The sequence below is a fragment of the Nothobranchius furzeri genome, chromosome 11 (assembly GCF_043380555.1).
Source record: "Nothobranchius furzeri strain GRZ-AD chromosome 11, NfurGRZ-RIMD1, whole genome shotgun sequence".
Classification (NCBI taxonomy): Eukaryota; Metazoa; Chordata; class Actinopteri; order Cyprinodontiformes; family Nothobranchiidae; genus Nothobranchius; species Nothobranchius furzeri.
The window spans coordinates 50,619,565-50,763,179 of NC_091751.1; the positions used below are offsets into that span (position 1 = coordinate 50,619,565).

General features: G+C 41.1%; 7 protein-coding genes and 1 long non-coding RNA gene across 18 annotated transcripts in view; 2 read left to right on the forward strand and 6 right to left on the reverse strand.

Moving 5' to 3' along the window:
* Positions 1-15,423: 15,423 nt before the first annotated feature.
* ube2v2 (ubiquitin-conjugating enzyme E2 variant 2) lies at positions 15,424-20,151 on the reverse strand. Its single transcript, XM_015956739.3, has 4 exons — positions 20,038-20,151; positions 16,555-16,703; positions 16,341-16,466; positions 15,424-16,252 (listed from the first exon to the last, which is right to left on the reverse strand). Exons 1-4 carry the CDS (start codon positions 20,051-20,053, stop codon positions 16,106-16,108), a joined length of 438 nt encoding a protein of 145 aa, XP_015812225.1. The 5' UTR covers positions 20,054-20,151; the 3' UTR covers positions 15,424-16,105.
* Positions 20,152-20,875: 724 nt separating this feature from the next.
* On the reverse strand, positions 20,876-25,997 carry mcm4 (minichromosome maintenance complex component 4). The gene is made up of 17 exons (XM_015956740.3): positions 25,903-25,997; positions 25,082-25,159; positions 24,835-24,993; positions 24,587-24,750; positions 24,407-24,508; positions 24,242-24,337; positions 24,076-24,171; positions 23,853-23,991; positions 23,524-23,744; positions 23,294-23,414; positions 22,856-23,115; positions 22,275-22,640; positions 22,066-22,193; positions 21,782-21,989; positions 21,466-21,694; positions 21,239-21,372; positions 20,876-21,159 (listed from the first exon to the last, which is right to left on the reverse strand). The coding sequence occupies exons 2-17, from the start codon at positions 25,143-25,145 to the stop codon at positions 21,064-21,066; spliced, it is 2,583 nt and encodes an 860-aa protein (XP_015812226.3). The 5' UTR covers positions 25,146-25,159; positions 25,903-25,997; the 3' UTR covers positions 20,876-21,063.
* A 2,073-nt stretch (positions 25,998-28,070) lies between these two features.
* cebpd (CCAAT enhancer binding protein delta) lies at positions 28,071-29,474 on the forward strand. Its single transcript, XM_015956746.3, has one exon. The coding sequence runs from the start codon at positions 28,274-28,276 to the stop codon at positions 29,156-29,158; it is 885 nt and encodes a 294-aa protein (XP_015812232.1). The 5' UTR covers positions 28,071-28,273; the 3' UTR covers positions 29,159-29,474.
* A 93-nt stretch (positions 29,475-29,567) lies between these two features.
* spidr (scaffold protein involved in DNA repair) lies at positions 29,568-77,113 on the reverse strand. Its single transcript, XM_015956742.3, has 20 exons — positions 76,927-77,113; positions 76,547-76,684; positions 76,387-76,450; positions 75,828-76,001; positions 75,324-75,466; positions 72,679-72,911; positions 72,035-72,138; positions 70,575-70,794; positions 61,756-61,915; positions 60,160-60,389; positions 42,635-42,793; positions 37,116-37,203; positions 36,022-36,162; positions 35,891-35,950; positions 35,237-35,435; positions 32,524-32,718; positions 31,487-31,580; positions 31,291-31,405; positions 30,159-30,215; positions 29,568-30,038 (listed from the first exon to the last, which is right to left on the reverse strand). The coding sequence occupies exons 1-20, from the start codon at positions 76,939-76,941 to the stop codon at positions 29,907-29,909; spliced, it is 2,721 nt and encodes a 906-aa protein (XP_015812228.3). The 5' UTR covers positions 76,942-77,113; the 3' UTR covers positions 29,568-29,906.
* Positions 77,114-78,338: 1,225 nt separating this feature from the next.
* Positions 78,339-86,650, reverse strand: mapre2 (microtubule-associated protein, RP/EB family, member 2). 2 transcript variants are annotated; one of them, XM_015956745.3, is made up of 7 exons: positions 86,533-86,650; positions 81,324-81,451; positions 80,440-80,585; positions 80,140-80,356; positions 79,913-80,058; positions 79,207-79,365; positions 78,339-78,648 (listed from the first exon to the last, which is right to left on the reverse strand). In XM_015956745.3, the coding sequence occupies exons 2-7, from the start codon at positions 81,442-81,444 to the stop codon at positions 78,550-78,552; spliced, it is 888 nt and encodes a 295-aa protein (XP_015812231.1). In that variant the 5' UTR covers positions 81,445-81,451; positions 86,533-86,650; the 3' UTR covers positions 78,339-78,549. The 2 variants fall into 2 exon arrangements, with proteins under 2 accessions (XP_015812231.1, XP_015812229.1); XM_015956743.3 differs by lacking the exon at positions 86,533-86,650 and adding an exon at positions 83,257-83,516.
* A 2,716-nt stretch (positions 86,651-89,366) lies between these two features.
* dtna (dystrobrevin, alpha) lies at positions 89,367-125,163 on the reverse strand. 9 transcript variants are annotated; one of them, XM_054740984.2, is made up of 22 exons: positions 123,761-123,892; positions 114,167-114,234; positions 112,370-112,450; positions 112,073-112,286; positions 111,669-111,754; positions 111,039-111,193; positions 110,837-110,942; positions 110,126-110,292; positions 109,816-109,940; positions 103,320-103,403; positions 103,048-103,116; positions 100,455-100,550; positions 98,895-98,976; positions 98,526-98,620; positions 96,923-97,036; positions 96,673-96,769; positions 92,337-92,496; positions 92,006-92,095; positions 91,834-91,933; positions 91,593-91,710; positions 90,552-90,589; positions 89,448-89,662 (listed from the first exon to the last, which is right to left on the reverse strand). In XM_054740984.2, exons 1-21 carry the CDS (start codon positions 123,775-123,777, stop codon positions 90,572-90,574), a joined length of 2,142 nt encoding a protein of 713 aa, XP_054596959.2. In that variant the 5' UTR covers positions 123,778-123,892; the 3' UTR covers positions 89,448-89,662; positions 90,552-90,571. The 9 variants fall into 9 exon arrangements, 7 of the variants coding, with proteins under 7 accessions (XP_015812235.3, XP_054596955.2, XP_070397763.1 ...); XM_015956749.3 differs by lacking the exons at positions 90,552-90,589; positions 123,761-123,892 and adding an exon at positions 124,972-125,163 and having other exon boundaries at positions 89,367-89,662; XM_054740980.2 differs by lacking the exon at positions 90,552-90,589 and having other exon boundaries at positions 89,367-89,662; positions 123,761-123,894.
* LOC139061784 (uncharacterized) lies at positions 105,966-106,814 on the reverse strand. Its single transcript, XR_011515484.1, has 3 exons — positions 106,713-106,814; positions 106,537-106,623; positions 105,966-106,098 (listed from the first exon to the last, which is right to left on the reverse strand). It is a non-coding gene; the product is annotated as an uncharacterized lncRNA (long non-coding RNA).
* A 919-nt stretch (positions 125,164-126,082) lies between the features above and the next one.
* LOC107383884 (coiled-coil domain-containing protein 178) overlaps positions 126,083-143,615 on the forward strand; it is a 23,955-nt gene continuing 6,422 nt past the window's right edge. The window contains exons 1-18 of one of the 2 annotated variants that reach the window (XM_015956756.3): positions 126,083-126,325; positions 126,600-126,703; positions 133,593-133,729; positions 133,830-133,894; positions 133,977-134,053; positions 134,191-134,394; positions 134,486-134,706; positions 135,671-135,813; positions 136,342-136,495; positions 136,586-136,663; positions 136,786-136,922; positions 137,055-137,238; positions 137,352-137,414; positions 137,741-137,869; positions 137,965-138,078; positions 138,243-138,388; positions 140,012-140,165; positions 142,756-142,905. In XM_015956756.3, coding sequence (XP_015812242.3) covers positions 126,643-126,703; positions 133,593-133,729; positions 133,830-133,894; positions 133,977-134,053; positions 134,191-134,394; positions 134,486-134,706; positions 135,671-135,813; positions 136,342-136,495; positions 136,586-136,663; positions 136,786-136,922; positions 137,055-137,238; positions 137,352-137,414; positions 137,741-137,869; positions 137,965-138,078; positions 138,243-138,388; positions 140,012-140,165; positions 142,756-142,905 — 2,217 coding nt within the window. In that variant the 5' untranslated portion in view covers positions 126,083-126,325; positions 126,600-126,642. Of the gene's footprint in view, positions 126,326-126,599; positions 126,704-133,592; positions 133,730-133,829; positions 133,895-133,976; positions 134,054-134,190; positions 134,395-134,485; positions 134,707-135,670; positions 135,814-136,341; positions 136,496-136,585; positions 136,664-136,785; positions 136,923-137,054; positions 137,239-137,351; positions 137,415-137,740; positions 137,870-137,964; positions 138,079-138,242; positions 138,389-140,011; positions 140,166-142,755; positions 142,906-143,615 lie in introns of those variants that run through there. The other variant, XM_070556084.1, reaches the window with a different exon arrangement.

A 143,615-nucleotide genomic window follows, 5' to 3' on the forward strand; every position in this document is an offset into this window, starting at 1 on the left:
TTGAAGGTAATCAGAAGTGAGGAACAGAAAATGAAATAATTATTTTAATGTTTAGAGCATCAGGAACTCTGAGAGGCTGCAGGCGCATCAGTGAGTTTGCGGCTGCTGCGCAGGGGGAGGGGGGAGAGGGCTGAAGCAGAAACTACCGTTGTTAAAAGAGATGTGTTTAACTTTAAAAATTTGGGTGCAATTTTAATTGTCAAAAACTCCAGCGAACCAACCGACAACCCCCCACCCCCGCCGCTGCTTCAGGTGTATGACGTCATCAACGACTAGTCTAAGTCGACTTGATTTTCATTACTTGACTGTCAACTTTAAAAAAATAATAAAGTCATGCAACCCCTAGTGTGTGAGACGTGGGGAAGGAAGTGTGTCGCCATACTCTGTTGGACTGGACCACAAGTTGTGAATCTATCTAGCATTCATTCAAATTAAGGGTATAGGGAGCTTACGTCACTTCTGCAACATCCCAACAAACATTGGTCCGACGCCGACGTGGTGTCTACATCGAAAAAGATACATTTGTACATGCCTACAGTTATTTGTTTAATTGTTATTTTGACAATTAGTTACGTGTAGTTCAACATAGCATCCCAGCAAATACGACGGCAATGTCGTGTCCACAGCTAAAAATTATCACGGTAGGACCCAACAAAACATTGGTCCGATATTTCAGGTTTTGTGTGAAAATAAGTCCAGGACTACAAATGTCATATAACTGTAGACATGTATAAATGTATCTGAATGGATTTTTAAGACATGTTCTGTTATATTGTTTTTACAAATTCGGGCCGTCCTACTGCGACCATTTTTGGACGTGGACACCCCGTCGGCGCCAGACCAATGTTTGTTGGGGAAGCAAATGTGGTTGCAAATATTAGGACACCTTTAATATTTTCACCTCAAAATAGAACAAAGACACTCAGATTAGTAAAATAAAAAATTTACTCAATGTTAAAAAGTATTATTCCGAAAAATGCAATTGGGGCCACAAAAGTCCCACCCAGGGCCGCAAATGGCCCACAAGCTGCACTTTAGACAAAACTGCTGTAATTATTTATATATATATATATATATATATATATATATATATATATATATATATATATATATATATATATATATATATATATATATATAAGACTTATTCATGCTAAATCCTCATAAACAGGAAATATGAAAAAAAAAAGCCTTTTGTGAAATTTGTCAGAAGGAAGGTTTATAAAACGCCGAGATAAAATATTCAGCAGACTTGTATTGATATTCTCTTTCCCCAGTGACTTCTCTGGGCTCGGTAAATGAGGAAAAGAGCTGATTTCTTTTTTCTTTTTTGCCTCCTCTGGCATCTGCCGACTGCAAGCAGCAGCTATCTCAGTATTAATAATAATATTACCGATGGCACCAGCAAAAGAGAAGGATTAGGGCTCATACTGCTGCTGGATGAGAAGTCACCGCTTGGCTGGTATACATGTGGGATTTGACTTGACTTTTCTTTAAACACAGCAGCCAATGGGAAGCCAAAAATCGTTTTCATTTAAGAGCAATTAAGTGGATCCCAGAATCACTGGCTCCAGCATGCTGCCGAGGAGTTTTTTTTCCTCCCCCCTGGTTTTATTACCCATTTCCTCTCCCTCGCGCCAGCAGAAGGAATGCTCACTTTTCCCTCACAAAAGCCACATTTCCAACATCAGAATCACACAGGGACCACCGTGATTAAGTGCAAGCCAGTGCTTCCCTAAACATGTGAGACATTATGGACCCCTGCTCTTCCAAACACCAGAGAAGTGTTGTGTTCCAACATTTATGTGAAGTAATTAAAAACATCCAGCAGTAATTTAATAGTTCTCACCAAGCAGAGACATGAAGTCTACATGTTTTTTCCTCTCTGTATAAATAACCTGGAATGCTGTGAGTACACAGACGATTTGGCCTCTTTTTCTTTTTTCTCCCTGCTTTTTGCAACATTTTTGTAAGAAGCTCTGTTCTGTGTCACCGTGACCTGAGATGAAGCTGAGCTTCCAGAGAGCATACATTCATATATCATACTCTGGCATTGGATTAAATGAAAGCTTTGCTGTGGCTGCAGACTGGTAATGCACTACACTTACACGCCAACTCCAGGGAGCATAAAAATGCAAAAAGTAAAGCACTTAAAACACGCACATGCTGGTTTTCAAGAATTCCATCTGACTTTAATTAGCTAAACCAAACATTTATTTTGTCAGTGTCCCATTGTGTTCTTAAGATGTGCATTAATGTTAATATTTGCTAAATATTTGGCTCAAAAAGCCAAGATAAGGTGGCTTTGGTAAACAGTACTGTTACACACTTTCAGTAGTTTGATTGATGTTCTGATTTTCCCAGGAGAAAGTAAACCCCAGAAATGGTTTAATTTCATTTGGGATTACATTTAATAGTGATTTCTCAGGTATATAACTGTAACTTTTTTTAATACTGGAACTGGATCAAATTGATTAAAATACTTAAGTTTTGTGTGTGTGTGTGTGTGTGTGTGTGTGTGTGTGTGTGTGTGTGTGTGTGTGTGTGTGTGTGTGTGTGTGTGTGTGTGTGTGTGTGTGTGTGTGTGTGTGTGTGTGTGTGTGTGTGTGTGTGTGTGTGTGTGTGTGTGTTCTCTGCTGTGCAGCTCACTGATTTGGTTTTACAGCCCAGTTTTCTGTTTAATCAGTGGTTTACTTTTAATGGCTTCACTACTGCAAATTTAGCAGCTAGCTGAAGATTCGGAGAGGCATTCATCAGTTTAAAATGAGACAAAATGCCCAGATTATGTTTATATTAAATAAAAGAAAATTCAAAATGTGTTTGCTGATTTTTATTACGAGGAGTTGAATCTGTTATTGAGACACCTATTATCAACCAACAGGGCTGAAATAAAAAAGGCCTCATATTAAAACTGATCAGTTGGACCAAGTTCACTCTTTTTTCCCCCACAAACACATTTGCAGCGGTCTCTTGTATAAATTAATGCCTTGAGCCGATCTCTGTGGAAAAAGCTCTGGCGCTCCTGTTTCAGGAAGCTAGTTAGCTAGGGGAAGGGAGCAGAAAACGGCAGGGTTTGGAGTCTTACTCATCATTTCTTGACATCTGGACATTTAAACTTTACCACTGAATCTGTTTGCTTGGGGGAACACCTGAGGGAAAAAAACCTGGAGTGGGCTGGGGAACACAAGGAGGCACATGAGGAGGGATGCAGACAAGGAGACACATAAGGGAAACCTTGAGAGAGATGGAGAACACGAGGAGACACATGAGGGAGACGCAGGACGCAGACCATGACAGCGTCATTGATGTTTTATCTCCACACATAACACAAGCATAAAGGATTTCTCCCACATTGTGGAGTTGCTAATGCTAACGGTTAGCTGCTACTAGCTGAGATGTGCTCTCTCATGAATGTAAATTTACAATGTGACATAGACCTGTGGCTTTTTCTGACCCAATCTTTTCCTTTCCCAACACCAGTTAGGAATAGGAGTAGAAGACTATTTTCACATTCAGCCTTCATGTGAAACTCAGAGCGATCGATTGTATTTCAAAAGTAACAAGTAAAAACCAGCTTCTTTGTGAACTTGGGCTTTAAAGGAGACATATTCAAAACTCAGATTTTACATCATTTTATGCTGCCATGTGGGTCTTTTCTGCCTCTATAAACACTACATGATAAAATGCTATCCACTTTATGTCAGCGTTTGGTTTTAGGAATTAGCTGCTTTAAACAAGCTGTTTCGCAAAGACCCAATTTGTGACATCACAAACTGGAAAATTAGAATAGTAACACCTTTCACCAAGATAGAGAGCTGCTGTTGGCGAAGCAGCTCTCTACTTTGAACCCTTACCACATATCAGAGCTTCTCAGATTATAGAAGCCTGAGTAGTGGCTGGGTGGGCATGGCCAGCTCAAGCTTCTCTTAAAGTGACAGAGCCTGAAACGGCTCATTCTGGAGGGCACTGGAAATAACAATAAAAACAGCTGAAATATCTTAATGTGAGAGGGATTTAGAGCAAATAACTCCATTTATAGTATTTTGCATTTACCATAGAACCATTTTAACTTCAGATAAAGATGGAGCATGGATCACATGCTAGGTCAGTTCGTGAGAGGACCTCCGGAGATCACAGAACGTCAAATATTACTGATGGCACATTTTTTTGTCATCATGATGCACCTCTTTATTAGGCTTTTTAGCAATGTTTCATATTATTCAGTAGTTAAGAAGCTAAAAAGTTTGAAAACCGAAAGAATTTAAGATATAAGTGCCAACAAGGGTTTAATGTTTTCTGCTTTTAAAGTCTGAGCAAGTATCATTTATATTTGTAATAAAAACCATGAATCACTGCAAACCTAAAAAGAGACAATCCTGACAAGAACCTAGAATGGAAAGAAATGTAGTTTCTAACCAAGATGGAGGGTCTCCCTTCAGTGGCCATAAAAAAGACAAAAGCGTTTTACAGTATCAACAGAGACACGACCCGGCCTTTTGGCCTCTTGGGGCAAAAGGTGAGAGCTCAGGGAGCAGAGGTCTGGTTCCAGCAGTCTGCCAGCAGGCGAGATGCATGCAACCACCCCCCAACAAAATTCCTTCCCTCCCTAGATCACTCAAGTGCTCCTTCTGCCTTCAGCTCCTTCCAGCTGAGGGAAATACAAGTCTTTACTATTCGCCAATATAAAACAGGTGTATAAGAGAAATATGACTTTATTGAGTCCTCAGTTGCTGCTTTAGTGCAGGTTTAAAACGTTAGTCTGGACGGGGCTGCAGGTCAAGAGATTTCCTACTCCTATTTAAACGAGACTAAAATGCAATCAGGATGAGCAGAGGCTCACTCCACCATGTCATGAGCTGAATAAAAAAAGTCATTCTGTGTAACCTGAGGGATGACTGAGCTGCAGAGTGAAACTGGCTGCAACACTTCTGATTGTGTATTCATGACTTCCAACGGGAAGCAGGAGGGGGGGAAACAAAGAGTGTAGCCATGCCCGTGTACTAACTGTCACGTCTTGAAAGTCAAATCTCATCTCACTTGAGCTGAGGAAGAGTGAGGTCATCCTCCACAGCAAACACTGACCCATCTCACACCAAGATGCCCCCCCCCCCCCCCCCACACACACACACACACATATCAAATTGTCTAGTTTTCTTTTAGGATATAGTTAAACCCAGAACTGATCTATCAACCACCTCACCCTCTCCCTACACATATGATGACAGCATGCACTAATGGAGGCTGCAAGTGTCACTGCCTTTTCTGACAAGTCATGCCCTCTGCACAAAAATAACCCCAAAAAACATGACATGCATGGAGTTGGAGCGCTCTCTAGTGGACAGAGGATGGATCCACGACATGAAAAAATCACAACACATGAAAGGTCACGTTACGCAAATGCATGCTGAAAATAAAAATAATAACTTTCGATATGCAAATGTTCAAAACACTGATTCAAGTGCACTCTCTTTCCACTTTGTTTATTCACAATTCTTCATGTAAATGGAGAATTTGTTTCAATAGAACAAACAGAAAAGTTCTGTTTTTATGCAAGTCAGCTGTATTGAGAGAATGCATGTAAATGTGGTGTAATAAAGCAGCACTGCTGCTCAGATTCATCAACATTCAGCACCAGCCCGCAGACGCATGTTCACTCTGCCTCGAGACGAGCCTCTGCTTTGGAAAAGACGCAAAGGAGGTGACCCAAAAGGAAGGAGAAAGCTCATCAGTTTACAAAGTCGCCCACAGTTGTGATCCATCAAGATCAGCATTTACTCACAAAACTGTATTCAAGTATCACACCCTGAGGGTTGTTACTAGGAGATTGAATGTTCACTGAATAAACTCATATTAATCCTCTTCAATAATCTGAGCCTAGACAGGATTATGGGAAAATTAATCACTAAAACTGTCCTGTTACATTACAAAATACAACCAAAAATAAAGTGTCACATCTTCATTTTGAGGCTTAAATTCAAAGGCAGGCTTCAACAACACATTTTAATATAAAACCAACTGGTGAAATCCACATGGTCACACCATTAGAAGTGGGAAAACCAAACAATGCACCTGAAAGCAGGAAAAAAAACTGAAAAAGTCACATCCTCAGAGGTAACAGTAGCCCCCATGCTGAGTTTACAAACTAAAACAGTCAATTGCATAGTCATATAAACAAGGTTTTATTACTCTAGAGTCTAGACTAGAGAAGAAGAAAAAATAAACATTTGGATAACTCCTCCTATTAGCAGCCCCATTGCCCAGAAGTGTCAAAGCTGCAATATCAAATAAAAATAATTAATTTGCTTAAAACAGGTTTTTTTTTTCATGTAGAGGCTGAAAATCTGAAACAGATTGTAAATCAGAAAAAAACATTTTTAAATTTGTTTTTCAGACAACCAGATCTTCAAAACCCTCAACCAAGAATGTAGTGTTACCTGGTCTTCTTATGTCTGCTGGAGGTTTTCTACTAGGTAATTAAACACGGAGACACAGCTGTTTAGGTCCAGTCAACTTTTACTTTCCGCTTCAACTCTTCAACACCAACAGTAACACCACACATGTGACACTAGTGCCCCCTAGTGATCACAGTCATAACAGCATGTACATTACAGTACAATACACCGCATCCCTCTTTTCCAGAATAAACTTGCTTAGAATAACTTCAGCTTATAACCATCCATTAACTTTGTTAAGCGTTAACTCACATATGTATTTTCTGCAGCCATTGTGTTCTATTTAGGTATTTCAACAAACATCAAAACATTACATTCTCTTATCAACTGCATTTTACTTGTTCACTTCCTATAATTCCTCTCACCGTTTACCTTCTTTTCTTTTCTTTTCTTTTCTTTTCTGTTTTCTAACATAATTAAAGGGCAAGTCACCCACAAATCAACAATTTTTTTTCTGATAAACTATATAAATGCGTGTGTAATCATGCTGTTTCTCCTGAGCATCTTTTCTTTTGGGGTTTGAAGCATGTAGGATTTCGGTTCCTTTCTTTGGTGGACAACAACTGCTGGTTCCCATCCCCACTGTGTGTGTATGTGCACGGTGTCACCTGGGGATAACGCTGGCAATGCTTTTGCACGTTTATCAAAGTGTTGTTTCTGGCGTAACTGCATGTCTCTTATTTTTGTTATGGATGTTATGTAGGGATGATTGTTGGAGCACAGCACTGGAACATGGCAGTGTGCTGCACAGGACTCTTCCCATCAACATTTGTGCAGGTGACATGTGCAGTCCTGTAATTGGTGTATTCCTCAGAGACAGCAGTACCAGATGTGGGTCTGTACCAGTTTGCAATGCTTTCTTCAGAGCATGTTTGACCGTCTTTATGGCTCTCTCAGCCATTCCATTTGAGATGGAAAACCTGGGCTGGAGAAAGTAAGCTTTATTTCCCACTTTGTTGCAAATGATTTCATCTCATGACTCGCAAAAGGAACATGATCACTCACAATCTCCTTGGGGATCCCATGTCTCGCAAATACAGATTTCATCCTTTGTATTATTGTGCAAGCCGTCTTGTCAGAAAGGTTCAGTACCTCTGGATATTTGGTCAGGTAGTCCACTAGCAGCAAGTATGACTGACCATGCAACTCAAAAATGTCCAATCCCAAATTCATCCATGGTAGCTCTGGGATCGAATGGGGAACAAGCGGTTCAACCTGTTGCTTTGGTTGCATTTGTTGGCACTGTGAGCATTTCTCGGCCATGTTCTGAACGTCATGTCCCATCCCTGGCCAGTACAGTACTTTGTGTGCTTTAGACTTAGTGCGTTGTACTCCCTGATGTGCAATGTGCAGCTTTTCCAAGATTACATTCCTGAAGTTTTGTGGTATCATGATTTTGTTCCCACACATAACGATGTCTTTGTGGATGCTAATATCTTGTCTCATTGGCCAGTAGCTGTGGAGTGTCCTATCCAAATTTCTCCTCTTTGTGGGCCAGCCGTTCATGTGTTTTTCACGCACAGCCTGTAGCACTTTGTCCGCTGCTGTCGCCATTTTCAGCTGGTTGAGGGTCTCTTCACTTAAAGCATCTGTTGTCTCCAAAGCATATATAACTCTCTCTTCACAGAGATTCTCATCACTACAAACATTTGCACTGTTTGTAGTGGCACGCGAGAGGGTATCTGCAATGTGCATCTGTTTGCCAGGTGTGTATGTCACAGTGAGATCGTACCTCTGTAGTTGAAGTAGCATTCCTTGCAGCCGTGCTGGGGCTTTGCATGGCGGTTTGTGCATGATCACTTCAAGAGGTTTGTGATCTGACTGAACCATCAGTGGCCTTCCATACACATATTGGTGAAATCTCTAGTGGCAAACACTATTGCCAACAACTCTTTTTCTATTTGTGCATATCCTTTCTCAGTGTCTGTTAATGCTCGAGATGCGTAGCACACAGGGTGACCTTCTTGTAGCAAGCATGCTCCCAGTCCATCCTTTGAGGAATCGGCTTGTAGAGGGTTTCTTGCTGTCAAAGAAGTTTAGAACGGGTGCCTGTGTGAGGGCAGTCTTGAGTGTTTGCAGCGCCTCACTGTGGTGTGGTTGCCACTGCCAGACAGTGTTCTTTTTTAGTAGCTCTCTTAATGATGCCGTGAGTGTTGCCTCATTTGGAATGTATTGTGCCAAAAACGTGGTCATTCCTAGAAAACGTTGGAGACTTTGCTTGTCCTCTGGAGTGGGCATGTCAACGATGGCTTTGATCTTTGTGTCATCGGCTTTCTGACATGCCGCTGTGATGATGTGCCCCATGAATTTCACAGTGTCCACTTTGAACTGGATCTTATCCTTGTTGAACCTCACATTCACATCTTTCACCCTCTCCATGACCTTTTGTAAGATGTTGTCATGTTCAGATTCTGTTTCCGCTGCTATGATCATGTCATCAGTGTAAAGGGTTAATTTTACATCTATTTAATGAGCCATAAGACATGAGATTCCATATTAAATATGAAATCAATCTTATGGATCTTTGGGTACTTTTAACCAGAAGATTGGAACTTTTTATTGCAGGGATTATGTAACACTTTGTATTAACTGAGAGACGAGAAGAGAGAGTCACCTTTAAAACGTTTAAGAAGATTTATTTCTAAACAATTTTAAACAATACTAACTTTAAATTGTAAGTGAATGGATGGATCTTGGTGTGAATGAGATGTGAGATGAACGGTGTATGTGTGAGTGATGTTGTCATCAGAACTCTCGTATCTGGAGAAGCAAGTCTGAATGATGTTGTGATGTTTTGCTCTTAAACAAAGTTCTGGAGGTTGATCATCGCGGACCTGATCGACAACAGTAAGTCTCGATCATATGTTAGCAGGGACTCTGCACCAGATAGACAAAAAACAATAAAAAACAACAAATAACCAAAACAGACCAGGAGCCTAGCAGACGCACAGCCACTCATGGGCGCCATCTTGCTTCAACACACGCAACTATGTGCTAAAAATCCCTCTTATGCATAGAAAGACAAAAGTCTGCCACATAAATCGACTCAAACTATTCTGTGAGAGAGAATCACTTCCCTCTCAGTCCTGTGTTGGTGCCGCCCATAGTTTCTGTTTCCAGACTTGACCCGATGATAGATCGGATGACTTACATGTCATTACTAGGGGTCCTCCAATTACACCTCGTCTGTGCGGTTCCGAAGCCCTTAAAAACCTGTCAAATGGTCTGAAATATCTCTCTCCTTCTCGGCAGGGAGAATTACAGGACCTAATCTGCTCTTTTCCAGAGCTATTTTCCGATGTCCCCTCACAGACTCATCTTATAACTCATGACATCGCTCTTTCAGATCCAACTCCTGTACGGATACACCCCTATCTATCCAGTCCTCATAAACGTGAGCTCATGAAACAAGAGGTAAACTACCTTCTCGAAAACAGCCTAGCCAAACCTAGTACTAGCTCATGGAGCCTTGTTTGCTAGAAAACAAACCTGGTGGTACGTATCGGTTCATCACAAACTACCGTAAATTAAATGCTGCCACCATTCCTGATTCGTTCCCTTTGCCTCGTATTGATGACTGCGTGGACAGTGTAGGAAACGCTTCTTTTGTTTCCAGACTTGACCTTCCAAAAGGTTATTGGCAAGTCCCATTAACCCCTTTTGCTTCCAAGGTCTCTGCATTTGTGACTCCTGATAACCTCTTACAGTACTCAGTGTTGCCGTTTGGTCTTAGAAATGCGCCCGCTACATTTCAGAGGCTCGTGAATCAAGTTCTGGGTGGCGTTCCTAACTGTAGCGCTTATCCGGATGACGTTGTGATTTACACTTCATCCTGGGATCATCATATCCAGGTTCTGCAACATGTCTTCGAGCGTCTAAAATCAGCCAACCTCACTTTAAATCTAGATAAGTGTGAGTTCGTTAAAGCCACTGTTCGCTACTTGGGGAAGGAAGTCGGCCATAGGAAAGTAATGGGCCATTCCCATCTGTACCGGGTCGGCCCGGGCCGGGTAGCCCCAGTCGGCCCCAGCCTGGCCCAGTTGATTCCACACATCCTTGCCGTAAGCTCATGTGGGCTGATTCTACCCACCAATCAGAGGCTTGCTCTAATGGAAGGTGTGAATTTGCTGTCAGCAGTGGGTGTGTTGGCCCTGGTCGGCCTGAAGCAGACCCCCTCGAGAAGAGGGCTGAGAATGAGCCTTGGTTGGCCCGGAAAAATACCAGGCCACCCAGATATGTAAACAACCTACGCTACCCGGCCCGGGCCGACCCGGTACAGGTGGGAATGGGGCTTAAGAGCCCTAACTGACAAGATCCAGGCCATGGTGTCTTTTCCTCCTCCATCCACCGGTCGCGAGCTCCAACGGTTCTTAGGCATAGCAGGATTTTATAGGTGCTTCTGTCGCAACTTCTCTGTGGTTGCTCAGCCCCTCACAAACATGCTCAGTACACAAATCCTTTTCGTGGACTCTGGAATGTCAAACCGCTTTTGTTTCCTTGCAAACTCTGCTATGCTGTGCTCCTATTCTAGCTGCCCCAGATCTCTCGTGGCCGTTTAAACTGGAGGTCGACGCCAGCCACGCCGGTGCGGGAGCTGTTCTGATCCAGGAGGATTCTAATGGGCTTGATCACCCTGTTTGTTATTTTTCCCGGAAGTTCAACCAGGCGCAGCTACACTACTCTACCATCGAAAAGGAAACGTTGGCACTCATCTGGGCTCTACAGCATTTTCATGTTTACGTTGGAAATAGTCAATTCACTACTATTGTTTTCACAGACCATAACCCGTTGGTATTCCTGAACCGGATGTACAACCACAACCAGAGGCTGATGAGATGGGCGTTGCTGCTACAAGAAGTCCCCCTTGAGATCCAGCACAGGAAGGGGTCAGACAACGTCATCGCAGATGCTCTGTCCCGTAGCTTTGATTAAGGAGGCTCCCTTGTAGGCTTATGATCCCCACTCCTCTGGGTGGGGGTCCATTTTTGTTTTGTTAGTGTTGGAAACAACAAAGGTTTGCGTTAAAAATAAAATGCGCAAGTGACCAGGCTAAAATTAAACTGTGGGATCCCGAGAGTAAAGGTTTTGGCTTATGCAGCGACCACTTCAGGTACTTAAACATTTCCTCAACTGTATATGGTATTTATTTTACTGCTGCTGCTGCTGTTTGGATCGCTGGCTGTAATGCACATAACACACAAGCTTGCAATATAAGGAAGAACAGCGCCTAAACCCCCCCCCCCCCCCCCCCCCCCCAGCTAGGGCTGTGTGACTGCACTAACCTGTCCTGTGGGACCCTCACCATGTAACCCTCATGTCCATGCTGTCTCTGGAGGAGCAGATAGGAAACAAGATCTCCTGTAACTTAAAATGAACCCAGTTTCTCTTTAAGCTGAATTTAACATCAGTTTATCATCATGAAACAAAAGAATAAAGTGGAAGAACTTCTATCTTCTATTTCTCTGTCCTTTTGACTTCTTCGTGTCCCTAAATAAGAGACAGGTTACGCTGCAGCCGCCGTCACTCACCCCGCTCCAAGACCGCATCTCCCGACATCTCAACTCTTGGCTGAGCGTTTCCAGGAGAAACAATAATGAACTTATGAAAATAATAACGCGTTTGGAGGAGCGTCCTCCGATCCTCTTTCTTGTGTGAGCACACAATCTCCCTCTCTCTCTGTCTCTCTCCCTCAGTCGCTGATCAAGCGAGCGAGCGCGCCGCGCGGCAACCCGCTCAATTAACATAATTCACGGCCCAAATCCAACAGAACCGATCGGGCTGATTCAGTTCGGGTTCGGCCTCAGGTTATAACTCCAGCGCTCAGCCCTGCAGTACCACATAAAGGCAGACCAAAGTTTCCTACCCGGTAAATGTGGAGAACACCGCTCTGACAGATCTGGATGCTGCGCCGCCGTTAAAATAACAAAACTACATTCCACTATGATTGATTATGGTACTCTTCTATGATGCAGAATAGTTTACGCCTGCATCTCATGCATTGATTATTTTCCTCAGCTCTATCTATCCTACATCTCCCGGTCGGCCTCGGGGGTGGGGGGTGCACGCGGGGTTTGGGGGCAACAAAGAGAGGGCCCGCAGGCCGCCATTTGCGGACCACTGCTGTAGAGGATCTTTGTTGACATATTCTGTCATCTTTGTGCACATGCGAGAGTGGCTGTGTAGCAAAAACAAACACAATATGGTCCGCTATCAAGATGCCATGTACACTTTTGAGAGTTTGTGGGTGAAATTCCCAGTTTATGAACATTTTACCATATAAAGCACAGAGGGGAGGTTTAGAGAGAAGCTTAAAATCTGTATTGAAGACAAAAATTGAAGTTATTAAAGCCTGTGTGAGCTCTAGGATGACGGAAAACGTTGGTCGCCTCCTGTTTTTTTTTTTTTTTTCACAAATCTGCTGGGGATACATTTTTTCCCATCTAACAGGCCCCTTTGTTTCAAGAACTGCAGGTTGAGACACCTGAATGAGAAAAACCACAACTCTGGATTTAAAAATACAGATGAGTGTTTTTACATCTTCTCTAATTAACAAATACTTAAGTCATAAGGACTTACCGTGCTGCAGAATTCCAGGCTTTCTCCGTCGTCTGCAGTCACCTCTTTCGTATTTCACGGTCGTTTATGGAGGAAGTTCCAGAAAAACCTTTATCAAGCCTCCCATGGGCTGAACAATCAACAATGTCTCTCTCCATCCACTTAATGTGACGCTGCACCAGACTGTCCAGGAGTTGGTGGATGCTTCAGTCCAGGTCTGGGTGGAGATCCGTCAGGAGACCATCCACCACCTCATCAGGACCATTCCCAGGCATTGTATGGAGGTCATACAGGTGCTGGCCAGTAAATTAGAATATCATCAAAAGGTTGAAAATATTTCAGTAATTCCATTCAAAACGTGAAACTTGTACATTATATTCATGCAATGCACACAGACCAATGTATTTCCGATGTTTATTACGTTTAATTTTGATATTTATAGGTGACAACCAATGAAAACATCAAATCTGGTATCTCAGAAAATTAGAATATTCTAAAGGCCAATGAAAAAATGTTTGTTTCTCTAATGTTGGCCAACTGAAAAGAATGAACATGAAAAGAATGTGCATGTATAGCACTCAATACTTAGTCGGGGCTCCTTTTGCCTCAATAACTGCAGTAATGCGGCGTGGCATGGACTCAATAAGTCTGTGGCACTGCTCAGGTGTTATGAGAGCCCAGGTTGCTCTGATAGTCGTCTTCAGCTCCTCTGCATTGTTGGGTCTAGCGTATTGCATCATCCGCTTCACAATACCCCATAGATTTTCTATGGGGTTAAGGTCAGGCGAGTTTGCTGGCCAATCAAGGACAGGGATACCATGGTCCTTGAACCAGGTGCTGGTGGTTTTGGCACTGTGTGCAGGTGCCAAGTCCTGTTGAAAGGTGAAGTCTGCATCCCCATAAAGTTGGTCAGCAGCAGGAAGCATGAAGTGCTCTAAAACTTCCTGGTAGACGGCTGCATTGACCCTGGACCTCAGGAAACAGAGTGGGCCAACACCGGCAGATGACATGGCACCCCACACCATCACTGACGGTGGAAACTTTACACTGGACCTCATGCAACGTGGATTCTGTGCTTCTCCGCTCTTCCTCCAGACTCTGGGTCCTTGATTTCCAAAGGAAATGCAGAACTTGCTTTCATCAGAAAACATAACTTTGGACCACTCAGCATCAGTCCAGTCCTTTTTGTCCTTGGCCCAGGTGAGACGCTTCTTGCGCTGTTTCATGTTCAAGAGTGGCTTGACACACGGAATGCGACACCTGAATCCCATGTCTTTCATGAGTCTCCTCGTGGTGGTTCTTGAAGCGCTGACTCCAGCTGCAGTCCACTCTTTGTGGATCTCCCCCACATTTTTGAATGGGTTTGTCGTCACAATTCTCTGCAGGGTGCGGTTATCCCTAGAGCTTGTACACTTTTTTCTACCACATTTTTTCCGTCCCTTCGCCTGTCTGTTAATGTGCTTGGACACAGAGCTCTGCGAACAGCCAGCTTCTTTAGCAATCACCTTTTGTGTCTTGCCCTCCTTGTGCAAGGTGTCAATGATTGTCTTTTGGACAGCTGTTAAGTCAGAAGTCTTCCCCATGATTGTGGTGCCTTCAAAACAAGACTGAGGGACCTTTTAAGGGCCTTTGCAGGTGTTTTGAGTAAATCAGCTGATTAGAGTGGCAGCAGGTGTCTTCTATATTCAGCCTTTTCAGAATATTCTAATTTTTTGAGATACCAAATTTGGAGTTTTCATTAGTTGTCACTTATGAATATCAAATTTAAATGTAATGAACATTGGAAATACATTGGTCTGTGTGCATTGCATGAATATAATGTACAAGTTTCACGTTTTGAATGGAATTACTGAAATATTTTCAACCTTTTGATGATATTCTAATTTACTGGCCTAATGTACCTGTACAGGCACGTGGAGGCCACACATGCACTAGAGCCTGCAATGTGTTTTTCCACTTTAATTCCAAATCCAGACCTCCATGAGTTGATCAATTTAATTTCATCAGCACATTAAACTATTTTAAGAACAAAGTATTTAATAAATATTTCATTCATTCAGATCTGCAATGCCTTATATATGCTCCCTTTATTTTTTTGGGAGCAGCGTGTGTGATAGCTTATGATGACTTGGCTTATTTCTGCTTAGGGCCTCAAAGAGGCATGGGGTGTGTCTGCATTTGGACCAAGAAAACGGTTACCGGTGTTTAGCACTTTGTTTCCTGCTCTGGCAATGTGGGTTTCCGATTCTGACAAAAGTGACTCAGGTGAGGTAACCCGAGGGGACTGTTTACATTCAAAACCTACTGTATTCTACGGATTTGCTTAAACAGTGCTGCAGAGAAACTTGTCCCTGAACACCCTCTTGTGGACCAACACTGAAACTATGTAGGGTTACACATGGAGTCAAAACAGACATTTCATCGCAGTGATTTTAATTTCAGAAAAATCACAAGTTCAGACACCTGCCATTTTCACTAGAAGTTAAATGCAAGGATTCAGAACAAAACTGGACTGAACGTCTGTTACATGTCAAAGAGCCGCAGAACAAAAACATACTTGTGTCAAAGACAGATTATATATATTTATCTTCATAAAAAAAAATAACCCTCTAACCGTGTGACACTACTTTTAAAACTACAGCAACAGGTTCACATATTTGGATATTTCAATAAACCTGTGGACTTTTTAGTTAACTTTGCTTCTCTTTGACTAGGTATTAGTCACAGAACATGCCTCCAGACTCCCAGCTTGTCATTTACTTCAGTGACTGTGTTGCTTTCATTTGAAAATACAATTGGGAATTGGTACAACCTGTGTGGCATCATGCTTCCCTCTTCAAGCCTACTCAAGCTGGAACAGGTCAAACATAAATGTCATTTAAAACTAATAAAAGGCAAATAACTGTGATCTTGAAGTCATTACTATCTATTCAGTGCTTAACTGCAGGGAGATTTCTCTTTTCAATGAGCTATGTAAGAAGAAAGTCCAATCTTGCTCTTGTAGATGATGCTGTGCGAAGTGAGCCTCTTGATGACTTTACACATTATTTCTAAGAGAGTAAAGGTTTAAGACAGAGGGTCGAAACAATCCATGACGATTAAGTGCTGTAGGTTTGTCCTTCTGGTGGTTGTGGAAGCTTCATATTCTCTTTGGACATCATTAGACGCCTTAACTCTTGAAGAACAATTTTAATGCTATAAGAATTCTGCCATTTTGCTAATACTTGTATGCTACGTGAATCCACCTAAGGGGCACAACAAAGAAAAACAATAAATCAATCACTGACTTGTTGCATCAAATAATCTGAACTCGACTCTCTTGTAAAATCTTACCGTCCCATTGGAATTATTTATCCCATTCATGCTAATTTTTGTTACAAATCTAACAGTCGGTGCTGTCTCTGGGTATCTAGGTCCACATTCCACTTTCAGACTGTATATCCTGTTCTCGTAATTGGTCTGAAAAGAAGGAATCAGGAGAAGAATCGGTTAGTGTTAAATACATGATCACAAGTGGACCGTTATTGGTGAACATGCTCCTGCTCACTCTGGCTGGTCCAATGATCATGCCTGTCCACCGTGTGAGAGTCATGTCTTCGTCATCTTCCAGGCCCCAGCTGACTGTGCCATCGCCTTCGCCCTTTTGGCCTTCCTCAAGCTCCTCCAACAAGCGAAAATTGCGTGGAACTTTAACTCCTGGATCAATCAGAACAGAATACATTCAGATGGATGCGCTCTGCTGGAACGTTGTACGTCTGCACAACAAAAGCCTGACATTTCTTCTGCTTCTGTGTAGTTATCCAGAACATTTAATCTGCTATTGCAAAAACAAGGAGTAAAACATAAAGGCTGAGCTGCATAGTACAAGCATGAAAGTCTATTTACAATAATCCTTTATCGTTGCACTGGACAGTTCTGTATGGAATCATTGGTCTGAAGCATTAAGAGAATAGATCTGACTGCTGCTTCATGATTTCTGACATTTTAAAGACTAAATGTTTATTTTCAGATTTGTAGACTGGTCAAAAATAATTCCAAAATAAGAAATCAGTAGTTGGTGTGAAATTAAAACAGTGTATTCCACTTCTGCAACTCAGCCAAAAAGAACACACTATAAAAAGTGCTTTGTCACAACCGAGTTCAAATTTGGTTACCATTTCAGAGTCTTAAAGACAATACATCCGTGTGACGTGTGAGGCTGAAACATGTGACAACAAGACTGACTGATACAGGCAGTAACTTGACAGAGGGCTGCAGTAAAATTACAACCGTCGCTCCGCGTTTAGCTTGATACTCCGACACGAGTCGTTTGCATCAGAGATCTGATCCTACCTGATAGTGAAACAAATCAGCATTGCTGAGAAGAGTTTGGAAATAGTCACGAGAATTAATTCTCACGTGTACACAGTCCCATAAGATCTGATTAATGACTCAGGGGAACCTTCGGTCCTCTTATGACCACTGCTGAAGCAGCCAAGTTGAAGAATGACAAAAACAATAGGTTAAAAGTTTTTAGTGGGTGTTCAGCATCGAGTAAATTATTTTATTGGAAGACTAGCTGTGCAGCCTGCCATGATGCACAATGAGCTTCAAATGAAGTATGACTTGAGGAGTTGTGGAAGTCTACAGGAAAGTAGTTGGATAAGCACTGCTGCAAATTAAATGTAAAATCTTGGATGTCAACTTTGTACAAAAACAAGAAGTGAAAGGAACATGTTTTTAAAAACACTGACTGGGGCAAAAGACTGAAAGAAGCAGGATCATTTATTTCACCTTTTTTACTCAATAAAAACTGGAGTTACCAATTTGATGAAAATAATACTGGGCACCAGTTTCAGCCGCTTATCCGAATCAGGTCACGGGGCAACAGCTTAAGTTGAGAGGCCCAGATGTCCCTATCCCCAGCCACTTGGGCCAGCTCTTCATGGGGAATCCCAAGGTGTTCCCTGGACAGGTGAGAGACATAGCCCCTCAAACGTGTCCTGGGTCTCCCCTTTAGCCGTCCTCCCGGTTGGACATGCCCAAAAAACCTCACCAGGGAGGCATCCAGGATGCATCCTAATCAGATGCCTGAGCCAATTCAACTGGCTCTTCTCGATGTGGAGGAGCAGTGGACCTACTCTGAGCCCCTCCTGGATGACCAAGCTTCTCACCCCATCTCTAAGTGAGAGCCCATCTACCCTGTGGAGAAAGCTCATTTTGGCCGCTTGTATCCGCTATCTCGTTCTTTCAGTCACTTACCAAAGCTCGGGACCATAGACGAGGGTTGGAACGTAGATTGACCGCTAAATCGAGAGCTTTGCCTTCTAGCTCAGCTCGCTCCTCACCACTACAGATCTGAACAGCGCCCGCATTACTGCAGACGCAGCACCAATGCGCTTATCGATCTCGCGCTCCAGCTTTCGTGAACAAGACCCTGAGATACTCAAACTCCTCCACTTGAGGCAGAACCTCATCCCTGACCCGGAGGATTCTACCCTTTTCCGAATATAAAAGTTCTTGTTAGAATAAAACTTAAGTCTTCTTACATAAACTTCTACATACATAATTGTAATAATGGTTCATTCAGAACACTCTAGAAACACATTTAACTGCCAAAAGGCAGGACTGCAGTAGCAGAAAGTATAATCAAATAATTTACTAAGACGTCGTAAAAAATAAATAAAAAATATTTCATTTCCATTACCAAATTATTGGAATTGACCTTAAATGTATACCATAAAACTACATGATTATCCATCTGGTAACAAATAAAAGGAAATAGCAACAAAGCCCAAAAGGCGCATTTATAGTTATTCTCCTTGTCCACATTCACCACTGTTTATATGCATTTTATAGCTTGTGAATAACCTAGTTTATACTCCCAAATCCTTGTTTTTACAAACAACCGTTTAAGAAAACATCTGAAATATGTGTCGTGGTACATTTCAGGGCGCTGAAACTAAAAGCATTCCATAGCAACACCACGCGAAATGCACTAAAGCCAAAACTGACTCGACAGGTCCCGCCAACCTAACCTGAGTAGTTTCGATCAGCAACTCCCTTTCAAGATACATCTCGATGCAGTTCGAAAAAATAAAACTCCTCTTGTGATAGTTGTTCACGATGCGTTTAACAAAGAAATTGAAAATTAAACGTGGTGGGAAAAAATTTAAATGTAAAAAAAAAAAGTTTTATTTGGGCTACTTCGAATAATTATTTGCAACAACGCTTCCCGTTCCGCGATAACGCAGAAGCGGGCTCCGACTACTTGCTGAAACAACGCGTGCCATCTGCATTAGCTGCGAAATTTCACCCACCCAAACATTGTTTAGGTTCCCACCAAATACCGTTAAACACTTCACCAACAATGGACTTTATTAAGGATTAAAACCAGAAGTAGAGCGAATAAAAACAGCGGACTGGTTTCCACATAAACATTTCCGTCAATACGCGTGCAATGTGTCACGAATATTTTACAATTTATTCGCCATTTTCTCAAAACTGCTAAATAATGGTCACCACATCGCACAAATACGGATTTCACTCAATTGTTTTGAGTTAAACTAAACTAATAAAATGACTATACAGCCGGGAAACACGGATCTGGCCAGTGCGGTGATGGAATATTCTAGTCGCTAAATTAGCTATGCTAGCTAGGAGGGTTTGTAGCTACTTTTGGTCTTCATTCATCAGCCCGCCCTGTAAATATTCTTAAAGCAGCATAATAACACTAGAACTTTATTATGGATTGAAGAAAAACATACAACAATGGAGTTTTTCTTTTTCATCTCTCTAACGACACAGTGGTTTTCGGCTAACTCACCACTAGCTACCGACTGGCCTTACTTTAGCTCCACGACATAGATGCATCCCGCAGAGCTCAGGCAGCGATCCACCGAAACGGCGTGCTCATGAGAAAATTTAAGGTGATGGCGATTATAAACTTGCGCCGTATTGATAATTCCCTTTGTCTACCAGCGAAATTAAAACACGAGTGGGAGCTTCGGCTGCTATTTGAGTCCCTTTAAATGTGAGAAAGCACACAAACCTGAGGAGGCCGCCATCTTCTTCTATCCAGTCCAGAAGCACACAGAGGTGTGACATGAGAGCGGTTAAAACAGAGCGTGCGGCAGCGCCCCGCTGCGGCCGAACTGCAAGTGCTAGCTGCTCTGCTAAACACATAGACACAATAAAAACATGCGGGTGTCGGACAAAACGTGACTCTGCGTGGTCTCATTTTAAAACAGAAACATTTAGAACAAAACAAAATAACAAAGCAAACATTTAAAAACTAGAGTCATGAAAGTAGCTTTAGAATTACTTTGTTGCACTGAATACTTCCTGTTTGTATTATAATTCTTGTTGCGTGGGTGTATCATTTTCAACAATACATCCTTTCTGATGTAGTTTTAGACAAAAAGAGATATAAAAATTGAATAAGTATGTCTAGGAAAGAAAACAGAAGTTTCTCGTTTAGTCACTAGTTTTGTGAAAATGTCTGAATCCTAAATAGAAAGTCTCCTGGTCACCCAACACTTAACTCATTCTGTATTAGGAACACCTCAAGGCAGAATAAATCCTTAGTCTATAAAACAAATGTAGAGTGCCATCATGCCATAAAAAAGTAAGTGTATTTTCAATGAAAGGATGACTCAAACTACTTAAGTTGTGATGATGTGGCAGTACTTCACCATAAATACTAATGTAAAAAATAAAAACAAACTGTAAGAAGTGAATAAATAACCAAAAAGAACATTTTGACTTAGCAACATTTTTATTCATCAGCATGAAATCAATGCAAGCTACATTTTAACTCCATATAACATCACAGACGCACAAAAAGAGCAAGCATAAGTCCAGAAAAAAAGTTAACAAAAAAACTTCAACATTATTTCAAATATCTGTATCTATGTGAATATTTTGACCCACGTCTTCATTTTAAATTACAAAATGACATTAGCTCCTCACAAAGAACTCACAAGTCTTGTTAACTGTCCCCAAAAACAAACATTTCTTTAATTACACAAAAGGTTTTACAGTCCAAAAAGGACATGGACAAAAGACAGGATGTGACTCAAGCAAGAAGACGGACGGTTTTTCCAGTGACCGTCAAATAGTCATCGTCTGCCAGGGCTCGGAGCACCTCGTCGAACAGCTCTTTAGTGATTGCCTGTGAACACAGACGAAGTTAGAGATTATTTAGAGTTTAAAAACAACCCATCCAGACTGAAAGTAGCAGAAAGGTTTACCGTTTCAGACTGTCCTCTGAGATCATCGAGCAGCTGCTGGTATTTCAGGGCCGGCGTCTTTCCTTTGGCCTGGATCAGCTTCTTCAGGGCTTGAGCCACCTCCTCCTTACGTTTGCGGGCAGTGGCGCTCATCCCTGTACATCAGGAAAAACAAGACTCTGAAATGACTAAAAGATAAAAAAAACATATTTATATATATATATATGAGATGGGTGCTTGCTGCATACCTGTGGTGAGGATTGAGATGTCCACAAAGCCTGTTCTTGGGTCGGTGGCCGACTGTTTCAGGGCCTCTCTGTGCAGCCGCTTGGCCTCCTCCACGTCGATGGTCTCCACCTTTTCTGAGAAGCGAACTTTAGCGTGTGCCTCGGCCAAACGAATCAGCGACTCCAGCTGTCTGGGGTAGGCGGACACCATCCCATGACCGCTTCCGATCTTCCTCATATCAACGTAAGCCTTAAACCCCCCCAAAAAAACACAACAACAGATCAGCAACAAAGAGATTTACAGTTAGGTAAAGTTGATTAAAATTATTCAGAAAACCTCGATTAGGGCCTGGCTGGCTTCCTCGCTCAGTCTCGGGTTGATGTAGGTCCGTGCGTACGCGATGTAGTCCCTCAGGACGGCCATGTCGAGGAACTCCTCCTCCATCTGCTCCTCGCTCTGGTAGTACAGGGACACCAGGTGGTGCGCCAGCCTGCGGTCGTAGGCCTCGTCCTGGGGGTCCAGCATCAGGAAGATCAGGTCAAATCTAACCAAACAGAACAAAGTTTAAGTGACAGTAGCGTAAAAGCTCTTTAACGTCTGATCCGATCACTCTTCAGTACCTTGACAGCAGGGTGTGAGGCAGCTGGATGTTCTCGATTGTGGTCTTTTTGGGGTTCCACTGGGATTCGACCGGGTTTGCAGCTGCCAGCACCGCCGTACGGGCGTTCAGCTGGCAGATGATTCCAGCCTGAAAACGCACACATATCTTAATGCCTTCTGAAGACATTACATAGAAATTCTTCTACACATTAAAATCTGCCAAACACACCTTGGCAATAGAGAGGGTCTGCTGCTCCATGACCTCGTGCAACACGGAGCGCGTGCTGTCGCTCATCTTGTCAAATTCGTCAATGCAGCAGATGCCGTTGTCGCTCAGCACCAGGGCTCCGGTCTGCAGGACCAGCTGCCTGGTCTCCGGATCCTTCATAACGTAGGCGGTGAGACCCACAGCGCTGGAGCCCTTCCCCGACGTGTACTGGCCACGGGGCACCAGGTTGTAGACGTACTGGAGCAGCTGAGACTTGCTGGTGCCGGGGTCTCCGCAGAGGAGGATGTTTACCTCGGCACGGAAGTGTCCCCGGCCCGTCTGGCTGAAGTCTTTACGGCTGCCGCCAAACAGCTGCAACAGGATGCCCTGGAGCCAAGAAGGTGGGGGTTAAATTTATTTAAATACACAAATTACACAATAATTAGGACGTCCCTATTGGGCAGGGTGCTAACTGATACTGAGGAATGCATTCAAACACCTATTCTTTGCATTTATAACCTGCTGCTGCAAATAAGCAGCAAGTATTCCTATTCAGACTCATGACGAGCGATGGAAAAAGAACACCCTGACCAACTGTTCACCTTTTTGATGTCCTCATGTTCATAGATGCTCGGTGCGAGGGCAGAGGACAGACGTTCGTAGACGTCCGGCTTGGCCGCCAGCTCCTTTAAGGTCTGCACACGATTCTCCGTGAAGAGTTTTTGCTCGGCTTCTTCGTCCAGACCGTGCAGACGCTTTTCGTCTGTCTTGCGGAAGTGGATGGCATCTATGTGGGTCTTGTAGACCGACTTTACGTTGCTCTGACGTGGGTTCACGCGCATCGGGACCGCTCTGTAGATACCTGGACAGACAAAGGTGACAAGAGTTGGAACAAGCACCGGTTCAAAATTCCCACAAAGAGATCAGAGCCTTAAAAAGTCGATGCACTCAAGTGAAATGTGAACTGATCTTCTCAGGTTGAATGTTCCAAGGGAATTATTGTGACGTTTATTCCTGCAGGGATGAGTTCGAGGTCTTACCGGTGATGTTTACTCTGTCTCCAGGCTGAACTTTATCAACCAGGTCATTGTGAGCGTACACAACCGTGGTGTGAGGCGTCTGCCCGGCCGGCATGTCTTCGGGAGACTCCTGAATTTTGATCTGTTGCAAAGATCAGTGAATGAACAGATGTCAGAATCTGTCAACGCATCACTAAGTACCACCTGCCACATTCAGATGATGATGTCACCATGAAGCATCAAACTCCCACCATCTGTTTGTCAGAGAAGACCGAGCGGTTGTGAATCAGCGCCAGACTGTGGGTGTTGTTGCAGTGGCGACACACGCCCGGCTCGGCGATGCGGCCGCGATCCACCTCCATGCGGACGGTGAAGGCGCACACCTGGCACTGGAAGAAGGCCTCCTGCATCTCTGGGATGAGCTGCGAGGTGCGGATCACCATGCCGCTGATGGTGATTAGCTGATCGATGTCTGTGGGGGCGACAAGCGTTAGTGTTCACAGAAACCCCACACAAAATATGGGATGGGAGGTTTTGCATGTGCTCATCTGGGCCTGAATTAATGAACACACACACACACCTTCTGGGTTCAGACTCCTCATGTTTCTGGTTTTCAGGGCGTTGTAGGGGCGAACTTGGATCTGGTACTCCAGAATGGAATCTGGGAAACGCTCAAAGAAAAGCTCATTGACGGCCATGTCAAAGGTCGGGATAACTTCCTGCAAAAAAATACACAACAGGATGTTTCCCACTTTAATAATTTACTTTTTCTCATTTTTAAAGTTTAAACGGAACTACCATACTTGTGGGTAGCAGATGAGCTGCCTGTACAGGTCTGCGTCAAAGGACTGCACATGTTGGCAGTTGACGTTTATCACGGGGTCACCCACAACGCTGATCTGAGAGACGAAGACATGAAAGTTAATACCTGAACACGATCTGCAGGATCACGGTAGAACCAGCGAGTACCTCTTCCAGCTTCTGCATGTACAAAGGCTCATTTAAGTCCAGACCAGCGTTCTCATCCTCAGTAGAATTTGGGTCGATGAACCGCTGCAGAAACCTCTGAAAGCACAAAAAGATCATAAAGACTTGTTCTAATAAAAAGACATCACATATCAGTTACGGTCATACCTGGAACTTCTCCTTGCAGGTTCCCACGTTGACATCAGTCCCCCAGATCACCAGACTCTGGGCTGCATTTGGTTCATTTGCTGCAACACCATCTGCACTTGGCTGAAAAATAAAAATGAATGTTTAGATTCTCTGTTTTCAGGCTGGATTTGAAAACATTAAACTTGCTCTTCTACTGACTGCATCAGAATGAAGATCAACTTGAGGAGCCTTCCTGACTGATCCCAGATCAGGTCGTTGTCTGGCCGGTGTTCCACGCACTCCACTGCGCGGGGTCCCTTCGACCCTGGAGCTCGGGGTCCCATACATCAGAGGGGAGCTCATGTCCACTTCATTAGGCAGAACTGTAGCAATCCCATCAAACAGATTAATAATCTCATTTCAGTTTTATTCTATAAAAGGTCATAAAGAATAAAACTATGAAATACCTGAAGGCCGCGGGCTCGAGAACAGGGAGGTGTCTTGCTGAGCTGCAGGACTGGCCATGTCTGTGGCTGGAGAGGTGGGCATAGGCATCAGGTCACCAGTGGAGGAGTCCTGACCTCTGCGTCGCTGAGAGGGAGGCGAGGTTGGGTCCTCCCTAAGCGCTGAGATTTACACAGAACATCAAAGTAAACAAAGCATGCTTCACAACAATAAATCACATCACAGGGATGAACATGTAAATGAGCGTACGAGTGGAAGGGTTGGTGTTCCTTCCACGTTTGCGGCCACCAGGAGTCGATGCAGGGGAAGACATGGCTGATGGGATATCTGCATGACAAAAAACAAGACTTAGGGTGATTTAAGCGTTTTTATGTTCAGACTTGATCAATACATTTCTTTTCACGATGCATGTTTTGTTTGGATGAAAGAAGCTTCGTAAAAAAATAATCAAAAACTGCCAACAGTTTCTGTACAATTTCTCCATTCTACGCGTTGGAGTCATCATGTTGATATTTCCTTAAATCCAATTAAATTAACATTCAACCAAATACTTTCAGAATTTAGTTTTTACTTTAAATAGTAACAAGTTGACATGCTGAGAGTTTTGGTTAAACTGTAGGCAGTTTATTACTGGTTCCTATTGGTGGCCGGTTCAAATAGAAATCGCTTGATTGTCAGACAACTACACAGAACTCTGCAGTGTCAAACCACGACAGTCAGAAAAATCTCGCTTAGCGGCAAAAATGACCTACAAACTTCATTAACAGACTCAACTTATCTGGTCACGTTAACATTTTCCTTCAATAAAAGGTGTTCTATGCTCATCCGTTAGTTTTAGAGCCACTTATGCTAACTTTGGACACCATTTGACATGTGGCTGCACAGACAATAATGAACCTCCCTGCCTGTTGGATTTCACTGGATCTGCGAGTTAAATGTGACTTAAATAAAAACAAAACCCAAACATTTGCTCGCAATTAAGATGAGCTTGTTTGCCAAAGCGTACAGTTACTGAAAAGCTACCTACCGATTTAACAAGGATTAACTTGAAGAATTACTGATTTTCTTACCACTTTTGTGTATGTCCGAGTGCCGCAGTTGTGGCGCGAATCTGCTGCTGACGTAGATTTCGCGGGGAACTTTCAGCCAATAAAAAGTAAGGACTGTCCTCCCGTTTCCGGCCGACTCCTTTACTTCAGAGGTGTGTACGGTTAAGTTTTGCTCCTTTCTGCTCATTAATAACTGTACAATTTTACATAATCCAAAAAACTATCAAATTAATTTTAAAACGTTTGTTTTATTCATGTTAATGTTCGCAGCCTGTTTTGTGAATCCTACGTGAAGTGTTTTGTTGATCACGCCTCCTAGCTGATTTGGTTTCGTCCAACAGGAAGCGACTTTTTCTTGCGATTGAAACATGAAATGGCAAAAGTGCGTTATTATGGTCATTATATAATCAGGCTACAGATTTAAACGGACAGCTGATTGTGAAAATGGGATTTTCACTGTTATCTTTCATTACAACATTTTACGTCATTTCTTATCCTAATACGGCTTTACAACGTTTGGCTAACTTATGGAGACTTTGAGACTTTGGCCCAAAACTATTGAATTTATTGACCTTTTAAAGTAATGTTTATGACTAAGTTTCCATTCTTACCCAGTTTCTGAAATGTATCTTGGAATTAATTATTGGTGGTTAATTAATATGTTCATAAATGATTTATAGCTTATGAAAAGTTCTTGATTAATGAATTTAGAAATATATATTTTTTTACAGAGGAGAAATCTGATCGGTATGTTTAATTAGCTAACAACAGGTGTTGAAACTTGTACAGCAAGTTGTTAACTTGTCTGAAAAACATAATAAAAATAAACAAATAAATACCAATTTCTGAATTTCCGTGAGTCTCTTGAGGTCCGATTTTCGTGTTAGACAGAAACTCAACATATGTGTGGTCTAGCTTGGATATTTCCTTTTTGCATTTATTAAGACAGCATACTTTAATTATGTCATAGCATGACTACATGTTCTGCAAGAAATTATTTAATCAATAACTGAAATAATACTAGGGCTAAATAGCTCACTTTCTTGTTGTATTGGTTGGATTTCAGAGGACTTCCGCCATCTTCTGGTTCAAAATATGCAATACAGACCAATAGTGTTGGTAGAATAGAATAGTCCCACAGTGGAGAAATTACCTTGCTACAGCAGCACATACACTTAGAGAAGACTAAGAATACAGTTAGTACTAGAATAAATTATATTATTGCTTTACAAAATAGGGATTAAAGAGAGGTCTGTTTGTTGATTAAATGATGATGTTGCTGCGATGGTGTGGGTGTGATGTGCTGATTACACGGTGGTCTGTGAGCACTTAACCATGAGACATAACAGTTAAATGTGCTCTTAATTGAAGAGGAAGAAAATCAAATGTTCGAAGTAAGTGTGATCTGCAGGTACAAATACAACCACCGTGTGGCGCACTTTCCACACCAGAGGGAAGCATCAGAGGAAAAGTACTACAAACTTCCAAAGATGAAACCATGAGAAACATTTCCGAGAAGTGTCGGCCTGTCGGTGATTTAGGAGAGCCTCTCAGACAGAAACAACCATTTGAGATCATCAGAAAAACGACGTTAACAGCTTCAACTTGAGTTAATGCCTGCCAGTAGCTTATATAATAAATAGAATAATTTTATTACTTTTGTGAAATTATAAATGTTCACAAATATTGAATTTAGTAGCCGTGTAGCTCTCCAAAATTTAACTCTTAGTTATTGTACAATGACAACAGAGATGATAAATTAAGGATATTTTGAGTTGTTAGAATATTAGCCATTCAAACCAGAAATTAAATAGCTTAATGAAAAATCTCTTGACTTTATTAACGGGTTATGATAATGAGTAATATCCTGTAAGGTTTTATTATTTTTTAAGTTTACCGCGCGCTACCTAAACACTTCATCTTGCCCCTGACGGAACAGGGTGTTTGTGTTCTTGGTGACTAATTAATCCTTTCCCCAAACATCCAGAGCACATCCTGCAGCATGTAAACAACTCCTAACCATTCATACGATCATTGTAAGAAAGTGTGGGGCAGAAGGGACACGCCCCTAACTTGTCACCACGTGACTTCTGTTTGGACTTGACTGGTTCGTTAGAGGGCGGCACGATCGTGACGTCAGTGTAGTAACAATACAAAACACTCCGCGAAACTGGTGCTGCTTCAGAGAAGTGTCAAACTTCGGTGTAAACTGTGACAGGGCCCTGAGAGACAACGTCCAGGGATTAAAAGCCCGTTCTAAGAGGCAAGGAAGAAAGGCAGACGACTGTGCGGTCAAGGAAAACCACGTGGAGCCTTGCTGTCACATCAGAGTTCGTGTTTTTTGTCGTGAAGTTTTTCTTTCGTGACCCACGTGGACAAGCCAGCAGGGTTCATGTGTGACATATACAGCCTGGACTCTCATTGCGTGTCTCCACCATGCAACATGAGCTGGACGATGGAGCCTGCTAACTTCTACGAGAGCAACAGGGTGAGCGGCCCGCAGCAGGGGCTCTGCAAGCCGGGCAGCAGGCTGGAAGGAGCTGGGGAGGACAGCACCATGGTGGAGCTGAGCAACACCCCTGCCATGTACGACGACGAGAGCGCCATCGACTTCAGCCAGTACATCGAGTCCATGACATCCGTGCCAAACCTGGAGCTGTGCAACGACGAGCTCTTCCTCGACCTGTTCAACACCGTGAAGCAGGAGAAGCAGGCGGATTTCTACAACATGCAGAGCTCCGTGCTGCCCGGGGGCGTGCAGCAGCTGTCAGCCCCGTACGCACCAAACAGGTCGGACGGGTCGCTGGAAAAGGGGGCGTTGTGCGCCTCCATCAAGCAGGAGTCCGACTGGAGTGACAGCGACATGTCCTCATCACTGACCTCTCAGATCGAGACCTGCGCCAAGACCTCCGTCAGCCTCCCGACGGGGCAACCGACCCCTCCGACCACACCTGAGCCCGTGTCCTCCGCCGCCAGCTCCGCCAAATCCTCCCCGAGAAAGATGAGCAGGGAGAAGGGAAAGAAGTCTGTAGACAGGTTCAGCGTTGAGTACAGGCAACGGCGTGAGCGGAATAACATTGCTGTGAGGAAAAGCAGGGACAAAGCTAAGAGGCGCAACTTGGAGACGCAGCAGAAGATGATCGAACTGAGTGTTGAGAACGAGAAGCTCCACAAAACCATTGAGCAGCTAACCAGAGAGCTCACCGGCCTCAGAGATTTCTTCAAACAGATTCCCAACTCCTCCTTTTCGGTCTCCTCGAGCGCAGTGAGCCGGTGACACAATCAATCTTGTATGAACTGAACTTTTACTAGAACATACCTCAAGTGACCTTTTTACCATCTGTAACAGATGCATTTTTAAGCTTACCATAATGGCACTGGGAAAAAAGTTTTTTGCTGCCATATTTTTGTGGGAATTTTTCCGTATTAAATTATTCTTACCACTGTATTTACATGTTATACCTGATATGGTACACGTTTTATAATTCCAAACTTTGTATAAGAGCCAGAGCATGATCTTTTATATAGTTTGTATGAAATCTTGAAAATGGTTTTGTTTATGAATCTGTAATAAAACCAATGAGAGTGCAGAACTGTCTGGTCTGTGAGTAGTCTGCATAACAAAGTTTTTGTGTTGAGGGGGTCAGATTCACACAAGAAGTGCAGCAGGAAATAAGACTGCAAAGTCAGCAACAAAAAATGCTTTATTGACAGTGTCAGTCAACAGTTGAGAACAGAGGTAGCAAAGATAATTTAAAAGTCACAAATAGTGGATCTGAGAGGTAAATGACCCACGTGGGTTGGTTTGACAGACTGCATGCCACCGGTTTACCCTTGGGCTGTCAACTCCTGGTGCACAGGATCACATATCATTAACACAAACAAGACCTTGTCTACTTGTACCCCGTTCTGTTCAGCACAGCCTCAAGCTGTCAGGGAGGCCTTCAGAGGGGGGTGGAGGATAAACTGGCCCAGATCAAGGCTCAGTGTGCAGATCGCTGGAGCCAGCCAAAGTCTGAGGATTGCTATCGGCAGCCTCTCAGGCTGATTTCTTCCAGGCCGATCCAGAGAGCAGGCTTCCTGGTGACGACCCGGACGTAAACGGGGATGGGACCCACCTCTTTTCCCAAGATGCTCTCCACGTCATAACCATGGAGCTGAAATGAGATTTGATCAAAGCGTTTTAGTCTTAATCACTGTGCTTTCAGGACATACTGGCATAAAATCACCCTGCAGGTGAGCTCAGACTTATGTAACAGTTTGATAAGTAGACCGACCTCACTACCTTCCACTGCGCCGGCATTCAGCAGGGACAGGATCGTCATCTGCTGCAGCTGTCGGGAGAGATTAAAACACTTGAAGGCAGTAATAATATTATCACCTCATGAAAGACATGCTGCGCTGGCAGACGTGACCTCCAGCTGGAAGGGGTTAAAACAAAAGCGAGGCTCGATAAGAGCGCTGATAACTGGCTCACCTTGATGAGCGATTACGGCCAAGCCAGGTGGTTAAAGACCTCCGCGTAGATGTGGACAATCACATCTGCAAGCTTTTTACGGTGCAGAATCTGAACTCTAGGAGTTCTGTTTATAGAGAAGTACCCAGAAAGCATGAAAAGATGCAGTGTCTCGCTTGTGCACGCTTCCAGAGGACAGACACTTTTAGCACCTTCAGGCATTCGAATGTTTTTCCTTGCAGACTCCTCGTTTTTGCCTAAAGCAACAGTCTCGGATGACACAAAATCCATTTGGTTCATTTCAGGTTTTTTAGACTCCCAACGATTTGATTAAGATTTGCACCCACCTACCTCGCCCCATGTGACTGTTTGGAACCGTTAAAGAAAAAGTAACAAAACTGTGCGACACCCTCCACCTCTACTAGAGTCTAACACACAAAAAAAGCACCAAACTGTCAACGTTTGTTGGATCTTTTTTGTGGTGAAGCTGAAAAACTTCTTCATGCAGAATGGTGAGTTAACAGGTGTCACAAATGGCATTAAATAAATGCTTCGTCTCATCAGGGTGCAGCTTGTTTTAATAGACGAGTTAGTAGCAGATGTTTAACTAATAACCTCATATCAAACGGCTTAAAGACCTAAAGAAATGAGCAAACACATCATTAGTTTCTGATCAGACTCCATTAATGACTTGGAGTTTTATCGTTCTTAACCAATCAGGTCAAATACACTACATTTTGTAGGTTATCTTGTTCTTTTTTGAATGGACTAGAGTGATTAGTTTCCCCACTTTATGCTAAGCTAAGCTGTTTCAGATCCCTGCAGAAACATGACTGGAATTGATCTTATCTATACTTCCCAGAATATTTAACTACTTCTTTAAAGACGTTAGCATTCTCGAAACATTTGAAACGTCATAACCTCCTTCTAACCTCATCCTGTAATCTTCTCACCTTAACCTTCATAGTGCAGTCGTTTAACGAGGAGGAAGTCAGGAACACCTCCAGCTGAACCTTGGTGTCTGGTTTGTCCAGCGCAGATTTACAAGACATGCAGTGGAATGTTTGACTGAGAAGGGACAACAAAAGTTAAATTAACTTTCTCAAAGAACTTGCTTGGAGCTTAGTTTGACAAATAACGAGGACTTACGAGCTTTCGGAAGACAATTTTAGATTGTCGCTTCCACAACAATTGCAGACAGGCCAGGAATATGCTGTATTCTCATCCACACCAACGACCACCCCTGATGAACCAAACATTGCAATAAAAACACTTTTCAATATTTTTAATACATGCTGTTGACTAACAGCTTTAAAATGTTCACATTTTATTGAGATTTCTTGGTACGGCTAAAGGAGAGGAACACTGATAAATAAAGCTCTTATAGGCGAGGGGGTGATAGGGTGTAAGAGATAAGCACACCCCTTTCATATCTTTGAGAAATTGAAGCGATAAAAGCAGAAGAAATGCACTTCCCACCTAAAAACATGTTTTTTTGACAACCACAGCTGCCTGACATCACAATCATGGGACCTTAAACAGGATACTGAACACAAACCTGATTAAAACGTTTTCTGCATTCTGGTTTGGGCTCTTTTTTCTGCCTCTACTGCTAATTTATACAAGCTCCAATTGGTGCAAAAGTGCAAACAGCCTGCTTTATTTTCATTCAGCCACCTGATCAAACATGTACACCCAGAGAGGCCAAAGCCAACCGGGTTCACTGTGTGATCTTTACTCTCAATTAGGACGTAGAGGCGGCAGATGCAGATTTTGATCAGTTTTAGGCTTTGAAAACCGCATTTACATAACTAGAAAGAGTCAAATAAGACCTCATGACAGATTCTGAACATGATCCGTTTGCAAAGGAGGATTTTTACTTGTTAAAACACAATTTATTATTATTTAGGCATCACAAATTGGTGACAACGGAGCTCAGCAGATGTCCACAGCCATAACGAGCATAAATCCAACCACATTTGACGTGGTTTTTTTTTATTTTATGTGGTCTTAAACAGTGACACAAACATTGGATTGTGGTGCCTGGAATCTACATCAGTGCTGTAAAATTCAGTTTCTTCTCCCCCAAAACAAAAAAACACAACAAAGTTTGGCCTGTTCTGCAGGAATTTGAGGAGATGATTCAAACGGAAAACCAGACTTCTTAGGAAAAGGCAGAGACAGACCTGTTAGAGTACAGAGGGAGTTGGGTGTGGTCTCCAGACCCAGAGAATCCAGTCTGTAAGGCTGGAGCAGGGTCTTCACCCGGGGCTCAGGCAGAGACCGACAGGGTGAGTCTCGCCCTGTTGTGCTCTCGGTCTCGGTCCCACGCTCAACCGAGCACACCTCAATAACTGACTGCTTCCCACACAGGAGGACGCCTGGATGTGAAGATAATGAGAATTTAATTTTACTACAAAAATAAAAGAGTATTCACGTCTTTAACCAAGGTTTCTCACAACGGAAGCTCAGTTAAAGATGAAGTCATGAAGGAAGTCGTGAGACTGTCAAACAGAAGTACCAGAACATCTAATCAGTACCATCACAGCCCCTTCTGGAGCAACACACCACTTTTAAAACATTCACCAACTTTCCTCCTCGCCTTATATTATGTTTAAATCCCTTCCTACCAACTAACTCGTATTGTGTTTTTAAATTAAAGATATTTGTTCATTTTGCTCTACTTTATTTAACATTCTGAGGATTTGTAGACCCTACCAACTTTGCCTTGCAGCAAGATTTTGGGGAAATGAGAAATTACTCAAGACATTACGCATCTGCCGACTAGCTGCAGATTTAGGAGTTTAACGAGTTTAAGGGGAAAAAAAAGGCTGAAGTTTGTTGTAGACTTGGATCCAAACGCATAAACTAGCAATCTGAAACTGCGTTAGGGCTCCGCACTTGAAACAAGTTGCCAGACGTCATCAAAAATGGCAAATTCATTCATGCTCAGGAGTTTGTTTATTCACGCGAGTCTGTACAGCGTGTTCGATATTAGGGTGGGTTTGTTCTGGAGCGGCACGGAGCGCGAGCTTCCGGGCAAGCAGCCTAACACAGGTGCTGAGATGGGCGAGGCAGCGATAAGGTCAGCTGGCAAGCTGCTACAGTAAGTTCAAAAACAAAGACATATTTAGAAAGTTCTAGAGAGGATGTACTGGATGTACCATTTCATGCCATGTTTTTTTTCCTCCTTGCAAATCAAAACAACTGAGATTTAAAAACAAAGTTGAGACCAACGGAAAAAAAAATACAGTTTTTGCTTAATAGGAAACATATATTTCTGAATTGTAAAAAAATATATTTCTTCTCTAAATTAATGGCAGGACTGACTTTAAATATTTGTTTTAAATTCCAGATATTATCATTAAAACATTGTAAAACTGATCAAAGGTAAACAATACATGTAAATACTGTTTTTAAAGCGAGTCCCAGATGCTCCTTTCATTACAAGTTTTTTGATGGACTTAAAGGTGGAATATGAAATGTTTTTCTTGCAGTTTAAGCTAGCTCAGGAGGTAGAGCCAGTTGTATAGTAATCAGAAGGTTGCTGGTTCGATTCTGGCTCTGACCAGAGAATGCTGCTGTTGTGTCCTTGGGCAAGACACTTAACCCCCCTTGCCTGCTGGTGGTGGTCGGAGAGACCGGTAGCACCAGTACTCGTCAGGCCTCGCCTCTGTCAGTGCACCCCACGGCAGCTGTAGCTACATCGTAGCTCATCCTGGACGGCGTGTGAATTGGTGAATGACTGTGTTGTGAAACACCTTGGGGGGGTTGTAGAACCCTAAGAAGGCGCTATACAAATACAGGCCATTTACCATTTTGTAATCCTGAAGGAGTTATAGCAGTTGTACATAAAATCAGAGCTCTGTCAAAATTACTGTAACATTAAAAATTAAATTATTATTGTTTAGAATGACTAAAGCCCTAAATCAAACCATTTCAAGCTGTAATTTTAGTCCGGCACTGTACAATCTCCTGTTAGGTTATGGTGAGCTGGGAAAGACCCATCCTTTAAATCGGGGAAAAGAGGGTTGAGTTTGGGGGCTGCATTTGAAAGGGTCTTATAATTTGTACATCTTTGTCACTGTGCTGTGATAATCAGCCTTCAAATCTGGCAGGATGCAGCCCCGATTTTAGACACACCCCTTGTGTGGCATTTTTGTGATGAAAACAAGGCAGTTTTTAGCTTTCTTAGTTTATTCCTAACTTCAACGGCAGCTCTACCAGCCGACAGAGGACAGGCTATGTTCACAGAAAACAGGTCCGTCCCCTAAATGTTTCCCAACACGAATAGAACCAGACTAATCAGAACACATAAAACATCTACATGAGTGAAATTTGCAAACAACAAACCGATTGAAACATTCCGTCCACTAGCTAGCCTGGCTCTGGCATCGCTTCCTGTTTAGCTGGTCTGAGCCAAGGACTGGATAACGTTTTTCTAAGATGGTGCATTTCAGAGGCAATTATATATATATATATATTAGGACAAAAGGCTTAATTTATTGATTGCCATCAGTATGTGAAGAGCACATAAAGAATATGGCAAAACAAAATGCCCCAGAAAAACATCTTCCACTCAACCTTTAATGATTTTGAAAAAAATAAAATTCTGATTTCTACATTGATTATTTCATTTCAAGTGCTTAGATTTATGACACCTTGGACAGATGAAAACTCAGGTGAAAATTTGTTTTTTACATTATTTAAAGAGCAAACTTTCATTGTCTCTCAAATATGTTCATGTAGAATTTTAATGAACTCATCAAAGATTAGCCACAAAGAAAAGTGTAATTCCTAGTCAGTGCTTATTTCCCTGTATCCAGTTAAGCTCCTAAATACTGATTTGGCCCTCCAAAAACACAAGATAACCCTTGAATAATCACTGCAACACTCTACCATTTTCTCTGATGGCGTCTCTGAACGACATTTGGTAGACAGCGGGAGAATTCAATGCTTCGAGGACAGAGGAAATGAGCACACAGGAAGTGTTCACACACAGAGCCACTGTTCGCCTGCACGGCCTCTCGAGCTGCTCCTCCTGAAGACTGGGGTCTGTCAGCACTAACCACACCTCCCCCTGGCCTACATCAGAGCTCTGAAGTCGAACCAGAGCAACATACAAAGGAAGAAAAGAACAAAAGTTTCAGAAAAACTCAGAATGACCCAGAAAGATTTAAAAGGAAACATCAGACGAGAAAAGCTTACAAAGCCAGTAGTAGATGGAAATATTTAACCGTGTGTGATTGCTCACTCAAGAGGCTGGACATAAATTAGCATTACCGGTGCAAAGACAGAAAAATGGTGCGAGTGTGTGGCAAAGTCCACGGCTTTAATCTGAGCAGCTATCTCCTCTGGTCAAAGTTTAAAGTTCTCACCAATCAATGAGGAATGGCGGAGCTTATACAGTCAAACAGGGCGATAGGAAAGCTGCCCTCTACGTCAGAGTTCGGGCTTATCAGTTTGTTAGTCCAAATAAACTCAACAAGATGAATGAGGCCTAATATTTACTCACCTCTATCACTAAAGGTGGATTAAATCAGTCAGAAATACCTGCATTCTTTTGTATAAAACAGTGGCCACAAAACTGCAACGGCAGGTTTTCGTCTCACTCTGCAGGAGAGAAATTATGTTAAAAAATGAGTTGAATCTGAGAGCTAGTGCACGGTAAGAAAAGTGAGCACCTGCAGTATGTCTCGTAAGGTTTGTTTTATAGGGGGAAGGTAGAGCGGTGACCTGGTCGACCCCTCAGTGGGTTCAACTGAACTCTGCTGACCTGACAGCAGGTAGCAGAAACTTGGAGCTGGACCAGGAGATCTGCTTTCCTGCAAAAATACAACATTTCTGAGGTGTGCCCAATGAATAAAACATTGTTTATTGCAGTACACTCCTTTTTGACCTTTAATGTCAAATCAAATGTTTATCCCACATTTAATTGCAAGTTTCTGAATAATTAGTTGAACGATAAATACCATGACAAAAAAGCTTGCAGTTTGAGACCGTGGCACAGCAGTATGCCAATATTTGTCCTATGTTTTTATCATTGAACTGAACCCCGTTAGTCCTTTAGAAGAAAAACATTAAAACAAAAGAGCTTTTAAAATTTTGGAGTCTTAGATTTCTCGCTATGTGCAGAGATCAAATAAAATTAAAGTTGGCGAAGATAAGACAAAACAAAAAAACATGCAAAGTTAGACAATTTATCATTGATTTAAATAAACAAACACCTAGAAGTCTGATTTTCTTCCATATATCAGCAGCCAGAATACGTCAGCTGTAACTGTTTAACTAAACACGCCCCTCCTTGGCTTGGAATTAGGTCACATGTGCATTAAGCTGAATGAGCAAAGTGAAACACAACGCCAAGTTAAGTTTGATCATCGGCGTAATCATTATGTGCTGCTGAAAGTAACCGCGCTCCGTTTCAGATGATAAGAATGAAGAAAAGAATGTTTAAAAAATGCACCAATACAAAAATTTGTTGTGCTTTTAGTCAAAAATGTTATTTTCCACTGCTAATATACATTTTACTTTTTATTTTGCTGTGTGCGCATTTTTTAAGTATAAGGTGCACGGTCAATTTAATTTTTATTAGCTGAAAAATACCTGAAACTTCACTTATTCTCTAATTTATAAAATAGCATTTTGATTATTATTTTGTGTAAACTTTCAGATATCGTCATCTGATTTGGAACATAATTAACAGATCAGTTGCTAAATGAAAGACAGTTTCAGCTCAAGGAGGTTAGCAGTGTTTTCCACTTTAATGAGAACTTACATCAGGAATACTAAGTGAATTTCCATGATCTTTCAGAGGCATCGCTGGGGGCCAGAGGCTGTCTATCAAGCTGAAAAGCCTGGAGTGCCTGCAAGTGAAAGACCAAAAAAAAAGAGAGGGGGAGAGTGAGGAGGGGCACCAAGGAGGGGGACAGAAGGAGAAACTAGAGAGACTTTAGTGAGGAGAAGGAGAGCTTTCACAGCCGGTTTCACTTCCACTGAAACGTGAATTTGTAAAGGCACAGCATGTTTTTGCGTCGACTACAATCAACAGAGAGCATGCTGGGGCTGGCAGAGCAGATCCACTCAGAAATGGTTTTTAAAAGCTGCTCGAGACTAAAACGAGTTCACACCAGAGTAAATCATGACATCAATGTGGCAGAGTAAACAACACTCAGAAGGTGGACTACAAGTGATTTTAAAAGTTCTTATTTAGTGCCACAAGTCCTCTTTTCAACGCGTTCCTAATCCCAGTTCAAACCGACGGAGACTGGATGAGACTCGGTGTGCTTTTACGCTGCTGCTCTGACGTCAAACTGATCCTGGAAGGATGAATTAATATATGATAAGGGGGGAAAACCATCAAATCCACTCTGAATCACGTTGTTTTCTGAGAAGCCTTTGAGTTTAGACACCTATTCATTCATAGTGGTGCCGTCGTATCACTCAGTGGTTAACAACCGGTTAGTCAGCCTCTAATCACAGTGTTTCTTTGTGTGGAACTGGTTCTGCCGCCCGGTCCAGTCCGGTGACGGCGACTTGTGGATGAGTAAAGACAAGCTAACTAAGCTCATTGGAGGCATTGTGATTCTAATCCTGCATTTGTTTTAACTGCTTCGGGGCGCGGCTGTAGTTCAGTTAGCAGCTTTTATCCAATTTTTATTTCAAATTATGTTAATAAGTAAACCTCTTAAGTTTTATTTCCTTGGCATTTATCCAGCAATTAGTCTGTTACGTCCCGGGACTGTGACTCACCCATGTGCCAGGATGATCAATCTGGAAGCTCACACATTGCTACACACTGTTATTATTATTTAGCAGTTCAATTATGGTTCAATGGCTTTTATTCACAATAGTAATAGCAAAAAATAAGATGGTAACTGCTGCCATATCAGCATATTAAAACTACATTTAAGCTACAGAAAGCCACCAGAAATAAGCTCTAGAGCTGAATAGTTGTCAAAGTATCTACGTTTAAATACACTATGTATACACAAGTGTACCGTTGCTGGGAGTCTTGAGACATTATGAGAGGTGAAAGATTCAAAGCTATACCATTTAAACAATTCTTCCTTGATGAAAGTGGACAACACACGATGGCATAAAACAGTCCTCACAGTCGGTTTAAACTATAAAAGAAACCTATAGTGTTGAGAAAAGTTGATGCATTTAAGTATCTAAATTCACCTTTAAGTTTTATTGGTTTTCAAAGAAGAACCACAACTCAAAATAACTCATAAATGAGGATGGTGTGTGTATGAGTGTGTGTATGAGTGTGTGTATGAGTGTGTGTATGAGTGTGTGTATGAGTGTGTGTGTGTATGAGTGTGTGTGTGTGTGTGTGTGTGTGTGTGTGTGTGTGTGTGACTGTGTGTGTAGCAGATCAAATAAAAATTTTCAACATCTTATCAATAGTCTAATTAGCCTCCTGCCCTCTATATCAGCACGGAAATTTACACAGGAAATAAACACATTACTTTTCTATCTGAATAACTAAAAGTTGTGTGTGCGAGTGTGTGTGTGTGTGTGTGTGTGTGTGTGTGTGAGTGTGTGTGTGTGAGAGTGAGTGAGTGAGTGAGTGTGTGAGTGAGTGAGTGTGAGAGGGAGTGAGTGAGTGAAAGGGAGAGGAGTTTTAGTGTGCTCTGAGATAACGATAGAGCTCCGGGACTTGACGTCACTTCTCCCGGCATGCAACAGTTCAAATCGAAACGGCGCCATATTGGCAGGCAGAAGCCGGCAGCTGGGCTATTTGTTATTGTCAGAAAACTCAATCAAAAGGGAAATATGGTAGATTCCTGTTGTGCCCCAGGACGCCAGAACAGACGCGGACGACATAAGGAATGAGCCGTCTACAGGATTCCCCAAGATCCGGAACGCTGCAAACGTTGGATCATTGTAATAAAACGCGCTAGTGACCGGGCTAAAATGAAACGGGCGGGATGCCGAGAGTAAAGGTTTTCACTTATGCAGCGACCACTTCATATCAGGTTCTTAAACCAACGTTTCCTCAACTGTGTATGGTATTTATTTTAAATGCTTTTATTACGATTCTTAGTGGGCTTCCTAAACTTATTTTGGCGTGGCTTTTTCTGTCTTATTACTCATAGCAACAAGTAAATGTCACATAAAACGTTGCCTCGTGAGTTCTGCGTGCTGCCGTTTACGTGTTTTATGATCACAGCAATTAAACGGCTAAGCTGTATTTAATTTTTAAGCAATGGTTGATCAATTGTCAGATCACACATAAAAAGCACTTTGGATTGCTATTATCTGTCTCACCGAGTCAGATCTCAGACAGATCCTGAGACGCTCCTGCCCGACATATTTATTTTATTCACGGAAAAAATCAGACTAGTGATTTCTCTTGGCGTTCAGTTTATACATTCAAACAGCACAGCACTCTATTTAAACTTCTTACATGTAAATCTGTGTTATTTGTCCATCCATCCATTTTCATCCACTTATCCGGAGTCTGGTCGTGGGGCAGTAGCCTAAGTCGAGAGGGACTTCCCTCTCCCCAGCCACTTGGGCCGGCTCCTCCGGGGAAATCCCAAGGCGCTCCTTGGCCAGGTCCGCTCCGACAGCTTCTGGCGTTTTTAAAAAGTATCCCAGGAGCATGGTAAGGGTCGGAGATGTTTAGTCTATTTAATTTCTGACTATATAAAACGATTTCTTCGGTTTTAAAGTGTGAAGTAAACTCCGACGGAGTAAAATCCAAGCCGATCCCGTTCATTTTGTTTACCTTTGTTGCCTAACAACATGGCGTATACTCTCTGAGTCACGTGACGTCCGGAGCTCTATAGGCCCGTTTCCACTACCAGAACTTCTGGGTAATTTTATCAGACCTTCGCAAATGTACGTGTTCCGTTTCAGCTGGTTCCTGAAAGGGCCCAAAAAGTGGTCTAGCTGGGTACCTGAACTGGGGTATGTACAAGAAAATGACCCAGTAGAGTTGCTGGGCAAGACTTGTGTTTAAAGTGATACTTTGCAGCTTTTTCATATTTTTAAATCATTTTCTTGTGCCAGTTTGTGCTAAAATGACCCTTTACAGGGTTAATGAAAGGCCATACAGCCGCTATCGCCCCCTGCGGTCAGAATATCCCACTTACAACTTCAGACTGGCGGGCTGCTCTCATACCTAGCACTGCAGTCTGCTTCCAGCACGTTTCCTGCATGTTTTAGATCATGAACACAGCTGATTCGTTTAATTTAGTGATGAATCACTCCTGTAGACACCAAGGAAAGTTGGGGAGACATTTCAGCTTTTTTTGTTAAAAAGACCAAACATCGGGGAGACAGGTTTTGCTTTCGGTTCAACAAACAGACACTAAGGGGTGCTAAAAGCAAGCCAAAACCGCCTAGTTCCTCTTTAACAAATGCTGACTAGTTGTAACTCAGATGGGAATTACATCGGCAGACCTCGCCAAAACAACCGGCATTAGTAAATGCTTTAAGAGCTGCCGGTGAAACAGAATGGAAAAAAAGACAATGTTCATGCTGCTTTAAAATCAGTTTTGAAACTGCCAACGGTGAAATAATCTGTAGAAAATACCCATAGACTAACGCAACTGTGGCTTCTTTCTAGTCTAAACAGAGCTGTTGTTCAATGTCTTTTTTCGTCATCCAGCTGCGTTCCCAGTTCCCAGAATGGATTAAATTATGGTGTACTAGGGCTGGGCAATAAATCAAAAATGTATCGTTATTGGAATTTTCTGACTCTTATCGGGAACATTTTTCCCATGTCAATAAGTTTGATAGTAAAAAAATGAAAATATGTGTGTAGGTTGGCAACGTTCATGTCCCTTTAAGAAGCTGTACCACCTTAAATCACGTAAAAATGTGACAACGTAATACATGTGACAGCCCCATCTCGTGGACAACTTTTGTTACCTGCAGTTATCATCCATTTATCATTATCGAGGTGAAATCCTCAATATATCGATCGTGATATTGATTTTAGGCCACATCGCCCAGCCCTACGGCGTACTTGACAGAATAAACACTTTAATGTTAATCTCTGTGGACGTGTTTTGGTGCCGATTACCAATGTAACTGTAGCAATATTCTGACATCTTATTGTCCTGAAAGGGCCAAATTTGTATACAACCGTTGAGAGGACTCAGCCACCATGTTTTACCATCACTTTCTCCCCTCGCAGAAATTTCTAAGAACTCCTAGAGGGGAAACACGTCTAATATGCTCCATTGGTGCAGCACGTCTGATGAGTGTTTAGAGATTTAGTAAAAGATAACTTCACATTTTCCCTTTTTTTGCCCTTCACATTTTTTATTATGATATTTTAAAATATTTTCTTATTTTTAACTTTCTTTTGAAGCACTTTGTGATTTTTATCTTAAGAGGCGCTATATAAGAAAACATTTCTTCTTCTAAACATCACCTCTCCTCAGACACCTCTTTACATTTTGGTGCAGTGAGACACAAAGTGTATAAATATATTTGACTCTAAACTTGGTTTTTCTAATTCTGACAGACTTAAAATTAGACCTCAGTAGTGTTTTGGGGTGTTTTCTGTTCCCAACTATAAAGAGAACCATGCTGGTCCTTTGGTTCAGCCTCTAGCCTTTAAGGTATACAAAGTTACATTTATCAGATATAAAACAGCTGCCATTCTTTTTAATTAGCCCATATAACAAACAACTCTGACAACAAGACAAACTATTTCTGCACTGAGTGGATCTCTTAGAATTTAAACATGTCTGACTGAACTCGGACAACCCCACTGAAGACAGGCCATGCATCCATCACACTGCAGCCACACACAGCTTCCAGAGAAATCATAGAAAGTAGAAAATATCACGGATGTAAACATACTCCAGACAGTTTCTTAATGTTCCCGTTTCAGTTCTACTAACTGAAGCTAATCTGGGATCTTGAATACGGAAACTCACGTGGAGCACAAGAGTGTGCACCTCGGTATCACTTTACATGTAAACACAGTCACACTGCTGGCAGGACAGCATCGTCGGGTTCATGGGAGCAACAAACGTTGATCCTCGTTGTGTTGTAAATGTGAATGTTTATGTTTGAAAAAATAACCCAAATGTTTCTAGATGATTAATGGTTCTGGGGAATCCCAAAACAAAAGGAGGCTACATCAGCACCCGTCTGTCAAAGACCCAAGGCTGTCAGTTGCTGAAGACTGTGAGCTAGCCTCACATTTAGCAAAAAGACAAACTGGAAATTCTTGCTGCCGACAAGCTGAACTTTTGTGAATTGAAATTCAGGAGAAAAGCTCCCCTTACTCAGAAAAACGAGTAAATAGGAGAATGTGAGTATCACCTTTCTCGAGTGACCCGCTGCACCACTTTAATGCCTCTCAGCACACAGGTCCTCCCCTGCCACATCTGGCAGAACCGGTGGAGCTCGTTGCTGCGGGGCAGCGGCTGCAGCTGGACCACGCTGAAAGTCCCATAGTCATCCTGGACGAGCACGCACAACCTGAGAACAGCAAAACACAACATTAAATCATTCTTCTTTACATTTATTGTTTACATCTTGCTAGCAGCAATCTTGTTGATGTCACAAATATATCATAAGTCACAGAAGAGGAAAAAAAAGGCTCAAAACTTGCATAACATATTTTTTAGAGCAACAGAAAGAAGCATGAGAAAGGTATTTTTAATCTTTTTTCATGAAAAGTCACTCGATTCCAGTATTTATATAATAAATTAAAAAAACATGACAGCAACGTGACTCTAGCACTAGCTCAGTTTGCGCTGCAACGTTGATGTTTTATCTCCACAAACAACACAAGCCTGGAAGAGTTCTGCTGTGTGGTGGAGCTGCTAATGCTAATGGTTAGCTTCTTCTAGCTGAGGCATTCTCTGCTGATTTCCTAACACTAAACCAACAACAGCTTCTCTCGTGATGGGTCAAGATGGGAGAGTCCATGAATGGTAAGTGACAGTGTGACATAGATCTGTCAGGCTTTTTAAATCCTAGAGTTTCACTGTCTATTTTCTATCAGAAGCTAAGGCAGGAGATAGGTGTAGGACACAATTTTCATGTTCAACCTGCATGAAAAACTCAGTGACTGATTATCTTCAGAAATTTTTATGAAAAAACATTTTTTCAGTGTTCCACGCCCTTAAATAAATAGAGGACTTAAGCTTTTATTAGCATACTGATATATTTTTGAGCCATTTCCACATTTGCTAGTTTAAATTGGTCTTGGAATGTCATATAGTGATAAAACAAGTGAAAGTTGAAAACTCATCTTTTTCATCTGCAAACAAAATAATAAATAGCTAAAATTTCTCACACTTAACAGCACAAAGCTAGAATTTAGTTTTGGCATTTGTATGTTAATGTTAGAGGCTGGCTACAAAGTTGTAAGGCAGTTAAGAGTTCTTGCACTCTGCTGCTCCCAGGGAACCAAGAGCCTGGACTGCTAAAGGCTCCAGTATCTCTGGGAGTCAAGTCCAGACACGGGCCCTGTACGAACCCTGAGAGTAAACACTGACATTCATATCATCTGGTTTGACGAGCAATGACCAGGAATGGAGGAGGAAGAAGGAAAAACAAAAAGTGGGGGGAGAGGGACTGTCCACCATGCATGCATGTGCACATCCCAGACACTGGAGGCTGTTTTCAACCGTCTGATTGCACCTATAAATGTTTTCTGTCTCTGTTTGTCTTTAAAGACCTGGAAATAGACACATAAACATTCCTGACTTTCAGAGGTGTCAGCCAAATCTTTTAACCAAAATTATTCTTAGCTGTTTATTTGCAATCCTTAGTTAAATAATATATGTTGTTGCAATAGGTTTGACATAAATCCGACCCATTTAATATTTTATGTGAGCGAAATATCCCCAAAATGTGCAACAATGCTCAATTTTTCACTTCAAAGAGACAGTTTGCGCCTTACTCTGTAATAATGACTCACAAATCCAGTTTAGCTTATAAAATAATAACTTTTTTATTAAAAGCGTTTATTTCTAGGAGAATTATGAGCCGATTCTTGTTTACTGTTTGTGGCGGTGGCACATGAGTTAAGTGCTTGCCCGCAATCGAAAGGTTGCAGGTTCGAGCCCCGCTCAGTTTGTCACTGTCATTATGTCCTTGGGCAAGACACTTAACCCCCCTTGCCTGCTGATGGTGGTCGGAGGGACCGGTGGCGCCAGTGTTCGGCAGCCACTCCTCTGTCAGTGTGCCCCAGGGCAGCTGTGGCTACAGTGTAGCTCATCCCCACCAGCGTGTGAATGTGTGTGTGTGAATGGGTGAATGACTGATTGTGTTGTAAATCGCCTTGGGGGGTTCCAGGACTCTAGAAGTCGCTATATAAAATGCAGGCCACATTTGTATTGGAAGAAGAGTTTAATATTACCAAATACTGAACACTCCTCCTTGAACCGTCACCTTATCGTGGTGGAGGAGTTTGAGTGCCCTAATGATCCTAGGAGCTATGTTGTCTGGGGCACTTAGTGCCCCTGGTAGGGTCTCCCATGTCAAATTGGTCTTAGGTGAAGGGTGAGACAAAGAACGGTTCGAAGGATCTTTCATGGCGGTTAAAACGAAGAGTCGGAGTACCCGGACCGGAGGGTTACCGGGGTCCCACCCTGGAGCCAGGCCTGGGGTTGGGGCCCGTGAGCGAGCGCCTGGTGGCCGGGCTTTCGCCCATGGGGCCCGGCCGGACCCAGCCCGAACCGGATACATGGGCTCGTCCAACTGTGGACCCACCACCCGCAGGAGGAACATGAAGGGTCCGGTGCAATGCGAATCGGGTGGCAGACCAAGGCGGGAGCCTTGGCGGTCCAATCCCCGGACAAGAAAACTAGTTTTTGGGACATGGAACGTCACCTCGCTGGCGGGGAAGGAGCCGGAGCTTGTGGCAGAGGTTGAGCGGTACCGGCTAGATATAGTCGGACTCACCTCGACACATTGCATTGGCTCTGGAACCCGAGACCTGGAGAGGGGTTGGACACTCTACTTTGCTGGAGTTGCTCCGGGTGAGAGGCGGAGGGCTGGGGTTGGCTTTTTGTTAGCCCCGAGACTCTCTGCCTGTGTGTTGGGGTTTACCCCGGGGGACAAGAGGGTAGCTTCCTTGCGCCTTCGGGTCGGGGAACGGGTCCTGACTGTTGTTTGTGCTTATGGGCCAAATATCAGTTCAGAGTACCCACCCTTTTTGGAGTCCCTGGGACGAGTGCTAGATAGTGCTCCATCAGGGGACTCCATTGTCCTGCTGGGGGACTTCAATGCTCACGTGGGCAATGACAGCTTGACCTGGAGGGGTGTGATTGGGAGGAACGGCCCACCTAATCTGAACTCGAGCGGTGTTTTGTTATTGGACTTCTGTGCAAGCCGCAGTTTGGCCATAACGAACACCATGTTCGAACATAAGGATGCCCACCGGTACACTTGGTACCAGGGCAGCCTAGGTCACAGGTCGATGATAGATTTTGTAGTCGTATCATCTGACCTGCGGCCGTATGTTTTGGACACCCGAGTGAAGAGAGGGGCGGAGCTGTCAACTGATCACCACCTGGTGGTGAGTTGGATCAGATGGCAAGGGAACATGCCGCGTAGACCTGGCAGACCCAAACGCATAGTGAGGGTCTGCTGGGAACGCCTGGCAGAAGAACCTGTCAAGACGGTCTTCAACTCCCACCTCCGGCAGAGCTTTGACCACGTCCCGAGAGCAGTGGGGGACATTGAGTCCGAGTGGGCCTTGTTCCACTCTGCGATTGTCGAGGCAGCTGTTGCTAGCTGTGGTCGTAAGGTGGCCGGTGCCAGTCGTGGTGGCAACCCCCGTACCCGCTGGTGGACACAAGAGGTTCGGGGAGCCGTCAGGCTGAAGAAGGAGGCCTACAGGGCGTGGCTGGTCTGTGGGTCTCCGGAGGCAGCAGACAGGTACCGGATAGCCAAGCGGGGTGCAGCAGTGGCAGTTGCCGAGGCAAAATCTCGGGCGTGGGAGGAGTTTGGTGAGGCCATGGAGAAAGACTATCGATCGGCTCCAAAGAGGTTCTGGCAAACTGTCCGGCGCCTCAGGAGAGGAAGGCAGCAACTCGCTCACACTGTTTACAGTGGGGATGGGGAGCTGCTGACGTCAACTGAGGCTATAGTCGGACGGTGGAAGGAATACTTTGAGGAGCTCCTCAATCCCACCAATGCGCATTCCGAGGAGGAACCAGAGCTGGGAGGCCTGGGGATGGACTGTCCGATCTCAGGGGCAGAAGTTGCTGAGGTAGTCAAACAACTACACAGCGGCGGAGCCCCGGGGGCGGATGAGGTTCGTCCTGGCTATCTTAAGGCTATGGATGTTGTAGGGCTGTCATGGTTGACACGTCTCTGCAACATTGCGTGGTCATCGGGGGCAGGTCCTAGGGAGTGGCAGACCGGGGTGGTGGTCCCCATCTTTAAGAAGGGTGACCTGAGGGTGTGTTCCAACTATAGGGGGATCACACTCCTCAGCCTCCCTGGAAAGGTCTACGCCAAGGTACTGGAGAGGAGGGTCCGATCGATAGTTGAATCTCAGATAGAGGAGGAGCAATGTGGTTTTCGTCCTGGCCGTGGAACTGTGGACCAGCTCTATACCCTTGCAAGGGTGATGGAGGGGGCATGGGAGTTTGCCCAACCAATCCACATGTGCTTTGTGGATTTGGAGAAGGCTTATGACCGTGTCCCCAGGGGCACCCTGTGGGGGACGCTCCAGGAGTATGGGGTGGGTGGCTTTCTGTTAAGGGCCATTCAGTCCCTTTACCAGAGGAGCGTGAGTTTGGTCCGCATAGCCGGTAGTAAGTCGGACCTGTTCCCAGTGAGGGTTGGACTCCGCCAGGGCTGCCCTTTGTCACCGGTTCTGTTCATCACTTTTATGGACAGAATTTCTAGACGCAGCCGTGGTGTGGAGTGTGTCGAGTTTGGTGGCAGGAGAATCTCGTCTCTGCTTTTTGCGGATGATGTGGTCCTCCTAGCTTCATCCAGCTCTGACCTTCAGCTCTTGCTGGGTAGGTTCGCGGCCGAATGTGAAGCGGCTGGGATGAGGATCAGCACCTCCAAATCTGAGACCATGGTTCTCGACCGGAAAAGGGTGGCTTGCCACCTCCGGGTCGGGGGAGAGGTCCTACCTCAAGTGGAGGAGTTTAAGTATCTCGGGGTCTTGTTCACGAGTGAGGGTAGGAGGGATCGGGAGATCGACAGGCGGATTGGTTCGGCATCTGCAGTGATGCGGACGCTGAGCCGATCTGTCGTGGGGAAGAGGGAGCTGAGCCAGAAAGCCAGGCTCTCGATTTACCGGTCGATCTACGTCCCAATCCTCACCTATGGTCATGAGCTTTGGGTAATGACCGAAAGAACGAGATCGCGGATACAAGCGGCCGAAATGAGTTTCCTCCGTAGGGTGGCCGGGCTCAGCCTTAGAGATAGGGTGAGGAGCTCGGACATTCGGGAGGGACTCGGAGTAGAACCGCTGCTCCTCCGGATCGAAAGGAGCCAGTTGAGGTGGTTTGGGCATCTGGTCAGGATGCCTCCTGGACGCCTCCCCGGGGAGGTGTTTCGGGCATGTCCTGCCGGCAGAAGGCCCCCGGGTCGACCCAGGACACGTTGGAGAGGTTACATCTCCAATCTGGTCCGGGAACGCCTTGGGGTCCTGCCGGAGGAGCTGGTGGACAAGGCCGGGGAGAGGACGGCCTGGAGCTCCCTAATTGGGATGCTGCCCCCGCGACCCGGACCCGGATAAGCGGAGGAAGACAACGACAAATACTGAACATCGTAGCAGAAGCCCCCAGCATGCAGCTTCCAGAAAGGGATGCATGGTGGTGAAAGTGATCAATGTTCTCCACAGCCCAAACACATGCATGGTGGGCTCAAACTAATTCATGAATATATGGGGACTTTTGGAGGTTCTATTTGTAATTAGTAAGTAATTAACTGATCTCTTAAAGACTGCTTTGAAAAGTTTCAAGGGTTTGCAACAGCAAAGAAATATATACAAAGGTAAAAATGTGTACACATTATATAAAAAGCCACAGAAAACATCCTGCCGCTGACACAATAGCCATTTCTTTTTTAAACTTATCTGTCCATCAGCAGATGTCAATAAGTGACTTTTCTGACTTCTAAAGAAAGGAAACTGTTGAACCCTGAATAGCTCGGATCTCTCAAAGTTGTTCAAAGTTTCCAAGTAACTAACTACACCTAAAGTCATGGTAGCATGCCAAAAACAAGGAAAACTGGCTCAGAGAAAAAATAAGTGTCAAGAAGGAGTGAAACTCAACAACAGACAATGCAGAACAGCAACATTGTTGGTCAAGAAATAAGAAAAAGCAAATGAAGTGACGTAAATCAACATCTCACTAACACAGTTTACAAGGAACTCACTGCAGATTCCGGCCAAGGAAAGGTTGGTTTGGTTAAAGAGCAAGTCACCCCCAAATCAACTTTTTCTGCTGATAAACTAAATAAGTGAGTGTCTAATCGTGCTGCAGACACGTGTAGTCAATAATTTGGAACTTCAGTGCATCTTAGTTAAAATTTAAATTTTCTGCCTAAAACTGGCAGTGTTGTGCCGTTGTCAGGTAAAATCTCTGCAATGTATTTGAATTTAAATCTGCCACCGCTATTGGCTAAGAGGTATGCTATGATGTAAACTGGTACATTATGATGTCACAATGCTGTCGTGAGCCTGTGTGTGTGTGTGTGTGTGTGTGTATTTGTTAGCGGCTCCGCCCTCTCGGTCTGCCAGGCAACAGCATTTGTTGCATTTTTCAAACATGAAGTGGGAGTGGAGTTAGACTCTGATAGGGGGTGACTTGCTCTTTAACGAATACATGCAAAAAAAGGTTTGGAGATCACAGAAAATGAATAATTTGTTCAACCAAAGAAACTTTTGATCCCAAATGCTTAACTGATACCATCCAACATGGAAATCTCTTACTCCAATAATACTTTCCCCATTCCTACTAGGAGGGAATTAGCCTATTTTCAATGGTCTCCAATGCTTTTTCATCCCAACAATGCACCAGTTTGCACAAGTGAAATAGCCCAAGTGATGAAGAACACTTGGATGCATCCCTGTGATTAAACATCCTAACACAATCACACATATCTAAAAGAACTGGAACAACATCAGCATAAGGAATGGATTAAACGTTCTCTTGCAGCTGCAAGACTCATGACTGGATTCCATCACATACTGAAAGTGGTCAATACTTCAAATGGTGGAGTAGCTTATTACTAAACAAGAAAAGCTATAAAAAAATAAAAATAAAATTGTATATGTGAGGACTAATGAGTGAATTTAGATTCAGATGTTCTGAGTGTGTGTGAGACTAAATTTCCATCTCAAAAGATCTGAGCATCAGCTGCATTCTGGACTGTTAAGACACCTGGACAGGCGTGGTCAAGATAATGTGGAGGCATTTTTTACATTTTTGGGAAACCTGTGTATTTTTAAACTGGTATTGTGAAGTTTCCTGGCAATAGGGGGCGGAACATACATTTCAGTTCAATTCAATTTTATTTATATAGCGCCAAATCACGACAAGAGTCATCTCAAGGCACTTCACATAGTACACATTCCAATTCAGGTCAGTTCATTATCAGAAAAAATGTTTCCTATATAAGGAACCCAGCAAATTGCAGTGACTTTACAGCAATCCTCATACTAAGCAAGCATATAGCGACAGTGGAGAGGAAAACTCCCTTTTAACAGGAAGAAACCTTCAGAGGATCCTGGCTCAGTATAAGCAGCCATCCTCCACGACTCACTGGGGATCTAGAAGACAGAGCAGACACAGACTAGGGCTGTAGCTAAGTGTTGACGGCTCGATTCTAAAATTTCGTCGACATCAGATCCAGTCGTCGACGCATCACGCCCACTTGTTGCATCTCCGGGAGGAGGAATCTGCCTGTTTTTCCTCTTGTTCGCCCTCTTCTCCGCCTTTATTAACATCTCCGCCAAATACCGAAGACCCGGAACAATGTCCGTCCGCTATTAGATTCATTTCCTGTTTTGCTCGCCTTCATCTCCCGGCAACGGACAACAACTTCCGGGGTCAAATGCGCTGCTTCTCTCTACCGCAGATGTAGAAAATCACCGGGAGAGTTTCTCCCTTCATAAAGGAGCTTCTTTCAGACATTAGGAGAGCCGTTTTGGTGGTACCAGTCTCTCCTCCGTGCTGGTCTGTTTGCTGGGTATTTTTGGTTTATTTAACCTTGGTAACTTGAACGTAACATTGGTAAAGCTACTGTTAGCATTTTCGCTAACAGCTTCTTGCGTTTGGACAAGCTGTTATGTTTTGGTTTAGAGTTAATCTTTTTTGTGGTGTAGATCTCCCATTTATTACATTTAGAGTGTTGTGGGTTTTCGGTTTAATGTAAAATATCACCTTGGGTTTGCTTTAACCACCCAGTTTAGAGTTTGGATCTTTGGAAATATTTATTTTGGTCCAGAACCCAGTAATCTTAGCCCAGTGGGACATCCCTAGTTATTTGTACTTTTGTTTTAATTCCACACAGGCAGAATTAGTTCTATTATTCCCAACCTGTGGATGGAAAGATTTATGAAATTTCGTTGTTGTAAATAAACCTTATCGTCATTTTAACTTTTAAATCCTGTGTTATTGTCCCTTCCTTTTTGTACACGAGCCAAACTCCCCAGGAAGGGTCGTAACACCACTCTCCTCACTCACATAATTCAATTCAATTCAAATTCAAAAATACTTTATTAATCCCAGAGGGAAATTGATAAGTGACCAAAACAAAGCAGCATGGAGACACTCCCTCTCCAACCACCTCTCAGGCAGCAGCTTGCACCGCCAAGTTCTACATGTCACCAGAACATAACCAATCGCAACACAATAAAAGCAGTGTTATACAAAATGGAAGGTCTGTAGTGTTTATTCTCTTAGTTACAATTTATCAATTTTTTTGAGGAATTTATTTGAGATTTTTTGGTTTTATTGTGCAATAGAAAAATAATCATTAGATTAAATGTTTAAATACTCATTAGAATCGTCGACTATTCAATAAAATAATCGTCAGAATAATCGTTTTAAAAATAATCGTTTACCCCCAGCCCTAACACACACACACACACACACACACACACACACACACACACACACACACACACACACACACACACACACACACACACACACACACACACACACACACACACACACACACACACACACACACACACACACACACACACACCAAGCAATGTGTCTATAGTTATATTGTGATTTCTTAGTAAATATTCTATTTGGTGAGAGATAAACTTTATTGTATTTATCCTAGGGAATCTATAATTAAACGGATAAACTAGTATTAGCACATCCAACATCAAGGAAAGCAAAAAGTTATTATCAGGAGAGGGAGAATGTTTAAGTGGTTAAGAGCAGTGTGCTAGACGATAGCTTCCTCCATGAGGCCACCACAGCTCAGCAGAACATCATTGTAGCTTCTTCTGGGGAGAAAAACACTTAGAGAAAAAATAAAGTTAACAGCTGAAATTGCAGAATACAGTTAAAGAGCAGATTGTAGAAGAAAGTAGTAGAGTGTGAAAAGTGGTCATTGTATCCTACAGCAGTCTAAGCCTATAGCAGCATAACTACAGAGATAACGCTGGATAACCTAGCCTTTTTAGATGGAGACATGTTGGAGGCAGGGCAAGGGATAGCCGTCTTTACCGACTGTACACTCCACCTCCCTCTACTCCCCCACTTGTCCAGATCTAGGCTAAAATCAGATTTTAACCATAGGCCCTATCAAATAAAAATGTTTTAAGCCTAGTCTTAAAAGTAGACAAGTTGTCTGCCTCACAGACTAAGGCTGGGAGCTGGTTCCACAGGAGAGGAGCCTGATAACTATAAGATCTGCCCCCCATCCTCATTTGAGATATTCTGGGAACCACCAGTAAACCTGCAGTCTGAGAGCGAAGTGCTCGGTTAAGAACGTATGGAACAATCAGATCACTGATGTATGATGGAGCTTGATTATTAAGAGCTTTTTACGTGAGAAGAAGGATCTTAAAATCTATTCTGAATTTAACAGGTAGCCAATGTAGGGAAGCTAAGACAGGAGAGATATGATCTCTCTTTTTAATTCTCATCAGAACTCTAGCTGCAGCATTTTGGACAAGCTGAAGACTTTTAACTACATTCTGTGGACTTCCTGAGAGTAATGAATTACAGTAATCCAGACTTGATGTAATAAATGCATGAACTAGTTTTTCAGCATCACTCCTATTTCATGGTTTTACATCATTGCCTGTGGACTAGAAAGCATGCGACTTCGGTGTGACTCCTCAGACTTTGGTGGACCTTCACTTAATTCTATTGAGAGAATGCAATGCTGATTGTAGTTTTCTGGCATTGTAGTATCTGGATCTGCTCAGGGACCTGCACCTGCCAATGACATCTTCATGCTCGGCATCTCTTTTTCCAATCTGTTCTTTCACACAGGTTTTGGAAAAAGTTTAGCAGTTTTGTTATTAACTCATTCACTGCCATTGACGACTAAAGTCGTTGTTGCGCTTTATAACAGGGTGGGCTAGAGAACGAGCTTGTGCATCTTGAGAGTAAACATCACGCCTCTAAAGTTGATTTTCACCTGTGTGTGTCGATGACACTTGATTTGATCATGAAGCAGACAATCCATCGATTAGGAGATCGGGCCAGACTTTCACCCATGAAGCCCGGCCGGGCACAGCCCGAAGAGGAAAAGTGGGTCCCCCTTCCCATGGGCTCATCACTTGTGGAAGGGGGCAAAGGAGTCAGGTGCAATGTGTGATGGATCGTAGCCGAAGGCGGGGACCTTGGTGATCTGATCCTCGGCTACAGAGGCTGTCTCTCGGTACGTGGAATGTCACCTCTCTGGTGGGGAAGGAGCTGGAGTTGGTGTTCTTTGTTGAGAGCTTCTGACTAAATATAGTCTCACTCACCTCGATGAATGTCTTTGGCTCCGGAACCAGTTTCCTTGAGGGGGCTGGACACTTTCCCACTCTGGAGTTTCCCCCTACTGAGAGGCGCCGAGCAAGGGTGGGCATACTAGTTTGCCCCCCGTCTTGGTACCTGTACATTGGGGTTTACCCTGGTGAACGAAAGGGTAACCTCCCTCCGCCTAGTGTGGGGGAATGGGTCCTTACCGTTTTCTGTGCTTATGCACTAAACTACAGTTCAGACTATCCAACCTTCTTGGAGTTCCAATCGGCCCGATTGGAAAAACATTTCATTCCGGTTGAAAGAGGTGGTTTGGCCCGATCTATCCGATTGACGTCCATGTACACATCCATTTAGGTTGTTGGAGTAAAATAATGCCCTAAGCACATTTGTACAACTTCAGTGTGATGTCTTTCTGCCTTTGCAGAGGCTCAGGGCAAGTCTGAGGAGCTGGAGCGGTTGATCATTAGTACGTTTTCCTGCTCTCCTCTCCCATGGCGGGGGAGCAGTAGCATTACACACTACTGAGCCTGTAGCTTAGTTAAAGCGATCAGTAAAAACAAAAGCATACAGGTAAAAATGCAAAGAAGACGCACGAGGGGGGGGGGGGGGTAGGTAAATGGAAAAAATCTAGAGAATAAGAAAATAAAATGTGAGGGGAAAGATGTGCCGACAAGATGATGTTTGTTTACAATTATTTCCCAGCAAAGATAACTCCGCGCATGCTCAACCTATTTAATCTGATTGAATGCTTGGTGTATGTATACTCAAGGCATGATTGGATCATTTCAGTTAGTGTCCATATAAACAGAGATTTGGGATTTCTGATCAACCAAGATTAGAATCGGTAGGGTAAATTTGACGCATGTAAACGTAGCTAATGTGGTCTGATTGTGTTTTCTAGCTAAATAACACAGCTGCAGTCATCTACAGACATCTGTTTACAAAGAAAAATCAGATTAACATCCTTTTTCCCTCAGTGTGTCCAAACACCTGTTACACACTCCCAATGAACCCCGGTTCATTCTTTTCGGGGAAAAAAGAATCCTAAAATAAAAAAAGAAAGAAATCACTAAAACTAAGCTTGTCCAGTATTCCATGTGTGCCCGGATTAAAAGATTTTCCCCAAAGCATGAAGGGGATAATAAAGTCTTCCAATAATTATTTTTGCCCAGTCATAACAATGTAAATCAATATGCAACATTTCCCAAAATATGAATTTCGCCTCTGGGATTTTCTTAGCTGGAAATAAACATACACCACCACTTGCAGCGCGGCATGTTAAAACTCGAAACTGGAGCGTGACATCTGATAGGACACCTGAGAGCCAGAAAAGAAAGGAGTGATGAGACTTGTCGAGTACCAGCTCGACATAAACAACCACCCCTACGACTCTCGTTTTCTGAGCTTTATATTGCCCCTCTCCCTCAAGTGGTGACCCTTCACTCTCAAAAAACCCCTCCGCCACTGGCTGCTCCTGCTCACTGGCCATTTTCAGGAATTTGTTATTGTGAGTGATCGCAGAATTCTCGGCAACTCAGGTTTTCTTCCAGGAAGTACGACACTGGGCCTGAGCAAACACACACACACACACTTGAACAGGGAGTGTATGTCAGTCAGCGCACATGCACATTACTTGGCAACACACTAAGTAAATGACCCACACATGAAGAATACAGCAGAGAGACCTCATTGGTGCGTGGGCACACAGGCAGGATTCCTTCCTGTGTTTTGCCCACCAATCAGTAAAGGCAGAGTGATAAACATGGTTGTAACAGGATCCCTGCAGCACATTGTGTTCCTTCTCAACCAAAGGAGAGAGGGAAAAAACACAACAAGCCTCTCCTAACTCCTGCAAACAGTTAATCTTCTTGTTTTCTTTTTTCCAAATTTACGGGAATCTTCTATCGGAGTCGTCTCCCCTGAGTGTTGTCGCTACAAAACAAAGGATGAAAAAAAGAAATCAAAAAGAAAGGAGCAAGCTGACCAGAGGAAGAGAGAGAGTCAGAGTGTACAAAGTGTCCTGCTCTTTATACAGAACCGGGCCAAGTGGGCTGCGGAGTAAACTACCATGCAGAGCAGGCACACATCCTGAAAAAGTCTTCCAAGCAACACAATGTAACGAATAGTATTGACGTGCAGCGATTTCACCCAGAACAACACAAATCATAGGACTCATACAGGTGTTACAGCTTCTGCTGCCCTGTGTGGATTTTTTTTAAAAAGTGCTTGTAAACAAAGTAGGCCAAAAAATGGGCAAAGCTAAAATAAATGCATTCTCTGAACATTGTTCCAGTTGTTCATAAAAAGCAGAAAGAGTTAAGAGAGAATTAGAACTGGATATCACCTCCAAACCTCAACCCCACCTTCTTCCATTCACTACAAACAGAACCTGCTAAATCTGGCTGAGTTTTAGAGAAAGAGAGGGAAGGGCAGGAGTGTTTCCGGTCAAAGGGTGGGTGGTGTTTGTTTACCAGCCACACAGGCAGCATGGCAGGAGAGTCACGTTACAACTGCTGCTTGTTTAGTCACTCACTTTGTCAGCTGACCGAGTTCTCCTCCCTTCGCCACAGAGCGCCCCTCGGGGCCCCTCCACTTTTAGAGAAACCAATACTTTTATTACTCAGCAAAGAACAAAAACAACAAGCTGGGGAGGGCCGAGGCAACTGAAGGTCATACTTGATGGGTTTGCTCTAAACGGAGCATTCACTGATTCATTAACTACAACAAGACCACTCACATAAAGCCTCCAAGCCACTTCTGTATAACAGGAAACTTTACTTATATCCTTAACTTCATCAAACATTCAAGAGGCTTAAAATAATTCATTTAGGATAATAAGAAATCTAAAAAGACTCATCAATTGAACTGGTCCATAATTCAGAGTTTCAGAATCTACAGCTCAGTTTTTGTCATTGCAGCTGGAAAATTTACAGTTCAGAATATCATAATGACATTGTTTGCAGCGGCAGCACACACCAGTAAGCTGGTCAACAAAACACTGAATGCCTTATTAAGCAATAGAAGTAATGTAACAATATATTTGGGTTGGGTAGGTAAAAAAATATTACTACGTAAAACAAGATCAAGAAAAGTCACGTTTTCTATAGGAAAATAAACAAATCAACTTAAAAGATTTTGCACCGTGTTTTATGTTTACATTCAACGATTACATCATTTAACGTTAAGAATACATATGGCGTTTACTGCTGTACTGTTTTAGTCTGATAAGGGAAACAATGTGACCCACTGAGCAAAAAAATGTAACTTGTTATAATCTTTAAATTGGTGAGTTGATCTATAGTTGCATAGAAACTGGGAATTTTGAATTTCTCACCTCAATAAATCGGTTTACCACTGAAAATAATAAAAGAGCCATTTTACTTGACAATGAACATATTTAATCACCTATGAAATGTATAATCCTGGTAAGAACCTCATCCAATTCAGTGCTGGTCCCCATTCTAAATGATTGGATCTGAACATCTCTCACTTTGTTGCAGATAACATCCTCTGTGTGCAAAATGCGAGTTCTCGGCTGAGCAGCCAAAAAGTACGCTAGCGTAGCTGTCACGCAATGTCTGGTTCTGTCTGGAAATCTCATTTAAGGTGACGATGTGTATTTTCCCTGGCAATACGGGGCAGTACATATCTAAATCATTATAAGTAGGTGGCATTTGTGTTCGAGTAAGATCTTACCAAAGGATGGCCAGTAGGGTTAAAAATCCCGGGAGTGCAATTTTCAAATGAGCAAAATGACAAGCACACCAGACTCCCTTTCATCACTGGTAACAAGTGAAAGAGGAAATGTGTAAAACAACGTTTATGAATGGCAAAAGTTCTGTAACCGCTTGTTACAAATCAGTAATGCATTTTGTCCTCACGTAGAAGGAAACAGCGCATCTAATATGGCGTCGTCCAGAAACTTAAGACCCACGCCAAGGTATTTTAGACCAGATTTTTATGGTTATATTTTATGAAGCTGCTTATATTTTTCAACAACTGGGCATCATTTAATTCATTTTCAACAGCATTCATATGGATATTTCCGGAGAAGAATGATTAAAACTACACAATATAAAGTGACAATGTGCAGTTTTTATCGTTAATCTCTGGAAATATCCCATCAAAATGTTATTGAAAATGAATTAAATGAGGACCAGTTAGTGAAAAATATTGGCGGCTCCGTGACATAATTATAAAATTCTGGTATAAAATACATGGAAGCGGGTCTAAGTTTCAGGGCGACGCCATATAAAATGCCATGTTTCCTTCTACAGGAGCCCTTGTGTACAAAACACATTTACTGATTTGTAGAAAATGGTTACAAAACTTTCACCATTAATAAACTTGTTTTACACATTTACCTCTTCACTCATTGCAAGTGATTAAAAAGAAGTCTGATGTGCTTGTCATTTTGCTGAAGTTTGCACTTTTTGACCCTAATGGGCATCCATTGATATGGTCTTACTCCAACATAAAAAAACAGTTTGCTTGCAACCATTTAGGTATCTACTGCCCCCTATCGCCAGGAAATATACACACTGTCACTTTAAGGAGTCGTTTTACATGTTTTATTTAGAGCCTGGTCCTGTTCTTGCTGAGAAACGTTTAGGTTATTCTCTGGGAACGCAGCTAAGTTTCAACGGTCGTAGCACAAGAATGAGTGTTGCATCAAGCAGGCAGAAAGGACGAAGTTCCCTTTGTGTTCTGCAAATTTTCTTGGAGGTGATGTTTCCTCAGATCGTCGGTAGCGCTGAGCTCTTGTGAAATTGAACTGAAGATTAAACCGAGAGAGCTAACGACTGCCTCGTTTTTCACCATAAAAATGCCACATGCTTTATATTCTAGCACTAAATTAGAGAAGTTAGCACGTAACGAGTGGGAGGAGGTTCCGTTTGGAGTTGGTTCTGGAAATTTTGATATTAGCACCTCAGCAGATCTGTGTCTCTGCTTGTATGTGTTTGCGTCGCAAGCAGGTGTTATACCATTTTCTGTGACCATCAGATTCTGTGACTGTAGGGGGGAACCTGAAGAAAGGCACCTTTGCATTTTATTTTTCCAAAATATAGCTTGAACGGCTTTTACCAAGAGTGAATACTACACCTTTAAACAATGAGAGGAGTAAGCCGGGCGTACACTGTGCGACTTTTTCACTTTTCTGAGCCGATTTTCCACTCGTGCGAGAATCCACAAGATCGGGGCGAATTTTGCGCTGAGCGTCGTGTAGTGTACAGGGGGTTACGAGAGGCGATTAACACCACGTGACCAGCTACCGATCAGCAGTCGTGAGCTGCACGGACTTCTGGCGTGTTTGATATTTTGCTTGTCCCTCGTGAGGGTATCGCACTGTTGAAGCGGCGCTGCGAGCATCTGCGACCCAAAAAGTATCAGAACCGCTCACGGCGCATGCGCAATCATGCATCAACACCAGTCACCCACTATTTCCCTAATAACACACGTTGCTTGTTTTTATTTCTACACGTTTTTTTACTCACAAAGATTGTCAAGAAAGCGTGTTTGTCGTGTTCGTGTCAAATTAAACTGACCACAAAACACACATTTACTTTCTTTATTTCGTTTTCCTCATCCAACCCCCATAAATCCCTGTGTGTCCTCCTGCAGCACTCCTGAAGGACAACAGGCAAAACAAGACAAAAAAGTCTGTCGTGTTGAGTAAAAACAGCTATTTTTAGCATATTTTTAGGTCCGACGTGTTGCTACCAGACGTACAGTGTGAGCAGTCAGGTCGCATCCGAGAACTGGGTCGTGCAGTGTGAGCACATGACTCGTGAGATCTGCCCTGCGAGGAAGTCGTACAGTTTGAGCTGAAGCTGAGTGCTACGAGTGAAAAAGTCGCACAGTGTACGCCCGGATAAGCAGACAGCTGGGTGGACTCCGATGATGCCACTGGTGATTTGTTAGCCAAATTCACACCACAGGAACGTCTTTTCTTAGAAAGTAAAAGAATAAAACGTTTTCAGATGAGTCGAAAATAACTAAGCTATCACTTTCTAAAACTATTGATTTTTATTCCAGTCCTCACCTACAGTTACAGTCTGTGCTTGAAGTGACCCAGTAAGACGATGGACTCAGGGTAGTGTAGGGACCGTCCTCTCCAGGGTTTCTGGATTCAGTTATTGGACAGTAATAAAAACAACCAAATGAAAGCAAATTCTTCCTAATCCAAGGGTTCCCTTTAAGAAGAATTTACAAAAAATGTCTTATTAGCGTTTTATTTAATGTTTAGGATGGTTCCTGGGTTACTGGCGTGATAAAAATGGTCAAATTCTCTACTTTTAAGGAAATAAGCTTCAGCTTTTTCTTTCTTATCCCATCACTTATACTTTTTCAAAACAGTGACATTCCATAATTCCCTGCATTACCGACTCCAGTAACACACTGGTCAAACTTTATAACATTTTTACTACGCCCCTGCAAGATTTTCGTTACTTCATTATCTTTTCTGTCAAGGTGAAGAAAAACTCGGGTTAAAACTTTTTAAGTTAAGAGTTTCTTACCAGTTCAACGCTGGCTTAATGGTGCAAAGGATTTAAAAAAAGTTCATGCTGCCTTTCCTGAGAATTGGCCAGAATCACTAACAGAGAGACTGGATTCAATTAAAAATGTTTGTGTCCTTTGTCAAACAATGCCATATGGCTGGAAAAAGCATGAGCACTCTGTGGGGCCTGCTGCTCCACGAACAATAGAACAACCACTGAGACACATCATGTCACAAAGGAGAAGCACATGAGGCTTGAAACTAAAGAAAACAGCATGAGAGTCTAAAAAAATAGTGATAAATATGGTTGCAAGTGATGAACAACAGACAAAACATGATTTCTTTTTTTCTTTTGGTGTCAAGTTATAAATGAAATCCTTCACTGGGCCATTAGTTACGAGCCAGTCCAACAGTACCTGGTTGTGCTTCTCTCTTCAGGAGGAGGAGCCGTGGAGGAGCGAGTTCTGTGTTTGAGGATGGACACAGGAGAGGAGTCAGCTAAAGGGACGGAGTAAACTCTCTGGACAACCACATCCACATCCTGGTCCACGGAGCCGGCCTGTCCAAGTCCTTCAATGGCCTCCAGCAGAGAGACGCAGTGTCTCGCCAAAGCTCCTGAACCCCCAACAACGCACGAAGCCGCAACCTGCAGGGGGTTAGAACCAGAAACCGCCTCTCAGAAAAGAGCATATCCATCAATGAAAAAAAAAGTCTATGTACTTGTGGTTTATAAAAGCACAAGTAGACCTGCTGATATTGTTGAATGTGTGAAACAGGCTATGTGCTAATGCATAAAAACACACAGTAGCTGAGAACATAATCAGTAAGTCATAATCAAGCTGCAACAAACATATCATCACACAATATTGATGTTTTATTGAAGCTGCAATAGCAAATCCTCAAAAACAAGTTAGCTTTTAAACACAAACACTGTAACGAACTCTCACCTCCCGTCGGCCATCATCCCTGGGCCACGTCCGCCTGAAACCGGAACCCACATTGCCAGAGTAAACGAGCGAGCACTAAACAACTGTTGCCATTTTCTAGGTTTTTTTGTTGTCCGCGACTCCAAATGAGGATTTTCTTTATGGGACTCTGGTGGTTTGTCCTAAATATTATTGAGCAGAGAAACTCTCACACCAGTGGTGTTCTGTTGCTAAATACATGAGCATGTAATGAGTGGAGGACCCAAGTTAATGCAGAAGTGAGATGGTTCGGTCAGACAGACAACCAAATGGTCCAATCACTGGTTTCGGTCCGAGCCGTGTTACTGGCAGAGGTTTCTAGACCAATGCAAGAGACTTTTTTTTAATCTCAACATTATATTTATATCTATAGAACATTAAGAGGCATGAAAACAATGTTTTAAGCTAGCTTGTTCTGCAGGTTTGCCAGTGTAGCTTCAAACCTTTCATTTTTTTCTTTTGTCCTTCATCACAAATCTGGGTTGTTTTTTTTCCAACAGCCACCAGGAAATTTTGTTCAATTGCTGTAAGATTTAAGTAAGCAAATGAGTGACCCATCAGCTAAGATGCTGCTTGAATGAACATAAAAAAGACCAAACATGACTAGTTCTTCTCTTCCATACCAAAATGCTAGCTTTTGTTGTTAGCTGATGATTATCAACTGACTGTGAAGAACCCTGGGGCAAAAAAAAAAAAAAATGAAATCAGCTAAATGGCAACTTTGATTAACTAAAATATGAACCCATAAACAAGTCTGACACGAGTCCTAAAGTTTCTTTTTCACTCTCTAGGGTTAACCTGAGCAGAACTCGGTGGCTTGCAGCCAAACCGCTGCTCACACAGAGCTGTCATTACGTGCTCATCTGCTGATCTTATGGACTGATTACATTTTTCTCTCAGCGACTGTGAGGGAGGTTTTTCAGCAGCACAATTAAGTTTCCCGAAAGTCTAAAATAATCCAACAAGATCCTGCTCAGAATACATCATCACCTGAACTGAAAATTCAAACCCAAAATATATTTTTGAAATAAAGGGAAACATACGCACCTGCTTGGTTCCACATTCATCCAGAGGTCTGAACATCTGACCCAAATGATATGGCATGCGTCTTTCTGCAGAGAGCCCGGTTCTTGATGAGAAGACCTTCTGGCTGAAGTGTGTGTTCAGGATGACAGAACAGCTAAAGCCCTCTATAGACAGATTTTGCCTGTAAAGAGATTAAATCCATCAATTTTGAACTCAAGTGCTGTTGTCACAGCAACGCGAGGCAATAACCGTGTGTTGTTTTTGATGAAAGATTAGAACATTTTGAGTTAATGAAGTGAAATAGCAAGAAAATCAAATGTCTAGACGAGTGGTTCCCAAAGTTGGGGTCAGGGCCTCACCTTGGGTTACCAAGGGGGTCTTGATACGACGTCCAGAAATTAAAACAAAACTCAAAAACAATTTTTGAAGCCATATTTTGAGCATAATTGCTACAATAACTGAACTTAACAGTCATAAATGGAAATGAGTAAACATGAGCTGAAGGGTTTTCTTAGAGCCCTGAATTTATTTAGATTTTTAAGCTTATTTGTATTGTCAAATCAGAGACAGGGTTGCATGTTTTAAAAACTGATATTTTGTGGATCTGAAGCTAAAACAAATCAGTGGTTGCCAACCTGGGGGCTGCGATCCCCCAAGTGGGTCCCTACAAACTTGTCTGTGCTGGTGTTTTGTCTGTGAAGAGGTTGTGAGGTTACAAGATTATAAGTACGGATGTCCCGATCAGGTTTTTCCTCGAGTCCGAGTCATTTGATTGAGAATCTGCCGATACCGAGTCCCGATCCGATACTTTCGATACATTAAAAAAAAAGAAAAGAAAAAAGGAAGAAACAGTTCCAGAATGTTCCTTATTTTTTTATTTAATTACCTTTTTATTTTAATTTTTAACAACAGATCACTTCTGTGAGGTAGCTTGAACAATCAAGTAATAAATAACATAAATTCTTCACTTTTGGACTTTATTGCAAATATAAAAAGTCTAATATAAAAACAGATAGCACTTCAACTTCAAATACCTGGCAGGGGTCTATTTTGCCTTGGGCCCAAAATCCTTAGATACGTCCCTGGGCATGGGACGGAGTTTTGAAGATGATCTGAATTGTACCAACAATATAAATACTACATGCTGATAAATTATTGCTTTATACAGGTACAAACGTGTGGCGGGATAAATCTCCCTACATTTAATATTTTTAAGAACTTTGTTTTGTTTTCTTGGTTTTTATTTTCCTGTCTTCCTGTCCCGTCTGTCTCTGAACTTTCTGCATCTCCCAGTCCTCCAGAAAAACTCCTGCCTGCTTCCATCATTTTCCACCTCACAAGTAACTTAGAGAGCGCTGCAGAGGGGGCAGCGCGAGCGCGTCCACACATCATGCTCAAATACAGACAGAACTTACCGGAGAGAAAATGAACGGACACAAATGACTATGTGTCAATTGTATATTTTTGGTGATGCCACTTAGAAACTTAGAAAATGTTACTGTGGCCGTGTGCAGAACGCAGCTGGAGTTCATGAATAATCGGCGGTCTGCCTGCTGCTCTGCTCAAAAGAATCCCCGCTACGCTGAGCCCATATAAATAATATAATGTAGGTAGAAACTGGATCTGTCCTTCTGGGTGTGTAAGTTAAGGGCATCGGGGGAGCCTGACAACCATTAAGGAGAACCAAGTTGCTCTCCTGTAATTTGAACCCAGTATCCGAGTCCGGATCGGGAAATAAAGCCCGAGTCCCGATCAGTCTGAAACCACGTGATCGGGGCAGATTTTCGATCATGTGATCGGATCGGGACATCCCTAATTATAATTGAAAAAGTTACATTAATAAAACCCCAAAACACACCCACAAGTATAATTAAAGCTCTCAATAAGAGTTATAACTCTGGATGTCTGTATAAAGTTTGTAAATAGCCACTTTTAATGTATATATGAAGTTAGGAGTAGTTGTTGGGGACTCTGGTTTATCCTGGACACAAGCAAGGGGTCCTCAAGGGATAAAGCATGGGAAACATTGGTCTAGAAAACCTTGCAAACAAAAACAAACAAACTCAGAAATCAAGGTTGCTGTGTCAATGCAGAGAGGGCTTAAGACAGCCACCTCCACAAGTGTGTGCCTACGTGCATAAGTTCAAATACGTTAACCCCTTGAAGGCAAGCCATAAAATCCACTGATACTCTTTTAAGGAGGCGAAACCCTTAATTTCCACGTAACAACATAAAAGGAAACATTTCATTGCATTCATAGGAAAATGACTGTCGCATTAAAAAGTCTGTTGAACTCTTGTGCACATTCTTAGTTTTACCAGGGTAAAATGTGAACAGAAGCGAGACCTCTCCTCAATCCAGCCCACAGAGGTAAATATCACACACCGGAGTGGTCGGAGAATAAAAGAAGCTGAACAACGACCAGACCATTTTTTACAGCACATGTTTTGTGCCAAGTTTGAGTTACAGCTTAATTTCTCCCACATGTAACATGGATAATAACGTGTTGATGGCTTACCACTGACTCAGAGCCAAGTACGCACTCTGTGACTGAAACTCCAGTACATGTCACAGCGTGTCTCAGGCTCATGCTGATTGTAAAGGCCGAGAAATTAGACACGCAGATAAATGGGAAAAATGAATCAACACGACGTGGGAACCCCCCCGCCCTGAATGCCCTGAAGCAAGATTATTAACACCAACAATATTATGTGTTTACCAAAGTGAATCTCAACCATGCTGGTGCAAACACCTGGAAGTCTCATCTGCTGATTGACGTTTGTCAAAAGGCCCTATTGTTTCTAAAGGTTTAATTTAAAAAAGAAAACAAAACAAAAAAAAAGTTCAAACTTTATTCATATTTTATTCCTATTAAATATTTAAATAAATAGACTATCATTTGGGTAGCAATACATATTACATTCTGGTACTTACAGGAGGCTACTAGGATGTAGTATAGTACTCATGGGGATACAAACTAGTGGTGAGTTCATGGTACTTATAGGAGAATGTATGGAATAAGAACAGGATACCTATGGAAGGGGTAAATACAAAGTACATTATAGTTAAAGAGCCAATGTTTAGTTTTTACCATTAATCTCTCGAAACATCGAAATGTTGTTGAAAATGAATTAAATGATGCCCAGTTGTAGAAAATTATTGTCAGCTTTCTAACATATATCTATAAAAATCCAGTCTAAAATACATGGGAGTGGGTCCAAGTCTCTGGGCGACGCCTTATTAGAGGCAATGTTTCCTTCTACGTGAGCCCTTGAGGACAAAACACATTTACTGATGTGTAACAAGCAGTTACAAAACTTTCACCATTCTTAAACGTTGCCGTCTTCGCTCGTTGCCAGTGATGAAAGGCAGTCTGATGTGCTCGTCATTTTGCTGGAGGTTGAACGATCTGATAAAGTACACCCAGGAACTTTTGACCCTAATTGCCATCTGTTGGTAATGCCTTACTCGAACACAAAAATACTGCATGCTTGCAATGATTTAGGTATGTGCTGCCCCCTATCGCCAGGGAAAATACAGTCACTTTAAGTACATGGTATTTACGGAGGTAGGTAAAAAATACATACAAGGTAAGAAGAGGGTAACTACAGAGGTAACTATGGAATTACAGGGTAGTATAAGGGGAACAAGCAGGGTACATAATGGATAAATAAGGGTATTTACAGAGGGTATATATACTATGTATTTACAGGGGTAAATACAGGGTACTTATAGGGGTCAGTAAATGACTTTGAGACTCCTGTCAGTACCCTGTACATATGTACATGTGATGTACCATTACCAATATTTGTAGGGTAAAAAGGCATCTAAAAGCATCCCTAAGCAAAGCCTGTTTGTTATTTAACAGCTGGTCTTTGACAATGTGAGTTTTACAAAGCAACACTGATTTTATACATGATAAAATATTACTCTTTATGGAGATCCACAGGATGTAATGCAGGTAAAACCCACTACTAATGAATCAACTTTTACTTAGTGTTGCCCATATTAAATTAGAAATACTCAATATAAAAATTCCTATCTTTTTGATAATTGTTTATTGTCATTTCACTTTTTTTTAAACTGTAACACAAGTGATTCCCCAACTGGCAATTTTACGATTAACTACACATCAGTATTTGAACGCTCAGCATCTAATAGCACAACACTTCTGTTTTGTTAGAGGGACTTTACGGACTTTTGAATTTTTATGCTCGCGATTGCCCCCTCAGGCCAAAAGCTAACGGCAGCTTCAATAGTAGGCTCGTGCACGAGACGCGCATGCTGTACGTGCACACTCCTTAACGAAAATAACAGCTGAGACAGTCCCTTGTGTGTGTGTGTGTGGCCCGGAGGACAGAGGGACAGGAGAACATGCAGCTAATTAATTAAATAATTTGGTTCTGTACCTTTCTCTTCAGCACAGCCGACAAAGGTTTATGATGGGTCAGTCCTCCTGCATGCTCAGACCATTCCCTTCCCTTGCTTTAAAAATTGTTCCAAAATGAAAGTTGAACCCACATCTTTTTCATCTGTGAATTCAATGCCGTTCGGCGAGTCTCAAATAAAAATTTGGGCATCTTACTGTAAAAAAAAAAATACCATTAATGTGAAAAAGAAACTCTACATGAACTATGTTCACATCCAGAATCGAACCTGGCTCTTCTGCATGGGAGTCAGAAAACTTACAAGGTGAGCTACACACCAGTAACATTCATAGCATCTGAAACTTTTATATCCTTGATGACAGCTGAAACAACGTCAAACCAAAGAACGGTTCGGAGCGAAAATGGCTATTTTGTTGCTAATTTGCAGGAAATATCTAGAAGAAAGTTCTACAGAAAGTAGCTAAGGGTCCTCAGATATGTAGCTAGCTTTGTCACTAGGCGTTAGGAACAGCGACAAAGTGGCACAGTCTCTCTCTCTGCTGCTAACGCTACTGATAGCAAATGCTACGGGCTATGCCTGAGCGTGAACGCGCATGAAGCAGCCTGCTCGACCCGAGCAGCTCTCTTTTTCTGTGATTTTACAGAAAAACAGGCAATCACAGTAAAAATGCCAGGGCTCATTCTACAGGACCAGGGCATTGCAGGAGAATGTATGAAGAAAACATTATTTCTATACATGTTTTGGCTGTCAAACTTCCATAATGCCCCTTTAATAATAAACACATCAAATTGTAAAATTATCCTCCATTTTCAATTAAATATTGAATTATTGTGCTCTAAGATGGAACGAGTAAATATTCAACCCCCACTTTACTTCCTCTTGGCAATCTTTACACATGCTTCAACCCAAAGCAATCCATTGTGCTATGATGAATCCAGTATGTGAAGTTAATCACAACATCTGCACAGAGATCGCTTATCACAGCAAAATCTTGGCTGAGCAGAATGTGCTGTTGTTAAAACCAGTTCAATCCAACCAGCAGGAAGCGTGACCCGGTTGTCAACAGGTGAGTGGGCAGCCGTCATCATCAGACAGGTAACTAACTGGGTTAAGGAGTGGCCGGGGCCGCTGGCGTCACAGTTTGTGAGTGAATAATCGTTGCAGGTATTTCCGCTCGGGGCTCGGCCCACTCAAAACAAGGCGTGGGAGGTGGGAGGAGCCAACCTACCGGCAGAAATTATGTAGGAGGTTGAACCCCCACCCACACGCCCCGTGTGTCACAGGAAACTGGTCAGAGGAATTTTACCAGACACATTGGTCTAAACAGGTTTTTTCCGCCTAAAAGTTGGACAAAATAACACGTTCTTGTTTTATTTTTATTATAAAATAGATTCAAAAAAACTAAATCAATAATATGCACAAATTTGCAAAAAATTAATTAGAGGAACTAGCTGTTTTTTAAGAGGGTTAAGCTCCTTAAAAAATGAAACATATGGGCCACAGAGAGGTGCTAAAGCCAGAGATACTCTCAGTCCAGCATGTGTTTTCAATCTCAGCCTTTTGGCGCTCTCTCTCTCTCTTTCTCTACTCCCAAATGCTCCAGAAAATAATCCTTCTGTGTTTTTCCCCCTGTTTTCTGGAAATGACCTAACTACTGCCAGGAAGAGGAATGTGAAGAATTCCCTGGAGCTGTTCGTGACGTCAGAGCTTTAAGGAGGCCCCTGTGCATCCGCCAGCCTGGATATTCCAGAGCGGACTCAACCCAAACTCCCAACAGCTGGAGTCAAGTGCTGCCTTGCTCCAACTCCACAACAGACACAACCCACCCCCCACCCCATTGGAAGGAGAGCTTCTTATTTCTGGACTTTTAGTGAGCTCTGCTGTGAGCTCAGAATAATAAGTTGCACCAATAATGCAGAATAAAGAATTTAAAATAACATTTTTAATAAAAATAAGCGCCCAGTCTTGTCTTTTGCCTCCTCAGCATTCTTTTCAGAGCTGACTCTCTCTCTCTCTCTAGTCTGTAGTTTTTCAGTCCTTCATTCTGTGTGTGCGCGGGCATGTGTGTGTGTGTGTGTGTGTGTGTGTGTGTGTGTGTGTGTGTGTGTGTGTGTGTGTAGTTTTGACCGCCTGCCAAGACACAATTTCCAAAGAAACAAGCAAAAACACCAACTTAACTCAGAAAACGTGTGACCCTCTTCGTTTCTGCTATTTTAGAAACAGACCGTATGTTCCAAATCAAATATCTAAATATCGCAACACATAACACAATCCATTTGTCATTCTCGACCGGAAAAGGGTGGCTTGCCACCTCCGGGTCGGGGGAGAGGTCCTACCTCAAGTGGAGGAGTTTAAGTATCTCGGGGTCTTGTTCGCGAGTGAGGGTAGGAGGGATCAGGAGATCGACAGGCGGATTGGTTCGGCGTCTGCAGTGATGCGGACGATGAGCCGATCTGTCGTGGGGAAGAGGGAGCTGAGCCAGAAAGCCAGGCTCTCGATCTACCGGTCGATCTACGTCCCAATCCTCACCTATGGTCATGAGCTTTGGGTACTGACCGAAAGAACGAGATCGCGGATACAAGCGGCCGAAATGAGTTTCCTCCGTAGGGTGGCCGGGCTCAGCCTTAGAGATAGGGTGAGGAGCTCGGACATTCGGGAGGGACTCGGAGTAGAACCGCTGCTCCTCCGGATCGAAAGGAGCCAGTTGAGGTGGTTTGGGCATCTGGTCAGGATGCCTCCTGGACGCCTCCCCGGGGAGGTGTTTCGGGCATGTCCTGCCGGCAGAAGGCCCCCGGGTCGACCCAGGACACGTTGGAGAGGTTACATCTCCAATCTGGTCCGGGAACGCCTTGGGGTCCTGCCGGAGGAGCTGGTGGACAAGGCCGGGGAGAGGACGGCCTGGAGCTCCCTAGTTGGGATGCTGCCCCCGCGACCCGGACCCGGATAAGCGGAGGAAGACGAAGACGAAGACCATCTTAGCCAGTGGTGATAGCTTTCTGAACAGCCTGGGTTTGGAGAAATGGAGCCCACAACCTACAGAACAGCTACTCTGAGCACAGCCAAGACCAAAAAGGACAGCTGCAGATCTTAAAGCACTCCAGCCTCCTAAGTATATTTATTTTAAAAATTATTCACTTTTTGCAGTTGTGTCTGTGTAAATCTGAGTAGCACCAGCAAACTGTAGCACTTCAGGTGCTTCCTGGTGTCTAGTCTTGCTGGAATTTAATATTACTGCTGAAAAAAAAAACCATGCTATGAAAAACTGACAGCAGCCAACGAGTTTTTAAATAAAAATTAACATAAAGTGGTTTGAAATGTAGGTACCGAATGTGAAAGTCATCTGTTTTGAAGTTGGTACCTTAAGTTAATTTTGAACTCATGAAAATGGTCTGAATACCAAAACTCAAAACCCTAGAATTTCACCCTAATACGCAGGTCGTGTCAGCACTGACGGTGCATGAATTAAGCAGACTGGAGCTGCTTTTGAGAACAGCAGCATTGCAGTTTAGTCGTTGCTGTAATCGGACTAGCCGTTAGCGGTTAGCTCGGTTCTGTGTGAACTATTTCACTGAACAGAGGTTGCTGAGGATGCGATTTGCAGAGGGCAAATCATGCATGTTTTTGCAAATAAACTTCAAAATCACCTAATTAAAATCGACTCTTAGTCTGAAATCATAGCTAATGAAAATAAACAAGCTGAGACTTATCTTACTATATCTCTAAATATGAGAGCATGCAACTGCAAGGAATTTCGTAATATTTTTTCCAGATTCGAATTCCCTGAAGGCATGTATTCCTGCAGCTTTCTGGCTCTTAGACCTCTGCACCTGCCTCTCTAATACCTAACGTTAGGTGATAATACATACACTATTATTTTACACGTAACTGCTTTATTTGTTTATTTATTTTTTTGCTCAAACACTGCTGTGATGCTGTTGGGTAGCAGTCCCATCATCAGCCCACAAACAAAGCTGCAGAAATCTCATTGTTAATCTGAATGTAAGCAGCTCCATCTTGGTGTTTGTGGTTTGCAGTTTAGTTTCAATTCTGTTTATTTACTGGTGCGTTAACCTAATTTTACATTTCACCGATGACAAATTCATCACCTTTGTTTCATCAGTGATGTTTGTTGCATCCGTTTTCCAGTCCTAAACACTTTTCCCCCCTCCACAAGCAAACCCGCAGGACGCTTTAAATGAGGAAAACACACTTAAATGTGTGTATAGCAGAGTCTTGCCTCGAATCATTAGTGATTCAGGTGAAAGCTTTCAGAGCAAAGCCCATGGCTGGTTGCAACTCTTCATGGTAAACCCAAAAAGCTGAAAACCAAAACAAACCCTTTTGCCTTTTTCTTCAAAATCTGCGTACAATTTTAACCCTGGAAGCCAAAAATTAAGCAAACATCTAAGTGAACAGGAAGTGAAAGTGTGATGCTGGATGCATCCTCTCACCACGGCGGGTGAATGTGGATGATATCTCTGGGTGCAGGGCTCAGCTGAGCTGCGGTCTCCCTGTTGAATAACACCAACGTGTGCGTTTTTTCTTCCGAGACAGATTTCTGGCTCTGGTGGTCGTCTCTGGGGGGATGGAGTTGCTCACAGAGAGCCAGTTGCATGCTGCACTCCTCGTGGATGCGCAGCACCTCCAGAACCAGCACGCCGGGCCTGTCCACTGGAGAGCAGAGCAACAAAAACACAGATGTTAGCATGTGTGAGTACAGAGTGTACCGCTTGCTCTCTATGGGAGTCGTTACGGGTTATGAGAGTAATTCACTTTTAGAACCAGAACAATTTGCACTGTGTAACTGTGACTTTATTTTTACTGGCTGACTTGGGTATGACAGTGCAAATATCTGGAATTTTACCACAGCGCTGACTGTGCTTTTCGCATGAAATCCACAGAGATAATGAAGGGGAGTGAAATTTGACGATGCCCTGCAGGAATACTTCAAATGTGAGAAAGAAGGAAAACTCTGCTGCATGTGTGTAAAACTGGGTTTTAAAAAGTTGAGTTAACGTATTACATTGAAGATGTTTAATATAATAAAGAGTGAATCACATCAAGGCTGTTGCTGAAGAGGCATTAAAATGTACAAAAACATGAAGGTTCTGTTATTTATTTATTTTGTGATTTTAGTCTCTAAACTGCAAAACTCCTGAACCACGCCCTCCGTGTGAGCACGTGCTCTTGTGAGAAGGCTTACATCACCTGATATTTTTAAAACAAAGATGTTTCCTAAAACAACACAATCTAGTCGGGCAACATTGCTGCTAGTTCTGACCACATGGAAGGCACCATGCGCCAGATTTAAGAAAAAGAAAAGGAATGAATATTTTCTGAAAAGTTTTTTTCTTTTACATACTTGGATGCTACACACACAACTTCAACTGTGTGGAAGTGAACAGATCAAATCAAATGTTGATAAGACTTTGAAAATGCGGTCAACTAAGAATAAACCTCTGCATTCTTCGTGTAAGGCTAATCAAACCATCAACTGCCCACAAACTCTAGTCAAAGCTGTTGTTTTTCCACATCAACTGTCACCTTTAGGTGATCTTATGTCCTACACTTAAAGAACCAGCGAGCACAAGTGGTTTACTACACCACGGAAAGGAAAAAGGAAGAAAAAAAATGAACTAGGCAAGCAGTTTCCTGTCACCTACATAGTGAGTTCACAGTTCAGAGCCACAATGATCAAACTACAGCCATCGTTTCCTGAGAGTGGCCCCTCCGTACCATCACACGTGTGCAAAACAGGGGGAACGAAAAAAATAGATAAAAATAAATGCCAAGAGGTGGGCTTCATCCCACTCACAAATCAAAGTTCACTGCTAAACCTAAAAACGGATTCATTCGATCAAAACCATGACTTCATCTGCTACAGGCAGCAGGCTGGTGTGAGGAGGTTCACCTGTTGTGGTTGCCGAGGTGTCAGAGATGGACTTGTGCCTCCAGAAACTGATAGCTGACCTCTGCCTGCACTGAAGTCGGCTCAGCCTCTCTGCCAGACCTCCACTGTGACACACACGCACACACACGCACACGCCCACACACACACACACACACACACACACACGCACACGCACACGCGCACACGCACACACACACACACACACACACACACACACACACACACACACACACACACACACACACACACACACAGAGAACATATGAGGCTTGCGCAGAACGATTTGTTTCAAAGAGGAATAAAAGATTTTCTGATGCAGACAAACAAGCCACTGAGCTCTACAGATAGCCATCTCTCAGATTGTTGGGCTTAAACGACATTTAGCACCCACATAATGGCACCAGGTGTCCCTTTCATCGTCAGCTCTGCAGTGGAAACATCACAATCGAACTTCGACAGTCACCTGGCAGAGAGCAATACGCCGTTGTGTCTGTAGACTTTGTTGGCTCCTTTATGAAGCAATGCTGTTTTATAGTTTTGTGCTCTAGGAGGTAAATCTGGTTAAAATGTAATATTATTGAATTTTAACTATTTAAGTTGCAGTGTAGGAGTAAAATATCAACATAGAGTTTCACAAATCAAACCTTTTAAACTTTCTTCTCTTTTTGGCGGAGTCTTCCGGGGTCTTGGACTGCCTATTCGCCTGTTTTTTGGGCGTCCGCAGCATCGCCTGACATCTCAGCCAGTCACTGACAGACTTTTTGCTGCCCTCGCCACTTTGGAGGGGAAAGATCTCAGAGTCCGGTTTGCTGGAGGTGAACGTCCCGCTAATGTCCTCTCCATCAGACGCATAACCCGAGATCTCAAGCTCATTTACCTACTCCAAAAAATAAAAACAAAAAAAAAGGTACATGACATGAAACTTTATTGACATTAAAGTTAAACACTGACTAACACCTGACTCAGCCATCAGTCAATTAACAATAATTAAATAAAGTCAACAAGCTCAAAGGAACAGTGGGTGGACATGGTACACTGAAATACTGTCAGGCTGATTAATCCATGGATATAGTAACAAAAGCTTTTTTTTTTTGCTGCATCATGTCTTAAAGCACCCGAGGAAATCAGTTCACATGGAAAAATCCACTAGAAACCTGAGTTCCTGTCATGTGCAGACAAGACCGAGCATACCAGGCGCTGTCAGCCAATCTGTTCTCTTTATTTGACTCAACTTGACCCTGCTAGGCAGCGTGCCAGCCGACGTCACACTCCAACCAGCTACAGAGGAAAAAGGAACACCATGTCCCTGGCTCCAGCTCAAAAATGTCTTCACCCCAGCACTGAAAGCATTGTAAATGCACAGCTCCACACAGCCTCATCCACTTGCTGCTTTTCCTGAACAAACAGTAGTAAAACCACTTTTATGGTGCTTCTCCCGCTTTGATGCAGGCAAGGATTTAACCCCTTTGGGCGTGCTGTTTGGAGCGTCAGACCGAGCTGTATGCAGGGAAGTGGCCGTCCTCTTAAAGTGTCCTTCACATGCTGAGTCGCCTCCCTGACTCCGCCTGTTCACTTTTCAACAGCTAGGACAATTACATAGACATTTGGCAGGCAAGCGCCATCCGAGTCAGCCATATATTAATTAGGAGTAATAAACGGTTGTATGAGGATCTCGGCCCTCTTGCTTCCCGCTTGATTTACTATTTCCCCACTATATAAGCATCACTGCACCACTGCTTGGACCACCGCTGCTAATATTTACACAACTTAGAATAAACTATAACATAAATCCACACACTAAATGACAAAAATGTTATTTTTCATCTCTAATAAACCTGTGGAAACTTCTCAAGAGAAACTCGAACACATCGATAGCCCTGGAAACGTGGACCTTTAAGTCGTTTGACCACAAGCGATTTCAAGTCGCGCTTGACCCCAGAAAGCTGACAGCAGCAAATCCAAAATGTGACAAAAGGAAGTAGCTATGGTCTGTGGGTTATTAATGTGATGGTAATCTGTCAAAAGGCTTCCTCTCAGCGTGCATCCTCATAACTTATTAGCTAATAGCATTCTTTAATATCACAATCATTAACAGTGCAATCAAACCAAAAGGTCAATAATTTGATTGTTTATGTAAATATGTCACATAAAAGTTAGACTGGCGTGGATCTGGGCACAATCACCACTCCCTGTGCATTCTGTGCATGCCAGCCATACCTTAACCAAACACTGCTTGTGAATGACTTATGAGAAGGAAAAAGTGTATTTGAATGCAAAGAAGTGCAAAAAAGGTACAATTTTAAACAATAATAACCTAGCAAGAGATGTTCATTCACCAAAAAACACAGCATTTTATCACTTTATATGAATGTAAATATATATAAACATATTTATCACCTCATCAATATATAAAAGATTGATTTCTTTCTTTCTTACAACTGTTTATAGTCTAATTAATCATTATAAACAGCACTGCTTTAAATTAAATTTAAACGGGATGAAAGGAGTCAAATCCTCAAATGTCATTTTAAATAAGCTCTATAATTTCCCCAGAAAAAGCTTCTGTATCTGTTTTGATTTCTCTAAACACTGTCACCCCAACTGTCTTTCAGAACTTGATTTTGATTCATTTTCTGAACCGCTACATCTACACAAGGTTCGTGGGGAGCTGGTGCCTTCCAGCAGTCACTGAGCGAGAGTGGGGGGGGGGGGGGGGGACAGAGACAAAACCATTCACACATGGACGGTAATTCAAATCTCCATCTCACCTGAACATGCACAGTTTGATCAGTGGGAGGAAGCTGGATCATCAAACTGATGCATGGGAAGAACATGCATGCTTTGCACAGAACGACTGCAGATGGGATTCAAACCTGCAACCTTACTGCTGCAACAATGCAACCAATTATGCCACCATGTCTTGCATGTAGAGAAATATATTAACATCTGCTTTAGATGGCTCAGGCGTCCCTTCCCCTTGAGCTAGGGTTTATAGCTCCCTGAGCCCGTGAACTTTGAAACAACATAACCTGATTCTAGAAAGTGCTGGATACAAGACTTTAGGCTCTGTCAAGTTTTCAAAGCACGATGGGAGAAAAACACCACCTTGTGGTGTCATTTACTGATGACAGATGTATTTTGTTTTGTGGATCATGCCATTGCTTGATGTCTTGCGCCACCTAGTGTCCTATAATAAAAACTGCAATTGTAAATACTATTGCACCCATCAGCCTATATTGTCTTTTGTAGGTTTTAACGAGAATAACATTAATATTCAGAGTTCACTCACAGTTGTAGGTTTAACAGGAAGGTCCTGTAGTTTCTCATCAGCAGAGTTTGACTCACAGTCTGAGATTTGTTGCCCGCTGTCGTTTTCAACATCCTCCTCAGACAAATCCTGATCACTGTCTGTGTCTATAACAGGAAGATCATCTAAAGACAGAGAGTGAGCATGTTTCATCAACACGTTTTTGCTTTTATCAAGCAGCAAATGTTCATTAAACAAGCAAAACGGAAAATCTAGAAACAAAATGAATGTAAATGAGATCAGTTCAACGCTGTTGGCATTGCACATTAAAAAGCTATTTTTAATTAAAGGACGACAACACAGCCAAAAATGAGGTATTTTATAACACTTTTTAAACCTGTTTAAGTCTCGCTCAGTTATTAAAATGTCTTTGTTTTCTAATATACTATAAAAGAACAATGATGGTTTGCCAAAATATGAAAAATCAAACTATGGATGCAAATATGTTAACTGTTAACTCAGGTGAAAAGGGGCTTAATCTTTTACCTTTGCATGACTGGACAGGAGCTGAGGGTCTCCCTAGTTTTCGAAACTGCTGCTGCTGTGAAGTTATTTTGGACTGATGATGAGCTTGATTTTCATTGTCAGAGGGTTCAGAGTCACTGGAACTCCATGCGATTTGTACTGGATCCTCAGAGAGTTGAGAATCACTGATCTGCACTGAGAAAAGAAAACAGAAGACAAAAAATTGTAACACGGCAGAGATAACCCGCTCAGGCTCAAAATAAGTTTTGATAAAAGGACGAACAACTAAGTCCTTCAGGGGTACTTCTGAGTAAAAAAAATGCTCATGAAATACGTATGTGGAGTAACCAGGTAGGTAGGTTTTAACGCCTGCCTCCAGAGGGTTAAATTACTTATCCACCTAATGAGAGGGCTAACTTTAGTTGCTTCAAAAGTCTTGTTTTCTTTACATCATGAGGGGGAAACCACAAGTTATTGCTCAAAGAAATAATCACATTATTACAGGCCAGTCCTGAAAAAAAAAATTAGAAAACCACAACAAACATTAATGATCCCCAAAAATCAACTATGTTCTAAATACCTAAAGCAGGAGACTGAGACAGCTTTCTTGCGACTGACAGTTTTCTTTTTGATGGGTAAAGATTCTGCAACAAAAGCCAAAATTAATATAGAAAGGTGAGAATTTGCGTTAATATTGCAAACAGGTGGGCGGCGTGATGCTTGTATGTGACAAGGTCTACCTTTATAGCCGGAGTCTCCAGAAAACTGTCTCCACACTTGGCCCAACTCCGGGCAGATGAAAGTAAGGACGTCTCTCTCTCAACTCTCTGTGGATTAGGAGACGAGGGGCACCATGTGGCCTTGGAGGACCGTTTACGCTGAGGATTTGTTGAATAATAAAGTTAGATTCAAAAGCTACATAAACACTTTAATTAAACGTTACATTAAAATCTAAAATACACTTAGAATATACTCAATAAAAATTTATCAAAATGTGGTCGTCCATAACTGGTGGGTAAGCTCCACTCTGTGGACGGGAGGAGTCACAACACCGGTGTTGCAAAAGCACTAGCTACAATATTTTAGCATAATTCAGCATGCTAGTTAGCAACTTTCTTACCTTTCGCGATGACATGCGGGCAAAAATATCAAACTAGTGGTAGCTGTTGTTGTTTGAGGAATCCTATAAGCTAAACGCTAAAGATTTATCACATTTCTGAAAAGCTAGCAGTGCTTTATGCCCTACTGATCTACAAGGCAGGTAGAGAGCTAACAAGAGGAAGTTAACTTGCGTGGCTAAGTTGAAAAATAGGGTGTTTCATTAATTGCCAGCGTAGTCCGGAGGCGGGCGGTATTGACTGTTGCACAACCATCATTTCCTCCTAAATTGTTTATTGAAATATTCCACAGATCAACTATTATTAAGAATAAACTAGTTATTTCAGTAATAAGTGATGCCCGCCATTAGTCAGTTTACTATAAAATGGTAATTCTCCTGTGGAGTCGAAATAAAAAAAAATTAACACCAAATTGATCTGTAGCATTTTAAATGACAAATTAAACATACAAACGTACATGTAACATGTCTGTTTTTTTTATTAAATATGTAAAAAGCAGGTCAAGTTATTCACAACCAAAATGCAACCATGCAACACATTTTTGGGGAATGCATAATGAGTGGGACACAAAAAAAATACATTTACCATTCATTATTATTATTATTATTATTATTGACAGTACATGTTTACATTCTTTATTTCATTTACACAATAATATATAACTAAAACATTGTGGTGCACCGGTCAGCTCAATATTAGTTAATGCTATATTAAGAATGGGTTTACAATGCAATTACTGGAATATAGTGAGACTGCGCAGTGAACCGACTCAAGCCCCTAAGACCTGTGGTTTAAAAAACCTATGAAAAATGTCAAAACTCTAAAACTGAAAATTTCAGCTGAAGGTGGAAATCTAAACACGCAGCAACATTTTAAGACTAGTTCAGTCTAAATGAACACACTGATGATCTGAAATCTTGTATTTGTGAGAAGAGCTGTCAGACAGCCCCAAAATGGCCTTTTACTACATTTTTACTCAAATCTGACTGGATTGACCTCCTTCATGAGAATGCAAAGCAGATTTTTGCACTACTTCTAAGGCTTAATAATAATAATAAATACGGTGAAGACTTATGGACAGATTGCCCAATACAGAGTCAATGCCAGTGCAACGTATGGAAGGTTAAATAAGAGCTACTGTGAGCCATTCCATGGCCTTGCTTATTGCATTCCTGTGATTAATGTTGATATGAAAAATGACAACAAAATAATAATAATAAAATAATTAAAAGGACAAAAGCTTAAGAGTTTAACACTTACACCGACAGGTAACAGTTACCCATCTAAACGTCAGCATTTTATCACAACTACTGTAGAATTTGAGTGGACTTTTCCACGCACGCGATCCTCGGAAACGTCTGTGATGGTCTGCGCTTGTCTGCTAGTGGAGGTTGTTTACACTAACCCGCCACAGCAGCTCACCAAAAGTCACAAAAACATTGAACAGTGAGCAAAGAGATACAAAAAGTAAAACCCTGTGATGGTACGCCTATCCAGGTGGTTGCTTGTTGTGCTCAGTCTTGGAGAGAACAAAATAAAAATAAGAACACGAGGAGTAAATAAAGTCCTTGACAGTTCTCACATCTTAAAAAGAGGGGTGTAACCATGGTGACTGATGATGGCAATCAGTATTCATCCTGTTCCTCCTGCTGGTCATGTGGTGCCCCCTCATGGGCTTGCTGGTCCACTTCCTGTCCGTCACCCTCAGCCAGTTCTGCTCGATCCTAAAAGGAAAAGCCGACACGGATTATAGTTTGAGGCAAACTCATGTAATTAACTAGCCTGGCAAGCCAGACTAAATAAATGTATTATTTAGTCTGGCCATGCTCCATTGACGGCTCTCGGTTGTGGGGCGGGTTCTACCGTTGTCTTTCAAATGATCTCCGCATTCCACTGGACAATGAATGTGACATACTCTTGTTTCACTCTGTTGCATCATCCCACCCACCAGGCATATAGAGTGCCCTGATTGGCCCACAAAGCGGATAAAGCTCTGTGATTTGTTCACTAAGCAGATAGAGTACTATGACTGGCCCACCATTATGGACCAATCACAGCTCTTTATGTGTTTGAAACCCCTCTAGAGAGCTGTGATTGGCTAGCCAAAGTCCTGGTAGGAGCTGCGGAGGTTCCAATGGAGCATGCCTAGACCATTCTTTGCAAAGCAAGAATTTGGTCTAGTTCACTAGGCTAGTAATTAACCACACGTTAATGAAATTCTTCCACCACAAACATCGCTGCAGATCTGCCCAAAACAGCGTTTAGATGACTCATCAGCTGACCTGTTCATCTGAGGCATAAAGCACCTCCATGAGCCGATCGACAAATGGGGCGTTTTCTTCGCTCTGCTCCTGACACAGCAGCTCCACTTCTCGCAGCTTGCTGAAGTAGTAGTCTCGCTCCTTCTCGACTCCTTCAAGTGCCAATTTTAATGTGTTCACCTGGGAAATAAATTAATAAAAAACAGTGCTTGGAGCATCAAATAAAACTAACCAGGTAAAACAGTAGAAAGCTGAGAAACAGAAGAATAAAGAGAATCAGTTCAAAATCAATAAAATGCTTTGTATCGAATTTAGAGATTAAAGAACCTAAGCAGGAAATCTATAAATCAATCCTTTGTTTTGAAACCGCTCTTTATCGTATCAGCAAGCTAGCAGGTCTCCTTATAAAAGCAGACTCAAGCTGGAGTTGTGTTTGTTTTGACCTTGATGTGTTGGGCCACTGTAATGCAGCCTGACTGATCAAACAGGCCACGCCCCCTACCCCTGTCCTGCTCTAAGGTTGGGTCAACCATGCTGGCATCTTGCCAACAACAAAGAGCATGTTGTGCATTTTGTGGATGAGCATCTGTGACCCTGGATCTGATCACAGTTTAATGACTGCTTAGCAGTCAAAATGAGGGCTAGTTTAATATAATGGGGTAAGTTGATGTAAACAGACCCACATTAGTACGTTCACTGCAAAAGAAACCGGCTTTGTTGATTCTACCTGCTCTGTAAGATGTGTGACCTGAGATTCCAGGTCTTTCTCTCCTTTAGCAGGAGGCGTTGAAGCTACAGGGATCTTTTTAGCGGACGAAGGTCTAGACGTCGGTGTTGCTGATTTGGGGGTCGTAGCGCTTGATCGGGATGCTCCTGCAGCACATGAAAAAAACCTGTGTTCAGAATTCTAGTTGCATTTATATTCATTTAAATACTGTTGCAGTGGATGCTTACCCGCCGTAGGGGAGCTGGCTGCATGGTGAGACTTCTTTGGCAGATTGAAGATTTGCTCGCCTGGATCAGGTGGGGGGATTGCATCCTGACCCTGCCTGGCAGCGACTGGGTCATACTCTTTACCGTCATAATTGGCATCAAAGAATTTTTTAAACCACTGGATGAAATCAAGATTGTCCTGAAATCTGCCTTTTACCAGCTTCTCCACAGGAATAATCTGAAAAAATTATATATATAAAAAACATTTAGCCCACAACAGCATGCAATTGTTTGGAGTAAAGTAACGTTTTAGAAACCCACCTTGTCCACATTCATTCTCTTGAAGGATGCCTGCAAGAGTTTGAAATTGTGAATATACTCGTGCTCCAGTTTAGCTTGAAACTTGACCTTTTTAAGGCTGATGCAGCCAGGGAAGAGCAGGTCCATGAACTGGCAATAAGCAGCTCCTGTACAAATAACAAAACAGAATATATATCCTTTATTGTTCTGTGGAAGATGGGAGGGATTCAGGTGTGACAGCAGCAGTTCAAAGTAAATGCAAGTATGCATATCCATGAAAATATATATATACACTTAACAAAAGACTTTACAGTAACAATATGTGCATAAAATACAGTTTTACAAGAAAGTAATAATTTGCTGTTTAAATAAACATGTGTATACAGTAAAACAGGCACATTGGGGAACAGAGCCCAACTTTGTTTATTACCGAGGTATAAATGTTCTCTAAAATAATAACTGTTATTTTTCTTCACATTTAGCTTGTTGTGTTTCCTTAAATATTCCCTGAATGACATTTTTCATATAGGCATGTCATTTTAAAGAGGACGCGTGCTCCGTGTAAGACGTAACGTGCAAATAAGATGTGGTCAAACAATTAGTTTACACCTTTAATAAAGTGGGGCTGTGCACAAGTGTTTGTGAGGCTGCAACTGACTGAAATTGGATTACTTACTGCAGACTACAGGATTTATTTTTAGAAAACTCTGCTAAGGAGAAGGGAATCAGTTTCCTCACAAGTGACTTCAACTTAGTTCACACTTAAATGATGATTTTAAGTGTAAAACATCTCTAAAAATATTTTTTCTCCTGGAAAAGCCACTGACACTTGCGTGTACGGAATAAAAATACCTAAAAAAACAAAAAAGACTGAACTAAAGGCGTTGTTTTTAATCTGCTCTCACCTGAGGAGAGCTGCTCCACTTTCGTGTAGTTTAGGCAGAGAATGTCGTTAACCCAGGCAGTGATGTCATGCCTGCTCATAGTCTCCTGGGTTATTGAGGTAGAATACACGTTGACCGCCATCCCCCAACTGAAAAACAAAAACATCATTCTGTCCCTCATGAAGTAAAAACAAAAATAACAATCTTATTTTCTCATATCTAAAAAAAAAAATCAGTTAAAGAAATTATTATTACCTGAAACAGTGAAAGAAACCAAACAAATGCAGATTACATCATAATTTTGGGTATTTTATCACACACACACACACACACACACACACACACACACACACACACACACACACACACACACACACACACACACACACACACACACACACACACACACACACACACACACACACACACACACACAACCCTCTTTGTTGCAACACAATACCAGTCCAGGCCACCTCATGCACAACATTATCAGGTCAAAATACTTTCAAAATGCCTCAGCTTGCATAAAGTGATTGTGACCCCCCCCCCCCCCACACACACACACACTAGTAATTTTAAAAATCCATGTCACAACTCGCAGATTATTTTATAAGAAGTGTTTTGCAGGAAAATCATTAATTTATCAATCTATCTTTAGGATTTTCTTTAAAAAAATTTAATCTCAGAAAGAGATATTGATGCATACATTTTTGTAATCAGTATCTGAAAATATCAGATTTTTCCTAAATAGAAATAGTTGCTCCATCATTAAAGAAAAAGGAAGCTTATCGGGTTACATAACACTAGCATCGGGGCTACAAATAAACATACATACCAAGGCACCAACAATTATATGCAAACTTTGATCCTTAATCTACAGATTAGGCCATTACACAAACTGTCCACATAAGAGCCAATCAATATTTCTTAGTCCACCACTTCACCCAAGAAAAAAGAGATGTGGGTATTTTATTGTGTAATAAAGTATATTTGAAAAAGTAAAAAAATCTAAATAATAATACAATCCAGAATAGTCTTGGGGATTCTTGCAAGAGCCTATCATAAAACTTTCTTAGCTCAGATTAAGCAGTTCTAACTTGTGCCAGTAAAAGCAGCTATCACATGTATATTTTCAGTTTCTTACAAGTTTCCAGTCATTATTTTTCTGCTATTTTTAAACAGCAAAAAACACAACATAAATAAAAAAGAACAAACCATTTCATGTATTTTAATCTCTCATCTCCATGCACACAAACCATTTCAGGCACGGTCAGAACAAGCTGCACTAATAATGGCGTGACTGCATTAAAATAAATTCCATGCACGAGAATGAGCAGATAGTGCTGAGGTGCGCTGCAGAAGAGCTGAAATTGTGGATGAAGGAAGGAAGGAAACTGGGCCAGCCCATCTCATGTCAACAAAGCGGATGTATGCGCCGCTGTTAGCATGCTTTGTTAGCATGGCAGGGCTGGGCTGATGCCAGAATCCTCCCATGGAGAAGAGTTAATTCTGCTGCTGCTGTTTGTGTTTCACACTCCAATAAAACCCACCAAACACTATTTAATCAGGACACAATAGGCTGTTTGGTCTTTAGCGGAAGGATTTGGGACGAATGCTGTAGCAGCAGTAGCGGTGGCTGGTTGGTTGTGTCCGTCATTTGACCCAACCCCCTAAAATCTACCTGTACCCTCCCAGACCACAACACCTAACCATCTATGGCCTCCAGTGGTCATCTTAAAGGGTTTCCTGCAGTTAAAATGGGTGATTTGATAGAGAAGTGCGCCACAGTTTCAGCTAACAGGACGTAACATTGGGAATGCAGCAATGAGGGAAAAGCGGACGGCTGCAAATGAAAAGCAGCCTAGGAGAAAGGCCAGAACATGGGTTTCTAGCGGTGTCCTTATTACTACTATTGCTCTAACGTGGTAGCTAATGCGGCGTTACACCGGTTTACCTGTAGGCGCGCTCTCCTCGCACTGTATTTTTCCTGTAAGGAATGATGTTGGTTCCGTTGTCCGGGACGATGTCGTTGTTATTTTCTCCATTTGGGGAAAGGGCTTGGGTGGGACCGGGCATTTGGGTCTCTAAATGTCGAACAGATACTCTGTTCTATCTCTGGTCGGATGGGGAAACAAAAAGAAGAGCAGGAACGAGACAAATGCCACAACAAAAGTGCCGCAGCTCAGTCGGGAGGCTCTCTGCTTCTGTCCGCTTATCCCTGGTGACGTTGTTCCAACCTGTACCACGTGACTATTGGGGTTGGCTGCCTGTTCCTTAAGGAGGCTCATTTGTGTTGAAAATACATAAAACAGACATCTGGCTTTTGAAATATTTCTAAAATAAGACATGTTTCGGTCTTTAAGTGCAAACGTAACAAAAAAAATACAAATTAGTTAGGAAGGAAAACGCAGCCAATCTCTCCTTCAAGTGGCAAAGATGTAAAATCAGCACTAATCTCCCGATGACCCAGATTATCTCAAGAAGTAGGTGGCAATAAAATCATTCTTCATGTCTGCTCTGAATAAATGACTCAATCAAGCAAATTTAATGTCCGTGATTAAAATACACAGCTCAAACATGCCAAATATTTATGTAACAACTATTATATTACTATGACAGAAACTAACACTTTTCGTTGGTGGTGTAAATTAGAGAAACAGATTTATGCACAACTTAATGATCAATTTAGCCTAAATATAAATCATGAATACAAATGAAAACATTTGCACATTTTATTTTATTTTGACACTTTAAAAGTGCTTTTGCAGCAGTTATAGCTGCAGCTCAGACTCCAATTGTTATGCAAGTATCCCAAAATCAATACTTTGTACTTTCAGCTGACAAGCGATTTGCAACTGTTATTTATTGACCTAATTAACGTTTTCATGTCTACCTGTAAAAATAAATAAATAAATAAAACAGATACAGATACAGATTTGATGAAGGGACGTGGTTAAATAAGGCAGTGACATCATATTTTCTGTTTAACAATCAATTAAAAAGCAATTAGTTCTTCAAGACACAGACTAAATAATTTGAGATCAAAACTGCCTAACTGAAGCTGTTCCACTGTATTTTCTTACAGTGGTGAAACAACTCTTCAGCAGCAACAAAAACTCACATGGCTAAAACTCTATCGCCCCCTTCAGGTCAGAGTTAGTTAGGGTTACAACCGGTTACAACCCAAGATAAAATCTTAAATATGCAAACATCAATAAACCAAAACTAATATAGAGTAACATTAATACAAATCTGACAAATGATTATTGTGTCTGTTCTGGGTTTTGCTTTCCAAATGATGATGCTTTAATTTGATTTCTCAATGTTTAATATAATTTAATACTTGGTGTTTGAGTAAAAAAAACACATGAGTTTTTATTGATAAAGTGCTTTTTTATGCATCCCTGCAAAGTAAAATCTGAAGCATTACCAAAAGCTTAGCCAAGTAAAGACACAGAAAAATTCCAGAAATTATTTTATCGAGAATTAAAACATTAATCGTGACAAAGAGCTATTCAATCAAACACGTCATTGAAATAATAACACAAGCAGTGGAACGTGGTCAAATTTCACACACACCAGGAAAATGAGAAACTCTTAGTAACATGTGGATAAACTATGTCACTGCAGCTCTCATCTGAATGAGCCTTACACCTCAAGATCCCGATGCCTGAAGAGTCAATACTGATGTATAGAATCCACATCGACAGAAGATTATTTATAGATCATTTCCTTCAACTCATGCTCCCACCTGTGCTAATGGTTTAATCAACATTGATCTTATTCTCATGTGAGGGAAACAACAACCATATATGCTAAAAATGCACAAAATCATCATTTATAACCACAAATAAACCATGAACTTTCACTATACCAATGCTACATGAATGCTGCACGTCTATATGCAGCTTCTTGTCAATAAATCCTGCCTCTCAGTGCACGGCTGTCCAGACGCAGCAGCACACCAAGCTGAAAGCCTCACTCAGGATTTCTGTTAATGCAGCATGCTGTCAATTTAAATAATAACAGATAACATATTGTTTCTGCTTGGAGGATGATACTTTACTGTAAGCATTAAGATAGTATGCTGGCCTGCAGAGCCTAAGCTAATTTCCTATTTCATCAGTTTCCCCATCCCTTTTACATGAACAGTGGCAGCTTGACTCAGAACATTAAAAATCTGTTAAGATTCTTAGATTCAGCATCTCAAGGCAATTGCCCTTTTGAAGTCCAGTTTTATACCCAAACCACCAGATTTCTTTTGGTTTTGTGTCCAAGGAGTCAGACATTTTCATTCAGGCTTTCTTGAGTTAGTTTCTTCTGGATTTGGCTGCTTTATACATGCATTTTCAGCCAAGTCCTTGTATTGTACTCGAATTAGGAAAGTTGAGAACTGAAGAAATGTCAACCTCTCAGGGAATCCCCAGTATCAGTGCTAAGATACGGACATTCATTGATCGTAGATCCCCCCCCCCCCCCCCCCCCCCACACACACACACACACAAATTCAGTTAAATACATATTTACGTTTGTGAGAGGCTCCCAGTAACTAAGTGCTTTAGTGGCCAGCTGTGTGGACAACACTAGTTTGTCTCCTGAAGCCTTCTGTAAGCCTGGATATGTTAGTGTTTTAATCAAAATACATAGACTTAAACAAAGTAATTGGTAATATATACTACAGTAGAATAAGTGCAAAAACTGTAGACGTTTTAATAAAACGAAAACCCATAAAACCTGGGGAAAATTAGCTCTAAAACACCTTAGATTAGAACAACAAAGTTTGTTGTAAACAAAATAAATGAGGGATTCCTAAAGAAGCTGTTCACTCAGCTTTAGTTGCTGAAACATCTGTTATTTAAAACAAGCTAATGTGTCACTGGTCACAGGGCAGCTAGTTGAATGGAGTCTCGTAAATGAAGCTAACTCCTGGCAGAAATGTGAGCTACAGTGATTGAGAACAAAGTTACTAGCCTTCCTATCATTGAAGAGGGCGAGTTTCTCGTCCAGCATACGCTGATTAAAGAGACAGAGGTACATTTTGTCCAGCTAACCGCCAAGTTACACTAGCTAATATTCATGCTCGCATCATCAAACAGCAACAGTCAACATGTGCCGTCGTACGTCGCTACAAATGTGTAGCCATCTTTTGGTTTCTTCTTTAATTTATCATACTAAACGTTTCAAATCACGTTAAAGATTTAAATTAATCAGCACGGGAAATCTTACTCACCAGTGAACTCCAACCCGCTGGTTACAAGATGTTAAAAAAGGGATGTTTCCGGGCTGCGCTGAGTCACCCCACACCCTCAAATACTCCTTTGGAGAGCGAACTGCAAGCGTGCACCCGATTGGTCAGCGTCTCAACATCGTGGAAGCTGATTGGTTCGGTTTCGACATGTATTGTGAAAGTGACCAATCGCGTCTCGATGCGTCGATCATTCACAACATGAGACCTTGCTGGTTTGCCACCTTGTCACAGCACTTTCACTTCTAAACACATTTAAAGTCCATACTTTTACTATTAATACATAAAAAATATATTTAGGCCACTATCACATAAAAGAAGACCAAGTAAGTAAAACAAATAATAACGTTGGCAAATATTATTTATAAACATGTTATACATTTTCGATTAAAAAAAACAGGAATTGCTAGCTGAAATATTAAATTACCATCAAACAGCTAAAATAAATTTACTACAAATTTAATATATTTCAGTTGATAATAAGGGTGGTCTAATTTATCTATTTTTGTGATTTGTGTTTTTCTGCTTGCATTTTGTTTGTTATGTTTAATCCTATTATTATTATTATTATTATTGCTTTTGTGAATAAAAAAATATTTTTCATTTCATTTTCATTTGTCATTTAAGTTGAAGAAAATACAGTGTTTTGCAGATTCTGCATGTGTTTTGTTTTGAATATTGTGAACTGAAAAAACTTTTCTTTTAGTGAAGGTTATATAAGTCCTGTTGTAAATTACGGTGTTTTGTTTGCTCTGTTTTGGAATGTTTTTGCTTTGGTAAAGTGAAAAGCAACTTTTCTTTAGTAATAAATAAGTGATGTAGTAAGGTCTGCCTACTCCTTTTCCAAACGAATACATCATTGTATGATGTAAATGACTGAATTATCTTGTAAGAAAATATATTTGAAAATAAATGACTAACACTTTGATAATATGAGAAGAACTTTTTTATTTTAAAAGCCAGAAATCAATTTTAGAGATTAAATAGCTTGCTTTTATTTATTTTTTCATATATTTTTTACTTCATATAATTTATTGTAATTACATTTGAATTACATCTTTATTATACTACAGTTATTAGGCAAATAATTGCAAAAATCCTGTTTAAATTTTAAAGGCCAACTGCAGTCCTTCTGTTTTGACAGCAGGTAGCAGTCATGCACTTGATAACAAATGAACAAATCTTGTAAATTACACAGCACAATGAGCATATTCTGATAAACAAATATTGTAAAGTACAATAGAACACAATAATAAAACCATGAAGTCCTTTTGCACACGCTGTTTAATTATGACTGTGCTGTTGGGATTTTTTAAGCTGTTTCCCTTGACTGTGTGTATTAAGAGGTACCTTTGAATAAATCAATAAAGCTTAAGAAAAAAATGTTAATTGGTGTTATTATTACGGCATAAATTAGAAGGAAAAGTCTCTTCAGTATGCACATGACTATGAGACTCAGTGCTGCATGGCTGCATTGATGTTACTTCAGATAGTGCCTCACTGTGATGAATTATAGACAATAGGTTGAGGGTAGTCTGCAGTGCGTTTATGACAGATAATAAATGTGCAGAGCCGAACTGAACCAATTGAAGTGTGCCATTTTGGAATGGAAAAAGAAGGAGAAAGAAGTTCATTGGCAAAAAGTGTCATATTGTGTCAACACTTTATTATGCATTACCACCATGCAAAGTCACTGCTATGAACTTGCTCAAAATAGGGCAAAAATCAAACTAGAAAATTTTCATACACTTATGGTTTAAGATTGGCTTGCCACTTTTTTTTAAATAACTGGGCAAAAATGTATACACACACATATATAAAGCATGAAGAACGTGTATGTGTTGGTGTGCAAATTAAACAAAGGTTTGTGTGGGAGAATTTATGTTAACTGAACTTATGGCAGTGATCCATCATTTCTCATTTAAATGTACATTTTCTAATGATTCTGCCTGCTAGAACTATCATTTTCTAAATCTTTCCCCAATACAATAATACATTTTGACTAAAACGACATATCGAAGATGCTCGACAAAGTTCTGTTGATATTTCTTTCAATTTTTCAGACGTTTGTTGTGATAAGCAGCCATTATAAAGCTGTTCTCATGCAGGCATGATCTTTCTAAAACTCAAATAATACCCAGAATAAGACCCTAAATCTCCCACAAGTGGACACGGAGGCATTTTGAAAATTTAGGGGTCAAAGAGGATCAGAAATGAAGCGTAAACCATTTCCCCTGGATCAACTGAATGTACTTGTGCCAAGTTTGAAGTGCTACACATAGAGTAAAGAAATTTTTTTTCTTTTAACAGCAGGTTGTGTTGAATGCTAATAAGAAAAAGCATAAATTGATTTTTATGTGATTTTTTTTATCAACATTATATATAATTTGTAAGCAAATGCTAACTGTGCAGGTGATGCTGGCGTTTATGGGCTTAACTTCAATAAAAACCTCCAGGTGTGTTTTTGTTGTAGGCTACATGCTGCTAAAATGAACTGCTGTGACAGATCATCCAGTCAGCTAAGGCAGTGTGCAATATTATTCCTAATTTACGAAATGAAACAAACACACAGAAGTACTATTTTTCCAAATGAAAGAACACTATTTAGAAGCAACAGTAGAAACGTGGAAAAATGTTCATTTTGTTCATGCACATTGGCCAGAATAATAGATCAAATAAAAACACATTTAGGATATTATATTATTTCATAACTGCACGTAAAATCAGGTGTGTCACCATGAATCGGGTGAAACTCAACATTTAAGCATGTTGTTCAAAAACAAGAGAAAGGAACAAGTTGGTCACCCTGCATTTACAGCGAACCTACTACAGCTGACAGACAACGCATTTAAAAAAAGATTAAAAATTAAGAAACATTTCTCCCAAATCATGTGTTTTATGGCACCTGTGGTATAATAGACAGCTCAGTAATTAATCTCTTTACACCAGCTCACAGTTTTATCTTAAATATGTGCTTGGTTAAAAAACTATATCTTTACATAATCATATTTTATGGTTGGATTTAGCTAAACCTAAATTCTCCATATCGTCAGCGCTGTTTGGTCAGTCCAGTGGTAATTCTTTCAGTGTCTTCAACTATTGCTGCATTGCTCACCTAAGGGGGGAAAAATATTACAAATATTAGGAGTTACTGTGTCAATATAAATACAAAATGCACATGAGTACAACACCAGGATTTTGCATATTCCTAAAAATAAGTTTTCACATGTTAACATACTTTGTAAATAATTTGGATTAGTTTTTGTTCTGGTTCAGAAACATATATATTTAAGAATGTTCTAATCTGCATGATGTTTTCTCAGAATTTGTAATTCTATTAAAGAGCATCATGGAAACTTTTATGATAATCGAACTGATTTTAACAAAAAAAAAACTTCTAGCATTTATAAGAAATAAAAGATAATATTAATTTTGTTTTACACCTTTAATCATCAGAAATTACCTGAGAAATAAACAAAACCTGCTGTCTTTCTGTGTAGAAATTACCCACATGAAAGCACATCAAATATATGTAAAACATATCATTATTATTATTTTAACATATTATTATTAGTATTATTATCATTTTATTATTTAATTATTATTTAATTATTATTATTATTATTGATGTTATTATTAATAACAACAACAGCAATAATTATAATGATGTATCTTTATTAAATATACAAATATTTTAAGCAGGTTTGCATGTTGAAAAGGAAGCAAAGAATGCTCTTTCTTTGTTTTATAAAAGGGTCAAATTGGATAAAAAAATACAGAGGATCCAGACTTCAGAACAAATTCTGAGCTTGGGCTGTGAAACTATGGTTTCCTTTCTGCACAGTATACCACAAAAACATGTTTCTAATTTTTTTAACACAGTACAATTTGTGTCTTAAGTAGCTAAAGAAAAGACTATACATGCATTTTCGTGAATAACGGCTGCACTGCTACTGACATTTCAGCTTTTATTCTGTTAAACTTCTAACAGCAGCTAAACTTACCAATCCCTTAGCTACCACAGTCACTGTTGCAGCGTCAGCTGTGTTAAATTAAAAACAAAACACACATACAAGAGGTTAGAAAAGCAAGAAGTTATTTAAAGCGGAAATGAGAAAGCAGCTTTTTCAGGTGGCACCATCTACAGGTGGAAATATGCATTGCACCTGAAGCCTCTCTCCCTACTTCCATGACTCATGATTATGGCTGAGGCAGGGCCTCTTGTCCCTGAACACGCTCAATTCAAATTGCATGGTGCTCATGGGACGTGTGACAGGCTTTGAAAAAACAAGTCACCTATTGCCTACATTATATCATAATGCAGGGTAAGGCTATCAGTTCTAAAAATCATGCATATTTCCTGAAAGGCAGAAAATTCCAGATTCATGTTCCATGTTCAGAAAGCAGAATTCGGGTCCTTTAAATACAGGGTATGTAATTCTGGGCCTGGAGGGCCTGTATACAGCACGTTTTAGTGGTTTCTCTGCTCCACACACTTGATTCAGTGGTTGATCCCCCTGTGCAGCAGCTCATCAGACCGCAGAAGCCTGTTAACCTGTTAGCCTGAGTTAAGACTGCTGGAAATTGGCCCTCCAGGTCCAGAATTGAACACTGCTGCTTTAAAGGGAGATTAGGCAGTTTTGGCTTGCTTTTAGCACCTCCTAGTGTCTGTTTGTAGAACCGAAAGCAAACTTATCCCCTCGCTGTACGTTCCTCTTTTTAACACCTTAATCTAACAGCTGAAATGTCTCCCCAGACTTCCTTAGTTTCTACAGCAGCAGTTCATCATTAAATAAAAAAAAACAGCTGTGTTCATGATTAAAAACATGCAGGAAACATGCTGGAACCAGACTTCAACGCCAGTCCCAACAAACCGGACCGGCAACTCTGACGTTGCAAGTGCGATATTCTGGCTACTTGGGGAGATAGGGGCTGGGTGGTCTTTCATTAACCTTGTAAAGAGTCATTTTAGCTCATACTGGCTCTAGAAAATGATTTGAAAATATAAAAAAGTTGCAAAGTATCTCTTTAAAGTCAAAACTTACCATGCACGTTTCGTCAGTTTCCTGTCTGTGCTTCACTAACTCTTCCAACTTGAGCTCGTCTTCAAGCTGCCGCTCCAGATTGTTCTCAAAGCTTTCTTCCTCTGCAGTGCTAACAGGCCTGATTTATAAAAAATAAAGCCAAATGCAACAAATCAACAAGCTCTAATTATGTGATATATTATATAAACTTGTACTTTACAGAATAACATATCTCCTTCTAGAGTACATATCTGTAGAATACCTTGGTTTATATGTGAAGAAATGATCTGAAGAAGTTGAAGCCATTAAATCACAACGTCCAAAGTCTGAATCCAAGAGGCTCTCGGTCTCGCTGCCCCCTTCTGGAGACAAAAGAAGATTTTTAAAAAGCTGATGTTGAGAAAAATAAAACACTTTTCCATCTCTTCTTTTACCTGAATTGAGCTCTTTAACTAGTGAGGACATTGTGTTGGTGATGGAGTCAGCAGCAATAAGAAGATCATTTCTTAAATTTCTCCTTGGACCTTCAAAAAAAAAAACACACACACACAGACACACAGACACAGACACAGACACAGACACAGACACAGACACACACACACACACACACACACACACACACACACACACACACACACACACACACGCACACACACACACACACACACACACACACACACACACACACACACACACACACACAAACAAACAAAAGTCAAACAAAAACAGCCTTGAAATGTGATCATAGAAATGTCAGAGTGTTACCCTGAGCGAAGGCCTCCTGAACATCCCCTCCTACGCCCATCAGCGAGTCCTGAGGCGTGTGGGTCGGAGTGGTGCCAGCAGAGTCCGAGTGGATCGGCGTGGGGATCGGTCGGTTGACGGTGTGGCTCGGAGAAGAGCGTGGAGATCCGGGACCCTGAGTCTGTAAGAAAAAAACACATGCAGATGAGTCAGTTTTACTTTTTGAAAGGTATTTCAACTATAACACAAACTGTTTTTATTTAAAACCAGGTTTGTTTTTACTCTTACAACTCGTTTCCTTTCTTTCCTTCAGCTGGAAAACAAAATTATACGGCTTTTAAATCAGCGGCCATATCTTTCAAGCAAATTCAATCATAGCCAGCATGTGGCTCCCTCATGCAAGTTTAATGAATTAACATTGATCCTTTGGACTTAATTAGATTGATTAAACCAGTATGGGCAGCTATTTACTAGGGGCTAAAAAAGCTCATGTTCTTTTTTATGTGAATAAAGACATAAATACCAATTTTCACACTAAAATTGACCTTTTTATAAATGCTGGTGGGAATTTAACATTGTAGGGTGTCAAAATTTGCAATGCAAGTTTAAGTTACGTAGATGAGCATTTTTTAGGGATGCTTGATAGTTGTCTGACTCGTAATTTCCGATACTGATATAAACAGATACCGATATTTGCTGTGATCTCCTCTCATTAAAAAAAAATCAAGTTAGGTTACTAACATCACATATCTCTTATTGTGCAATATTACATTTTAAACATTTTCTATGCAAAATGAAAACTACTTCAGTTTATGTTAGTAACAGGTAAGTGTAAACAGCAGCTGAATCTCTGAGTGACAGTACGATGTATTTATTAGTAAGTAGTGAATTTTTTCTTTTACTCTATATTACAGAAAATACCCAGGAGGGGCTTGGAGTAGATCCGCTGCTCCTCCACATCGAGAGGAGCCAGTTGAGGTGGCTCGGGCATCTGGTTAGGATGCCTTCTGGACACCCCTCGGTGAGGATTTCTGGGCACACCCAACCGGGAGGAGACCTAAAGTAAGACCCAGGACACGGAGGAGGGACTATGTGTCTCCGCTGGCCAGGGAATGCCTTAGAATTTCCCTGGAGGAGAGGGAAGTCTGGGTCTCTCGGCTTACCCCAGTTCCACACTGAAAGCATAAGCGGTGCGGAATGGCAGCATAACATCACTGCTTCGATAGAATCTATTATAGTTTATGGAGGGTGTCAAACCAGCCGCGATGCGACAATTTTCAGGCATGTTCCAGAAGCTGCACGCTGCGCCACTAAAGATAGGATCTGGTTCTATTTTTGACATGAGCCGCTTCTGGGACACGTCAATTTCTGCAGCTAACAGAGGGCTAGACAGGAAATCACACGCGGTTTCAATGTAAAATAACTGATAATTTTCTAAATAAAAGTACTATAGCGATGCAATTTCATATATATGTAGCTTTTGTGTGACTCAATGACTTACCATAAATCCTCTAATATTAGCCTGTATTTAATTAACTGCCGGGTATCATATTTTGGCTGGTGTCGGAGTCGGCGGAGGTGAATAATGGCCGGTTTTTTATTGTGGCCGGGTGTAATGTGGTAACAAGCAAGTACGGGGGGCGGTTGTGCCATCCGTCTCACTTTTGATTTGCCAGTGATAGACCGCGAGGGTAACTTTAACCGTGCGGAGATGAAGAGGAGGCAAAAATTTAATATCAAGTTCAAAGAGAACGTGCTGATTATGCTGCAGAACACTCTGGGGAGCAGTAACAGGGTTGTATGAACTAGTCACTAGTCGACTTCACTGGTCTATAGTGACTTTTTATGCCTGTCATCGACTAGTCGCTGTCACGTGATAATGACCGGCAAGATGCAGTCCACGGAAAAGACAGCAGCCTGCTGTCAGCAGGTGACAAGCTCCTGCGCGTCAGGAGGCAACGCGCTGTGCCAGAGCGTCGGTACTGACACCCGCCGTAAAATGGACATTTAACCAAATTGTGACCTTTACCCTCTTGCAATTTAACCTTCCCCTCACCCCATCCTAACCTTAACCAGCTTGCGCATGCAAAGCTCTGATTGTTGACGCGCTCCAGACATCTGCGTCCTGAGCACGGCCACAGTAACATTATCAAATCAGGTGTCGCCACCTCAAAAACTAATTTAACACGCGATCGTTCATGTCGGCTCATTTCCTTTTATGTTTTCTATCTTTTATTCTTTTATTACTGCCTGATGCCTTTCGCTGCTGTGGATCGGGGCACATGACCTGTTTTGTCCTCGGTGACGCACCAAACTGATGTGGCCGGCAAGCACTCTGCTGTTTTTGCGGTTGGTAGATCTTTTAGAACTGCAGTTCAAAGGTAACTCATAAGGTGAATATATATGAACCCAGGTAGCTGTTTGTCTTTAGGATTGAGAGGAGATGCAGGAAGATAATAAACAGACAGGACAGAAAAATAGTCAAATAAAAACAAGTTAGTTTTTGTACCTGGTGGTTGCAACAAACAGACACCACTGAAGGTAATCATAAGTGAGGAACAGAAAATGAAATAATTATTTTTATGTTTAGAGCAGCAGGAACTCCGAGAGGCTGCAGGTGCATCAGTGAGTTTGCGGCCGCTGCGCTGGGGGTGGGGGTGGGGGGGTGTGGGGGGGGGGGTGCTGAAGCAGAAACTACCGTTATTAAAAGGAATGTGTTTAACTTTGAAAATGTGGGCGCAATTTTAATTGTCAAAAACTCCAGCGAACCATTAGTTCATTTTGCTCAAATAGAAATTGAGGCCTGCCTCTAATTCTGGCCCTCCCTCCAATAAAGGCCTGGAGCTTGGTGAGCTTGAGTCAAATACAGGCCCAGGCCTGTATTAGAGGATTTACGGTATTTACTCCCAGTATTGTTCCAGAAGTGCAGCGGTGTGATATTCATGGCTTTAATCCTGGCAGTGGAGATGAACACCATATATGACATCAAACAGCAATATCAAACGTGATTTCCTTCTTTTTGGTTTAACGGCAGATCGCATAAACACACTGTGATCTTTGAAGCCTCCAGGGATCTTGTGACCTCGCGAGTCAAGTGAGGAGGATGGTGGAAGTCTAGAAGGATTTTGTGATCTCGCGAGTCCAGCGAAGAGCACAGCAAGGAAGCCGTGCCATGGTCAAGACTCTCCCGGAGTGGAAAGGACCACTTTGAAGTTCGCAAGTAAACCGTTTTGCTGCTGTTTCGCACCGCTGATGCAGTTTGAAACAGGGGTTAGGCTGATGCCCCGCGACCTGACCCCGAATAAGCGGAAGAGAATAAATGGATGATTGTATATTGCAGCTATCATGACAAAACATTTAAGCCTTGGGTGTTGCAACACATTCTCACACCCGAAGCATCGAAAAATGACGATGGGTGACCAAGTGTTTGTTTCAAATGCGCTGGGAGGCAACGCGCTGGGCCAGAGCATTGGTTTCCAACGCCTGTGGTAAAACACACATTTCACTGACCTTTAACCTCTAACCTCTGGCTATTTAACCATCCCCTCACTGACATCCTAACCTTAACCCAGTTTCTCATTCTAAACTTCCCGTTTACCGTGTTGAGAGGGACGTTACAACTAGAATCAACGTTCTACATGCACAAGAGGGTTAAGGTTCGGATGGGGGTGAGGGGAAGGTTAAATAGCAAGAGGGTAAAGGTCACAATTCGGTGAAATCTCCGTTGTACTGTGGCAGTTGGAAAACAACGCTCTGGCACAGCACGTTGCCTCGATGCGCTGGGGCTCCCAACGCATCGGAAACAAACGCTTGGTCACCCATCATCATTTATCGATGCTTCGGGTGTGAGAATGTGTTGTTTCTACACAAGGCAGATTTATACTTCATAAGCTGAGCCAAATAAACTACATAAATTGACCTCAGATCTGTTATAAAATGACATTTTGAAAAAGATGAAAAGTAGCTGAAGAGTTTGATGTATAATATGTGTATGTTATGAACTTCATAACGTTACATATGGTACGTAAAAGTTGTGTCATTAAAAGACTGAAAACTGATCCCGATATTTTCTGACGTTAATTTTTTATGCTGATAAAATCGAATTTCGCTAATTATTTCACATTTAAACTCCTGTTGAACTTACTCCTCGCTTCAAAATAATTTACAAACATAGTGTATTTGTTTTACTAGCTATCTAAAAGCCAAACTACAACAGATTTTTTTCCCTTGAAACTAATTAAAACAACATGCTCACCAAAAGGATGTACACTCTTTAGTTTTCACAAGTAATCTAAACCATGTTCCATATTTGGCCACAGTACGCTGCACACAGAGATGAAAGGCACATCTGTAGCACCTTGAGAAGCATCATTAGCTGCTCCAGCTGCACCATGAGTTCCCTGCGACTCTCCTGCAGAGTAGACATTCTTTGTTCAAGCTCATCTTTGCGTTGCCTAATGGAAGAAACACGTTACGATGAGAACATGATGTCGCATCAAAAAGCAACATCTGCACAGTATTGTTCCTTCAATGTGTGATTGCATCTGCTTGAGGAACCTCTGCAGAATTTTTCGCTTTTTTCGCATCTGAGTAATGAAATAATTTACCTGAGATGTCGTAGCTCAGCGAGCAGGGTGGGGTTCTGCTGACCCTTGTCGGGTGGCGGTTGGGAAGCCTCCTCGTGCTGGAGGCGCAGCCGCTGGATTTCCTGCAGGATCTCTCTGCAATCAGAACAAATGTAAGGAAACACAACTGCATATTGTATTTTTTTGGCAAAATTTGTGTAATGGTTTTTAGGTCAGAACCTAAAAGGAAACTGCATGTGTGAAGTTGTAGACACATGGGGGCAGCAGAAACACACTAACAACAGCAGCTGCAGAAAGGAGTTTCAGTGTTCACTCCTCCAGGTGCACAATAAGAATTTCACTTTTATGTTGTTTTTTTTTTGACAAATATCTATGGGTGTAAAATTAAAAAAGTGGAACAAAAATTAAAAATGAAGCTGCATGGTACTTGGTGTTGTTGCAGAAATAAATAGTTAAAATAAGTCATTTTCATTTATGCATTCCAGTGAATTAATAAAAAATACTTATTTAAACCTGATTTTTTGTGGCCCGAAACATGAAATATCAACCCAGATTTATGTAAAAACAGATTTTCAAACCTTTATTGGTCACTCATTGAAATAGTTTATAACTAAACTGAAATTTTTATAATATTTTAGAATGTTATATACTTGAGGATCTGACTCATCTTTCTCATCTTCATCATCATCCCTGATGGCAAGGTTGGCTAGCAAAATAACTGTCCCCTATGTTTTCATAGAAATCTTAGTTTAAAACTGCTAAATATATTCAATATTATAATTATTATCAGTTTTACCATCATTTTGAAGATTCTATAAAAAACAGATTTTACCTAAAAATATACACAATTTCTTTTACTTGTTCAGGGCGTGTGTTCAAATATGGCAGTTTCCATTTTAATGCAATGATTTCACCAACTACATTGACTTCCGTATTTACTACACATATACCTTAATTTAGCACAACCAGCCAACTATGTGAGTTTCATAAATCGAGCATTGTTCGTTTTAGAGATCCAACTGTAATCACGAGGAGAGACCAAGTTCCAGTTTTGCAGACATACTAATATTTGGCGGGTCACAGACCCATGCTGATTGGTCGAACGGTAACACGGCTCTAACTGTAGCTGCCTCAATCCCCGATGATCGGTTTGGTGAAATCCCATAAATCGGAGTTCGTAAAAAAGCAAATTGACATAATTTATGATAGTAAATGTAGAAATGTAGATGCTGACCTATAAACTAGTCTATTTAACCATCCCTTTGTTTATCACTAACTTTCATTTGACTGTTTAAAGTTAAATAATTTTATTCAAATTTATCTTTTTGTTATATTTTAGCTAAAAATCTTAATTAAGTACAAGTGTGCCACACTTTGAGTAACCTTAAATATGTCACATTTAATGTATTCTGTGACTTTGTTTACCTTATACCCATTACATTTACATATTGTAATCTTAGTAACAAGAATATACATTAAGAGTATTATATTCTTACAGTTAAACAGTAACCAATAATAAATGTGATATTTTTATAATGACTGTTATGTGAAGTTTGCTTTTCTTGTAAAAGTGAATTTTAACAGAAAAAGGCTGAAAAGCCTGTCAGAGGCAGTCATCCCTGACCTGTTCTTGCTCTCCAGCTCTGCGATGAGCTGCCGCTGCTGTTTGTTAGTGTCCAGAGAGTAGGGCAGGTCTGTGGGGTCCCTCTGCTCTTGAGCCTGTTGGTGAAACCAAGCAGGAGGTGTCAAGTGAACTGGCTTCACCTCTCGGTGATGTCATCCTTTAGCTTCTCGCAGAAGGCAACAAAGCAGTTAAGTCACCAGTCATCCTCCCAAGATCTGATCGGAGATAAAGAGCTATACGAGTCTGCTAAAAATGACAGGAGTGAAGCCCTCTAAAGTGGAGACGCAGCATATGTTAAAGCCTTTCTTTGGCTCTGGACAGCGATGAAAGATGCCCTAATATATAAATACAATGAAATGCATTTCTCACCACAGCATCAGCAGCCAGTCTAGCAGCGTAGCGGGCAATAAGACTGTGCTCCTCATCATGATGGTTACTGCTTTCCAGCAAGCTGGTCAAGAGGAAAATAAGAGAGCAAAAACATAACACAATTAATACTGCTAAGCTCCATTAATGTGCATGAGAAGTCTGGTTAGTTTGTTAAGAGAGCAGCACAAGATTTACAGAAAAAGGTCAAGACAGATGGAAAAGTGCAGAAACCAAGGGTTAATTTTTTGAAAGCGGTGAGAAAAAGACCAGTTGCCTTTCACTTTTTCACTCATATAGCGATACATTATTAAAATTAAACACACAAGCAGCACACTGCATAATAATAATGTATCAAAAAGGACAGAATGCATACGTTTTTACAGTGAAAAGCAGAAAAGGACCATAAATTTATGCCACTTTTATTATTATAAATGTGACAAAGGTCAAACAAATTTACTTTAAACCTCCATGGAAGTCAAGTTATTATTGACACTTTGTAACAGGCATGTCCAAAGTGCAGCCAGGGGGCCATTTGAGGCCCTCTGAGCGATTTTGTGTGGCCCCTATCTGTCTCCTCAGGAAGCTGCTGGTATAGGAGGATCTTTGTTGACATCTATTGTCATCTTTGTTCGAATGCGCGTGTGGCTGGGTGGTAACAAACACAATGTTGCCTCTTTCAATACGCAACTTACACTTTTATGAGAGTTTATGGACAAAATCACCAATATATAAAAACTTTACCATACAAAGACAGAAGGAGGTTTAGAGAGAAGCTTAAAATCTGTAATGAAGACAAAATTAAAGTTTATTCCTATACAGAAAGCCCTGGACCCATCACTTATGAAAAGTCAAAATCTTCCAAACATCTTGAGGTCACAAAGAGTTACCATGAACAAAATGAGCCTCACAACCTGTCCGTTGGTGCAGGAATCCAGGCTTTCTTTGGAGAGGGCCACACACAATCATCTCTTTTGTATTTCGCAGTCGTTTACGGAGTAAAGTCCAATAAAACGTTTTATCAAGCCTCCCACAGGCTAAACAACCAACCACACAACAAGGATGATCCATTTGCTTCACTAAATCCTCCTCCAAATATGCAAAACAACCAAATTAAAAGGTAAAATATACTATTTCTTGCCACACAATCCCATGATGCAATGCAAGAAACAAACATTGATGTCACAAAAGATCCTCCTGTAGATCACCACTTTCTAATATGTTTTTGTTCAGATTTTTACCTAATTCTGTTTTGGAACAATTTTGACGAGTACAATTTAAAAAATGATCATAAAATAAAGGTTTGCATTTTTTAAATGAAGAAAATCACATTCTTGAGGCCCCCAATGACTTTAAACTTGACTTTTTTGGCCCTTGTCTTGAAAGGTTTGGACATCCCTGCATTATAATAAAAATGAATTTAAGGAAACACCAGTCGGATTGCTTAGCATGCATTGTTAGGACTGTAGCACACTCAGAAATCCTCTACGTGAGAGAAAAGGTCACAAGGTGGAGGTTCAGCACTGCCATTTGTGTCCCGAGCTCAGCGCCACACCAACTAACCATGTGCTGGGTCGGTTTTGGAGCAGATTCACATAGATGCCAATGAGAACATGTTCGTCAGCAAGTCTATCGGCAACCTCCAGGTTGTACTTCAGCCTGGAACGGTGCAGGTTGCACAAAACATAAAACATTATGTTACACAGGTGACAGAAGGGGACCATAGGGAAGAGAGGGAGAGAGGGAGGGAGGGGGGATGGGGGAGGACACAACAAAAGAGAAGGGGAGGAGAAAAGCAGCTAGCTATTCATGGGTGACTAGAGAGGAACAAGGCCATATTATATTTGGGTGAGACAAGACCGGTGAGAGCTAAAAGAACAACTAAAGCCACATCAGACATTATAAGCTACTCTATCATAGGAGTTCTTTATTTATGTGTTAAAATAAAACCGTTAACTAACATTTCTGTCCGTCTTGCAGGTATTTTTCATGTGGGTTCAACAACTTATCATTACAGCAGCCTAATATGATCTGCTAAAGTTTAATGTGCTAGTTTTCATCATAACTGCTAAAAGTATCAACATAAAATTCGCTTTAAGGTTAAACTAAATGCATGTTTCCCCCGTATCTACATCTCATTTTAGGTGTCATATAAGCAACATGATTTTCTTTAAATGTACAAGGTACAGAAAAAAGAATAAAAACTATCCAGTCAGGAATAGTTCCAGATATAATCAGTCAGCCACGGTAAAATCAGATAAAATCAGCAAAACAATATGTCCAAAACAAACAGACAGCAGCTATAAAGAGGTTCTTTACTCATGTTTTTAATACATTAGTGGTCTCTAGTAGGAATTTGTGCCTTGTAAATCTTACTTGGGGGAATAAAAGCTCTGCCGCGTCTGTTTCAGCAATTTCCTGAAATTTGGACATCTTGTCTTTGAGTGGCTAACAGCAACATGACTTTACCACTCACTCATGTTTCCTTTGTAAAGTTGATATTTTATCTTCACAAATACGTCTCAAATATTTCTAGTTGGAACAGCAGCAGCTCAGGAGGTAGAGCAGATCATCCAGTAATCGGAAGGTTGCAGGTTTGATCCCAGCTCTGACCAGAGAATGCTGCTATTGTGTTCTTGGGCGAGACACTAACCCACCTTGCCTGCTGGTGGTCAGAGGGACTGGTGGCGTCAGTATTCAGCAGGCCTCGCCTCTGTCAGTGCACCCCAGGGCAGCTACGACTAAATCGTAGCTCATCCCCATCAGCGTGTGAATGTGTGTTTGAATGAATGTGTTATGAAGCACCTTGGGGGGCGGGGGGGGGTGGGGGGGGTGGGGGGGATGGGGCACACACGCAGTGACCCAGCAAATGTGATCACTTTTCTCTGTTAACCCATAATAAAGACATTAAAGAACCAAACTTCAAGAATGTTTTTTGTGACAAAGAAGTATCTGTTCCAATCACTCTATCAGAGAAAAATCAGAGTTTTAGAAATAACGGGACACTCAGTAGAGCCATTATATTATATTTTTTACAAGTGTATGTAAACTTCTGACCACAACTGTAAAATTTAACTTGATTACCACCAGAGCCAGTGCGCCGTCATCTCCGTGACGGTAAATGAGGGAAAACAAATTGATCGTATCCTGCACGTCTTTTAACACATTGGTCAGGATTGACGTACTTTGTTTTCATTTAGTTGGTCAAAAAAAAGTCGGGCTCGGGTCGGGTCAGAGAATCCTGAAAACCTTTTCGGGCCGGGTCGGGCTGGGGCTCCACCCCCTCGGGCCGGGCCGGACACGGGCTCAGATTTTAGGCCCGTGCAGGGCTCTATTCCCCGTTGTGGGCGACTTCATGAATGTTTAGTGACAGTGTGACGTAGATCGGACAGGCTTTTCAAATCCTAGAGTTTACTGTCTATTTTCTACCAGAAGCTAGAGTGAGTGATCATTTTCAAATATAATACGTAAAAAATGGTTTCTCAGTGAAGGACCTCTTTAAGAGAAATTGTGTTAAAAACTTGGTTACTGGGTTACATGGTGTGGATAATGAACTAGGCCTCACCTGAATTCACAAAATCATCTCCTCCGTAAATAAAAACAAAACCTGCACAGAAGCAATAAACCCATAACGTGTTATCGGAGCGACCATAAAATTCTTGCTTTATTTGCTTTCTTAAGCTGTTAAAACGGAAGCTGTGATGCAAAAACGCAACCAATTAAACCCCATCGTCTTCGAGTTTTGTTCATGTTTCTCAGGTGCAGGGGAAGAAAAGCTCCAAATCTTTTTATTAGACAAATAAATCAAATTAATAGCAACCAGAAAAGCAAATTAAACCCTCTGCATCTGAATAAAGCCAATTAGTTTGATTCCATCTGAACAAAACATTGTCAACAGTAAGCCTGGTGGGCAATCTAACTGCTGGCACCTATTTTAATTTCTGTAAGAAAAAAAAAAAAAACTCACACCTCAAAACTGATGGCAAATTATCTTCACAAAACAGCCCCCTGAGTGCAATATAAAAAAACAGGTTTGTAAATAGTTTAATGAGAATAAACAGCCCTCTAGTCAGCACCGTATAATTACTAACTACGTTATTTCACACGTGCATTTGCAGCAGGAATACCTTCTCATGCACACACCTGTGTCACTTACCCTCTTCCTCTCAACAGGTGTGGAATAGCCCAGGCCAGGGCTGTTTTCTGCCCAGCATCATTATTCTGGCTGTAAGGCAAGTCCTTTATATTCAGCTCTAGGACCCCGTTGGAAATGATACACACAAAGGTTCGCACACACACCAGCACACACACTTTGGCAAATAAAGGAAGAAAAGATAGCAAGGGTCACGGGGCCTTGAGGGAGCCAGACATGCTGAAAAGATCTGTTGTAAAATCCAGGACATCCTTTGTTAGCAGGGCTGCACTCACTTTTTGGTGGAGTACGGGTTCCCTGATGTAGGCATGGTGTGGGAGAAGGAGTAGTCATTGGCAAGATTCACTGGTCTTGGTGGCCTGTAGGGGAAACAAACGTTATATATCTGCTAAAACTCAGATTTATTTATATTTATTATTTTTCAGTCATATGGATTTATCTTGAACATATGTAAATGACACATGTGTTAATAAATGGTAACTAAAATTTTGTCAAGCATGAAAACATAAAAAATTGAACTGATGAGTGAGAAAATAAACACGGCAAAGACGCGAGTCCTCAGAAGCGATGGTCAGTAGATGATTTGGCAAAACGTGGTCGTGTGTACGAATAAAAGAGGATTCAAACCCACAGCAAGGTGCAATTAAAACAAACTCACCATGTGTCTCTAAGAGGAGAGGAAAAACAAAGAAAGGAATACTTTATTATAATCTGTCCAAATTGCAATTTCAAGACATTTATGTTGAAAGCAAACAGCACAAACATTTATAACATTAAAGTGACAGTGTGTATTTTCCCTGGCGATAGGAGGAAGTACACACCTAAATCATTGCAAGCAAGCAGTATTTTTGTGTTCCAGTAAGACCTTACCGACGGATGAACATTGTGTGCAATTTTTGAACAAATACTTCGTCAGATCGTTCAACCTCAATGACGAGCACATCAGACTCCCTTTCATCACTGGCAACGAGCGAAGAGTTAAATGCGTAAAACAACATTTATGAATAGCAAACGTTTTGTAACCACTTGTTACAAATCAGTAAATGTGTTTTGCCCTCACGGGCTTACGTAGAAGGAAACATCACGTTTAATACAGCATTGCGAGACCCATGCCGATGTATTTTAGACCTGATTTTTATGGTTATAAAGCAGCCAATATAGTATTTCAACAACTGTGCATCATTTAATCCATTTTCAAGAACATTTTGATGGGTATTTCCACAGATTAATGGTGAAAACTGCACATTGGCCAAGTCCCACTGCAGTCGCCAGCAAAGTGCACATGGAGGAAGTGCGCAGTAAGACTTCAAATGCGTGGTACACAAGTGTGCAAATAGTTGCGGAATTGGGACAGGGAGCATTGCATCAACGACTGCAATGCATGCCGGGACGCTGGTCGCTGTGCTGCTTTTAAACAAAACCTTCATTAACAACTTTCAAACAAACAACCAAACATTTATATGAAGCAAATTTACATTCATTGCTGCTTTGTCTTAAAGGAGACATAACATGCTTTTAAGTTATTCCTTTTTACATCTAAATCCTTCAGTTGGGGGTCTAAAAACAGTGGAACTGCAGTTCTTTGGTCTGATTTCCTCATTATTGTTGCTCTACAGACCCTCATCTACCCCTGTTCTGAGGAGAGTCTTGAGAACGAGCCGTTTTTGGGTACTGTCTCTTTAAACTGGAGGAGGAGCTGTAAACTCCGCCCCCCTCCATAGTGCAGACCTGTACTCTCCTCCCCCAGCCGGACTTTGTAGTTCTATAGAGAAATCATTATTTAGCATAGCAGATTTAGCATAGCATATTAGCATTTTTAAAACATGTGGGGAGAGTAGTTCATCAAGCTGTTCCAAGGCTGCTAACTCTCTCATGCATTTGTCTGTAGTCACTCACACACACCCGTCACGGCCGACGGAGGGACAAGTGAGCAGGCACGTGCGCGCACACACACACACACACATCCGTCACGGCCGACGAGACAAGCGAGCAGGCTCGCGCACGCGCACACACACAAGGAATGCTGCTTGCTTATTTATTTCTATAAAAAATGTTTTAAAAAATGATACAGCTCATTAAAACACCATTAAAATATATTTTATTAAGATCTCTATCTATATATATATACATATAATTATAAATAATTTTATAAGTAGTCTTATTTAATATTGGGTGTCTTAATGGCTGAAAATGGATAAAAAGCAGTTACATTTTAATTTAAAGATTTGAGATTCTAGTCAAAAATAAAGAACATTCCTCCAAATGTTCTTTAATGTGATCATTATAATTCTAATGCTTAGAACTTTGTTTTTATTGTCTGCAATGCGTAGCCTATATCTTTATTAAATGTGTTTAGCTGTAAAGTGGTAATTCTCTCTAATGTGTACAGAGAGGTGGACATCAGTGCTGCAGTGAAATTCCCAAGATCAGTCTGCTTTGCTAACAAATATAGTTAAATCTTACCTGCATTCTAAATAAATACCGTTAGGTGGAAACATCAGTAGGCATTGAGTTATTGATACAATCCCTAACAGCCAGAATGGAAGAAGTGCATGCTGGGTCATCCTGGATCTGAGCCTGTTCTGTGTATTTACCTACAGGATGCAATAAATGTCTACAAGGCGGAGTTTGGACCATTACATCTAAAAGAAAACATACAATCAGTAATTTTTTTTATTGTTTACATTAAAATACAAATTTTCTAAGTATTAACCTCACAGCAAATACGTAGAACAATATAATAAACAGGCTTTAGTACAGGCATTGTGCACACAGGTGCTTTGTGTCCCGGTGCTGTGGTATCTAGGTCTCAGAGTTCCTGTCCTCCTGCCGTCTTCTGTTGTCCTCAGGATACGGATTGATGATTCCTGATGATGAGGGAGGGGCAGTATGTGGGCTTCAAACTGGTCCTGGATAACAGTGGGAGACCTCCGTTGTCTGAATACTGAGACCAGAGAGTTGGTGAGATGCAGATCTTCTCTACCTCATCTAGAAACGGAGTTGGTTCAGGGAAAACTTTTCCAAAGACCAGTTCCATGATGTCATCGCCATATTCTGCAATGATAGACGATAACTTTAATGACATATTTTGTTTACAAGCAGCTTTAGGAAAGTTGTTTCTTTAGCTTTCATGTTTATAGTCACGTTTGTGTTGCTGCAGTGACTTCATATTCTTACAAATGTAATAAAATAGTGACACTAAAATTATACAAATGATTCCTTATGAAAGGAAGCTCATTAGAGAGCAGTGCAGACAGACTTACTACATGCTGCAGCTGTTTTTGTAGGCCAGCTGCTGCTGAATTTGGGGAAAGTTATTCTGCACACATCCAGATCAGATGGTCGATTACAGAAAATAATGTAATTCAATAATTTCTAAACAGACTAAACAAGTAAAACATCAAATAAATCACTCTGCTGTCATCAGACGGAGGGATTCAGGGGGTGAGGTGTTCTTAATGATGAGGGTGGCTGAGGTGTGTCATCACTCACTTTGGTCTGGTCCAGACCGTCTCTTTACTGGTGGTTCTCCTTCCTCAGTAGGTGACGTGAGCTCCAACATCTGAGCGTTCTGTGTTCCTTAGAGGAGAAGAAAAGTAACATTAGCAAGCTGGCTAAATTATTTTTACTAGAATCTCAAGGACTTGGAGAAGCAGATCTTCACTTACCTAAACATCAGACCAGTTTGTCCCAGCTGAGCTCATCAGGGCTTTAGTCTGACAGCCTGTCAGTGAAACACGGCTCCAGCCTTCTGGATGTGGACTCTAAAAAGCAAAGGAACATTTTTACTGTTGTTTTAATTATTTTACAGCTGATTTGATCAGCTTTCCGATGCTCACGCTCATACAGACGGTGAGCTTTGCTGCGTCTGACTGATGCAGAGTTCGTTTTTATATCTGCAGTGAGACAAAAAACTAACCTCACTTCACTCAGAGATTGTTCTTTAAAACTATTAAATCCACTGTGTTGACGCACTTTAATGACTTTGTCACGCTGCATTTTAGCTGATATGGGACTTTATTTACTGGATGCTAAGATTACATCACACTCACGTAAAATAACACACAGGCTCTCTGCTGCTACAATCAGTGGATGTACATCTGGTGTAAAAGAAGGCGTTGATCAGAAATCATGTTTTATTCCACGAAAATCAGCCAAATCCACATTAATCTGGGTGCTAACTTTACTAGCATACTGTGCTAGCGATAGCAAGCCGGATGCTAACGCTTTAGTGCTGCTAATGCCCGTAAACCTAAAGTAAAGTTTGTCGACATTTTAGAGTTATATGAAGCTTACCGCTCTGCTGCTGTGTCCCGGTGCTGTCACATTCAGATGGAAATGACTCCTTTTAGATAGATGAAGCCCTCGGTACTTACTAGCCAGGAGACACGAACGAACCACGCGCGCGCGCGCACACACACACACACACACACACACTACTTTTTCTTTTGTTTTTTTTAGCAGTAGTGTCATCAGCTCCTGGGTTTAAATACTGCCACACCACCATTCCTTAAAACGAGGAACAGTTTTGAGCTGTGTGTGGCTAAAATAACCAGACATTCTGCATTTTTCCAATAGGACTACAAAAAATCTTAGCGAGATGAAAAAATGGCGGATTGGCTCTGTGTTTAGCCGAGGGCCATTACCATATTTGGTAGTTATCCTGACGAAATAAATTACTGATTTAATAGATAATTTGAAAAACTAAACGGGTGGACAAATATGCCCAAAACTTAATTATTAAATATCTAAATAGCAACTCCAGTGAATAATATAAGCCTTTTTGCTCACTTAGACACTTACAATGTGAAACACACTGTGTTAACGGATAAAAAAGTGGGTTTTTCATGTTATGTCTCCTTTAAACATCAATCATTCATTCTAAAATGAACTACTTTCATTTGAAATGACATATTTTCAGAAAAGGCACTTGAGCCTTTTCTCCACCAGTGATGTAATACACTTTGCCCAACTTTGCATCGATGCAGATTTGGGTGAAGTGTGGATCAAGGGTGAAAAAAGGAGTGATCAACTTCCGCACTTGAGAATCGGGACAACCAACGCCAGGGCTGTTTCATTCTGGGCCTCGAGGGCCAGCTTACAGCACGTTTCAGTGGTTTGTCTAGTCCAACACACTAGATTCAGTGGTTGAATCACCTGTGTAGCAGTTCATCAGGCTCAGCAGAAGCCTTTTATTCACCTGCTGATTAAAATCAGGTGTGTTGAAGCAGAGTTAAGACCAAAGTGTGCTGGATACTGGCCCTCCAAGCCCGGAACTGAATAGCTCCACCCTACGCACTTGCACCGCTAGCCTGGATAGTGCAACTGAAGGGTGCAAGTGTGGCAGTGCAAGTATCTGGATTGGGCCATTGTCGCTCTAATTAGGGATGATAATATCGATATTATTGGCCGATATTAGCAATAAAATGTGATATCGGAAATAACCTGTCAGTTTTTACTCTTTACCATGCACATATTGTACATCAAACTCCAGCTAATTCTCCTCTCACTCAAAATATCAAAATATGACAGACCCAATGTTTAGTTTTTGAGATATATTTTTGTTTGCTTGGCAAAACTGGTCTAACCTAAATTGAAGTATTGTTGTTTTGCACGGATAATCTTTAAAGTTTAAGTCTGCATGATAGGAGTTGTGAGATGTCATAGTAACCTAAAATAAATTAGTTTTTCTTTTTCTTTTTATGAAGTGGGATCCTGCATATACTGGTATATAGATTTATATCAGTCAAAGACAACTTTCAACAATGCTAACATTAAAAATGCATGAATTTTACACCTGGAAACAGCAGCAAACAGCCTCCTGCAATGCCACAAAATTGAAGTGCATGGCTTCTCTCCATCTGCCATGTGTTTCCAGCTTAGCTTACATTCACTGAGCTGTGTGTGTGTGTGTGTGTGTGTGTGTGTGTGTGCGCGTGGGGGTGTGGGGGTGGGGGGGGGGGGGGGGGGTGAGTCATGCAGGTGCATCCATCTATTTTGGAACAAGGAAAGCTCAAGATCTTCCTTCAGCTAAACCACAAAACACCTTCAAGTAAAAACAACCTGAGCGAGTTGCATCTGATCTGAGTCTAAATAAGTTTTATCTGACCTAATGACATTTATAAGCTGTTTCAAAGTATCCAGCTCAAGATAAATTTTTGTTTTTGCTTTGAATAGCTGTTGATAGGGTCCTATATTCAAGTTTAGCCCTTGAAAGAATTGATTATGATCTCCCTGCATCAAACTGCGAGGTGACTACTAAAAGCATTGATAATTGAGGCACAGCAGCCCTAAAACAATAAGGTGATATGTCTTCCAGTTGTTATTAAAAAAACTGACACTGAAATAAAATCCTGTCAGCTTTGTTTCAGAGATGATTTAGAATGAGCAAAATAACCGTTAGCAGGAAGAAACGGGCATACTTTTTAGGTTGAACCAAATGAGCCATTAGAAGCGTCAGAGTTGGTATTAAAAAAAAAACCTAAAGAAATTATGGAAAGGTTGCAAAATGGCAACCAGAGCCTTCAGATCTCAAAAAGCAAAGAATTTAAGAAATTTAGGAATTTAGATTGTGAAGGCCTTAATTGCATTTTTTCATTGCGTAACACAAAACAGCTAAAAAACCTAGCTAAAAACGGGTGGTGCACAGTTGCAAATCAGATAATTCCCAAGGCTGTAATTAAACCTATTGATCAGCTGACCTGAGTGATTGACCGGAATCATTTCAGGCTGTGAGTTAGCAGTGGGGAGGTAGGAACAAGAAGTATTTACACAATATGAGCGAGGTTGAGAGGTTTCTCTGGCGTTTCTGGAAACATAGGGTGAAGGGGCTCTCTGCTGGATGCACAGCTCAGTGACTTGCTGAGGACATGAGATAACTTCTTCGCGGGAGATTTCTAGGAGAAGCACAGAGGCCAAATGGTTGTCAAAACAAAAGGACATCAATACAATGACCCCCCCCCCCCCACACACACACACACACAGCAGCATTCTTACATGCAGATTAAAAATAGCCTCAGTGACTGATGTCATGCAGACACGCCTCCATATAACTCCCCCTCTTCCTATTTCCTTTCCTTACCCATGACGTATACTCCTTCATTTGGTGCTGGTTGCTATGGGAACCGCTGGCATGCCCCCTCCAGAAGCAGTCCTGACAGAGCTGGTAATTGTGACATTGCTGGCAGCGGTAGCGGAAGCCCATCATACTCTCAGTGTGGCAGTAGGAGCACTCGACCGGGTGAAACACTGCAGGGGGGTACAGTTGTGCACACACACACACACACAGACACACACACACACACACACACAGACACACACACACAGACACACACACACACACACACACACACACACACACACACACACACACACACACACACACACACACACACACACACACACACACACACACATGTGATGATAACAGATAGTTTGTACACTGCAGGGAGGACAAGATTCATTTTCATTAATTTGAGGATTGTTACGGCCGCCGTGTGACAAGGACAGATGTGGGGAGATATTGATTATGTTTTGTTGACAGTTACACGCATAACACTGCAGCATGAGCACAATGTGTGTGCACTATTCTTCTTCTGCTCAAACAGAGGATTGTGCACAGTGATGGCAGCATCACAAATACACTTGCACACATACACTCAGCGCCTAATGTCTCCACAGCATTTTCGTCTGCTTGACCAGTTGTGCAACTGTGATGCAAAGCTCAACTCTTGCATCTCCCCTGCCCCACACACGCTTTCTTTGCAAACATTTCTATGTTGGCGCCTCTCACCGTTCTCCACGTTAGCGAGGCGATGCATGAGCGGTAACCACACCAAGCACTGAGGGGACGGGTCTGACATCAACGTGTCCAGGAATGTGTTGAGCGAGACCTTTTTCTGTTGATGTTCAGAGCAAACAAGAGCAAGACTCATCTACAATGTCATCGCCACGACAATCACTGAAGTGATAAGCTGCGATTAATGAACCCTCACCTGCTGTGCAAAGCAGGATCGTGCAGCTTGCTCAGTGTAGCCAAAGGAAGGCCCCTCGAACACCGCCATGGGTAATTTCAGCACCTCCCTCAGAAACTGGTCAAACTGTGAGGGAACCATTATTCCAGCAGGATCTGATATTTGTGAAAAGATATCTGGAAACAATAAGGAGGGATAAGTGTGTGTGTGTGTGTGTGTAGGGGAGGGGGAGGGGGGCACACGTTAATTGAACTAATTGTCAGTTCCCACAACAGTTGGCTAATTACAGAATCATACAACACAATTATCCCACTTGTTTGTGTAAACAAATCAAAGCAAAGCAGTTATAATGATCAGTTGTACCAACACGCTAGCCCTTCATATTTTTCTGTTACAAGCTGCAACTCCCCCAGATATGGAACATTATTTAATAAACTCTAACCTGCCACTTAATACAGTAACAATGACTTCTGCTGAGCATGAGGGGACTAAAAAAACACTGCTGCTTTTCTTAAAACACATTAAACAGATGCTGAAATGAACAGAAACAACAGACTAATCAGTATATTTTAGGTTTATAATTAGGTATGCCAGTTTATTGCTATGTAATAACATATTATTTCACAATTAAAGTAAAATTAGTTCCCTTACATCTTAGTTTATCCAGAATTTTCCCTCCGCAGATGGTTGCAAGCGCCATCTTCATGACAAAAACAGAAATCTTGCCGTGACCCTCCCTGAAAAACAAGACAAACAAAAACTTTTATTAAATTATGTTTTAAATTATAGTCTGGTTATAGTTTAGCCATTTTTGTGAAAGGCAGGCATCACTAAACATGCACATTTGCATAAAAATGAATAACAGCTTGAGGAATATTTCACTCTTGCTTTCACACTTACACACAAACGACAGTGTACACCCACGTGTTGTGCTTTTACTGACACAAACGTCTTGGTTAACACTTTGCATCCACATTTCACGCATCATTTGCTCAAACCTCCTATGTGAAAGTTCACCAGCAGCCCTCTGACTCGTCATGTGACTCGTTACTCACGGGTCGTAGGCCGCCAGCAGGAAGTTGAGCAGCAGGCTGATGGACTGCTCCACGCTGATCTGATGGGTGGTGGGCATGCGCTTGTTCAGCTGGTGTAAGATCGTGGACAGAACCACTTCCAGACGAGCCACAGCAAGCTCAGCGCTGAGGTGCATGGTGTTAAGGCCGTTCTCGCGGAAAGCCTCGATGACGTTCCAAATGTCAACCAAGTGCACTGGAAACATAGAAAACACGGCATGAGCGTCTTGATTGGATGCAGTTATGAGTGTGATCAAACGTGAACTGAATTAGACACACAGTTGCATTTCTTCTGCACAAATCGAAGTTTGCAGGCTGTTCTGTAGGTTGACAACCGTATGGAGTCCAAATCCTGGGCCCCTAAAGAAGATATGAACATTAAATTAGTGGTTTTGATGGCAGAATCTGTTTGTTAAAAAAATGTCCATGTGAATGTTAACAATTCTGTCAAAACTTCCTCATCTTTTAGGTTTTTTCTACATAGTTCTACATAGCACACACATAAAAACCTTAATGTGGAATTATTTATAAAGGTGTTGAACATTTGTTTAATCAATACATTTGCAATAGTCTCTAGTAGGAATGAATGCCTTGTAAGTCGTACTCTGGAGTGTGCCTGTATAAGCAGGATTTGGAGTCTCATTTCCTGATATTTGGAAATATCGTCTCTGATTGGATAACAGCAACATGACTCTACCGCTGACTTGCAATGTTGATGTTTTATCTTCACAAATTGCACAAGCACGGAGGAGTTCTGCTGTGTGGTGAAATTGCTAATGCTAACTGTTAGCTTCTACTAGCCAAGCATCTAACAGCCTTCCTCATCACAAGTCAAGACAGGTGACTCCATGAATGTTAAGCTACAGTGTGATGTAAACCTGTCAGGCTTTTCAAATCCTAGAGTTTCCCTCGTCTATTTTCTATCAGAAGTTAATGCAGGAGACAGGTGTAGGAGACTTTTTTCATGTTCAGCCTGCATGAAACACTCAGAGACTTGTTATAATCAGAAATAATCATAAAAAGGGTTTGTCAGTGATCCACACCTGAACATCGATATGCAAGATTTAGATTACACACATAAACGTTTAAAAAAACCTAATGTTATGGTTGATTCTGAGCTCACTTGGACAAGCATATAAATGCTGCGGTAAAGTCACGTTTTCTCCAATGAAGGCAACTGGCAAAAATTTAATCTGTTTCAGCGAGGAAGGACTTTGAGAGACTGAGAGAGAGCATTTATCACCTTCTGACTGGATTAATGCAATTGTCTTTATGTCGGGGTGAGTCAGGTGTGTCTCTCACGCTTACAGTTAGTCCGGAATGGTGCTGCTCGCCTGCTGACAAGTACCCGCAGGTTGGAACACATCTCCCTAGTGCCGGCTTCTCTTCATTGGATTCCCGTTGTTGTTGGTGTTTTAAAATACTTATTTTGACGTGCAAGTCCTTAAATTGGCACGCACCCTTTTTTCCCGTCTGAACATCTCAAGCCTTGTGATCCGCCAAGACACCTAAGGTCTGCTGGTCAGCAGCTACTGGTTGTTCTGAGGTCGAGGTTAATGCTTAGAGGTGATCGGGCCTTTGCTGTGGCTACACCTAAGCTCTGGAACCAGCTGCCTCCTTGTATTAAACCGGCCTCCTCGCTTACAGCCTTTAAAACCTTTGGCTTGTGGTTCTTGCTGTGGTACACTTGTGGTTTTCGTGTTTTCAGTATATTTATGTATGTGTGTGTGTGTGTGTGTATATATATATATATATATACATTTATGTCTCTTAGCTTTATGTATTTGTAGTGTGTTTTTTATGTTTTTTTTTCTTTTTATTGATCAGCACTGTTTGGTTCTGTTGTGTATCAATAAATAAATCTGGATTGGATTAATGAAACAAGAAAATACAGTTCAGAACAAATGTGCTCCTGTAAACACGTTTGATTTCTTTACAATGTGTGAAAAATAGATCCAATCAATCTTAAGGACATGTGTAGAGATGCTCAACAGAGGAATATTTGCTGGTTTTTAATGTTCAGTGAGTAAATCGGTCCAGCGTGCATCAGAGTGAACCGTGGCCCAGAGCACTTACTCATCTCGACATACAGTTGCCTTCTGTCCGCCATGTTGTCACCTCGCTGCCGGCAGTCTTCAATCATTCTAATCCAGAGCAGAGAAAGTCACGTTAGAGTCGATGCGCTGTAGCATTTCATTGCAATCAGGTATTCACAAAATACACTCCTCATATTGGAGCGTTCAGCTTTACTACATGTGAATTCACAGCAAAACTCCACTGTATTCTCAAACGTATCAAATTATTTTCAAAAATTCTGGATGTCATTTTTTTCCCCAGATGCATTTAGTTAATGAAGTTCATATCATGCAATGATGAAAATGCTTCAGCCGCAATTTCATATCTCATTGTTGCACAACACATGTGAAACTACCGTAATCATTTAAACAGATGCATTTCATTCTGAAGAAAAGTTGACAGAGAGAGACAGCCTCTTAATTCTAGGTCTCCTTTATTAGCTGCTGCTAGCCAGAACAAGATCTGATCTGGACAATAAGTCTGTCAAACATCTTTAAATCTAAATGGTATTACATTAAAAGTGCAGTGTGGTCAAATTTGTGTAGGTACAGCATTCCGTGTATAGAAACAAATACCTGTGTTTCCATTACCAGAACGGGGAAATTGACCGAGAGATACGACGTCCCAGTCCTCTCAGCTGCTGTGTCTACCTTCAAATTCAGACCTTTCAGAACTTTGCACAGACGGCAGCACATCACGACTCCTCTGGCAGCGAGAGATCAGCGTCAAAAAGCATCTATCAAAGTATATCATAATCCATTCAGAGGACGAGAGCAGCTGTGTGATGTAAAATGTGGTGTTTGACCAGAAGAAGCGTCATTTTTTACAAAGCCCCGTTAATAAGTCTGTGGGGGGAATTCCGTTGTGTTTTCCAGCGTCAAGAGTTAGATTTCATTAGGCCCGAGCAGCGAAGCAGCAAAGTCCTATTGTATCTGCTCTGTTTATTATTATTAGGCCCGAGCAGCAAAAGCGCTGCGAAGGCCTATTGTATCTGCTCTGTTCATTTTCCTTCCACCAAGTAAATTGGCTTTTTGGAAGCCTTAACATACCCGAAAACTCGGAAATTTTTGCACACATGTCAGGCGTGGTGTCAAATTTTGTATTTTAAAGGTCTCAAAAAAATCGCAATAAAACTAGTTCCACAGCGCCCCCTAGAATGTGAAAAATACCCCCCTCCATAAACCTTAGTTTGTCGTACAGTAATGAAATTTTGTACACGTGTAGTACTCAACAGCAAGTCGGCCATTTTGGGTTGAAATGGCGATTTTTACCCGTTTCGGCCGCTTTTAAGGTCCGCTTCTGATTGATTTTCTCAATCATTTTTCGCACGATCGTCTCGAAATTTGTGCGAAATTGATAAGAAGGGATGGCCAATCAAATAGAAAAAAATGAAACTGACTTTTTGTATATGCTGAGGGGGCGGGGTCAGGCCTCAAAGTTTGGCTACTCGCCAAAAAAAAAAGGCTATAACTTCATAACCAAATAGAGTAGAATTACAAAAACTTCTGTGGTCATTCGGCATCTGGCCCTGAATAAATTTAATGGTTGGATGATTACATCAAACAACCCCAACCCTTCAGGACCAAAAAGGTCACGTTTTACTGTGATAGGTCCCAAAACACCCCATTTCACTTAATCACCACAAATTTGTAGCTGGTAACTCAAGACAAGTGGGGGTTGCTTGGCGTCACTTTATGGGAGTTTTCAAAAGAGGGCGGGGCTGTGGCTGCGCAGTGAAGTCAGGCGTACCGCTGTGGCCATAGGTTTGACTCCCATTTCGTCATTTCTAAAGCTATCTCCACAAAACGTCTGGCGAGCGATCCTAGTCTGGCCCCCCAAAAAATTTGATGTGAAAATCCAGTGGGTGTGGCCTATTTTTTAAAATAGCGCCCCCTAGGACCATTAAAACTGTCAGCCCCAAGCCATGCTTTGACTGAGGATTACGACTTTTGGTACACTAATGTAGTATCTCAGGACCTACAAAAAAGTCTCTTGGAGCCAAGCGGAAAGTTGTACAGGAGGTCGGCCATTTTGGTCCAGGAACTCGATTTAGTAGTTTTCGCACATGTTTGATGCCCTATCGCCCTTTTCACCGAACACCTTCAAACTTCTGCTATATACTCTTGAGACATAGGGGAAAATTTTCAACCGTGGAATTTTTCAAAACTTGAAAGGTGTGGGTGTGGCTAAGCCTCAAACTTTGACCTTTCGCCATTATATTACTTGACGTAATAACTCCCGGGGGGGGGGGGGGGGGGAGTGGGGGGTTCAACTGTCGGATCATTCAAAAGTTGAAAGGTGTGGGCGTGGCTAAGCCTCAAACTTTGACCTGTCGCCAAGCCACTCTTTTTTTCACAGCTCCCTATTGGACTCCTTTCACCCAATCACCAGCAATCTCTGGCAAATAGCAGTAGACAAGTTGAGGTCACTTGGTCTCCAGTACTGGCAGGTTTCGAACAAAGGCGGGGCTTTGGGAGCATGGTGAAATTCACCATCACTCCTTGAAAATACGTTTGTCTCTCATTTCCTCAGTTATGATATCGCTACAAATTTTCTGGTGAGTAATCCTAGCCTGACCACCAATATAAATAGACGTGATAGGTTTGTGGGCGTTGCCTATTTTCTGACCATCAAAACCATTAAAACTCTCAGCCCCAAGCCGTGCTTTATCTGAGAACTATGAAATTTGGTACACTAATGTAGTGCCTTGGGACCTACTAAAAAGCCTCTTGGGGCCAAGGTCAATGTCGCACAAGAAGTCGGCAACTTTGGTCCAAGTATTCGATTTAGTGGTTTTAGCACACATTGTTTGGAGAGTGATGCCCCATTGCCCTTTTCACCAATCGCCTTCAAACTTCTGCTATATACCCTTAAGACATAGGGGGAAAATTTCAACTGTGGAATTTTTCAAAACTTTAAAGGTGTGGGTGTGGCTAAGCCTCAAACTTTGACCTTTTGCCATTATATTACTTGACGTAATAACTCCCATGCGCATGATCAGATCTATATCAAATATTGTCTGTGTGATCACTGACCACATCTCAAGACCATGGCTGTGTTCGAGATGAGCCAGTTCTGCGCAGATTAGACCAGTGGTGATCGGCGAGCAGTGCATGCCGGTTGGATTTGTGTCTGACTTGATGCCGACTTGCTCTGACGTCATGCATACGTAGGCAACGATAACCTCGTGAGATCAAGGCGGCCGCAGATTTTGGAGCAAGGCGCTGCAGTTACTCTCCACCGGCTGCAAAACCTAGAGGATGACGGGAAACGCCTGGCTCTCACCTGATCTAAGATCTGATTGGTTCATATTTTGATCCAAACATCCGGTGGTAGAACATGAAATGTTAGTTGGTCACATGTATTCTGTAAATCATGTTATGTTGATAATGACAACAATATAGGCCATAAAGAGAAATGTGTTTTGTGTTCTTTTGCCACATTTGCTATGAACACACTAAACCTACAGCTGATAACCTTTACTTATTATTACAGTCATGTCTCCATATGCATTATATGATATCCACAAGCACGTGAGGATGTGTTTCAGCTGCTAACAGGCACCAGAATTAAAATAAATAATTAAACAAGTATGAACTCTAACACGATATCTTCAGTCATTGTCACCCCCGAGTTACACATGTAGGGAAATCTGTCCGACTTAAACGCCGGCTTTCAGCCACTCCCCCTGCTGCTTCCGTCTGCTCTCGTCTGTTTTCCAGGCGAGGCGCAGCTCAACTCGAACACGGCCAATGATAATGTGGACAGCTGACATCACCTAAGCCCTGCCGCCTGACAACAGGAAGTCTATTTTATGGTGAAATGCCCATATTTGTCCCCTCTAATTTAGTCAACATGACACTAAGGTCATAGACTGTCTTCATGGTGCTGTAATGACCATTCAGATCTGATAACTTTCTAGAAAGGGAGGGGCTTTGATGCCATGGCAAATTCTGGCGTGATGTCGTGACCTTACGTTTGACTGTAACTTCCACAAACAGCGTCCGATCTGCACGAGACTGAACATGGCAATCAACAATCATGCCCTTTAGCCAATGAGGCACAAACGGTTGGTGAACGTTGTATAATATCACCACTGCGCCCCTACATACCTTTAAAACTGTAATAACTCCTACAGACGAGGTCGCAACTGCACCAAACTTTCTATGTGTCATCAAACAAAGGCACCCAACACAATCCTGTGGTCATTGGTTGATATCTCTTTAGCTCCGCCCCCTGACAGATATTAAGCCCTGAATAACATGTGCATAATGCAATTCACACCAAACTACACGCAAATGATTGTTGTCAACCTACAAACTGCTCCATGGAATATTTTCCAAAATTTGGGACAGCATCCCCTAGATACAATAAAACCTTTGTAACTTCTACAAAAAAGCTCCAAACTATATCAAACATGGTGGGAGTCATCATGCAACTGCAATCAACACATGTCTGTGCTCACTCGTTCAAATCACTTTAACTCCACCCACTTACAGCCTTTTGTCTCTAGATGACCCATGCAACATTTATTGATGCCAAATTAACAGAAAACCATCCATGATGACCAAAGATGACCTCTATGAGATTTAGTGGTAAATGGCCCAATATAGAAAGTGTGTGAAATTTACGTATTTCAATGGCGATGTGAAGGTTGCTAAAAAAGTAGGTTGCCAGCGCCCCCTTAAAAATACCCATCCGCTTTGACCTTTTTTTTTATAGTAGAGTGATGAAATTTGGTACACTTGTAGAACTCAACAATATGCACAGAAAAGTCTCTTGCACCCATGGTCAACATCAAACAGGAAGCCGGCCATTTTGGACTGAAGTAGCGATTTTTGCCTAATTTTGGTCATTTGTAGGGTCTGCATTTGGTTGAACAGTTTGGTAATTTTTCGTCTCAAAAATAGTGTGCAATCGATCAGAAGGGATGGACAATTTGAATGAGAAATCAAAACTGAATTTTTATAAATAATGAAGGGGCGGGGCCAGGCCTAGAAGTTCGAGCACTCGCCAAAAAAATTCAAATGACTATAGTTTCATTAATGAAAGAATTACAGTTAAAAAACTTGTTTGTGGACATTCCTCATTGGCCCCCAAAGAAAAATTAATGGTCAATTGATGATGTCACACAAGCCCCGCCCCTTCAGTGGCCTAGTGGTAGAGTGTCCGCCCTGAGACTGGGAGATCAGGGGTTCGATTCCTGGTCGGGTCATACCAAAGACTTTGAAAAAATGGGACCCAATGCCTCCCTTCTTGACACTCAGCATTAAGGGGTTGGATTGGGGGGTTAAACCACCAAATAGTTCCCGAGCGCAGCTGTGTCTGCAGCTCACCGCTCCCCCAGGGGATGGGTCAAATGCGGAGAACAAATTTCGCACACACGCCTGTGTGTGACAACTAATGGGACTTGTAACTTTGACTTTAACTTCAAAAGGTCAAGTTTTACTGTGAAATTTCCCAAAATTCACCATTTCGTATAATCACCACAAACTTGTAGCAGATAACTGAAGACAAGTTGGGGTTGCTAGCCCTCACTTTATGGGAGCTTTCAAAAGACAGCGTGGCTGTGATGGTGCGGCGAAGTCAGGCGTAATGCCATGGCCATAAGATTGCCTCTCATTTAGTCAATTCTAAAGCTATCGCCACGAAATTTCTGATGAGAGATCCTAGTATGATCTACAATAAAACTTGAAATCAAAAGTCAGTAGGCATGGCCAATTTTTGAAATAGCACCCCCTAGCACCCTTAAAAGTGTCAGCCCCAAGCCATGCTTTGACTGAGGATTATGAAATTTTGTACACTTAAGTAGTGTCTCAGGACGCACAAAAAAACAAAAAAAAAACTCTCTTGAGGCCATGCTCAATATCCCACAGGAAGTCGACCATTTTGGTCCAAGTATGCCATTTTGTGTTTTTTGCACACTTTAAAGGTACGTCAATCCCCAAGTGCCCTTTGCCCCCATCGCCTTCATACTTCTGCTGAAAACTCTTAAGACCAAGCGGGAAAAACTGAACCTACGGATTTACCAAAAGTCTAACGGTGTGGGCGTGGCTAGGCCTCAAACTCTGACCTGTCACCACACCATGCTTTACTGTCAATGCTCCCAAATTGACTCTTTTAACCTAATCAACATGAATCTCTGGCAAACAGCAGTAGACATGTTGGGGTCACTTGTGTCCAGCACTGGCAGGTTTCAGAAAAGGGCAGGACCCTGGAAGCATGGCGAAATTCACCATCATGCCATGGAAATACGTTTGCTTCTCATTTTCTCAGTTCTCACGATATCACCAAAAGATTTCTGGTGAGTGATTCTAGTCTGACCCCCAATATAAATAGATGTCATAAGCTAGTGGGCGTGGCCTTTTTTCTGAAATAGCACCCCCTACGACCATTAAAACTATTAGCCTCAAGTCATGCTTTGACTGAGGATTGTGAAATTTTGCACACTTATGTGCCTGGGCCTACAAAGAAGTCTCATGGAGCCATGCTCCATATCTCACAGGAAGTCGGCCATTTTGTTCCAATAACGTTACAGAGTTTCTTTCGAAGCTGGAACATTTTGCTAATGTAAAATATTTTTAGTGGCGACTGTTGGCAGGCTAGGAGGAAAGGTTGAGTCAGATTGAGGTGACAGCTGACCTGTTGCAGGGCGATGGGTTGGAAGAGCGTCGGGGATGGAGTAGAGGGGGTGCGGACGGAGGGTGAGCAGCTTCGCTGCGAGGGGCCGAACGACACTGCTTGCAGCTTTAATTTTTCTTTGCTTCTATTCTGCTTCACCAGCAACTTTTCTAATTTTACTAATGCCAGTTGTTTTGGAAGACGTTTGCTGAAGTCAGTTCCTGCTGACTTACAACCAAGCAGCGTGAGTTAAGCAAGGGTTCCGCTCAGCTACTCTACCGGGCAATTCAGAGTACCCACCCCTGATCAGGTACTCAGAAAGTTCCTGAAAATGGTCTGGAACATGGCAGCTCGGCCGGCCCAGTCAAGTGGCAACCCCACAGGCTCTTGATGATTGGCTACAAAATCAGGAAGTAAGGCAGGACAGATAGTAAACAACGATCAAGTCCCATTTGAGCTGTTTTAAAATGAGAAAACCAGCTGAGAAGGAAAGTGTTTCAATGTAACCCTTTAGACTGTTTTATGATTGTTTCAATTCTTATTTATTGCTTGTTTAAAAATTTAATCTTACAAAATACTCAACTATTACCCCAAATGTAAACTTTAAATAGTTTCAGCTTGGATTAAATGTAGAAAACCTGCTTTATTTGTAAGTTTGTGCTTAGAGCTTCCCCTGGTACTCATTAATTCTGCTTTTAAAGGGAAACTTTGCAGCGTTGGCTCACTTATAGCACCCTCTAGTGTCCGTTTTAATTCACAGTTGTAAAAACAAAACTGAAACTATCCTCTTTGCTGTGCATTCATCTTTTTAACACCTTAATCTAACAGTTGAAATGTCTCCTCAGCGTTCATTAGTTTCTACAGGAGCGGTTCATCATTAAATCAAACAATTCGGATGTGTTCACGATCTAAAACGTGCAGGAATCATACCTCTGAGCGCTCGCGATTCAGAAAACTCTCGAGGTTGACTCTTATTGTGGTGGGACATTAGTTTTATTTGTTAAGCTTCATCAGATAAATGATTTCTTTGTTTCTGCTGAGGCTCCAGAATGACACATAAATGCTAACCAGGTATAACTCATCTGTTCTGAGGCGTAAACATGGATTGCCATGAAGCGTGACTTTGTGTGACTTCAGGGCAGCGGTCTGGACAGGCTGAAGTTGCAAAGAGGGAATCCTGCACACAAGGGGCAAAGAGGGCTGATAGGCTTTTCATTAACCCTGTAAAGGGTCATTTTAGCACAAACTGGCTCAAGAAAATGATAAAAAAAATATGAAAAACTGGTTCGTATGACATTAAGGAACTCTTTTGGCTTCACTTTTCAGATCTAGAGGACCTTTCATGCACAACTCCTCCTCCAAGCTAGCCATGGATGCTAAAAATAAAACCATGTTGTGAAGTTTCTATTTAAATTTTGGCACCTTTACATTTAAGTTTTCATATTTGTTGCAGAGGCTACAAAAATGTCAGAACCAGGAGTCGAATTTCCTCAACAAACTGCTAGCAGTCAGCTAAAGGGAATGATGTTGTTTACATACAGAAAAGGCTAACAGATCAAACTAGTCACTGATGTTTAGGAAAGAAGAAATCTTTGGCCAAATCCAGGAAAGTCTCATGATGAGAAAAAGTAGCTGAAGTGACACTTTAACAGAAATTTTAGAAAAAAGTCCACAGCTCACTTTTCCCTAGTGCCCCACTGGAGGTCACTCACCGAGCTCACACTTAAAGCATTTTATGGGCATCTGCTTTAATCACAGCTCATCAGAAAAGTTTGAAATAATTTAAGTTTGACGTGAAGAAGATTTTGAAAGGGGCAGAGTGGCAGAGAGAATGCTCACACCATGCCTCATTGCACACTGTTCAAGGCAATCTAATACACCTAGTCATGTGGTTGGTTGCCATGGCAGCACAGATCCCAGTTGCTATGTTCGAGAAAACACACACACACACACACACACACACACACACACACACACACACACACACACACACACACACACACACACACACACACACACACACACACACACACACACAGAAAAAAATTTGCTGAAAAGTTTTTGCAACAGAAAATAACTTTTCTAAAATTAAACATCTTGGTTTGCACTTTTTAAAAAATGAATCATTTTTAGGATAGTCACTCAAAAATACTTGGTAACACTTTACAATAAGGGTCCCTTATTAAGTGACTTAGTGCATTATTAAGCATTAATAAACACAGGATCCATTCCCTTTATTATTAACTATTATGTACAATACAATACATAATATGGTTAAGCAGTTGTTTATACTTAAATAGTTTATTAATTCCTAATAACACACTAAGTAATGTTAATTAAGGGACCCTTACTGTAAAGTATACCAAACATTTATTTCTGCAGACATCATTTGTTCACTTTGTTATGCAACAGGTAGACGCAAATATGTGCTGTACATACACAAAATAATCAACATGTTTAAAATCAAACAAGTGTTTTTTTCCTTCATTTGTCTATTTTATTAAACTTACCAGCAGACATTAAGTTATTTTGCTGGAAATCTTTGGAACTCGTTCAAAAAAGGATTAAAATCAAGCTAGAACTGATAATCACGACTGCAGCACAATAAATAACGGTTAAAACAAAGAAAAATCAGCTGTTTTTATTTTTGCAAACGCCCACGACACAATTTATAAATTTGCATGTCATCTCGGAGAGGATAAATGTGGTTCACAAACATAATCTGAGCTGTACATGCAGCCAGTCCTACAGACATCCAGGTCTATGAATCCGAGGCAGAGGAGATACACACATTCTTACAGATTAACACTGATATCCTCTCCCACATCACAAGCAAACACATCTTAAATGCCAGCTATGGCCTTCACTGATCCGTTTTCAGCCTTGGAAATGACTGAGACTGATGCAATCTGGAAGGAGGAGATTATAAACCAACCTGCATATCAGAGAAGAGGAAAACGATGATCAGCATACCTTTTATAAAGCACCATGGCTGCTTTTGTTTTCCTTGCCCAAGCTCGTCTACTCCTTCCACTAACAAATGTCCACAAATCAACAACCTTTTAAAAAGCACCAGAACTGAGATAATCTGAAGTTAGATGCTGCAGGATCCAGTCTTTTCTGCCTCTATCTTTAACTACAAATGAGAATAACTCACATTCTTGAACTGCTCTACTGGCTCGCTCTGGACACCAAACCTCATTCCTGGCACACGCCCAGCAAACATTACTCTTTCTCTGTGGCACTAGTTGCCACAGCAAGGATCTGAAGTGTCCTTAAAAGAGCATATCATGTCATTTCAGCCATTGTGAGTCCAGAAGAACTGGCACTGGCACTCACAAATGTGCTACTCATGCATTTTGGTTTGATTTAGGGTATTTAAACACTGTGGCAACTTTACTGGCTTGATCCCGTTCACCTAGTATAGTTTAGAGACAGTTCCCCCGCAGCTGTTAGGGTTTGTGTGGAGTTATTTTTACATCACGAGACTGTAAAGTACACTGGCATCCAAATCCCGTCTCCTGACAGGAATAAAGAAGCTGCACAGCAAACTTAAGGTTCAGTCGCAGCAGAGCTTTGCAGAGACAAGGCTTCTCCTGCTGCTTAACACCAGCCAGTGATGGAGGTGGATGAAGGGCCCTCTGATGATCACCACGGTTTCCACTGCAAAAGAGCAAAAATTCTGGGACCCCGAGAGCAGCTGCAATTTTATGGCTGAGATTTAGTTTACAACATTGAACAGGAAAAAGATATTCCAACAGGAGAAACTGGTGACAGAATACACAAACGTGTTTTCCTGTCCAACTGTGTGAAATGATACATGCTCATGTGCATTTCAATCACAAGCTTGAAAAGAGGTTTAAGCGCTGTAAATAGTCTGAGTCATGTTCCGTGAGAAAACGTGACTAACATCCAACATGATGCATTTTGTAGCAGCAGGAGCTGCAACAGGCACCTTATGGACCAGTCTCTAATCAAGCAGCACCTGTCACGCAATAGGAAACACCTGTGAGGTCGTGAGATTGGCACGCGGGAGCCTTTTACGCGCAATTTACGCAACAAATCCAACAACGCTCTAATTTAACTTGAGAACTCAGTGACAAAGTAGACTGAGGTCGCTCCTTTACTGCCTGCCAGCCTCCAGCAGCTGCTGCTGCAGCAGCGCACTTGCACACAAGACTTACCAGAATTTATTTCGAGGCATGTCATGCAACACGACTGCTTTCCTGTCAGGAATCCGTCGCGTCCCGCGGTGCGATCACGGTTTCTTTCGTGTCGGATGCTGCATTCCTGCACGGAGCGACCGCTTCTCGCGCCGCTCTTGTTAAAGCTTCTGTGGTGCAGATTTTTTTTCGAGCGGCGCTTCGGCTGAGCAGAACAAGGCAGCGGCTGCCTCCACTATGTGGCCTCCCCGATGACGTAATGCGGAATCTCTTCACATGCGCCAGAGAGGTTGCACAGTGTTCAAGAAAGATGCACAAAAGAACAGAATACCTGGTGTCAGGGAGATGAATTACACATGCATATCTGCAAATTCAGCCCCAAACTGCATGCATAATTAACTCGTGTTTACCAGTGTTATCGTGGTAACAAATAAAAAAATAAAAAATAAAACTATTCAAAGAAAACAACAATCCGCAAATTCTTATTTTTTTTAGTAATTAACTTTTTAGAAAATATTTTATGAAGTTTGACTTTGTTTTTATTTGTAGTGTTTTAATTTTTTATGGTATTTGAAATCTTATTTATTTTACATACAATTTTTATTGACTTAAATTATTATTTCTAAAGAGGTTTATTGCTTGATCGGTATTCTGAGGTTTGCTCTGTTTAAAGATAACATGAACTTGGAAAAGCAAAAGGTTGCAATTCCTTTATTTTATAAATAGTCATGTGACACATATAATATAATGTGACCGGTGCTATCGATTTTAAAATATTTTTACAAGTCATCAGCTAATAAACACAATAAATCAAAAACACAAAAATCCTCATTAGAATGAAACAATCTGAAAAGTTTTAATGTTTAAAACTTTAATTTATGCTATTTCCACATGTGCATTCAATTGAGAAGCTCAGAGATTTTTATCAGAGAAAAATATAAATTTACTTTATTTGGAAGCATTTAGTACAATAACGCATCTATTAACGTTTTTTAATCAATTTTCTACATGTCTATATTTGAAAATGTCTGAACTGGCTGGTAAATTCTCTCAGATTGTCTGCATATTTTATTCTTGCATCTGCCTCTGCTCATATCTGACCTTATCCATATTTATTAACCACAAAATGTGCCTTGCTTCACATTAAACGAGTTGGAAATGCATCAGTGACGTTGAACTGCTCTTGAACGCAACTCACTCTTTTCAAGCGCAGCACCCCTTATTGCTAAGCAACCCCTCACAGGAAGATTGACAGATACTTCAGGTGATTCGTTTTGGGAAAAAAACTTTGATAAAAGATAAAAGAACAACTTTCTGGAGGAGTAGTTATTTCAAGACATCAAGGAGCAGAACTGACAGGAAAAGTCTAAGTTAGGTAAGCTGACACCACAGTTTTATTTATTTATTTATTTTTGGCTTTCACTTTCTCCCATGACAACGACCCCCCCAGCTTATTAATATTGAATCAGCTTAGTTAATTAAACTTCACGTTAGCTCAGTTAACCGGAGATGAGTGAAGGAGTTTCATGTGAGTTTACCCCATTCTCTGACTTTTTACCCCATAAACTTGAAATTTTATTCATTATCTTCTAACAGCATGATGATGTTTAATATAAAATGTAACGCAGGTTTGTTTTGCTTCCCTGCAGGACGTTTGCAGCCCAGTTAGGCCCACCTGAATGAGCCTGAGCAATGCCAGACATTGAGCCTCTCACACTCCCAACCAGGGAAGGACCAACTCATCATCAGCAAGGTAAGGAGTAAAGGTCAGACTTCAAAATAGCAATAAAAAGTGCTGATTTGAATTGAATGGCATATAATAATAAGATGAGCCATGTTGTTGCACACCAAATAATCATGTAACTATTTTCTTCATTAAAGCAATGTTTATTTCTCTATGAGTTTACTATGGTGACATTGTTAATACTTCATTTTTCTTACTTAAAACACTGGACTCAGCATTCCATTCAGCATGCTGAATCTTGCACAGTTTTTAAGATGGATCTTTTTAAGAGAAAAGTAAATACACATTATTTATTGCAAATATATTTTGTCAACATTTTTAGCCCTTTGTCATAGTTTATTGGCACTTATGATTTGAACTTCTGTTAAATAACTTTAGGGTGCACTCTGGATTAGTTAAAACTGCCCTTTATCTGTGCTCTGCATTTTCTCCCTATTCTTATTTCCATGATTTGGAAAAGAAATATCTCAATGTGTTGTCAATAAGTAAGCAAACAAGTAAGTAAGTAAGTAAGTAAGTAAGCAAGTAAGCAAGCATGCAAGCAAGTTGTTTGTTTATATAGCACATACAGGTGCTGGCCAGTAAATTAGAATATCATCAAAAGGTTGAAAATATTTCAGTAATTCCATTCAAAACGTGAAACTTGTACATTATATTCATGCAATGCACACAGACCAATGTATTTCCAATGTTCATTACATTTAAATTTGATATTCATAAGTGACAACTAATGAAAACTCCAAATTTGGTATCTCAAAAAATTAGAATATTCTGAAAAGGCTGAATATAGAAGACACCTGCTGCCACTCTAATCAGCTGATTTACTCAAAACACCTGCAAAGGCCTTTAAAAGGTCCCTCAGTCTTGTTTTGAAGGCACCACAATCATGGGGAAGACTTCTGACTTAACAGCTGTCCAAAAGACAATCATTGACACCTTGCACAAGGAGGGCAAGACACAAAAGGTGATTGCTAAAGAAGCTGGCTGTTCGCAGAGCTCTGTGTCCAAGCACATTAACAGACAGGCGAAGGGACGGAAAAAATGTGGTAGAAAAAAGTGTACAAGCTCTAGGGATAACCGCACCCTGCAGAGAATTGTGACGACAAACCCATTCAAAAATGTGGGGGAGATCCACAAAGAGTGGACTGCAGCTGGAGTCAGCGCTTCAAGAACCACCACGAGGAGACTCATGAAAGACATGGGATTCAGGTGTCGCATTCCGTGTGTCAAGCCACTCCTGAACAAGAAACAGCGCAAGAAGCGTCTCGCCTGGGCCAAGGACAAAAAGGACTGGACTGATGCTGAGTGGTCCAAAGTTATGTTTTCTGATGAAAGCAAGTTCTGCATTTCCTTTGGAAATCAAGGACCCAGAGTCTGGAGGAAGAGCGGAGAAGCACAGAATCCACGTTGCATGAGGTCCAGTGTAAAGTTTCCACCGTCAGTGATGGTGTGGGGTGCCATGTCATCTGCCGGTGTTGGCCCACTCTGTTTCCTGAGGTCCAGGGTCAATGCAGCCGTCTACCAGGAAGTTTTAGAGCACTTCATGCTTCCTGCTGCTGACCAACTTTATGGGGATGCAGACTTCACCTTTCAACAGGACTTGGCACCTGCACACAGTGCCAAAACCACCAGCACCTGGTTCAAGGACCATGGTATCCCTGTCCTTGATTGGCCAGCAAACTCGCCTGACCTTAACCCCATAGAAAATCTATGGGGTATTGTGAAGCGGAGGATGCAATACGCTAGACCCAACAATGCAGAGGAGCTGAAGACGACTATCAGAGCAGCCTGGGCTCTCATAACACCTGAGCAGTGCCACAGACTGATCGAGTCCATGCCACGCCGCATTACTGCAGTTATTGAGGCAAAAGGAGCCCCGACTAAGTATTGAGCTATACATGCACATTCTTTTCATGTTCATTCTTTTCAGTTGGCCAACATTAGAGAAACAAACATTTTTTCATTGGCCTTTAGAATATTCTAATTTTCTGAGATACCAGATTTGATGTTTTCATTGGTTGTCACCTATAAATATCAAAATTAAACGTAATAAACATCGGAAATACATTGGTCTGTGTGCATTGCATGAATATAATGTACAAGTTTCACGTTTTGAATGGAATTACTGAAATATTTTCAACCTTTTGATGATATTCTAATTTACTGGCCAGCACCTGTATCACAGACAAAAATCCCAAAGTTCTTCACAAAGAATAACACATCTAAATGAAAAAATATTTAAAAGACAAAAACTAAATCAAGATTATTAAAACAAAAAAGTTCATAAAACAAACCACAAAATATTTCAGTAAAAGTCGTTCTAAATGAAAGGGTCTTTAGTTGCTTCTAAAAGGCGTCCAGACTGTCAGTACAAAGGAAATATAATTCATAATAACAATAATTTCATTTCAAAGTCGAAGTGCAACAGACTGGAAAGGGCGATCATCTGGGCTCTCACTTATTAAACATTGCGTAGAATCCTTACTAAAACCGTACTTAAGCTCAGCAAAAAAAAAGTACTTACGCCAAGTAGGTTTGTGATCTATCAAACATGGAGTACGCACAGCTGCACGCAATCTCCACTTCATAAATTGGAGACCAACGGGAATGTTTCTCAGCTGCATTTTAGTCACATCCCGCCCTTACCACGCCCACTTACTGCCATAAATAGTCAATGCAAAGTGACTTATGGAACTCATGCATATACATAAGTTGGCTGTTGCAGCGCTGTGCCAATGCCATGGCGACCATAGATCAAGGCAGATCAAGGAAGCGCAATTTCACGGAAGCAGAAATTCAGGTACTTGTGGCACAGCGTTGCTTAAGCCGTCAATGTTGTGAATTCTTCAGAGATCTGTGGCGGATATAAAAAAAAATGGTCCAGTTGGGATTCAATCCCCAAACTACCAGGTGAAAGTCATGCACACCAACCAGTCAGCCAAACAAGATCTCCTTTCTTGAAGTAGCCAGGGCACATGATCTATCGGGTCACAGTGACAGGACACACACACTGTCACAGACGCATGACATTCTGTCTCAATCTGTCCCCCTGCTGATATTCTGCATTCTGTATTCTACGCTTCAGGCTGTGTGTGTGTGTGTGTGTGTGTGTGTGTGTTCGCGCATGTGTGTGCATGTGGGGGGTCTTGTTCTGTGTGCGCACAAAGCAGTACAAGTGATAATGCTGCAGGATTTCATAATTTTATCCTTCTCAGCAGCAGCACTGCAGGTGCTCTCCATGTCCAAAATGTGCATAAGCCAGGTCCTTAGTCAACTTAAAGTTGAGCACATTATTCCGCTAAGATTTCTTTCATAAATCCCAAAGTTTGCGTGGAAAGTTGCTTACGCAGTTTTCCGACCCCGTTTTGTGTGTAAGCAAGCTTGATAAATGAGGCCCCTGGACTTTTATTTCTGTTCTTTTGAACTTCTAGAAGGTTCTGGTTGATGGAACTGAGGCTGGAGGTTACAGCATAATGTTGGAGCATAAGGCTTCAACAGTTCAGTGATATAAAGTGGAGCTTGCCCATGGAGCTAGTCAAGACTAAATGCTAAAGTTAATGGGTAACCAGTGCAGAGACGTCAGCATGTATGCTCTTCTGTTTGCTCCAGTTACGCGCCTTGCTGCAGGTGGTCAAGGGCTTTTTTTGTTAAAATGTGTGAAAAGTATGTTATAGTAACCTAGACGGGAGGAGATAAAGGCATGAATAACCATTTCACGTTTGTGTTTTGACACGAACCTTCTCGGAAGATATTTCCTACATGATAAATACAGTTTTGGACCAATGTTTTTGAGTTACCTTCAATGTCAAAAACAAAATCCCAAATTCTTGAAGCTCTCAAAGCTCCTTAGACTCTTGAAGTTGAACTTGACGACAGAATTTAAATGACCAAAGTTGTTGACTGATCAGAGGTTCTCATGGGTAACAATCAGACATTCAGTCTTTTCAGAGTTTAACTGAAGGAAGTCATCTTCCAGTCAGCTAGTGATTGTTGATAGACACTCTAGTTTAAGCTGATTATGAAACTCAGAATCCTTAAACGAGCAGTACAACTGAATTTCATCTGCATATAGGTGATAGGGGACGTTATTAAAATGATCAATTATCTGTTCAAGAGGGTGCAAATATGGTAAAAACAGGAGTGGACCCAAAACAGAGCCTTGGGGTACCCTGAAGAACAGATAGAATAGAATTTGACATGATTTGGTTTATACAGACACTGGAACTTCCGTTAGAAAGGTACGATCTTAACCAGTCTAGAACTGTTCCAGAGATCTCCACTGAGTCACAAAGTCTCTTAATCAAGGCGCTGTGACCAACAGTGTCAAAAGCTGCAGAAAGATCCAACAAAACTAAGACTATAACTTCTTCTGTGTCTGCAACCATGTTACTGGATACCTTATGCAAAGCAGTTTCCATTGAATGCTTTTTATGAAAACCAGGTTGAATTTTACCAAAAATGTTGTGTAATTCCAGAATAGCAATTAGTTGATTGATTTTCCTGAAAAAGCAGAATAACTCAAATTGTAAGGATTGAATGCATGGATCTTAATTTCCTTGGTCTAACAAGATTTATCAGGCCCTCAAACTCCTAGATTTGCTTTATTCTTCAGAATCTAACCCAAGCTTACACTGAAATGTTGCCTCATCATCTTTTTTAGTTATTTTCTTCTCCAGTGTATTATTATTATTATTATTATTATTATTATTATTATTATTATTATTATTATTATTACTATTGTTATTGCCCACCACCTATATGTGAAAGGTGGGAGATGTTTTGTGTGTTTTTAGCAGATTATCTCATGAAGCACTGGATGGGTTTTAATGATAATCTCAGAAAGTTATCTCTGCATGTACTTTTACAACTGGTTTGTATTTTAGTTCAAGATGGCCACCACAGTTAACAGTTAAACAATTAATGTCAGATGGCCATAGCTGAGAGTCATTCACAAGACATACTAATGAATGCTAACATGTCTTGCAAGGTCTTGTAATATTGCATAGTGTTTTCTTGTTTAAAGAGTTTTTATAATGATAATTTCTTAACATAACATAATTTTTAAAAATCTGTTATGAAATTCTTCTTTTTTAATTTAGCCATGGCAGATTCAGACCATGGACATGCACTCAAAGAAAATCTAACACTAATCCGCTGCAGCTCAGAGTAAATATGACAGACAGATGACTTTAGATGTTAGAGTCTCCTTGAGTACAAGGTATTTAATTAAACTAAGCTGTTCAGCAGCAGACGTCTTCATGTTTGTTTCTTCCTTAGTTCCTTGGTGGTTTCGGTTTGAGTCAGCTACACACTTGCTCTGCTAGTCAGAATGTTTTCAGTGTAAAACAGCTACAGAATAAAAAAGTTACAGAACACCGTCTCATACACTTTGAGACCAGAAACCAACATACAGCTGTCGTGAAGATACTTCTGTAGATACAAATGGATAGTCTTTGTATTCCTGATCTGTAATGGCAACGTAATCCAGCCAGAGGTATCTCTGTTCTGACCAATGCTCAAGCTGCCACTCAGTTGGACTTTTTATTCTAACAAATATAATTATGTTTTTTTTAAAGTGTTATGTATGGCTGCTGTTGTAGTCACTGGACATTTTTGGGAAGTGCAAAAATTTTATTTTTCATTTGACTTAACATCAATCAGATTTAACCACAAACTCTATAAAATTAAACAAAAAGTTTTAAGCCTAATCTTCAAAGTAGACAAGGTGTCTGCCTCACAGACTAAATCTGGGAGCTTGCTCCATAGGAGAGGAGCCCGATGACTAAAAGATGTGTCTCCATCATAATTTTAGGTATTCTAGGAACCACCAGAAAACTTGCAGTCTGAGAGTGAAATTCTCTGTTAGTTCTCTTTGACGACTTGATTTTTATTATTATTCTGAGCTACTACAGCAATCAATTTCCCTCTGGGATTAATAAAGTATTTTTGAATTGAATTGAATTGAATAAACATCTGGAACATTCACATCACTGATGTATGATGTATGATGGAGACATTTTGGCTGTACTGAGGGAATAAATTTCCACTTAACCTCAGAATTTAAGAACTTAATGAAACAATATGATATAAAACATGTATTATTTTTACATCTAGGAAATAAATCCAAAGAAAAATAACTTTCAAATGAAACAAACCAAAAAGCAACAACACACTGGCTTTTGTAAAAGTTCAATTATCTTTCTCATTAGTAGATTTTCTGCCTTTTTATAGGCTCTGAATAGCCATTTTCTGGTAAAGTGTTCTGATACATACGAAGAGGAAAGAAAATAAGAAACAAGTTGAATTCACTTCCATCAATACTCTTTCATTAAGGCCAAGCCACATTTAGCCGCTTAGCCTTTTATATTCATTAAAAATGTTTCTAAAATTTGTTAAGATGTTATTACTTTAATTAGAGTTATTTGAGTTTATTTTTAAAAGATGTTTATGAGCAAATGTAATATTAGACTAGTGTTTCATGAAATGCTCAACAGACCAAATTCCAATGGTGTTTTCCTGGACTGCAGCCCTTGTTTTTCCACTATTTTCAGGCAGATGGCGGTCTTTCACTACTAACAAATCAGCTCTTGGGTTTGTCTTCAGACATTTTCCCACCACTCATTGATGCTTTATAGAATTTTAAAGGTTGTATCAATGAAATCAATGCAAAAATAAATAAAAATATTCAAGCACCTATCTTTCATAGACAACTACATCTGAGGAACCTTTCCTTAAAATACTAATAAACATGTTTTTTTCTCAAACCAATCAAAAGAAAAATTACTGTTGTGAATTTTTTAAGTAAAAAGTACATTTAGTTTAAAAAAATATGCACGATGAACAAAAGGGGAAAAAAAAGATAGATTCCTATACGATAATATTTTCTTTCATTCTCAAGATCAAGGACACCTTCAAGCTGTCTGCTCTGGAAGATGTCGTACTTCTGCTTTGCTCAACAGTCCCTCACCATGTGTCAACGACGCTATTACCCATATCCAAGAGATGAAGAGGCTTGTGGAAAACTGGTCTCAACAGGTAAGCAGTCATCACATATCGTTTCTGCAAACTTCTGTCAGTTTGGAGCTCAACTATCTTAGCATTGGTTAAATTAAATCACATTCCCCCGTTTATCTAGCCCCATTTGAGAAATTATCAGTCAGAGAGTTATCAAGAAAATCACAGATGCTGCAAACCTTTGAGGTACCTTGTTAAACTGCTTTATTTTCAGTTTGTTTGAACTGTTTTAGGTGTAAATTCTCAAATGTGGCTGATTTTTTAACAGATTGCAGTCTGCAGACTCGGATTCAGACTCTGCGGTTTCGGATTTGTATGTTGAAGGCTTTGCAATAACTGTAAGAGGTAAACACAATACTTATGACGTCATGCAATAGCTGTATTTGCACTTTGGAGTATTTTCATAGCAAAAAAAAAAATAATAATAAATACCTGAATTTATAAAGTAAATTCAAGTTTCATCTGAAGAATTTGCCCCACAGAGAGTTGTCAAAAATTGCCCCTACTGAAGAAAGTGAATGATGTTCTTTCTGAGGCGATGCATCTGATTGAGCGTTTGGAGGCTGATCGACAACAAGCAGAGGAGGCTCTCCAGGATGAAAAAAGAAAAAGGATCAATTTGGAAACTAAAGTTGACAATATTTCAGTTTGGCGGCAAACTGAGCACTCTAAAGCTGTTCAGAAAGGTCAGTAACTGTTAGGTGTCACATTCTCAGTGAAATGAACCATTTGTCTCTGATAAACTTGTTTTTCATTATTGATTCTTGCTTGGGACAGAGCACGAGGCTTGCAGAAGAGACATTGCACAGTTGAAGTGGAAACTGCAAATGGAAACAGAGAACGTTGACCAGGTCCAGGTGAAGTTTTCGCGTGCGAAGGAGTTGAACCAACGCTTGCAGGAAGACATCGAGTTTGCCACGAAACAACTTCCCATTGTGAAAGAAAACCTGAAAGTCCAGGAAGGCATCATAAATCAGATCAGGGAAGCCCAAGCTAAGGTAAAGCTTTGTTTTATTTATGTATTAATATAAAAGTGACTAACTCACAAGATTATCGCAGACAGGCTGTTAACATTTAACATGTGTTAATTCATTACAGCAGGTTACACATGAAGTCAGTTATTTATCATGGTCAGTGACCAAATTTGCAAAATGCATTTATAGGCTTTTTTTGTTAGTTTATTTAAGAGATTCAACAAGTTAATTAATTTATTTTTTTATCTTAAGTCAAACCAGATGATTTTATTATTATTGACATGTGAGGAATCAAAGAACTTGGTTGCTTGGAGGATGCTATTCTTGTGGTATAAAATTTTAAATGTGTGGTTCACAGAAAATCCATTTTTAATTATTATCTCTGATCATAATAATTCACTGAGTTTGTCATGCAGGCTGAACATGAAAATAGTCTCCTACACCCTTCTCTTGCATTAGCTCGTGACCGAAAATAGATGGTGAAACTTTAGCCACATGGGCTCACTCATCTTGGCTTGCAACAGGGCAGGCTGTTGTTGCTTTAGCATCCATCAGCAGAAAGCATCTCAGGTAGCAGAAGCTAACCATTAGCATTAGCAACTCAACCACAGAAGCTCCTTTAGACTTGTGTTATTTGTGGAAATAAAACGTCCATGTCGCAGAGCCAACGGTAGAGTCGCATTGCTGTTATCCAATCAGAGGCGAGATGTTTTATCAGCTAGATTCTTTTATCGTTTCTACCCAAAGTTATTACAAGCCATTGTAGAAGGTCCAGAAAGCCACAGGTTGCAGAGCCCTCATCTAGTCTTTCTAGAATTTTTTATATTTGTTCTGATATTTATTTCAATGTTTTGATCTCTGAAACTATGCATTTTTGCTTGTTTAATTCTACAGTTATATATTTTATTTAATACAAATGCCTTTAAGTTATCTTTTATGAACAGTATAACAAGACCACAGTTGTCTCTTTGCACCACAATGTTTTTAGGCAGAGGAAGTTTGCTCTAAAACCAACCAGGACCTTCTCCAGGCTCAGAGGGAGTTTAAACAAATGGAATTTGATGCTGGAAGTGAGAAGGTGTTGCTGACTAACGGGCTGACTGACATAAAAAATCAACTAGTGCAGACATCGTGAGTATCTCTTAAATGATGGGAAAATGTCTGGTTTCACCACTGAAATACAGTTGATATGAGTTTGTACTGAACTTAGGTGTTAAATAAGTAATTAATGGAATACTGCCAAATACTCATTCAAACAAAAATAGTTTAAAATGTCATCAAAAGCTTAAAACATATGATTTATATATACTTTTTGTATCAGAAAGCAGCCAGGTAAGTCAACAGTAACACTTAATTTTAAAATTGTATTTATTTATTTAATAATCAGGACAGTGCATGTTAATATCAGTCATGCCGAAACATACCAGAGTTAGTTACATATGTAGTCCCATGCCATTTGTGCAGTGAGCATCCTGAGGAGGACATAAAACAGTATAAAACACATATGCAATAATAAGCAGACTGTATGAAGACTACCATAGAAGAGGTAGAATAGTCCAGTACAGAATTCAGCAGCATATTCATCCAATGTAGAATAAAAGCAGGGATTTGTAATACTGTAACAGACCAGTCATTTAAAACATTTGTTAACCCCTGTAGGAGAAATTTAGAGCAGTTGATCAGACTTGAAAAAGATCTACTGGTGGAGGTGAAGGATGCAGAGGCGTCCATCGCTCTTACCGAACAAAAGGACACAGAAACGACTCAGCAAATCTGTGGAATTGTGGAGCTTGAAGGTGTAGAAAAAGACAGGGTGAGTCATGGTGTTTGTTTTAAGATCTTTACTTTCATTTTGTTTGGTCAATGTTCATCATCACATGCGATTGTTGACTTACTTTTACAGATTTCACGACTGAATCTTGAAATTGAGGACCTCTTGCAAAAGAATAAAGAATTAGCTTCACAGCAGATTGGAAATTTTGTATGTAATTATTTTGCCACTGGATATCTGAAATTATCTGGTTTATGAATATTATTATTTACATGTAAAGAATGTTTGAAATGTCTCCTGGTTGCACAATCCTTACTGCATGTAAACCACAGAAACCTGTTTGGGATACAGAAGTTTCTAGTGCAGAGGCAACGCTCCAATCAAAAGTAGACGCGTTTGCAGCTGTCTCTAATGACAATTTGGAGTATGAGCAGAAGCTAGAAGACTGCAGGATGCAAATCAGTAAGAGGTACGGAGTCAAAGCCAAATGGGTGGAGAAATTTGCATAAATCCCTAAAATATGCCACCACTGCACACACTGCATAGTACAACACTTACGTGTGTTTATACCATATGCATGCCTTTCTGTGTGATTGGTTAGTGAGAAGGCAGTGAAGCAGATGCGAGAGGAGAAGAAGCAGATGCTCCGGAAAATCAGTGACAATGACAAGCAGTGGGAAAAGGCCAGAGAGGAAATGACCCACATTTTACCCCGGCATAGTGTCACCCAGGCTAAGCTGGAGGAACAGGAGCAGCTCACCTTCATGGAAGAACAGAGGACCAGGGTCAGAGACAACATATGTCTGTCTGTGTTCCACAGCATAAGGCAGATAAAACTCTCACTTGTTTCCTCCAGCAATGCCTGGTGTATGTTTAGGTTCTTTTTTGTGCTTTGCAGACAGAGATAAAATCCTTAAGAGGAGATCTCACTATTAAGATGACAGCTCTGGAAATGATAAAGGTATTATCAGGTGCTTCAGATCCTGCAGATTATAGTTAAAACCGGTTGTGAATCAGAACAAAGTAACAACAATAATAATAATAATAATAATAATAATAATAATAATAATAATAACAATAACAATAACGATGAAAACCAATCTAAATAAATCTGAATAGTTTTCTAAATAAAATCTTTTCATTAAAATCAGTTTTTTTTTTCTTTTATCTGTGACTTTTTTCACCTTTTTGTGTTCCTTTAAAAAAAAATTTTTAAAGCCCAGGTTTTGTGTGTTTTTGAAGCAATAATTTATCTCTGTGACTTTTTGTGAATTTCTTTTGCGTCAGGCTCAGAGTGCTCTTGTTGAAGACAAACTAAAAAAGCAACAGGATGATTCAGACCAAATCAACCAACAGCTTCAGAAAGAATTTGAGGAATCTTCCTCAGCAGAAAATACTCTAGATGCAAAAATTAAGGTACAACAACTTATCTATCTTTAAGTCAGAAAAGCATGAATGTTACAGATATTCGAGAAATTATTTTAAAGTAAATTTCTTTTTATTTTGCTTAGAATGTTAAGAAATTGCTAGAAAATTTGAAGAAATTGCAGAGTGAACACAAGGAAATGTTAGTCAACCAGGAGAAGGAGAACAATCTCAAATGTGACCAGCTAAAAGCTGCTCAGGTAAGAAGGGAAAACTGAAGAATCAGCTGGCTGCGCACAAAGATAGTCGCAGCTATTTATCACACTAATCTTCTGTTGAACAATATCACTTCTTAGTCTAAACTGTCAATAAAACATGGTTTACAGACTTAATTTTAAACATTCTTGCTTGTCTTTATCTACAGGATTCACTCAGCACAACTGTAAGAAGATATGACATCACTCTGGGTAGGATCGCTGACCTCATCAAAGAAAGTGAAAATCATGCAGATGCATCAAATGAAATGGAAAGAAATGTTAAAAGCATGCAGGCTATAGTGGCAGAACTTCTGTAAGTATGAAAGCTTTCAGCGATACTGGAGAATTCAGACCTTTTCTTATAAAAAGCTCACGTAATGCATCTAAAATTTACAACTATGTCAAGAAGATAATAATTTACAATAAGGGTCCCTTTATTATTGTTACTTAGTTAATTACTAAGCATTAATAAACAAAATGTGCCTTTATTCACGTTAAGCAAGGCAAGGCAGCTTTGTTCCATACACAGAGGCAATTCAATGTGCTTTCCAGTTGCAAGAACAGCACGAACTTTAAAATAATGTGACTGCATAATTAAAATACATAAATAAATTTAGATCAAATGACGTACATAAATTAATTTCAGATTTAGAAATCAGAAAAAAGCAATCTGAAAAAAGACAAAGTGGAAAGCTGAGCAGTGACAGTGCAGAAGGTGCAGCATGAGAAAATGTTGTTCATAGACTGATGAATACCTGAAAGTTTTCAGTTTTGATTTAAAAGTTTCTAGAGTTGGGGCACTTTTGAGGTCATGAGGAAGCTGATTCCATCAGTGTGCAGCATTGTAGCTAAAGGCAGCTTCACCCTGTTTGGTTGTGACCCTTTATTAGTGTTACTTGGTGATTTATTAAGCATTAATAAACAAAGGGTCCCTTTACATTATTAACTACTAAGTGTCCTTAAGGTTAGGACAACGGGCCACGGTGGTCTGTTTAGTAATGCATCACATAATATGGTTAAACAGTTGTTAATACTTTAACAGTTTATTAAAGTGCGTTTGTGTGTTTTCCCTGGAGATAGGGGGCAGCACATACCTAAATCATTGTGAGCAAAAGATATTTTTGTGCTCGAGTAAGACCTTTTCAACAGATGACCTCTAGGGTCAAAAATCCTGGGAGCGCAATTTTTGAACAAATTCTTCATCAGATCATTCAACCTCCAGCAAAATGACGAGCACATCAGACTCACTTTCAGCACTGGCAACGAGCGAAGAGGTAAATGTGTAAAACAGCAATGTTTATGAATGGTAAACATTTTGTAGCCGCTTGTTACTAATCAGTAAATGCGTTTTGTCCTCACAGTCTCATGTAGAAGGAAACACTGCATCTAATATGGCGTCGCCCAGACGAGACTTAGACCAGCCTCCATGTTCTGTAGAACCAATTTTTACGGTTATATGTTGCAAAGCTGCCAATATTTTTCAACCATCATCAGTTCTGTGGCCTAGTGGTAGAGTGTCCGGCCTGAGCAGGGTTCGATTCCTGGTCGGGTCATACCAAAGACTTTGAAACAATTGGACCAACAATGCCTCCCTGCTTGACACTCAGCATTAAGGGGTTGGATTGGGGGGTTAAACCACCAAATGGTTCCCGAGCACGGCTGTGTCTGCAGCTCACTGCTCCCCCAGGAGATGGGTCCAATGCGGACAACAAATTTCACACACACATCAGTGTGTGTGACAACTAATGGGACTTAAACTTTAATTCATTTTCCAAATTTTTATGGATATTTCCAGAGATTAACGGTAAAACAACAACATATTGTCTCTTTAATGCTTAATAATACACTAAGTAACATTAATAAAGGAACCATTTTTGTAAAGTGTTACTGAATTTGCAAAATCAAATAAAGTTCTGTGTTAAATGTCTTGTTGCAGAAAAGATTTGAATGTGCTGGAGTCCAAAAACAGATCAACAGCTCAAACAATGAGCACACTGAAATCTGACATTAAAAACCGCCAACGACAAACACAGCGATTCACGCAGACGCCTCATCTTCAAGCAAGAATAAAGCAAATGGAAGACACCAAGGTAAACGTGTCTGTAAATAATGTGAATTTTTTGAGTCAGATGATCCAAAGTCAGTAAAAAAAAATCCTACTGTTTATTTATTTTTGGATTAGTGTCAGCACATTGCTTGTTACAATATGTCCCTTAAGATACGGAGAAAAGAGCAGCATGCAATTAAAATTACAAGCCATGGTCAATCTCGTTTAAGTGCTTTTGCCACAAATGACAACTCACTGCTGTTGTAGTCTTTTTGTCTGGACGAATTTGATGATGCATGCCGCGGTGAGATGCTGCGCCTCTTTTTGTTACCTGTAGGCCAATGTTTTTAAAAGCAATTTTCTTGTAAACGCACAGCTCACTAAAGTAAGCTTTTCTTATTTATATCATGAAAGGAGCTGCTAGGAACATGAATCCGCTCTGCAGGAAAAAGCATTTGAACGGCCTATTTTTTTTGCAGGAGAAGCTCTATCCTATTTATTGTAAGGTTTTCATCTGCAGGATTATCAGCCCCAGCCAGAGCCTCTTTGCTGATGGGGGTTTCACATGGCTTATCTAATGTGAAATCGCCATGTGGTATATAGTTTCATTAAACGGTGATCAAGAATGCATTAGTTCAAAACAAGAAAAGGCAATGGAGCTTAAGCCGCCATGCATCCAAGTGCAGCAACTTTAAAGAAGTTGTTGGCGTGAGACAATTTAAGAATTAGAAGTCTTCCTCATAGACACAACTCCCATTAGCCAGATAAAAGTTAGTCATGCAAAAAGGAGTTTAGTCTTTTTTCACTCCAAGAAATAAGGTGACACAACAACAATACTCCTCACTAAATAAAAAAGATCCGAGAGAATCTCAGGCTCAGAGGAAATGGGTCACTTTAATCACTGAGACCAATATAAAGCACACATAATGTCTATATTAGCATAACATAATAAGTGGAGTGTGCATTCGGAAATCACAGTGCATGAAGCAGAATGATTAGACACCTTCAAATATGAAAAATCTAATAAATATGCTGACCACAGCTTCTCTGTTTCACACAAACTATTGCAGGTTCTGTTGGAAGTTTATTTCTGGCCTTGTATTGTAATAATTTTTATTTTATTATTTATATGAAACAAAAATAATGTGAAATGAATGAATTCGCAAAACAGAATTGCAGTTATTTGTTCGTTCCGTGAATGTGCAAAAGGATTTCAGCGTTCAAGCATGCACGTATGTTTTTATTTGATCAGGCCTCGTCGTTTGGCGAGGACAAAGTAAACAATGCAAACTGCCGACGCTATCAGTTTCTTATGGGCAATGAAGTGTAATTTGTTCCATTTACACTTCACAACAGCATCAGATGGGCTTTGTCAGTGCTGCATGGAGTAATTAAACCTGAAATCAATAGCAGGCATTTGTCATGTTTACAGCCCCTCTTTCTGCTGGGTTAAACTCATCACTTTAGTGCTGTTCTGTTTTACTGCAGAGACACACTTCATTATGTCTGCAGGTAGAGTTGAGATATTCACACATCCCCCCTCATCCAGAACTCAGAAAACATGGTTCAGAGGGGAAAAGGGATGCAGACAAAGTGATACTCGCTGTGATTTATCGGCTTGATTTTACAGGGAAGTGTCCATTGTCGTTTATTTACAGTTCTCTATTTGAAGACCAAGTCCACAGAGAAACTATTTTTTACTTAATAAGTTTCAAAACTTATCAGTCACTCTGAGTTTAACGTTCAGGATTAATGTGAAAATAGTCTTCTACCCATATTCCCTGCAATAGCTTCTGATAGAAAATAGAAGGAAAAAACGGTTCCGGAAAGCCAGACAGATCTACGTCACACTGTCAGCATTTAGCATTTATGGACTCACCCACCTTGGCTCATGACAGGGAAAGCTGTATTTTACATCCTAGAAAGAGCAGATCACATCTTGAATAGTAGGATCTAACACTTGTAGGCAATTCTACATGGCAGAAGTGACTCAGAAGTTGTTTCTTGCACCCCTATGAAGCCACCGCATATTTTTGGTTTATGCTTTTATTGGGTGCAGAAGGCAAGAGGCTAACATTGAGCTAACAATGGTAACCAAAAATAGCTTAAGCTACTTTTTGAATTACCAAAACTCGATATTACAGTGAAATGTAGGCGTGGGAGCGCTGAGAGTGGAGTCATTTGTTTTGAAACATGGACTGCAGTACCCACATTTGACCACAGGATGTCATTCTTACTTAACCCTTTGATGCATGAATTATGAAATCTTCAACCATGATTTTTTAAACAGTTTTTTTTCATTCATCTTTAGGTGTGAATGAAACAAATTTCAACAAATATCTTTTGTAACATTTTGTTAATTTACAAATACTTTATTACATGTCCATCTCAGTGGACAGCGTGCATTCTGAACATGAAATATGTTGGCTTGACTTACTGAAGTCCAAATGGAGGGGCTCACATGCAATAAAGTCTTCAACAGCTGTGCTTAATAGCAAAAATAAATAAATAACATTTTTGAGTACCTGTCCACTGTAGTGACCATCATGCATCAAAGGGTTAATGCACCTTTAATACTGTAAATGCAATTTTTATTATTTGAAAATTAAGAAAAACCTCTTTTCATTTTGTAGGAAGCACTAAAAAAAGCCCTTATTGAAAACAAACAACTAGCAAAAGACTACGAAGGTATTCAGAAGATTCTCCTGGAAGCCAGAGAAGAATTAGTGTCTGCACAGACGGAGAAGAACCATGCTCAGGAAATGGATCAGTACTATACAAAAGTAAACAAAGCCTTGATTGAACGTTTTTTCCGTTATTTTTGTGTTATTCACCCTTAAATGCTGTCTTGCTTTCTACCTGCACAGAAATGTAAAAAATATATTTTGCATTCAGTGACGAGGTGACTGCACCAATCTATAAATGATTAGACGAGGGAGGATGATGATGATGATGGGTGTAACTTCAGGTCATGATAGCAGTGGATCTTTTCCTCCAAGGGTGGTAGAGCAAAAGGTTGATGATACTTGTATGTTTTTTGGTTTAAAGCGTTGTGAGGTAGACAGAGGTAAAAGCTTTTATTTTTACTTTTACTGCATCGATTGTTAGCAAATCAACAGCAAATTCACCAAAACTGCACTTGACTAGTTAACCTTTACTTTTTTAATCTTTATAGTTTTTGACTTCGTTTAACTAGAATAGAATTACACATGGCAACCATGGAGGAAGACACACTGCTCCTGCAGTGAAAAAACACGTATTATTTGTTCCAAAAATGACTAATACCTTTACTTGAGCAATTCCTCATCTAACTGCATGAATGTTATCAAGTGAGAAATGCATGCAAAAATAAAATCCTGTTTCGACAGGATTTTCCACGCTCATGATCAAAGCCTGATTTTCTTTTACTCCGGATTCAGCCTTCTCCATTTTTGTTTGTTTCAACTGCAATTTTGCAACCACTGCCCCCCTGTTTCTGTTTTATGCCTGATTT

Coding starts and splice junctions, on each gene's coding strand:
- cebpd (XM_015956746.3), top strand. CDS start 28,274: ATGTGTGACATATACAGCCTGGACTCTCATTGCGTGTCTCCACCATGC.
- ube2v2 (XM_015956739.3), bottom strand. Junction 16,467..16,554: donor TGATCATTGGACCAGCCAGA/GTGAGCAGGAGC, acceptor CCTTCTTTTCAG/ACCAATTACGAGAACAGGAT. Junction 16,253..16,340: donor TAAATAATTCCAATGGGACG/GTAAGATTTTAC, acceptor TGTGCCCCTTAG/GTGGATTCACGTAGCATACA.
- spidr (XM_015956742.3), bottom strand. Junction 72,912..75,323: donor TTCCTGTTAAACCTACAACT/GTGAGTGAACTC, acceptor TTTTTGGAGTAG/GTAAATGAGCTTGAGATCTC. Junction 70,795..72,034: donor CACCTCGGCAACCACAACAG/GTGAACCTCCTC, acceptor TCTGCTCTCCAG/TGGACAGGCCCGGCGTGCTG.
- mapre2 (XM_015956743.3), bottom strand. CDS start 83,378: ATGCCCGGTCCCACCCAAGCCCTTTCCCCAAATGGAGAAAATAACAAC. Junction 81,452..83,256: donor CGAGGAGAGCGCGCCTACAG/GTAAACCGGTGT, acceptor TTTGTTTTTCAG/TTGGGGGATGGCGGTCAACG. Junction 79,366..79,912: donor TCACACATCTTACAGAGCAG/GTAGAATCAACA, acceptor TTTATTTCCCAG/GTGAACACATTAAAATTGGC.
- mcm4 (XM_015956740.3), bottom strand. CDS start 25,145: ATGTCTTCCCCTGCATCGACTCCTGGTGGCCGCAAACGTGGAAGGAAC. Junction 23,745..23,852: donor GAGGAGTCTGAACCCAGAAG/GTGTGTGTGTGT, acceptor TCGCCCCCACAG/ACATCGATCAGCTAATCACC. Junction 21,990..22,065: donor CCTCACACCCTGCTGTCAAG/GTACTGAAGAGT, acceptor CTGTTTGGTTAG/ATTTGACCTGATCTTCCTGA.
- dtna (XM_054740980.2), bottom strand. Junction 103,117..103,319: donor AACCCGTACTCCACCAAAAA/GTGAGTGCAGCC, acceptor CTTGCCTTACAG/CCAGAATAATGATGCTGGGC. Junction 100,551..103,047: donor CACCTGTTGAGAGGAAGAGG/GTAAGTGACACA, acceptor GCACCGTTCCAG/GCTGAAGTACAACCTGGAGG.